The sequence below is a fragment of the Uloborus diversus genome, chromosome 4 (genome assembly GCF_026930045.1).
Source record: "Uloborus diversus isolate 005 chromosome 4, Udiv.v.3.1, whole genome shotgun sequence".
Classification (NCBI taxonomy): Eukaryota; Metazoa; Arthropoda; class Arachnida; order Araneae; family Uloboridae; genus Uloborus; species Uloborus diversus.
Window position 1 is genome coordinate 128,151,807 of NC_072734.1, and position 144,179 is coordinate 128,295,985.

The following is a 144,179-nucleotide window of genomic DNA, read 5'->3' on the forward strand; positions in this document are numbered from 1 at the left end:
TCTTATGTCCTAAGCGATTTTATTGCTACAATAAAAATGTTTACGATCGGCAAAAAACTAATGGTGGGGTGCTGTAAAAGCTTTTACCCCTTACATTATCCAACATCGTCTAAAATTGCATTTCTGAAACTTCAATTTCGAAATGTTACCGAAGGTGGGTTCCTGAACTTCACCCCTTCAATAGTGCATTCAAAAAGCGTACAAACGTTATGAAATTTAAATTACAATTTGTTTTTAAATCTTCAATTTCAGGAAAAGCCCATAGCGTCCCCCCCCCCCTTCTCCAATATTTTTTGAAGGTTGCCCAATATTGTGATTTTGGGACTATCAGTTTGAAATAATTGATGTAAGAGTCCCTGAACCCCTCCTTTCCCTGAACTTTACCAAAATGGCCTACCATAGCGTTTTTTGGACTTCAATTTGAAAAAATTTATGGGGGAGACCCCCTTCCCCCCCCCCCCCCCTTTTATTGCCGGATTTTAGATTTTTTGGAATTGTGATGTCAAATAACTTAAATATTACAATTTTAAGGCTTAAAATTTAAATCAAACAGATTGCAAAACTGGCATTGTTAAAATCTACAACATTTTTACATACAAATTTTTCCTTAAGCCCGCATGTGGGTGGGGGGGGGGGAGCTGAAAATATTTTCCGTCTTGAACACATCACCAAACTTGCACCCATGGAACACGCTCATCAGATATTTGATTTCCCCCTGATTTGGATAGACTGGTTTTGACAAGACCTTGCTAGAAAATTTCGCTTTAAATTAAATGGAGGGAAAAGAAAAAAAAAGTTAAATTTTCCACAACATTAAAAAAATAAAAAATTCTTTGCTTTTGTTTTGTTTGACACAAGTAATTCGGAAATTGGGGCACCCCCATTCCAAAGTATGTAAGATTCACCTCTCTCTTATTTTTTTAATACTAAAAAAATTTAAACTATATATATATATATATACATATATATATATATATACATTTACATACACACACACACATATATATATATATATATAGAAAAGAAGAAAACCCCCGAAAGTCGGGTCTAGCTATGCCTCTGATCTCTCTTATTCTCATGGGAAGTGTTTTGCACTGAAAGTCTTTTGTTCAATTATCTATTCAAAATCAAACTCGGTAGATAACTTTCCAGTCGAAAAACGAAATACGGCCGAAAAATTCATCAATGTGAATGGCATAGATAAGTAGGAGAAGGATTGTTTGGCATTACCTATGCATAGGGATGTCAACTATTGGCACATTTAATTTTTTTATAACTGCCCTGTTTTGCCAGCACACATAACTTATATAAGCACACATTAGAGTCTTATTATATCATTCTTTACCCCCCTTTTTTAGAATAGGATCTTCCATATTGTCTTGAAAAGTGTTTTGTCTCATTTCTTCAAAAATCGAATTTTTCGATTATTTGTTTGTTTTGCAATTGTAAAACAACTATTGAAGCTTAACTTCGTTTTTGTCTTAAATGAAAGCCAATTAAATGTACTGTAACAGTGTACCGAGTTTTTTTCAATTAAAGTGGGAATTCATGTTCATATTTGGCGTGGAATGTGATCTAAGCATAATTTTTTCATTTTTCGCCAAAATTGGCCAACTTTTGAAATACGATATCTCTAACTATTGTTCGTACATGACGCTACTTGAGCTTAAAATGTTCAAAATATAATGCGCTTTAAAATGGGTATGCATATTTAGGATCAAAAGTTGGAGAGTTTAGGAGTTATAAAGGAAAAACTAAAAAAAGTCCGAAAATTTCGCGGCGAGCACAGGTTTTTGAAATCTGCAAATTTAGATTTACACTAGACTAACTGACCCAAACAACATATTAAAAAATCAGAACTACATCGCACTTTGCGATTTTAATGTCTAATATGACTGGACTATGGGTTGATACTATCTATAGTCGTTTTGCACTTGGGAATCTGAAACATAGTGTGTCCAAGAATGGTTGACATTTTACAAATCAAATGGAAAAACTCTAGATTACAATAAAGTTACTTAATCATAGCTACAAAAGGTACTAGATATAAATATGATTCTTTAGTTGCTCATTAGTGACACTTGTTTTCGTTCCAAGCATTTGAGTAGCTATACAATAGCAAATAAAATTCTCTGCTTTAGTTAATCTACATCAGGATAAATATCCTTATTTTTGATGTAGGTAAATGTAAAAAATTCCAGGGAGGTTAAATATATTGATTCTAGTGCATCACAGGGTTACCACTCAAGTTGGGGAAAAAATGCCTGTGTTTTCCCTGTATGCAACATTACAAACAAGCATATACTGATATTTAAAACAGAACATTAATATCCCGATAGCTTCAAATTAGAATTTTTTACTGAAATAATAACATGGTGATATTAATATCTTTAACTTTTTATACAAGAGGAAAAAAAAAAGACTTTCTTGTAACCATTCATTACTTTAGTCTCAAAAGAACAAAAGTTAAACAGAACAATGAATATTGATGACTAATTTTATGCCCTTTGAATTAAATTAGCACAAAAGTCAAGGTGTCAAATAAAATGGTAAATAATTTTTGCTTTTATGATCGACATCTTAATATTTAATTTAAAAAGTGCAAAAAAAAAAAAAAAGTAAAATTACCATTCTCTATTTCATTTATGAAAATTCCCTGGATTTTCCCTGTTTTTTTTTATTGATTTTTGAATTTCCTGTGGCATAGCAACCCGTCATCAGGTTACAATTGGACCATTATTATCAGCCCACTCATAACATGTTATGTAAAGCAATTAGACTTACTGCTGAAAATGTTGTAAGTGTCATGATGTTCATTCTAGGGAGTAAAATAAATGTTTGAAAAAGCCACAAATGCCTCTCCATTTGTGGCTTTTTCAAACAGAACAGAAGCAAATTCTGTTTTAAATTTAATGCAGCAATCATTTACTTATGGCATAGTATTATGCAAAAAGTAAATTTTTATAGTTTTAGAAATAGCAGATATAATTCCCCAGCTTATTATTTATAGTTCATTATTAAATTAAAGTCGTATTTTATATGTTTGTCAGTTTTATGTAACAAGTAACACAAAACCAATTTTGCATTGAGGAAAATAAAACCCTATGCAAAAAAACAAAGAAGTGATTTTATTTACATAAAAATATTAAACAATTTTGTTTATAAATAAACAATCTGAATTTTTTAAATTCACCACAGCTACAAATGCTTAAGCATTCATAAATTTAAAATCATATAATCATTTAAAATAATTTTGACTAGATTTGAAAAACAATGTTTTACATATTTCATATATATATTTAAAACAAATGTAAAATCATGGCAACAACATTGTCTTTTGGTACTGGCAGCAGTCTAAAAATAAACACTCATAAAACAAATCACATTAACTCTCAATTGTGAAGATAAAGTTCCTTAATTGACACTCAGCTAAAAATTTAATTTGTCTTAAAGGCATAGCTTTAGAATGAAAACAATCATTTTTTATTGCAAAAAAAAAAATTCATTCACTGAGCGCGACTTGCCAAACAATCAGATGACTCCTATCTCCTTTGGCTGTGATGACGGGATGTCTTTCGTCACTGTCTGGTGAAAGGGAGGCTAGCATCTCATCCTCTTCGCCATCCCCTGAACAATAAATAATTTGTCTTAATATATTATATGTAAAAACAAAACAAAGATTTATCTGTTAAATAAATACCTTTGAGCATTAAAAATAAAATAAGAAATAACTACATCAAATAGCACAAATTGCAGATTACTGCAGACACGTGTTTCGGCTTTACGAGGAACGCCTTTTTCAATGCGTGTCTTATCATCTATAGCTCATTTCTTTCACATTGAAAAAGGTATTCCTTGTAATGCTGAAACACGTCTATACTAATTTACAATTTGTTCCATTTGGGTGTTGTTGTGTCTTATTTTACTATTATCTATTCTATTGCAGAGGAGAAGGTTAATGCACTTAAATCTGTCTTCTTAAAGGGTAGACTCTGCATAATGATATGTTTAGGAGGAATGAAATTTGTTTGTTTTTCAATTCCATATATCCTCACCTCATAGCAAAAGTAAGATATCTGATCCCAGAAATAACACTGAGATGTCTTACTGTTGCTCTGAGGTGAGGATATGGGGAATGAAAAATAATCCTGTAGTCTAATTTAGTTGATTCTCGGACCACAAACTATCGTCCTTAAGTAGAATGCGTTCTGAAAAAGAGTGGTTATAAAACTACAATAAAGCATCTGGGACCGTGAAAAGTAATTTTTAAACAAAGAAAGTCGATAAAAATAGAGCGTCATTAAACAGGGAACCATCTGTATTTTTTAAATAGCTGCTGTGAAGATAGTTGCATATGATACCAAAGTATGCTAAATACCTCTACCCAACAACTGTTTTAACATTTGTTTGAATTGAGAAGAGTAGGATCTAAGTATGCTGTTTTCTCCTCTCTTTCTTATTCAGTCTGGTCTCATAGAGAAAGTGACAAGGGTTGTCATTTGTGGTCAACTTGACAAGGATTGTTAACTTGTTAAATAGATTAAGTGCTACGAATAATAGAAATCATGGAAAAATTGCAAAAAGGCTAAAATGAGGGATGAATAAGGTAACAATTGTTTTTCTTCAAAAACTTAGTTATATTGATGCATAATACTTTCTTCAAACAGTCAAAATATATACAGTACAGTAAAAATGTTTGTATTTTTGCACAACAGAACACAACATCAATAAAAAAACAAGTGTATGTACCATAAAGGAGGCACTAAAAATAAATTTAAAAAAAAAACGGAGTTTAAATTTACAAATTTTCAACAAAAAAACAGCCATTGCTATTTGCTTTTTACTGCGAAAATACATATTCCTAATTGTTGATTCACTTGCAGATAATCCACTTGTAGATAATCGGGAGTTTACTGTATTTCACTCGCATTCAGGCTCTGTTAGAAAAGAAGGAGTCATACCCTCAACTGATAACTCACAACTTAATTTCTTCTCTTTACTGTACCAGCAAAATAATAAAAATGACAACAATACAAACTACAAATTCATTAACAATTGCAGGGTTTTTAAAAGGTATGATTATAGATAGAAAATAAAACTCACTGTAAATAAAAGTATCAACTCTACTTGTCTGAAATTTATAAGCAATTAATTTCATTAATTTTTATTTCCCTTGGCTCATAAAAATCAAAATAAAAAGCAATATTTTAAAATTAAAGACTAATGTAGTCCAACCAATAATTTAAAAAAATTCAGAAGTAATTTCAAAATTTGTTGTGACTGAAATCAGGAAACATGTGATGAGATGTTCAGTAAGTTACCGCCCAATAGCCAGGGCCTAAGGCAGAAATACATGAAATACACCACTAGCTCAGTCAGTTCCAGCTGAGGACTGCAGTTTCGTGCTTATTAGCACTCATCAACCCGACATGGGAGTGACTGAGATGGAGGTGGAAAACCTCTTAAGGAAGCCAAGAGTGCCAAACAAACTGGTAGCTAATATAGAATTAGCACTGACCAGACAAGTGACCGAATTGCTTCGGTCACTCGTCTTATTTAGCAATCAAATGAATAAAATAAATAAACAGTTAAAATAAAAAATTAAAGAAGCAGATTTAAGGTAATTTTAATTGTGAAATTTCAGTTGAGTGAAGTCTTAAACTCATCAATTCTTTCTTAGCACTAAATCAGACACTGGTTTTTCCAAAAAAAAAAAAAAAAAAAAAAAAATCCCCAAAACAATTGGATTTTTCTGAAAAATTTTCGGATTTTAAAAATAAACCCTCAATGAAACTTTTTCAAAAAATCCCAAAGTTCAAGGATTAAAGAAACATTTTGGATGTTTTTCAAGGATTTCAGCATTTGAAAATGAACCTTTTATCTGAAGCAGTTTCCAAGGTTTATTAAAAGCGTACGAACCATGAACTATGTAGCATAAAAGTGGATAGACGTTTTTTTCATGAATAAAGTCATAACTTTAAACTGAAAAGAGAATGGTAAAAATAGAATTCGTCAAAAATTTTGATCTGTCTTCAAAACTAAATAATGATGACAATGACAATTTTTGTAGTCTTTCTTCCATGATAACCTTCAGAAATTTAATACGTAATTAAATAATTTTGATAAATAAGCACTTTTCTTCTTTCTTTATTGCTTTTTTTTTCATGATCCGGGATAATAGTGTTACAATGACGTAAAATGAAATTTGCCAGAGTAAAATGTTCTTGAACCTATACATTTGAGTTTTCTTTCTTTCTTTCTTTTTTGTTATTATTATTTATTTATTTATTATTATTATTATTTTTGATTCATCATCTTTCCAAAATGATAACTAATATGTTATGTGCAGCAATAAGAAATTAATGTACAGACTATTTTGATCAAACAAAATAAATAAAAGAAAAAAATATATACCTATTCTAAAATCAATGTATCCTTCCCCTCCTGAAAGAATGAGCATTGAATCTGGTTTATCAATTTGAGGTTTATCTTTTGACACAGCTTGCTTTATCTCAGTCAGCAATGCCTTTGAATCTGTTTCTGAAGAAATTTGATTTGATGTAGAAAATCCTGTAACAGATTTTATATTAAGCTTTCAAACAAACAAGAAACACATTTTAGGTTAAAAAAACTTGATTTAATTAGGTTAGAAAAACCCGATTGTAGATTTTTCAGCAACCTAAAATCATGTTTTCATAAGATTACAATGTGCCCAACAAAAATTTAATGCAGAATTTCTTTACATCTCATCAGTAGCGTACATAGCATCCCAGCAACCCCTGAGGGAAGCGCATGAGGTATGAGGGTGCACACTCTGAAAAAATAACACAATGTTAAAGTATTAAAAAAAAATTCTTTTGGAGAGGAGGGACCCACTGCAGTCTATGTACGCTACTGCATCTTATGCATAGTTAATATTTATATGGATAAAACACCAAACTTGTATGTCCAGTTAAAATTCAGAAACTACTGGATCAGTTTCATTGAAATTTTCAGATTGTCTAGGTTACTACTGGGAAGGTTTATAGAATGTTTTGAAAAACATTCGAAGAATAGTTCTTTCTTTATCTGAAATTGAATTTTTTCAACCAAAAATAGATTTTTCTATTGGAAGGACTTATCTCAAATTTGGGTTCATTTTAGTACTTAATGAAGAGCAACTGATGTAAATATTTTTAAGTTGGAGTTTTCTACATGCATTCATAATTTATAAATGTAGCAATTTGCTTCGAATGAATGGGTGCCGAAAAAATAGTAGCGGAAAGTCAAAGCTTTTAATTTAATCATAAGAAAAATAGCAAAATGACAAATCTTATCTCACCTGGAACTGCAACAAAAAATTTGACAGCATCTCTATGGCCATGGAAAGAGAGCTGAGCTTGAGCCATGGAACAGTAAGGAACAAAACCAGAACCCTGTAAACCTTCCACAGGTTCCGAGAAAACGCGAACCACGCCTCCAGGGGCACGACCAGAAAGGTCCGAAGGATTCTGCTTCTTACCTAATAGAATAATGGATTATGACAACTTAAATCATCATGAAATTTTCATTCTCTTGTTCACACATTAATTGAAAATTCAAGTAAAATGCAAAAGATACACTGCAGCAGGGTTCCTGGATTGAGTGAGACCAAGAGAATGAACACTTTTATAAGAAATCTCACAAAAAAACATTTTTGATGCTGGATTTGCTCATGGTTTTTTAACTGTTAAATTGAATAACTAATAGCAAGCAAAAAGGAAAACAGAAAACCACCCACACAATGCAAAAAAAAAAAGTTGAAAGGGTCATTTTCAAGATCTCAGTTTTGCTGAAAATGAACCCTCTCTTTGTTACTGTATAATTCCTCACTGATTCTCTTCCATACTTTGATTGATTACAGCTGTGTTCATTGATCAATTAACAATGATCTAAAGCAACTGATTAGTACAGTAAAAGCTAAATTATCTGAAAAATAAGTGAAACGCCAAATTTTGAAAAGGTGAGTGATTGAAAATTACCAACTTAACAAAAATCCTAAGTGCCAAAACGGACCTTTCTCATACAGGAGTAGGACAAAAACTGTACGGTTCCGTTTTTCAGGGCTCCCAACACATTTTAGCCATAGAAAAGGGTAAAAGAGGACCACTTTGAATCAAAAAGGGGACCAAAGAGGACCAGTTAGGATTAAAAAGAGGACCTTGGGAGGACCATTCATAGTTAAACCCAGGGTAGCACCAAACGGCAAATTAGCTGTCTGGCAATAAATACGTGAAGATAATTCGTTAATTAACCAAAATGATTTTTAATGATAAATCCTTATCACCTTCTGTACATCTGAACTTCTTATCCATTGAATTATATTATTCACACAAACATTTGGATGGGGGGGGGAGTGACAAGCAAGCATGTGACTGACCATCTTACAGAGTAACTTTAATTGTAAAATAAATTTTCTACTACTTAACAGGTAAAAACTGGCTAGTTAAAAATAATCACCCAAGTGATCGATCAATCAGTGCATACCTAATAAAGACCTTTTAGATACAGTTATTAAAGTAAACACCTTAGTACATAGTAGTTTACAAAATTTTTCACATAACCAGTTTAAAGAGAATTCATTTTGATATAAGGTACCACAAGACAAGAAGATATAGTTTGGAGGCCAGGAGGTCCCCCACCCCTCCACAGCCCTTGGTTTTTACACATATTTCCAGCCAAAATATGGTAAGTTTATATACATATGAGAGTTTATGACCAAACACCAAAGCAGGAGGTAATTTCTGGCTACGCTACTAACTGACTAAGTTCAAAAATATTAGAGGTTTGCAAATCATTTATTAGTATGCTAAGTATCCAAATCATTTCTTCATATGTATGTATTATTTGTTCGGGCACCAAAAAAATATTGTAACTGTCTTCAAGGACATATAAAAATTAGTGAGAAAGAAAATTTTTTTATTAAAGTCACCATACCCAAAAATATACAAATGCTGCTTAAGCAATAAATACACTGAATGTAAATTTGAGCCTGCTTTTACTGGATAACTTAATGTAATAAATAAATGTGTAAGTTTAGATTCATAGAGCTATATTTTCAAATTGAAAATACTCATTATGAGTACTTAAAAAAATAAGGATACAAAGTTTTTTAGTTTTTAAAAATAAAATAAAATTAAAAAAATTGAGGTAGCACATGTCAAAACAGCTTCCAATTTTAAAAAATATTAAAATAATAACAAGATGCAAAAGGATTGAAATCTTGCACAAGAGAATCAAATTTTCGCGAAGTATGTTCACTGTTGGCATAATTTCCAAAAAAAAAAAAAAAAGAATATTCTCTAAAACTAAACATGACTAAAATTGAACAAAAATATGCTAGTCTAGGATAGCATATGTGATAATAACATTCGATTGCGCAAAATATCAAAATATGTACAAGATGCAAAAAGATTGAAATCTCAAAGACAAGAAGCAATTCCTCTCGAAGTTCGAGTAAGTGCAATGCTGCAATGGTTCCAAAAATAAGAAAGTTCATTATCTATTAAAATTAAACAAAAAATAAGCTATTCTATGATGGCGTATGTCAAAATAACTTCCGATTGCCAAAAATATCATAACATTAACAAGATGCAAAAAGATCGCGAAGTGCGAGTAAATTCAATTGTTGCCATGGTTTCGAAAAAAAAAAGTAGTTTATTACCTATCAAAATTAAACAAAAAATAAGCTAATCTATGGTGGCGTATGCCAAAATAACTCCCGATTGCCAAAAATATCAAAACATTAACAAGATGCAAAAAGATTGAAATCTCAAACACGACAAGCAATTTTCCGCGAAGTGCGAGTAAGTTACATGTTGCCATGGTTTTGAAAAAAAAAGTAGTCTCTTATCTATTAAAATTAAACAAAAAATAAGCTAATCCATGGTGGAGTGTGTCAAAATAACTTCTGATTGACAAAAATATCAAACTATTTAAAAGATGCAAAAAGATTGAAATCTCAAACACGACAAGCACTTTTCGCGAAGTGCGAGAAAGTTCAATGTTGCTATGGTACCAAAAATATGAAAATTAATTGTCTATTACAATTAACCAAAAAATAAGCTAATCTAAGGAGGTGTTATGTCAAAATAACTTCCGATTGTCAAAAATACCATAACATTAACAAGATGCAAAAAGATCGCGAAGTGCGAGTAAGTTCAATGTTGCCATGGTTTCGAAAAAAAAGTAGTCTCTTATCTGTTTAAATTAAGCAAAAAATAAGCTAATCTATGGTGGAGTGTGTCAAAATAACTTCTGATTGCCAAAAATATCAAAATATCTACAAGATGCAAAGAGATTGAAATCTCAAAACCCAGCAAGCAATTTTCGGCGAAGTCCAAGAAAGTTTGATGTTATCATGGTTCCGAAAAAAAGTTTATTATCTATTGTAATTAAACATAAAATAAGCTAATCTAAGTTAATGAATGTTAAAGTAACTTCTGATTGTCAAAAACATCAAAATATTAACAAGATGCAAAAAGATTGAACTTGCAAACACAGGAAGTAATTTTTCGCGATGCTACATATCGAACACAAGTTCAGAAAATTGCACTGATGAAACATTCTTGATTTTTTTCAAGTGCTTACGAACCCGTGAAAAATATCAGTAGCAAAATGCTTTGATTTCACATCATAACTCTTCCCCCAAACTTCTCCATTTGCTAGATTTCCATGTTACAGCGGTGGGAGGAGGAGTAATGACGTCAATCTGAAGCGAAAAGCGAAATAATATCAGAAAGTCAAGTTCAATAGAAAACCGGCGCCGCGGCAGCGTGTTCGAGCTTAACATAAGTCAGCACACAGTATCTTTTAATGTAGTGAAAATTTTTAAAATCTGATTTTTTAGTAAAAACAATACAAAAGCGGACTAAACGGACCAAAATGTTAAAAAGCGGTCTAAAGCGGACTTTACCCTAAAAAACGGACTTTGGCGGGAAAAGCGGACCATTTGGGAGCCCTGGTTTTTTTTACTTATGTATTACACTTTACCATCATTCTTTCAAAAATATTTCTCTTCAACTTTGTGCTGTAAAAAATAATAATGTCTTTTGCAAGTGGTATGACTGAAGAATCTTTTGATTTTTACAAGTGCAAACAAAAATGGCCAATCAAAAAGGAATTCATTGCAAAAAAAAAAAAAAAAAAACATTAAAATTTGCATTGGACTATATTCAAAGGATATAAGTTCAATTATTTTTATCTAATGAAAGTGTCAATGCTATGGAGTACCAGACCTGTAATAAATTTCACCAATACAAAATAGGGGGAAGAAATACTTAAGTCTTTAAACATTGTTATCTTTTATGGAAAAAGTAGTTAAAAAGACCCTCTCCAATTTTTTTAAACAGGGTTCATACTCAAAATTACAAATAAAAAATAAGGAGTTTTTAAGGAGTTTTGAAGGAGTTTTATTTCAATTTTTAAGGAGGTTGGTTTTTGTCTAAATGTCGTTATTTTTAAAATTCATACTTCGGAAAGAATGTGCAAACCTTTGTTCATCTTTTGCATTTAAGCAACACATTGCATGTATAAATATACTAAGGTAAGGTTGTTAAAGAAATTACAGTAAAACCCCTTCTAACAGACACCTCTCTTATGCTGACGATTTTTCATTTCTCTATTGCAAGGCAAACAACGTTATTAAACCCCTGTCCTGTGCACACCCCTCCATTACGGACAAAAAAAAAAAAAAAATATCCAGAGTAAGTATCTGCATTAGAGGGGTTTTACTGTTGATTTTAAAAAATCTTAAAGAAGGCCAATGTATCATTAGAACGTTACAAAGAGCAAAAATTAAAACAAATATCTCCAGTTTTTGCTTATTAAAATTCCTCCAACAGAACCTTCACAGCAACCTTTTATCAAAGAACTTTTATAAAAACATTACTAATATTAAACCTATCAAGTGTTAGGTACATAATTTTACACTATGCTATTTGATAATTAACAATCCCAAGTAAGTCAAAAGAAAAAATATAGATTATATTCTTTTTAAACTGACAAGAAACTATTAGACATCTAGCAAAAGCCAATAAAATGAGAGCAAGTGAAAAATTATTACATCATGCATATAATACGTTATGTATACAAAAGCTGCCAAACCAACATAACATATGAGAATCTAACACAATAAAACTCCAATAATAATAACTGAAATAACCTGTGAAGTTCCTAGGCTGCATTACTGGAACATTTTTGCACATCATTTTCCTTCTCTTCTATTTGTACATTTATTTCAGCAATATCAATTTTCTTCTCTTTAATGCTTCTTCTTAAATTATTGGATTTGATGAATAAATTTATATTTTTTTCTGTCTCAGCCTTTGCCGAAAGATCATCAGCTTCAATTTCATACTCGTTCACATCTTTTTCCAAACAAGCTCTTTTCTTCTGTAAGTATTCTATTTCCTCTTTTAATGAGATTCTCTTTCTTTTCAAATTGTCTGTTTCTTTCTCTATTTTTTGTTGCTCTAAGTATAGCATATATTTTGCACGTGCTGATGACACAGATACTCTCATTTCATTAGTGATTTTAACGTCAAAAATACTCCCAGCAATTCTGATCTTTTCACAAATTATTCGTTGAGAAATAAAAGAATTTTCTTTTAAATTTTCCACTTCTATAGCTTTATTTACAGAGAAGCCTCTTTCAACTGATGCCTGTCCATGTGAAAATATCATAAGCATTTTGAAAATGTCCCATAGTTTGGAAAATTCTCCACACTTGAAGTACTGGTAAAAAAATGTGTCTACTGAATCAACTTTATAGTTGAAGTTTTCAAAATCAAACTTATTTTTTTTAACAATATCTTCCAAAAAGGAACTATACTCCTTTAAAATATCATCACCATCTTTCTCTAAAACTTGGTTTAATTTAGTAAGCCTTAACAAAACTTGCTTCATACATTTTTTTGATTTGGGAACATCACTTATCATAGTCTTTGGGTCAAAATTTTAAGACCAAGGATTTGTAGAATCAAAAATAAGGAGTTCATAAGGAGATTTTTGCAAAAGTCAGGAGTTTTAAGGGCCCTTATCTATTTTTCCTAAAAAGCAGGAGTTTATAAGGAGTTTGTAAGGAGCGTACGAACCCTGTTAAAATCTCACCGAAATTTCAACTGAGGCTGAGATTTGGTCACTCACTTTTTTCCCGCCCCCTGCAATGCTGAATTATTTGTTACAGATTTATGCATAATGAGATTGTTTGAGCACCCTGCAATTATTATAACGTGGTATAGTAATATCAAAGTTTGGAAAATTTTCAAGATGCAAGTTTTTTTTTGAATAAATACAGGGGTAGAAGTGACCGACTTGTCACATATAGGACATCTTCCACAAAAAATATAGGACAAATATAGGACACATTATATGAATAATTTTGCTATGAAAAAAGAAAGAATACATATCATATATTATTCAGTTATTTTTATCAATGATTTTGTTTAAAAAAAAACCCTCAAAAAATACCTTACACGTATAATGACTTTCCTGTAGTTGAAAGAATAATTTTTGAAAAAGTGTACTTTATAGACTAAATAACTAAACAAAATTTGAACAAAGATAATTTTTATTTTTTCTCCCTCACTCATGACCCAAGTACTAATTCCACTGCTCTTAGATTTTATATCTAAACTGAACCCTCTACCACTTGTATTAAGAACAAACAGAGCTTGAGAAGGATCCTTCTAAAGTTTTTCAGAGTTTTCTTTATGCTTGAATATTTTAGCATGCTGCCTCAATTGCGAAAATCCAATACTGCTTATGGGCACTGAATAGTTGCAAACATGGCAAAAAGGGGTAAAATCATCTTTTTCTTTAGTGCACCATCCACCAAAATTTGTAGAATTAATGTCCTTCTGGTTCAACAACTCCACACGAAATGTTGTTAAGCGATGCGATTTCACCATTATAATTCCACCTATTACAACAAACTACGTTTTAACATCATGAGGAACTAATCATTCCACGATCCCAAAATTCCACAAAAAGAAAAGATTGCAAAAAGAAAATTAGAACATTCCGATCAGAAAAGGCACTGATGCAAAAATATACCAACGAAAACGAAAACCATGATGGAAAACAAAACAAACGGCTGTTGCCCCCTGCCCCCAATGCAAAATTCCAAAACCAACTTCAGCATTAATTCTCGAAACTCCACCCACTATAGAGTGACATCACATTACTGTAGCCAATGAGAGAAGATGCCTGTTGCAGAATTTAGTTGAGTTTTTTTAATTTGAAATTCGTTTGGGCACATACTTTCAGCGAAAAATCCGATGTCAGAAAGTTTATTTACTGTTCTTTTTAAAAGATATATCTCTACATAGTATAAAATGAAGTCTCCAAAAAGCGTCTGTTTGTTTGAACTCGCAAAACTCGAGAACTACACGGCCGATTTTTCTGAAATTTTCAGTTTGTTCCTTTAAGTCCTGAGAAGGTTTGCAGACCTGTTCGAAAAAAATTCGACGAGTAGTTCTTATTTTATTCCAATTTAGGCTCAATTTTCACATAAATTCCCGAATATGGGGGTGAAAAATCACTTGCAAATAATAATATTATATATCGTTGGAAAGGGAAGAATTTTCCGCTTTCTACGCAATTTGTTCCAATGCTCTAACTTAATTGCGGCGGGAGTTTTTTACGTTTTTAGCTCGAATTTTTTTAGGCTTAGCTAAAATTTATTCACTACTTTCTTCACTAAATCCATCAATAAAAAGTGAAGGAATTGTCCCACAGTTTTCTTTTTGACAGCATTGGATAGAGCTGCTTTTTTTACTCCAGATCTAACTCGACCTAAGGTCGAAAGTTTAACCCTGTATCTCCATTAGAAAAAAAGTTACAAGCGAATTAAATGAAGTTCAAAAATCTTTTCTCTATTCAAGTTTTTAACCATTTTATTTTGCGTTTCCACGGTAACACTTTTTCAATCCATTGTTTATTTTCATTTTTCTCATTTTCAATTCTTGAACTTATTTTATTTTGTGTTTCCATGGTTACGCCTTTAAAATCCATCTTTCTCATTTTATTTTAATTCCTTAAAAGTATTTTAGTATCTGTCGTCATTGTTTGGCGAGAAAATTTCGCATGATGGCATTTTTTCTTTCATTTAATCCTGGTTATTGAAGATACTTCACTTGACGCAATGGTTTTTTTCAAGGTCGACCGGGCAAAGCAGCTAATATTAGCTGCTTTGCCCGGTCGACCTTGAAAAAAACCATTGCGTCAAGTGAAGTATCTTCAATAACCAGGATTAAATGAAAGAAAAAATGCCATCATGCGAAATTTTCTCGCCAAACAATGACGACAGATACTAAAATACTTTTAAGGAATTAAAATAAAATGAGAAAGATGGATTTTAAAGGCGTAACCATGGAAACACAAAATAAAATAAGTTCAAGAATTGAAAATTATAACAAGCGAATTAAATGAAGTTCAAAAATCTTTTCTCTATTCAAGTTTTTAACCATTTTATTTTGCGTTTCCACGGTAACACTTTTTCAATCCATTGTTTATTTTCATTTTTCTCATTTTCAATTCTTGAACTTATTTTATTTTGTGTTTCCATGGTTACGCCTTTAAAATCCATCTTTCTCATTTTATTTTAATTCCTTAAAAGTATTTTAGTATCTGTCGTCATTGTTTGGCGAGAAAATTTCGCATGATGGCATTTTTTCTTTCATTTAATCCTGGTTATTGAAGATACTTCACTTGACGCAATGGTTTTTTTCAAGGTCGACCGGGCAAAGCAGCTAATATGGTATAAAATGAAAATATAGGAAATATAGGACATTTTTAAAAAATATAGGAAATATAGGACGATTTTGATGCTTTTTCAAAATATAGGAAATATAGGATATATAGGACTACTTCGACCCCTGTAAATATGATTTGAATTCAAACTATGTTTTTTGAAATTATGAATTACCTTAGGACCCTAATCATGTTTCTTGTTTCTACAAATGGAACGGGAATGGAGAAGAAATTTACCCATGTCATATTATTCTTAGTGATTTTTTATACTAGGTAACATGGGGTATATCCATAAAAAAGAAATGGTAATTAGGATGTGGTAATAAAGATATGGTTATTATGGGGCTAATTTGCACTCGTGGACTAATCATAAAGATTCAATTTACAGCATATACCTTTATGGTACTTTAAACAATGGAAAAAAAAAACCCTTTTTAAACATAAAATCTGCTCGAGTTAAGCCTTGGAAAAAAAAGGAGGAATGCAATGCAAATTGCAGAAGATTTGTAACCATGATGACAAAAATTAGTTTCTCTAAATAAATAGTAAAAACAACAAGCTAGGCTTATTCTCGTTGTCAAGTTTATCAGAAAATCAAAGTAACATTAACTATGGTCAAATGAGGATAATGAGCAATTCATGCTTGACTCAAAAGAAAAAAAAAAAAACTTTTACCTTCACTTAGAGGAACAGAGATGATGACACCATTGCCGGTGCCCATCCACAGCCTTTTGCATGAAACCAGCAAAGCAGTGATGCGAACAAATGAAAAGCCCAGTTTGCCTGTGCCTAAAACAAATTTAAAAAAAAAACAGGCATCATTAGTATATTTGCATACAATTTTAAAATGTTTCTACTCAAAAAAAAAAAAAAAAACTACTTTCATATTTAAAATGTTGCGTGATTTTGAAACATTTTTAATTTAAGATGCATTTTATATAAGTCAATGTCTTGTCTATCAATCAACTTTAAAGCAAAGAAAAAGTCCTACAAAAAGCTTTCGCAGTATAACAATGAAAACTCTTATCTTAATTAGAGTAGCCACTTCTTAACTTAGTACAGAATTTTTCATTCTTTTTTTTTTATATTACTTATCAAGAATTGTTTTACCACCAATTTTTCAAGTACATCATTTATGCTGAATTTTATATGCCACATCCATCAATAACATCAGATATCATTTATTTTCAAAATTAAAAATGTTACTAGCACAAAATATACCAACCTAACATTTTGCTGACATATGGCTCAATGTCGACATCCTGAAGATGTTGGCGAGTATAAGCGTGATAAAGGCGTAAAGTGCTGTCCAGGCGAATGGTTACCCATACCCCATCTCCAATCCATGCCATCTGGCGCACTTGACTTTCTTTACGAGGATGGGCATCAAATGTTTGCTACAAAGCAATAAATCGAATGAATTGAATAGTAATAATAGTAGTCAAGAATCCATAGTATGTCCAACTTTGAATTGACTATGACTATTATCAATCAAAACTAGAATTTGATACATTAAATAATTAACAGAAATGAGTTAGCGATCTCCACCAATAACCAAAATAAACGTACGACAGATTTAAAAAAAAAATCCTAGTGGATGAAAAATGTTATGAATCTTAAGCAGAGGTGTAATAAGGAAAATAAATGCCAGAAGAAAAAACTTATCTAGATAAGGGAAATGGGGGATCCATGAGAGCACTTTTTTTCATTCTTTTATTTTCAAAAATATTATTGATTTCTCACTGCAAAAATGTTAACATGATTGATTTTTTTTTTAATGTCATGGAATTTGAGATATTTATAAAAAATGATTTTTTTATGCCTCTTAAAAATATCTTAATTTGTTCATATGTACCCCACAATAAAAGCACATGTGAACAAGGCTGGGGGACATATGAACAAGATTTTAAAAAAAAGCAAGAAGGAAAAACAAGACAATTATCATATTTCAAAAAAAAAAAAAAAAAACACTTTAAGATGGAACATAGATATATACCAATAGCATTGCAGGGTTTGTGACCTATACCATGTAAGATTAAATTGTAAAACAAAAACTGAGTTGCAAATGTAGAACTAAGAGGGAAAATTGAAAATAATTTGAAAGCCTTATGCTATTAAAAATCAATTGCAAGTATTTTATTTATTTGTCAAAAAATAGAAACTGGCAACAGAGAAAAATTTTAAATCATTGCTTTTAATTTCCTTGTGGGCCAACAATGAATTCGGTTACCAATCCCTTGACTAAAGGTTTAGCCATATTTAAAATCTGCTTAAAAAACCATTACAGTTTGAATTGTATATAATATGGAAGTTCCAAACATATTCTATCAGATGTAGAAAAAAATGCTCTTTATTCTGGTACAAAATTTTAAAATTTTTAAATATGTTTTGACTGAAAAAATTGCGAAAAACCTTTTAGAGGTTTTTAATTAATATCTTCGTTAATTAATGTCATCCGAAGACGCAACCTAGCTAAGAACACTTTCGATCAACTCTCCTTTCGAACAATTTTTTTTTCAAAATCAGTCCATACGTTAGGCGCTAGAGTGCCACAGACAGACACACAGATACCTGAAACTTATGACCCCCTTCCTTTGTGTGTTGGGGGTTGATAAGATGCCAGAAAGAAAATATTTTTTCCCAAACATATAACTCAACTTACAGTCAAATTTCAAAGTGTCCAAAGATGTTCTGACCACGGGATAAACAAGAAAATTAAAAAGAATACACAGTACAAAGAATATTTTTTTGTATAAAGACATTTTTTTTATACAGAGCCATTTAAGCTTCATAATGTATTTAAAAAATATTTCTAACTTAAGTTTTTAGTTAAATTAAAATATTTTGCGTCTTCTTGATCTTTTGTTCTTTACTTTAACACAAAATTGTTGATTTACTATTTAGTATCAAAAAAATTTGTTTTTTAATCAAGAATAAATTTATAAATATGTTTATACAGAACAATCATTATAAATGTTTATGTATCTTTGAAAACTTATTACATATAAAACACTAACATTAACACTGCGGAGAGGTATTTGAAAACTGATCACATCAGCCCTAAATGTTTTCACAAGTGCCCAATTACCTACCTCATGGTTAACTTGTAAAAATAAAGAATTCATACTTCAATAAAAAGTTTTAAACATTGTCTTAAACTTACTTAAATGTAAATACAATAATGCACACTAATCAAGTTTAGCTAAATACTTAGTTCAAAATGCATTTTTACATAAAGAAGACAGTGATGAAATCATATACACCTGCTAAAGCAAATGAGTTATCATTACAGAAACACAAAATGGCTCATTACTATAAAAAGTTTTGAAAAGAGATAAGACTGGTAATGCCATCACTTTAGAATTTTTACTTCAAGTAATATTAACCCCTTAACGATCAGATACTTTTCAAGAAAACGGTCATAAAAGTGTCTATTTTTTTATTTAAGAAAATGATATAAAAATAAGTGTATGAACAACATGTGCATTCATTTTTTCATTTTCAATATTTTTTAGATTGAAATTTTAAAAAAAATTAAAATTTTATGAAAAGTCAACAAGCAAGCCCAAGCAAGCAGCAAAAATTTAAGAAATACGTCTTTTATACATTAAAAAATAATTTTATTAATATTTTGTGTAATATAAGTAAAGATAAGTAAATTTTTCTTGTGTGGTAAATTTCAAAGCTTGAGATACAGAAGTCAACATCACAGTACAGTGGCGTATATATGTTTTTATTTTGGAGGGAGCCCATATAACCAAGATTAGCCTCCCCCTGCCACTTTTTGTTTTGGAGGGGGGAGCAACAGTGCCTTGACCTTTTCATTTTTCTTTTTCGAGGTGGGGCTAGGACTTCATACTGTCACCCAGTGGCCCAACTAAAAAATAGTTTTAGGAAGGCACTCAAAATGTTCTCGCTTCTGGTCGGTGGAAGAGGAGGGGGAGGGTACTGGGGTTCTCCCCAGAAATTTTTTGGATTTGTAGTACAAAGAACGCAGTTTTAGGCGGTCTCTGGCGATGCTATGGGGGAAAATTCGGAAGGCAGGCCTTCTGCGGAATTTTTAGAAATTAAAATCTTAAAAACGCTATTATAAGCTATATTTGTTGACGTTAGTGTAATGAAAGGAATGGGCCTTTTTGTAGTTGCCCCCGATGGCTTTTTTTAAAAAAATAGAGCGAAATCCGTCACCCCTCTGCCCAATTTTTCGAAATTGAAGTTCTAAAAACGCAGATCTAGACTAACTTCGATAATGTTAACTAACTTCGATTACGGGCAGGGATGTTCTGGGACTCTCCCAAAAAACTATTTTGAAATTAAAGTCCTAAAAACCGCAGTTTTAAAGAGATATTCAGTAATATTAGGTGGAGAGATGTAAACGCTCTCCACCTTAAAATTGTTTCGAAATTGTAGTTTTTCCTTTTTTGATTTCATACGGGAGCAGTTGGACCCTCATACGAAATTTTTTCGTAATTGAAATCTTAAAAACGTGACTGTGGATCATATTTGGTAACGTTAGGAGTTCAGCCATTTTTAAAAATTGAATCATCATAAAAGCAATTTTAAACGATTTTCGATGCTTTCAGAAGGCAAGGCGTTAGATAATTGACCGTTGGAAATTTTTCGACATTGAAGCCCTGAAAATGAGGTTTGAGAAGCTCTTTAATGGTCTTAGTGGTTGGATGGGGCTTGTTAAGTATAGCATTTTGAATACTTTCTTATTTTTAGACCGATAGGGAAAAAGGAAAAAAAAATGGGGTGGAGACCGGTAAAAGAAATAGGGGTACTTGGACGTAATTACCAGATCAATAGTCAGTACCTTTCGATTATTTTTTATTTCAATATTATTTTAAAAATCTATTCAGATTTTTTCCCAACATCAAGCAATTTTCGGGAAAGAGGAGTTTGAGATTCCTCCCCTGAAAGGTAAAACGCAATTTCGGGTCATCTTTGGAGTCATTTAAACGTAAGGAATGGTTTTAGGAATCTTCCTCCAAAACTTTTCAAAATTTAAATCTTAAAGGCACAATACCAGACTATTTTTGGGTAGTAACCTTAGTTAGAGGGTGTTGGTTCGGATACCCTCTTCCAGAATTGTTTAGAAATTGATGTCCGAAAACGGAGTAAATAAATGCGTTTTTAGGACATAAATTTCCATTGTTACTCAACCCAACTAAAACTTATTTTAAATTTCTTGCAGGGGACGAGAGTTAACGAGAGAAACATTTTGGAGACCCTTCTTTTCAAACTGACTTGTCGTTAAAATAACTTTGCTTCCCCAAGACATGTTCGTTTCGTGAGTAAGGGGTGCGGATCCCCTGACCCTTTCTGAACACCATTGTCTGGTGCCATCAAATGCAGGGTTCCCAAACTTTAACGATTGGCGGCACCCTTTGAAGAACTAAAATTTTCTCACAGCATCCTCGTCTAGTTTTATGTACATTGTTACCAAGGGCACTTCGCGGCACCCCTCACCTCTTCCTGTGGTACCCTGTTCAGAAATCTCTGATCTAACGTATTATAATTATTATTACCACAATCATAGTTATTAATTCATTATTAGTATTTTTTCTTTTTTGTAGCTAAAAGTTTAGAAATTATTTGTGAGCAACTAAAACCAAAATTAACTACCTTCATTAACTTTTTTCCAGATTTTAGAGGGGGCCCGGGCCCCCTCAGCCCCTCCCTTATATACGCCCTTGATCTGGTAAGTTAGAACCAAATTTCCTTTCTTCATCTCTGCAATTACATTTAAAAACTACAATTACATTTAAAATGTACTGGTGCTGCCATCTAGTGTATAAAGAGAGAAATAAAATGTATTCCGGGCAAAATAAATGAATTGGTTTGAATAGTTTCGTCGCGTTAATATTGCACACCCCAGCATGGCGCTATCACGGGAGCGAGAAATGAAGGTCGAAACCCCAACATGGCATAGACACGAGAGGGAGCGGGAAAGGGTTAATAAAACATAATATGTTCACATGTGCCCTCTTTCCCTTGCTAACATCTAAAATTAATGCAAATATTAATGATAATATAAGTAATTTTTCAAAAAACATGAATTTTGTCAAATTTCCACCAAATTTCAGAATTTTCTCCAAGTTTTAAAAGTTTTCTGGCAACTTCCTCAGGGTGGCGACGGAAAATGTGAAAAAAAGTTCCCTGACTTTTCCCTGATTTCCCTGATTAAGTTCACCAAATTTCCCTGATTTACGTTACCAATAATAATGGTTTTCTTTCTTTTCTCTACTTGAAATCCATTGTATGTTTGTATAAAATGCAGTATTTTAAACGTTTTAAGTTGTGTAAAATTGTTGAACTCGAGATATATTTTAAAAAGATGCTACTTTTTTATTAAAATGGTTAAAAAATATATATCAAGTCAATTTTTTTGGGAAAAAAACCTCCTACAAAACAGTATATTAAATTTTTCTACAATGGAAAGATTCGAGAAAATTTAAAAAAAAAAAAACTTTACTTCTTGAAACCACTTAGCATAAAAATTTTAAGAAACTTTTAAAATTACTCTTAAAAACATACGTGTATTTATGATAGAACTAAAAAGTAATTGAAATTATTTTGAACTAAGGTTTCAAACAGCATAATAGTTGTTGCAACAAGTAATAGTGAAAGAATAAAAGTAACGTAGTTATTCTTATAATAACTAATTGATGTATTTATCAGGGTTGCCATGGAATTTCAAGAATGAAATTCCCTGACATTTCCAGGTTTTCCAGGTGGTTTTGAGAAAAATTCCAGGTTATCGATCTCCACCTTCATTTTGTAATATTAATATATACATCTCAAATTTTGATAAAACTTACCTCATTTTCAAACTTTACAAACAATGGTTACCAAATTTAATTTACTCTAGCTGAAACAATCAAAAATATGTACTAAGGGTGGTTCAATTTTTTGTTCTCTCAGCTCGAGTCCAAGACATCCTTTATGTTTTTTAGACTTACTAATAGTATTGTGCTGTAAAAGTTTTAGCTTCTTATTCAAATTTTAAGAGGGTGCTCAATGACCCCTTAATTTAACATTAGCTCTAGCATAGAAAAAGTCACAAATTTAGAAACATTTAATTTCCCCAGCTGTTTTTTTTTTCATGTAAGTAATTATTCTATAGCAATGAATATGCATATAACTCGTGTAGATTATAGTATGTAACATTGTTTTTTCAGTTCAATGTATTTTTTAACCCCCTCCTCATACTTATGAAGTTTGAGTGAGGGGGTCGAGCACCCTCTTTCAGTTGGAATAGGAAGTTAAAATTCTTCCAGTATTTTACTATCCACAAGTCTAAAAACATTGAGTGGTGTCTTGTTTTCTAGGAGAAACCTTTTTTTAAAAGTGTATTTTTGAACTACCCTAATGTACTAACACAAGTGAAGCAAATAACTGTAATAAACAATTAATGTAAATGTAGCATATCTAATTTTCAATAGCGAGGAGCCACTGCCTTACATCAAGTGAAAGAACTGCAAAATTAACAATTGTGACATCTGTATCACAAAAATAAAGTTAATTGCTAAAATAATCTGGACTAAAAACTTATGAAACCTAAACTTTTTCAATTATTGCCTTCTACCCCTCCAATCCATTGAACTCAAAGCGCTTTTAGACTTTGGCCTGTGAAAAAATCATGCATATTTTAGCTTCACATATTTCCCCTGTTTGTTGCTCATAAAACAGGGGTGCTCCCCCCCAAGTTCAATGGCACCCCCATCCCCCCAATATTTCTGAACGCCTTAGCGCTTTTTTTATTTTTAACCCTCTTTTTTTACTTATTTTTTTTACCTATTTATTTATTTTTAATTATTATTGTTTTGAAAGAAAAGTGTGCTCGCTCCCCAATAAAATACACACACAGAGATGAAAATAATAAAGTAAAATAACATGAATAAATAATTTGAATAAAAATAAAGTAAAATAAATAATTAAAAAATCCCCCCCCCCCCAAAAAAAAAATTTTGATGGTGCAACTTGCGCCATAATCACTCCTGTGGGCACCCTATCATTAAGTTAAATTTTGAGCATTGATCAGAAACTTCTCTGATGTGCAAATTTTTTTTTAATCGGATTACTTTTATTTTGAAAGAAAGAAGCGCATTGGAAGTCTTGAAAGATCACTACCAAAATACTAAAAGATTAGCGATACTTCTGTAAAAAAGAAACTTTCTAAGTTTAAAATTGTCTAATGAACTAAATTTACAGAACAAAATTGTTTAGAATAATACGATTTCATTAATTAATTTAAAGAAATAATATAAAATATGAAAAGATTATTGCAGCTCATTAAAAACTTCAGTCGCACTCACAGACAAAACAATGTGCTGTGCATCATAACAACTTCAGAACTGCCGACGTAAACAAGCAGCGTTTAAACAGAGCCCGCTCGCTCAAACGAGGAGGAAAAGAAGTACCTTCTGCGCATGTCCGCCGCCGACTGCTATGGCGCACGCGCCAATGGCAGAGAGTTGATAAAAAGAACTGCAGGGGGGAAGAAGAAAGAGGGGAATGACAAAACGACGAATGGGAAGGGAATGGCAAAGAAAAAAACAAGGCTGAAGGTTTTTTTTTTTTTTGACGTCGCTGGACGCGCTAAGAACGATCGGAAATATGCAATTTTTCATTTTCCCTGACATTTCCCTGATTTTCGGCCATTTTCATTTTCCCTGACAATTCTAGGTTTTCCCAGTTTTCCCGGTGCGTGGCAACCCTGATTTATGCAAAACTGATGAAACCATTTGACATCCATTCATAGGGGAGCTTTTCTCTAATCAAGAACCTAGGTTTTTAATGAATGAATACAGCATTTTAACAATAAAAAATAAAGATATTTACTTAAGTACACAAGTTAATTCTATTTCAAATGATTTCAGTATGTAACGAAAAAAATCTTAGATTGCTTTTGTAACAAACAACTTTGAAATGCAAGAAAAAAAAATCAAAAACAATTAGTTAATTTTGAAATATATAAAAGAAGAATACAACTTGGTTATAAAATTAAAGAATCACTTAAGTCTGAAGAAAAGAAAACCTTTATAATCTGCGGTGACAACAAATAGTATAAGGGCAAAAAACAAATTTTTTTTTTATTGAAGTTCAATTTTGGTAATTAAATTAAAAACGCGAAGAAGTAATAACTTTTACGCTTTTATAGTATTAATTCAAAAACCAAAGATTTCTTCTTGAAATCGTGATTACAGTACGCTAATTACTTCTAGACAACGGAATAAAGGCAAAGGAGCTAAGGCTTTAATGAAGGCTTCCTCTTTGCCTGTATGGTTGTTTATTTTACATAGCATTGAAAGCATAAAAAGAAATTTTAAGTTAGGTAAAATAAACAACCTAACAAACACAGAAGCAATCTTAGGAAGTTCATCCTGTGGTTAATAAGTAAGATTCAATACTTTGACATTGAGGAAAAAAGATGCACAAATATGCGGCAGTGTATAATCGCACCTCATTAATTTTGCTTTTTTTTTGAACAGATAATTGGCGGAAAATACTTAAGGAATTAAGAGTACTTAATTTTGTAAAGCAAAAAAAAAAAAAAATTCTGCATAAAATCAATTTTCCCTGATTTTTTGTAATTTTTTCAAAGTTTCCTGATATTTCCCTGACTTTTCCCTGATTAATAAAGATCCCTGACTTTTCCCTGATCTCCCTGATTTCCCTGATCTGTCGCCACCCAGTTCCTATTCCAGCCATTATAGTATAGATAGCAAGAACACAGAGATAAAAAGTAAGAAGACAAAAAATCAGTGAGCAAAGATTAAGTTTCATGGGCTCCTAGAAGAGAAAAACAAGTTTCAGAAGCTTTTTAACCATTTCAGACATAGTATGAACTCAGACACACTTGCTTTCTTTTTTAATCAATCAAATAATTAGAAATTCATACTAAAAATATCAATTAGAATTAGGCATTGATTCCTTAGGAGAACACTCCAAAAGCTGAAATTATGTCCATTTTTTTTTCCAACAGAAACACTAACCTTTATTACTCAGAAACTTTATTGTCTGCAAGAAAACTTTATTTTTAACGTATTTAAAAGTCCCTGAAAAAAAAAATTAAATGGATTTTTTCATCAGAAATATAAATGTAGTTACTTTGTGAAAATTGAGGATAAAGATGTACTGGGTGGTTATAAAATAAGTATCTATTTGGAGCAGTCTGTAGCTCAAAGGAATCATCTGATTGCAACCAAAATTGGAACACTTGCTAATCTTGAAGGGGGAAGAAGGATGGTACAATAAAAAAATTTAGTTTCAAAAATTGCCAACAGGTGGCGCTGCAGCCTTTAAAAATGGTGCTGACACTGCAAACAGTATAATAATAATGAGTTAATTAAAGAAGCAGTCATTCTTAATTCTGCCAGTAAGGTGGTATGAGATGCCTCTTAGTTTGCCTGATCGCGATTTGATTTTAAAACTCTTCTACATTATCAGCTCAATTACTGCGTCTGCTTAACATGAATTTAGGGATGTGAAAGGAATGCATAAAGGGAGAGCAAAGCAAAATGAGCCTCACCCCTGACGCCATCTGATTTTTGGCTATGGGGGTCCTTAATGTATCATTATACCATGGAGGTGTCACAAACCTCAGAGAACTAAAATGATACCATAACTCAACATGTGGGGAACTTCACTCCAGATGCCTTGCATTCTGCAGTTGAAAATGCCGCACACCGCCTTGTGTCCTCCAGATCAATGGTCAAGTAATGGAACCTGAACTGTCATGTGCAATATGCCTCTGACACTTTTAAATAAACCACAAAGCTTTACATGCTAATTCTTCCTTTTTGTGTTACACATTATCGATTCAAAAACGCCACCTGTTAGCAATTTTTGCAACAAAAATTTTTCATTGCATAAACCTTCTTCCCTCTTTAAGATTAGTAAGTCTTCCAATTTTGGTTGCAATCGGATGCTTCCTTTGAGCTACAGACTGCTCCAAATAGAAATACTTATTTTTTAACCTCCCGGTATTCCCTTATAAAAAGTGTGTACAATGCACTTTTTGCAATGATTTCATTTATTTTTTCAATGCTATAACTCAACATTTAGCACGTTCAAAACATAATTACCACAACTGCAACAGCTTCTGTATCTACAACATGAATACAATTTCTATAACCACACCAGACAAATTTATCCACAACCGTCATACATCGAACCGAATAATGCGGTCGGCCTAAATCCAGAAGATGGAAGCCTGAGAGATCCCACTCTCCATCTGAAAATACATTCATTATTTTAGTCCTGTATATTGAATACATATATATGTACCATATATACAGCTGAACTCTATTACCAACATTAGTACAAAATGTAATTTTGCATGCTGTTGAAATTTGCGAAAAGTCCAATAATGAAACAAGCATATGCATATTGCATGCCTATGCATATAAATAAATGGTAATGTTGAAAAATGCATTAGAAATAAAACATGTTACTTCTGTAGAACACAAATGAGGAAAAACAGAGTTATAAATATTTATGTCCAAAACTACAGTCTAAATTCAAAGCTCACAGACAAATTTATATCATGCTAATTTCTTCAAGAAAAAAATTAAATGTTATTTTTATCTTTTAAAAATCTAAGGAGCTCCACCTCGTGTTTGCAGGCACTGATTAACCCCCCAAAATTCCTTACAAAGATTTAAGTTGTTTGCTAGGAAGAACAAGATTAAAATACACATTATAGTTAGAGCGGCCTAATTCTCGATCGTAACTTAACTTGGAGACCTCATATGGAAAATATTAGGTCAAAATACCTTATCTCCAAAGCCTCCCTATCTCCCCTTATTCACCGGCGTAGCGTATTATCTACGGATAATAAGCTACTCCTCTACAAAATGTGCCTCAGGCCCATTATTACATACAGAGCTCCTATCTGGGCTACCTCCGCAATTATTAATTTCTCACGAGTTGAAAATCTTCAGCGCACTATGGTTCGTGATGCTGTTAATCCTGAATGGTATACTCGTACGGATAAACTTATTCAGGAAATTGGCATTCCTACCCTCCATGATTTTTCCAAATCACTGGCCAGGAGATTCTTTGCAAGAATTCCCCTTGTCCATAATACCCTGCTAGACAGCCTTCCAGTCTATGACCCGGCTGATCCAGCAAACCGAAGTAGGCCCCGGGCCTTGCTCTGCAACTAGCTGCACGGAACTCCTTACGGTTTACCGTTAAGGTTTTCCAGTTGGCATTAGGGACTTTTTCCTGGCTAAGACCCCCCTTTTTTCTATTTATACCGTATTTAATCCAGTATTTTATCTATAACGCCCTCTGGGCTACTTATTTCTTTTTTCTAATTCTTTTTATTTTATTTTATTACTATAAAATACGCTTGGCTTGCCTTGCGTGGAAAAAAAAAAAAACTTGTGTTTTTCGTAACTTATCTCTTATTTTACTTTATAGTATATGTAACCTTTTAAAGTTGTTTTTAAATTTTTAAATTTAAATACGCACCCATATCACACAACGAATACCAGCTCGTCATTGGTTAAAACAGCCCATGGTAATCCCACCCAATCACCGACATGGGAGGTACGAGGCCCCGCCTCAGATACTCCCGAGGAAAGTTTTCTAGATTGTGTCTCATTATAGTTAGAAAAAATTAAAATCCTGTTTCTCAAATCAAAGGAACTATTCAATTAGAATATTGCATGGGGGAAAACAAGTCAGTGTGTAGATTGAAGGTAGGTTGTATTACCAGGGATCTGTTCAGATAAGTTAATCAGAATCATTTTCTAATTGATGTTTGGTTTATTTATTTATTCAGTAAATATGGTTAATTTTGTTACATGCATTTTCTTAGTCCTTTTTACTTTTATTTTTTAGAGAACAGAAATTAGTTTTATGTAAATGATAGAATATAGATGAGGTGCTTTGTTTTAGTACTAATAATTTTGCAACAGCCCTTGTTTAGCAATAAAATTTTGTAAGAGATTGTTTTGAGATTTCTCCTTACAAAAAATGCTCTAAACTACACTTTATAAATTTTGTACATGCAAATAAATAAATAAATAAATAAAATGATAAAGAATATGACCCAAAATTACCTGGTCCTCGATGGAATACAGCAACACTCCCATCTGCAAGACCAGCAAACACACGGCCTCTCATATGCCTGTGAAAATTTATTTTTTACCCTTTTAAAAATTACCAACATATTTTCAAGGAGTTTTAGAACGAAATAAGAGATTCAACTAAAAAAGCTTAAACTGTAGTATCAAGTTGATGTTTTATAAATCTATACACAAAGGAATTTATATTTAAAAATACAGTAAATTAAGAAAACAAAACAAACTTTCTCTAATGTAACACAATTTGAAGCATTTGATTGAAAGTTTTCAAAATTAAAATTAATAAATGAACAATAACGACTTAACACTATATTGCTATTTTAGATAAGAAGGAAACTTGCGTTGTTTGCCAAGATGAGATAAAAATGAATGTTTTGATCACTTGCTCTCACGAAAAAAGATATTGCTATAATGAAGCAGGACCACAGCCTGGGGTGGCATTAGGGGACAAAGTCCTACTTGAAAGCTGATGCCATAATTTTAATTTATACATAAAAAAAGGAAAATTCCAGGGGAAGTCCCGAACACCCTGTTTCTATAAGATCAACCAAGTTCCTCCAAAATTGCGTTTTAGGAACTTCTATTCCTAAAAATTTCTGCAGAAGACTACCGAACTCCGTCCCTCCCCTTTACGTCAGCAAAGGTGGCCTATAATCACATTTTAGGACTAAGGACCAGTTTTGAAAAATTTCCCCGAGAGGGTTCAAAACTGCACCCTTTTCCCTAACGTCCATATCTTTACTAATAATAAAGTTGAAAGTCTGTCTGGATCTCTCTTAGGATCTCTGCGACGCGCGTAGCGCCTAGACTGTTCGGACGATTTTCATGAAATTTGGGACAGAATTAGTTTATAGCAAACGGGTGTGCACCTCGAAGCGATTTTTTGAAAATTCAATTTTCTTCTTTTTCTATTCCAATTTTAAGAACTTTTCACCGAGCAAATTATCACAACGCGGGCAAGTAAATTACCAAATTATCATAATGTGGAACTGTAACATGGACAAGCATATCAAATTTGCGAGAAATTCATCATCCCATCAAATATACAAGCGAACCAAATGACCTTTTAATTTTCTACTACGGGCAAAGCCGTGCAGGTACTACTAGTATAACCTGGATTTTAGTTTTGAAAATTTTCCTGCAGAAAGCTTTTGAACCTCGCCTTTTTCTAACATTACTAAAGGTGGAGCCGGCCTGAAATTGAGTTTTCAGAGCTTCAATAATTTTGGGGAAATGTTCCAATCCTATTCTTTTTCCTAATGTCATCAAGGTCAGCTTATTTTAGTTTTTAGGACTGCGATTTCAAAAACTTTCTGGGGAAGAGCCTCAGAAACTTTCTTCCTTCGAACCATAAATGAATATCCTCAAAAATAGCGTTTTTGGAAATTCCGTTTCAGAAAATTACCAGGGAAAAGTCCCTGAAAGTTATATTTTCCCCTAACATTCCAAATAAGGCTTGCACATGTGTTTCTAGCACTTACGTTTCGAAACATTTCTGTTAGAAGCCCCCTCCCCCAAACCTCCCTTTTCCGTAAAATTTTCAAAGATAATCTAAAACTGCATTGTTAGAACTCCCATTCTGCAAACCCCGAAGGGGAGTTTCTTCCCCTAACCTCATCCCATATGGAATATAATTGGGTTTTTTAGAACTTTAATCCTGAAAATGTAAGAGGGTTAGAGATCCAAACCACCTTTTCCTAATATCATAACTACATGATATTAAATTGCATCCATGAAACTTCAATTTCAAAACATTTCTGGCATAGATTTCTTAAATCCCAGCATTTCCTCTAATGTCACCAAAGATGGTCAACAACCACATTTTCAAGATTTCAATTCAAAAAATTTACCAGACAGGGCCTCTGAACCTCCTCTTCCCCTAAAATCCAAAATTATAATCTGAAATATAGTTTTTTGGAATTGCAGTTTTGATAATTTTTGGAGTGTATGCCTGTTTTTGCATGAATATTACTTTACGCTGAAATTCATATTGCTAAAATTCTCTTTCTCTGCACATAAAATTCTAGTAATGACCCCATCCTACATCAGAGGCTAGATCTGATAATGCCTCTCTTCTTATACATATAGGTTTGAAAAAAGAGAAGACTCTTCAAACCTGTGACATCCTGTGACAGTCTACCCTAAAAAATATTTTGGAGTGCCCTACCTGTTCAAATTTATTAGAATGGAGGATATTGACATGTTAAATTTTTTTGCCCAGAAGGCAGAGCCAGAGGTCAGAATTAAACTAATTAAAACTCAGGCTGATTTAGAAATTACTGGTTCAACAGGGTTGTAAATATCAAGTAGTTTACAAGATGCAGTTTTCATCTTTATTACGGTGGCTAGTTTCAGAGCACTTGAACTTCATTGGATGGAGATTGATAAATTGACTGAGATTATCCTAGTTGGGCTCAGAGCCTATAGCTGATAGTATTTTTTGCATTTAAAAATTACAGGAACAGAGACTGCTTACAAACATTGTTTTAGAATATTTACAGTAAAAATTGTTGATGTGTTTTAAAGAGCATATTTGTAAATATCAAATTTTCTAATTTTTTATAACTTGAAAATCACTGGAGATAACTTCTTACACAATACTTAATACGGAGTCCCTCAACTTTACTGAGGCAATGCATCTCCACCACTGGGCCACAGAAGAATGAACATAGATGCTGCAATTAAAAGAAAAAAAAAAAGCAATTAAACATAGTGAAGCTTAGTAAAATATTGCCCTAGTATGATAAAATTAAGCTTTGCCTTACTTACAAGAGGGGGGGGGGGGATCTTTTTTTTTCTTTTAAAGAAGACAAAAGAAAAGAAAGAAAAGCAAGTGTTTGAAACTAAAATATATTACTAAGACAGGGTAAAAAATATAAATAAATCTACCCTTTTTAAAGCAATGTACTAATTTTAGATAATATATGTTTTTAACCAAAATAATAATAAAAAACTCATATAATTGAAAGACCCTCCATATACTAATAAACGGCCTGATTTACCATTAGGCCGAGAAGCATAGCTTACAGATTCCCTAGGTACACATTACAGACCATATAAAAAAGTATATGAAAATATGAGGTTAATTTTATTTATTTATTATACCATTATCTATCTCAGTTATTATATGTTATGGTGTTTAAAATCAAGAACAATGTACAAAACTTGTATAGCAAAGTGGCTTTTTAACATCAAAACAGCATTTTTTTTGCTATATATAGCTTTAAGTAATTTACACACTCAGTGAAATCTAATCTGTTACAGAAAAGGTGTGTGGTTGCACCTTGACTACAATTTCGTCAATTGTACTATTCAAGGGATGTGTCGGGCATATAGTCCTAAAATTTCTAAATCGTGCTCAGCTAATGAATTTAAAAACCTATAACCAGTGTTTAGAAAAACTACTTTTTTTTGTAGTAAACTACAACTACTTTATTACAAATGTAGTTAACTTCAACTACAACTACTTTTTTCAAAATGTAGCAACTACAAACTACTTTTCAAACGTAGTCATTACTTTTTGAAAATAAATTAATTAAAAGCATACACATACACACTGTTTGATGATTTAACAAAAAAGATAAAAAAGTGATTTAGGATAATAAATTGGCTTATTTGAATACAAAATATTACTAAGAATTATTTATTCTTTCTTTCCTTTACTGAGCCAATCTGTCATTCCAAACATATTTAAGGATTTTTAGGAATATCGGCTGCAAGAAAGAATTAAAAGAGAAAGGATGAAAGAATTCATTTAATTCAAGCAGTGCGGCTACTTGAAAATGTAAATAGATGCAGTCATTATTTGATTTAAATTTTACATGGATATTTATATACATAAAACGGAATTAGATGATGAAAAACATCTTTTGAGCAAAAAAAAAAAAATTTTAACTTTCATTGTAAAAGTTAATTTTATAGGAACCTATATTTTGTAGGAACTAATTGGTTGATTTTGTGCTTTAAGCTAGGGGTCTGGATCTGGATATGATTTCCTTTCGACACAGATAAAATGAAATAAAAACGTTTTTCAGTTTTACCGAATACAAAACTTACATTTAATGGTTGACTTTTATTACGTTAATATATCAACACTCAATCAGTAAAAAAGAAAAAAATAAAGAAATAGGGAAAATATGTACGGAACTTGTATTTATAATCAAATGTTAACAAATATCCAAAACATGAAACATAACTAAGAATGCTACTTTACTTCAATGTGCAATTTCAAACTACAGTGGACTCGTGTTACAACACGACGCGATTTGATTTGGGCAAAATGGTATACAGCAAGTTTTCCTGGAATAACAAATTTGAGCTAACGGGAATTCCTCACCCGCAACATGAACATTTTTGGAAAGGAGCTGCGGGGCTTAAGTATCACCTTCTTTATTAGGTACTGGGTACTAAATATCAGTTTGGTGAATGGACTTTCCTTTTAACATCACTGAAAGAGGAAGTTCCCCACACCGTACTAGTTGAAACATCGCTTTGTTAATGTACAAATTGGCACTCCACATTCGTTCTAAATATGAAGCTGATGAAACATAATTTCACATAAGCGGGTTGTTTAGCTAAAGTTTGAAATGTAAGGAAAAATAGAAAGTTTCTTATAATTAAAGAAAAGAAGCTTCTTATAACTAAAGCATATTGAAAAGATTTTCAATATGCTTGAACAACTAAAAACTGGATCAAATATAATTACTGTATCTACTGTACAGTGTTGCCAGATTGGGGGAAATTTCCCCATTTTGGGGAAATCTGGTGCTCTCTGGGGAAATTTTGGGGAAATGAGTTTTGAGGGGAATTCTTTGGGTAAAGATTTTTTCTTGGGGAAAACCTGGGGAAAAAAGAATTTTTATCGTATTTAGATTCGCCTCAAGAAGTAGTAGTTACATTGTTTGTATCAAACAGCATTGGTTTAGCTTTGCTCAACTTTATGGAATTTGCATTTCTCATTATGTGGAATATTATGCTACGGAATTCGCATTAATGTTCTGCGTGAGTAACTAGTTGATACGTGAAGCAGGTAAAAATAAGTGTGATGCAGAATGTTCTTGGATAAATATATACAAAAATCATAGTTTAAATGTACATACAGAAGCAGAGTAGTAAATGCAAGTAGAAAAAAAAACATTTGCCTATTTCTTATCTCTCGGTCAGGCGCTTGTATTTATGACTAGTGGCACATGTACGGCTTTGCCCATAGTAGAAAAATTAAAAGGTCTTTTGGTTCCCCTGTATATTTACAAATAATGCATGATGAATTTCTCGTCAATTGGCTTGCCCACGTTACGGTTCCACGTTATGATAGCATGGTAATTTACTCGTCCATTTTAAGATAATTTTGCTCGGGAAAATGTTCTTAAAATTGGAATAGAAAAAGAACAAAATCGAATTTTCGAAAAATCGCTTAAAGGTGCACACCCCCATGCTACAAACTAATTCTTTGCCAAATTTCATGAAAATCAGCTGAACGGTCTAGGTGCTATGCGGGTCACAGAGATCGTGACAGACAGACAGACAGAGAGACTTACAGCTTTATTATTAGTAAAGTTAAAGAAAGTTAAAGACAAAAAAAAAAAAAACGAAAATGGGAAGAAAAAAAAAGTTGGGGAATTTTATAAGAAAATTTGGCTATTTGGGGAAAGAAAATTTGTTTCAAGAGACAAAAATATTAGAGGAAGTCTATTCATTTTATGAAAATATTAGTGGAAAAATAATTTTTGAATTTGGGGAATTTTGATAGAAAGCATCGCTTTTTGGGGAAAAGTTGGAAGGGAATTGGGGAAATCTGGATTTGACCATCTGGCAACACTGCTACTGTACATTACTATTGTTAGTGTAGCATTTTATAATTGCTTCATACTATACGTGCCGTACTATTTCATTCTATGACATTCTATCCCATTCCCATTGATCTTGGGCTTCCTAACAGTATTTTTATTCAATAACAACTTTTATAAAATACAATAAAATTTCAGTTCTCTTTGTTTAAATTCGGTAATAAGAAGCTAAGAAATGGGATAAAACAGTTTTGAGGGGTGTTCCCAAATGTTTAAAATAATTGGTATCTTCATAAAGAATAGTATAAATACCTTTTTCCACAACGCGAAATTTCAATTTACGAGAGGAGTTTTGGAATGCATCCCTCACGTAAGTTGAGGTTCGATTGTATGTGCGGATGACATTTGATACCGAAAGCTTTTTGCTTAGTGAGCAGATTTTGCAGGAAGCAGAAAAATTTCCGTTACATTTCTATGACACAGTAATATTTATTGTTAGCCGGCCAGGGCAGTTCAATATCATCCTCTTCTACAACATTTACAGTAGGTTCCATATAAGGTGATTTTTGGGACAATAATTTCATTGACATCTAAAATGTTCATTGATGGGACATTCTCTGGCGCTAGAAAACACAAATGCAGTACTAAATTGGCAGCTGTGGTTTTTTCTTTTCTTCAAGGGGAATATTGGGGAGATGTAAAAATTTTAATGCCAAACAAACTAATTGCGTCAAACATGTATGCTTGTATTTTTCAGTCTTATGCATCTGATTGTGCAAGTTTTACTCGCGGAAGACCAGTCAGATTCGTTTAAAACCTCGTTTTTTGCATTTTATTTATGTCTTCTTATTTTTATTTATTTCTTTTTTCTGAAAATTTATTTAAAAGTAGTTTCTAGAAATCGTTACAAACCACTGCTTTTTGTATTGAACTACTCTACTTTTTTTTAAAAAATTTTGTGATATACTACAAACTAAAAAATGTAGCTACTACAGTAGCACTGCTACTTGTAGTGCACTACTTCCAATCACTGCCTAAACCTGCTCTATGCACAAAAAACAAACATAGACAATAGTTATAACTATTTCTATTTTTTAATATAAACTTTTGTAAAAAGTGAAAGTTTTCTTTTCAAGTAATCTCTTAAGTAATTTATGTATTATTAAGGTATAGAACTTGTAAGCTAAATGGGACATAAAGGATCTTTCAATTAATGAACTGTTGAGGTTTCACCAAAACATTATTGCAACAGCTTTAATATCAGTTAAAAGGAATTGTAAAAGTTTGTTCTAAAGTATTTTAAAGATATAATTTTCAATGTAGATATAACAGCATCAAATCATTAATTTTTGCCTCTGAATTAAAATATGAATTGGTCATAGATTGGAGAAACTGCCCAATTCAGCAAACTACATTGCTTTTTGTAAAAGTGATAAGAATCAAAGAGATAATAATGCAATAATTTGAATACCACTAAAGAATTTTAAAATTTTTACAACATACTTTTTTTCAACAGGCCTTTCCATGCTAAACTGACAACTGACATATTTACTGCAAACTATGTACTTCACAATCAAGCAATACCAATCACAAAATTCGAAAATGAAAGGGCATTCATGTTACTATACTTACTGTCCTCCTTGAGATCCAAGCCACATAGTGGGCAAGACTGTGGACATTTTTTCTTTGGTTTCTTGTTTAGGTTGATTGTCAGATAGAGATTGTGACGATTCATCTTGGGAGCCATCTGATTTAAGTTCAGGTCCATGAGAGTCTTCTTTTCATTGAGAAAGAAAAATGTGAAGAAGCATTTAGGGCTTTTTGTGTTATAATGATGATAATAAAAAAAAATGAAAGAAAATGCAATAAAGATACAGCAACTTTCTTAAATATAATTCAAAATTTTCAGTTTAACTATATATTATGCACTTGTTCAACTGAATCAAAACTCATTCTTTAAAATAAACTGTATAACAAAATTATCTGAACTTTAATTTTGTTTGATAATGCTCACAATTATACTTACTTTCAGCGACCTATTTAGAATTCAATGGAGAAACAGTGGAAAAATTTAAAAGCAAAACATTAACCTTAAGGATAATAGCACAAGAGCCTCTTGCGATAAATATATGCTAATATAATCTCTGAAGAATATTAATAGAGTGTTGAAACAAATATTGTAGCACTTCTTTTGCATTAGAAAGTGCGTAAAGTAATTCATTTCACAGATGAGAGAGGATAACCAACAAGTTAAAATAAGCTATCAACATTCCAAGACAAAAAAGTGCATGAAATATGGTGCTTTAAAACCAATTATGAGAATATTTGTTGTAGACGATAAATTACATTTCCTTCTCTTGAAAATTGAGAGAAAAAATATAGGGAATATAGTAAACACCTACTTTTTCTCCCAAATTTTTTTGGCTGCTTTAGAATTAACATAAACACTTTAGGATTAACTTCAATTTCTGAGTGTTGCAATCGAAAAATCCTATACAGTGAAGCATTGTTCATGCGTTTCTTTTTTATAACTTTTTATCATTTTTTCAAATTGGTCCCTGCAGAGTCCAAAACATATTAACGTAGAGGCTCCCAAACTTCAGACCTCCATAGAGGGACCGAAGTCGGAAAAATGAGGAACTTCGCTTTTTTCCTTTAAACTTATTTATTCATTGTTCTGTATATTTTATTTTTCAGAGCTCTTGTCTGGTTTTCATTTCTTACATTATTATTTTGAGCTAATGGATGTAAAATTCTATTTAAAATTCAATTAGGAATAAATATGTTATCACCAAATTTCTACAACAAATTTACTTTTAAAGTTAGTGAACAACCTTGTTCACTGCTCTTGTTCATCAGTTCATCACATACTAACTACATCAACAGAGTCCAGCAGGTGCGGGTTCAATATTGTAAGAAGTATGCTAACAATATCAACATATTCTGTGCACTAAATGTTTAAGGTCTTGATGACTAGGCCAGAATGAAAGGAATATTGCCAAAATTCGGTGACTGTATGAAAATCTCAAGCGTCAAACATTTACTTTCACTTCAAATGATTTTGCTGAATAAATGCACGCATATTATGCAACAAATTTATAAAATAGTGGTACTCCATAATTATTAAAATCAACTGAAAACTATAGCATTTCATCTATTTCAGCCTTTGCTTGAAATTTTGAATGTTGACTATTAGATTTAGTCTTGAAAATTTTGGAGTAAAAGTTTTATTTGAAATATAATATCCCAGCTGTAAAAATGTGCCTCAATGTTTGCATTTTACTTAATATAGTTTTGTAACAATATGAGCTTTGTCGTGTACACAAAATTAACTAATGTGTAGTGTGTTTACTTCCGAGAGTGAAGAGGGGGGGGGGGGGGAGCTGCTGCGACCGGCATGTACTTAAGCAAGAACTTTTTTATTCCTCATAAATGTGCTTTCTTTTTGAATTAAAATATCCTTACTCGTCCTTCAATCTGAATTATATTTAACGTTTTAGCTGAATAGCACCGCGGACCCTCGGGTCCGCGGACCACAGTTTGGGAAACTCTGTATTAGCTTATACTGATAATACATTATTTCCTTCATACGCTTTTTTTCATACAGTGCCTTCAAAAACGTATAAAGGGTGCTTCACTCTAGTTATTTTATCACTTTTTAGTGCAAACCAAGCTTATAGAAAGTCTTTAGAATAAAATATATATATATATATATATATATATATATATATATATATATATATATATAATTTATTTTACTGTAAAGTTTTTTAAGTTTTGAAATTTATTTGAGGTAAGACTGTTTGAAATTTAAAACATATTTACTTGTTACCTATTGTACATGAAGAGAGAACAGCTTACATTTACTATTAATCTTTTTTTGCAGTTGCTGATTAGTATGTTTGAATTAAAAAGCTCTTTTGAACAAGTATAGTGATTAAAAAAAAGTTTTTAAAAATGCCCACAATATATGCTAGCTTAAGTTAAACCTTGAAACTAATTTGTTAAATTTGATAATAATTCAAATTCATTGTTTTCTTTTTCTTGACAACAATTGAAAAATGGTGTGGAAAACTTTATAATTATTATTTTTTTCATTGTTTTTGCAACAATTAACCCCAGAAGCAAAACACAGGGATTATGAAAGAGAAAGTAAACTGAGCAATAGTCTTTTAAAATGATATAATTGCTATATTGTATAACATATTACATACATACTGTGCACACACACATATATGAATATATAAACTCTTTTATATGCTATGTTTTTGAGAAAAAATTTTCAACAAGCAAGGTAGCCAATGCCTATTACCTGCATAACAAAAAGATTTAAAAAATGTTTTATTTCTCTATTTATTGCTCTATTATTTACATCATTTTTGAGTAAATCATCTGAAAATTTAAATTACATAAGAAATTAAATGTATAACTTTTTACAACATAAAAAAACAACAAAAACATAAGCAGCACAAAATAATAATTACAATCATAAAGTCTTACTTTGTGCAAAAGAGGATGATATTTGGTGTGAAGCTTCATCTGAGTCATTAATTTCTTCAAAAGAAAAATTTTGAGCAGTGTCTCTTAAACTATCTGTAAACAAAACATTCAAACAAATCATTTGATGAATGATGGTATGCTATCATTTATCAGAAGATATGCTTGAAACAATACTTTACCATTATTTACAGGTGTTGATGCTGATGAGTCAGAAATATTTTCGTTGTTTACATTTACATAGAGGAGATCACCAACTTTCTTGCTCTCTATATCACCTTCTGATACAGATTCTCTGCTACCGAGACTTAAAAATTCCTCATCTGCAGCATAATCTGTAGACTTTGTGCCTAAAAAAGAATTAATAATATTTTTTAATAATATTAATTATCTCTGAAAATAAATGTCCAAAAATGAAGAGGGATCCCTACTAAAGGATCTGTATTATATAATAGAAGATTTCAGAACAAATGAAAGATGACCAACTCAAAATTTTTAAACTTTTTTTAACATGTAACAATAATACATTTGACAAAAAAATTGCAATACAGTTGCTTTTTCAAATGACAAAATCATAAATTTCCTTATTTTTCACAGCCATTCTTTTACAAAATCTTCATTTAAAAACTATTTAAACAACTGTTGAGTTTGTGTAATTTTGGAGCAAATTGTTTCAAGGATGCTGATTATATATTTGGATGGTAGTTTCTAGAAACATCAATTCAAAAATATTACACAATCCATTCTTCTTTCTGCATCTTTTTTCTTTCTTTATTTTTCATCCCTTTCCTTTCTTTTTAGAAGAAGATGATAAAACTTTTATCACTTAACAGTTTCAACTATTTTGCTCAGAATCCATCTGCTTTAGTTCAAAAAAAAAAAAAAAAAAAAAAAAAAGAGCAAAAACAAATTCAGAACTAGCACTGGAAAATAGTTACATTTTAGTAGTGAAGATTTTACACAGTTAAACTATCTGATGGCAGAACAGTTATTTTATTTCCACCTGTTATATCCTGCGTTTGATATTCCAAATGCAAGAATGAAAAAAAAAGAAAAGAAATATTTGTTTTTTCAATAATGAAGAAATTTATACAAAAATTTCAACTTTTTCGCCTGGAATATAAATCAAGTCCCTTTATGAAAAAAAAAATATTTCAGAATATAAACTATGTGTCTGAAAAATTAGCAGACAATAACTTTATGCGAGAAGACATTGTTATTAAAATAATCTCTTTACCATGCCTCTATATTATTTATGTCTAAGTTGTGAGCAATGTAATAAAATTGTTTATTCCTTCAAGAAGGTATTTTTCAAGAGAAATTTCTTCCAAAAATTTCTGTACCATATTATCAACATTCAATTAATTAGGTACTGAAGAAAACATTTCCTCTATATTTATGTTTTGTATTTATTCTTTTCACTGTCCAAAGGCTTAGTGATAACTTTGCACTTCACCCTGCAGACCTAGGTTGAGCACGGTCAACTCAGCCTTTCATCTATTCAGTGGGTTGATAAAAAGGGTACCAAGCGTGCTTGGCAATCAAACACTGGGAGTTTTGGGTTTGACTGACCATCTAACTGGAACACCTGCATTGCACCCCAGAGCCCTTGATCAAGAAACTGAGATGAGCATAGTATGCCTTGGTCCAAATGATCTACTGAGTTCAATTTAGTTTAGTATAATTTATTCTTATCACTCAAAAATCAAAATAAATAAAAAATAAACATAAATAAACATAATGAAAATTCTTTGCTTTCAAAAATTAATGAATACTTCATAAATGTTTTTAAGCAAGCCTCTAGAACTACTGAATCTTGGTAACAAATATGATACGAGAAATTTATTTATCAAGTTGGCAAAAAATAATTTTTGACAAATAGATTTGCACCATTTTAAAAGACTTTTGGGAAAGCAGTTGAAGTTTTTCAAAAAGCAGGCATTTTTACCTGGAATACTAGCTATGCATAACAAGTGAGAACTGCACACTTGAAAAGAATCCAAAATAACAGCTGGATTATTTGCATCAATAACAGTTACTTTACTGGTAGTATGAGTACTTGTACAAATCCATACAAATGATGAAAGATTTCTCTCCATTCCACTTTGCTCTTTACGATGTTTGATGTAATCCTAAAAAAAGTAGTGTTTTGCATTACTCATTGATTTTTATCAAGATCACTAAATAGATTTTCCAGCATTGTAACCAAACTACAGTAAATTTCTGATTGTTAGTGAAATAGGATAACACTCAATTATGGATAAATTAATTCCATGGATAATTTACAGAATAGATCAAGAGTCAAAATAAAAATGAATTCAAAATTTTTATGAATTATTACACTCACAAATTAAGCAAAGACTTTATTAACAGTGTTCTTAAAGTTTTATATTCAAAAAAAATTACAACTGTTTCTGCTCTTTTGTTTTGAAACTCTTCTCTATTTACAGTTGAAGTTTTTTTTTTTTTTAACTGCATCTTCATTAAATTGTAAAGTAATATCTATACAAACTTAGTACTTTGGATTGTTATCCTAGAAATAAATTCTACGCTTACTGATCTTGACTCATACACTCTTTCAACAAGCGCGTTTTTACGTTTCTACCTTTCATAAATTATTTTTATTTGAAAAAGGTTGTGGAAGACAGCTCAAAACCTGCAAAGTTGATAATCCATCAGCTGTAATCAGGATTTTACATTATTTCTAACTTAACGATATTGTTTTATACAAATTATAAATAGATTTGTTTTTAACTTACAAACAGAACTGCATGTTTAAAAAAAAGAAAAAAAAACCATATTTTTATGACATTTTTTAAAGGATTTTTATATTATAAACAATAAAAGGAAATAAGTTCAATATAGTTGGGGCAAACCTAAACTGGCAGCATCATAATGCTGTGATTAGGACCTGCGATTTCTTCACAATTCTGCCAAGTCAGATTTGCCCTGACTGCATAATTAATAATAATTTCTAACTCAAAATGTCAAATACCTGACAGCAGCATAAACTTAAAGTAAAAACTGACATCAAAGATAAATGCTTACTTTTAGCTCATTATTTAGTTTGGCTACTTCATCACCTGGCTCAGGAGAGCTGACGTAAAACTTACTGGACCCAATTGCAGAAACATCCACATTTTCAGGTTCAGATGAACCACCAGATAAATCAACACCAGCTGCACACCACACCTTGTAAACAAAATATTTTTTTAAACAAAAAATGAACAGGGCATTACAAAGAACTCAATTTCTTATAATTATGACTACAACACATTTAGGCATTTATTAACTTAATTTTGTCGCTGCTTGCACAAGCAGTAAAAGTTAATCATTCAATAAACAGTAGTTTTAAAAACCATATACCACAGGGGTTCTCAAACTGTATGTTGCAAGAGTTGGCGAAGTATCTGGGTTTTGTGATAATTCCTTCCAAGGCTTGGATAGCTTATCAAAGAAACAAAAAACCAATACAGCAACAATGTTGATTTTACTGGAAGAAGAAACTGTACAAGTTTTGTTTCTCACATTTTTGACATGTAAACCTTTCCTAAGGCGGCAGATATCAAGTCTGAAGACTAATTCTTCTGTCACTCGCTTGTCACTCTCTATAACATATCACGATCAATGGTCATTCATTTTCCAACAAAACAGGGCATCTCTCATTATCAGACAGATATTCCTCAATAATAAGCTTCCTAGTCATTGGATTTGCAGAGATCCTTATGATGACAATCAACTTCTGTGGACACCTTGCTTTTCGGACCCAAATTCAAGCGCTTTTTTAAATGGTGTTACATCAAAGATAGCGAATTCGTGCCCATGGGCTATGTGATTTGCAAAATTTACATTAAAAGATTATATATGTGTTCTCCAACATTGATTGTGACATGTTACAGTGAGTGAAACAAGAATTAGACATTAGACTTGATACCTGCCGAAATAGAAAAGGTCCATATATCGAAGATTTCGGAAACAAAACCTGTACCGTATCATTCTAAAGTAAAGTCAGCGTTGTTGCTGTATTGGTAATATATTTGTCTCAATAATGCTTCCAAACCTAATAAGGTACATTTGATGGCTCAATAAGGTTATTTTGATATGATAGAGATAGACTAGTGTGGCGTAAAAAAAATTCTGATTCTTTAAAGGGCACTGTGAGTCGGAAAAGTTTGAGAACCTCTAATCTACCACATTAAATATATGCCTCCCACTTTCTTTGGTTCATTTATTTTTTATTTTTTTTTAATTTTCCCATTTAAAAGCCAAAACTAGAAATTATAAAAAAAGCAGAAATGTCGAAAATTTCAGACCATTTGTTTTACTTTGCATATTTGTTTATGAAACATTATTTAGCACAAGCAATAACTTTTAGTTTTTGTATTCGTTGTTTAGATATTAGTAAATCAATTATTTTACTTAAACAAGCCATACTTGCTTAATGAAATTATTACGAAGTGTTTGTGACATTTCAAAATACATAGGGGTAAATAATGTAAGTCTAACTCATGTCTAAGTGTTCCTTGAGGGAAAGTTATTATGTACATAATTCATCAAAATCTTAAGAGAAACGTAAGTTAAGCTGTTAGTTTTGCATCACTCATATGATCTCAAAACCAGTCTTAGCAAAGTTTTGTACTTTTTAAAATTCCTTCATATTTTTTCTGCTGCTAAAAATCGTACGGTTTTTAATTGTCGTTTTTTTTTGCACCCCCCCCCAAGGGCGCCCATATGCAAGTTTTAAGGGGGGCTCACATATTTTCCCCATGGTTTAGCAGGATATTTTCACCATGGAAACCAATTTCAGTACAGATTAGAGTTATTAAAGTTTGACATTTTTAATAACTAAGAAATACGTGAAATACACCGCCAGCTCAGTCATTTCCAGCCGAGGACTGCAGTTTCGTGCTTATTAGCAATCATCAGCCCGGCATAGGAAAGTGACTGAGCTGGAGATGGAAAACCTCTTAAGGAAGCCAAGAGTGCGAAACAAACTGGTAGCTAATATAGAATTAGCAGACCAGACGAGTGACCGAAGCAATGGTTCGGTTCAACTCGAAGATCTTCGAGTTGAACCGAACTATGCTATAGCCCTGGCTAATGAGCGGTAATTTACTGAACTAAGAAATGTTTTTATATTTTTGCAAAAAAAAAAGGACTAAAAGCAAGGAAGTTCTAATTCCTAAGGGTGCTTGAGCTCCTCTTGCCCACCTATACGGGCACCCTTGCCCCCCCCCCCCCCCTCCCCCACATTTTAGTCCCAATCATCGCCTCTGAATGTATGCAATTTACAACCATGAAATAAACTTCGTTTACAATCCAGATAATGCAGTGTAACAAAAACACACTATTCACCTAAATTAATTTCATTACAACAACTCAAAACATACAAAAACACAATACCTTCATCCCACTTTCTTTTTCAAGTAAAGGTCGACAAAAAACAGGGACCGGCACAGGCACAGATGATACATTTGGCTTGATCCTCATACCACTATCTGCTTCAGCAGCTTTGGCAGGTGCACTTATTTTTGAGGGAAGACTCCATCCATAAGCTTGTAACCGGCCATCTTCCTTCCTCACATGCGCTCGCACCTGTTTATACTGTTCTCTACGTTCTCTAGCTCTTTGCTGCTGCAACTTTTCAGATACTCTGAAAATAATATAACATGCTGTTATCTCACATTAATTTAGTCAAATCTGATTAAAACGAACAATAATAGTTGGATAATTTTTGTTCTTTTTCTACCAGAGGCTTAAATTATGAACACAGATACAGTTTGACCACAAATTACATGTAATTTGGCAATTGGCCAAGTTCAAATGATTCCATCTGAATGAATCTAGCAGGGGATAAAGGAAAACACCGATGGGGTTTTGATGCACACATTTTATAATGTCACTAGAGCCTAATTTTTTATTGCATTCTCTAAAATACGAGGGGAAACAAAAATTTCCATGGAGTGTCTGCAGTAATTTGCAATTTGTGCTGTTACACATAGTTATTTTAACCTAATTTAAGTTTTTCAACACATGTAAAAACATATAAAAGTTATTTTTATTTAAATTACTTACACATCACTATCTAATATATCAAGGCCTCTATGTCTGTCACCCAGACGTTTCTTTCGCATGGTATCCAAAGCTGGCCCTGAACTGGTTGTTGGTGCGTTATAGTGGACATTCACATATGGGTTTGCTTTCCTGGCTGGTTTCTCATTTGCATTGAATAAATTGCTGAAGCTGCAGTACAAAAGAAAAAATAATTAAAATATTTAAATATAATGAAGAAAAAAAGAAGTTCTGTCCAGAAATTGATGAATCTACTTTCCTGTTTTCGAACATCAGCTCGAGCATTCTGAACAATATTCTCTTAGTTAGCTAAGATTGAAAAATATGTCAGGTATTCCTTTTCAACATTTAAAGCTTTTCTCTAAAAACAAATGATCACATTTAAAAAAAAAAAAAAAGATTTGTAATAAATTGATATACAAGCAAGCAAAGAAGCAGCTCCTTCAAACAATGCAAAAGTAATTAACTAATGCCTTTCCACACAAAAATTTCTTTTTTTTTTTATTGAAAAGAAGTATTTGAAACAAAAAAAAAAATCATAATAAATATATTTTATTGAAAAGAAAATGGTTTGCAAGTCTTTCTTTTGGATAAAAGTATCAAGGATTTCACTTTTCCTCCAAAGCAAAAAATTAAAACTTATTAAATTTCCTCCTTGAGTTTCAAAATTGAACAAAAAATTGCTTAAATCAAAAAGTGAAGCGTGGCAATAAAGTTTCATTGACAAGATCTTTCACAAGAAAATATTTGTTCAATCTGGCTATTCACTTAAAAGTTTTTTTTTTTTTTTTTGAACTAGTAAAAATGGAACAAAAAATTATCCAGATCAAAGAGTAATGTGGGATGAGGTGCCCTAGGCAAGATCATTCAAAAAAAAAAAAAAAAAAAGTTCAAATCAGACTATTCACCCAAAAGTTATTGGGGGGGGGGGGGGAATGGACAGACAGACACATTTTCCCCATCTCAAAACTCTACTATCCTATTTCTAATTTCAGGATATCATTTCACAGCGAAGCACAGTTTATACATTTAATGGGAATTAGACTTTGCAAGGACCAATTTGAAAAAAGTATAAAAAAGAAACGTATAAACGGTGCTTCATTGCATTTCATTCATTTTTTTTTTTTTTTTTTTTGTTTTCAGCAATATTTTTAAAATGCAATAAGCCTTCTTTCATACATTTTTCTTCTTTCTTTTACTTCTACATGAAAGTAGGCTGCAAAAAGAGGAACTAATAATCAGAGCTCTGTTTCTACTCACAATTTCCATATAGATGATTTGTTCCTTTTTGTGTCCAAAGACGAGTCGCTACGTGAAGCACGAATCATTTCTGTCCATCGCACAGCTTCTTGTAGTTCCATGAGACGTTCTTTGTATTGATTTCTTTCCATCAAAACTCTGGCCATTTCAACTCGAGTGAAACGTTTCCTTTGAGCCATTGGAAGCTCCTCCTATTTAAATGATACATAACTTTGATAAAATATCGGTAATATTAACCAGTAAATCTTCAAAATTATCTCACTATAAGTAGGGAATTAAGTGGACAAACACAAATAAAAGCAGAGCCGGATCTACGGGAGGGGGGGTGCGCCCTCTCCACGGGCGGCATTTCAGCATTTCGCTTGGGGGGGTCGAGTTTCTTGAACATGAATTTCCTCAAAACGGTACAAAATACATAGTTTTTCACAAGGACTGATAATTAAATGGTTTTAATGTTAAGAATAATTAGGTTTGTAAAGAACAATTAAAATTTTTTCGACCGAAGCTTTAAATTAATTTTGTTATAAGTTATCTCACAAAATATCTCGGTACTAGTTTTTATTTTTTAGTAAAGTTTTAATCTGCTATTTTTGGAGTCAGGAAGAACAGAAAATTTTGTAACTATAGTTAATCAATATCCAATGACTTAATTTATTGCCAGTATAGCTAAAGAGGAAGGTCTTGCTTTGCCTCATTGCGCTTCGAAGGCAATTCTCTAACCTCCTGAGACACGCAAGTCAAAATTGGTTGACGTTCAGTTCTCCTACAACTTTCTGGTTGTGTGGGTAGTTTTTTACACCGATGAAGAGGCTCCATTTTTGTAGCCTTGAAATAGCTATATGCTGTATTTTCGTGTAAATTTGTGCTTTATTTACATCGGTTTTTCAATTTAATCACGGAAGTCATCTTTCAAATGACTGACCTGATTGAAACAGTCAAAAAACAATGGAAGCAAGAAAGTTATGTCAAAACAAGCACATTTCCATCAGATTCCTCTCTTTAAAATAACCAAGAAAGCTTTTTAAATAGGCTAGTATTTATTTTGTGTCATTAAAAAGTATAATCACAATTCACAAAACAATTCCTCTTCCCTCATGCTATTACTTATAAGTGTAATATTTTCTTTTTCGCTTTCTATAACCGACCTACATAATATTGAAGTTAAGACCAATAATAAATATATCTCATTAAATCCTGTCTCAATTTCTTGAGAAACTGAATTGATCAGTTTATTCAAAATATTGATTTAATATTTTGACTAAAACTTCATCTGGGGTTTTGTCACCTCTTCCACATTGGCATACATTAAAAACTGTTACGAAAAGTTCTGTCACAAAGTTCCACACCTGGTTCAAGTATGCATTAATGCGAAAATTACTAAGAGTTTCAATTGTCAATCCAAGAATTAAGATTAGCGAATTAAAATTTTTATGATAGAGTGTAGCATTTATCAAAAAAATGCTCCGCAGTATAAATAAAGTAAACAAAAAATTCAGACAAAGGCATACATATTAAAATGACATCAAATTTTTTATCAATGAAAAGGTCGCTTTCCAGTAATTCTTCCAGAGGGCTTTTATAACTCTTGAAGACCATCTTGTAACACTCGGAGATTGTCAAGTAAAGAGCCTCAAGATACATTTGTTGATGTGAAAGTATTTTTTGATGTGAGATCTTTTTCAAAAATAGCATATCTTTACAAAAAGTTCCCATGAAAGCATATGATACACCGAGTTGCTAAAATGTGTTTCTAGTACATGGCGTCAATGAACACTTACTAGCTGAACATTAAGTTATAATATGAGCATAAAAATTTATGTAAAATGACATGGAATTTACGCGTAAAAATTGCACAGACTCTACACTGTACGGGTATCTCATACAAGATGCTCCATCATAACATAGATTACTCAATTTTGAAATATTTAACCCATATGAAGCGATTACTTCTTTAGTTAAGGCAAACACTTATCCTCCATCAGTTTTTTCTGTTCTGAAAATGCAGGCAAATGATTTTCTAAGTTATCTAAATTGAATTTTACCATTTTATATTATTCTTAGTGAAAAATTTGGGGGTGCAACCACCCCCTCTCGCACCCCCTATTTGCCGCCCCTGGCCCTCTCCCTTTTGTGCGCCCTTGCGGCTTCGTTTTTTTTTCCCGCCATCGAACCTGCTTGCCCTTTTTTCCGCCCCCGAACATGTGTGACTTCCGCTTTTCCTTTCTTGTGCCCTCTCTTGCAACCCTCCCCAGAAGACCGAGCATATTAATTTTTCAAAATCATTCCCATATTGTTAAAGATAACGCACCTTGGGAAAAGGAAATAATTTCAATAGGAAAAAATATAGAATGTTAGGAGAAAATCTAAAGTCTTCAAAATGCAACGCTTCGGAAGCCCCCTCCAATAGCCAAAACAATTCAAGAGCGTCTCAAATCTCGTTTCCAGGGCTTCAATTTTGCAAAATTCCAGGGGACCTCACTTTCTAACAATATCGAAAATCGTTTAAGACTGCTTTTTTAGGAAGTACAATTTTGAAAAGCTGCCAAGTCCCAAACGTTAGCAAATATGGCTACAGTCAAGTTTTTAGTACTTCAGTTTCGAAAAAATTCCCAACAAGGCCCTCGAACTTTCTTTCTCGAATACGATACAATTTGTCAAAAATTAAATTTTTTAAAACGAGAATTGATTGAGGCGCTTAGCACGCATTCCCCTTAAAATCGAGGGAGCTGATGCTCTGTTGTAAAATTTGAAAATAAAAAAAACTACAATTTCATAACAAATAAAAGGGAAAGCTTTAATCCCCTCCTCCTAGTATCACTAAACATTGCTTCAAAACTTTGTTGTTTAGGACTTCTATTTCAAAATGTTTTTGGGGGAGAGCATAGGCGGATTTAGGACTGAGTTCCTGGGGGGGCAGGATTTTTTTTTTTTAGCAACATTTTTATTGCCCCCCACTCCCATGTTTTTGTCTGTTTCCTGTGATGCATAATTTCATGCTTTACTTTTTTGTGTGTCGTTTTCATTAATGTGTGTTTTCATGCTGTCCTTTTTGAATTGACCTTAAGAGAGGGAGCTAGTATCAAGAGAGTGACGCAGGGCTCACTTTTAAGTAGGAAATAGAATATCAACAATTTTAGGGGGCCTGGGGTTTCTCCCCCGGAGAAAATTTTGTAAAATGGATATAAAATTCTGCATTTTAAAGCCGTATAAAGGTTAATTGGATAGACATAGAAATTGATAACTAGATTATACAGTTGTACAGTTTTGTTCAAACTTTGTAAGAAACAGCCATTTTATGTTTGAAAAAAAAAAAAAAACTATAGATTTCTCATTACAACAACCTTTTTTTTAATTATAAGTAGTGCAGAAAACGAAAAGGAATAGAGGTAGTGTATCATTTTTTTCCTGGCTAAACAGATTAACAATATGCAGTAGAAGTAATTGGAGCCCACTTTGCTTAGGATTTTCAAAGACTTATCTAATTATTTACAAGGACTCTAGAATAAATTAAATTATTTAACGCACTTCATTTGTACTTCCCAGTCTCTGATATTTTAGTACTTGATTGTAAATTTTTACAGTCCAGTTCTAACTTAGTGAGAAATAGCTATTTTAAATTTAAAAGAAAAAAGAAAGCATATATTTCTCATGACAACAACTTTTCTTCAGTTGCAAGTGGGGCATAAAATGAATAGAAATAGAAGTAGTGTGTATTTTTTTCCATGCTAAACAGATAGACAATATGCAGAAGAAGTAAGATAAAAGCAATCAATACAAAAGAATTTCCAAAATACTGCATTCGGGATTGAATAAATAGCAAGATACGAAATATGTGAGTCACAAAAATTTATTTCAAATAATATGTTAATAACGAGAGAACCATGATTTTTACATTTTTAATAGAGGATGTGGCAAGGAGCTGAATTTGACATATTCTGGCATTCCTCTCCCTCTACCATTTGTTAAAAATTTTAAAATTAAAGGTTTGTAGCCACACGTTTCCAAATATTCAAGGTTTTCAAGCACTTAAAAATGAAATTCGTTTTTTCGAACAATTTTCATTTTTTAAGGAACGAATCACGAATTTTTTTGGGAGTTAGGAAAAAGCTGAGGCCCTAAGCAATAGCTTGTTTATCTTATAGGCAAATTGGGCACTCTCGCAGATTTTTGCTCGATTTTTTTTGTAATTTTTACGAAAATTCGTCAGTTTTTATAGTTAAAGGATTTTTACTATTTTACCAATCTTTGTTAGGTTTTTATAGACTTTTATAAAATTTCAGCAATATTTTCCAAAACTTTTGATGACTCAATTATTTAGATTTCAATAATGACAAGGACTGACTCATTTAAGCTTAGATGATTATGACTTACCTTACTTTTTAAACAGTATTTATAAAGTTTTTTTTTTTTTTAATTACGTCCACCATCGTTCTTTCAAACATAAGGCGTCTTGCTGTCCAGTATAACAATGAAGTGGCTTCAAAGGGTGTTAGGGCCTGGAAATCATCACAGTTATGAATATCATGAAGAGAGGAGCATCTATAAAGATGCTCCCCTGTTATTGGAGAAGTCCCCTCACAGAGCACACAGAGAGGTGAATCTTCCAGGTTGATTTTATGCAAATGGGCCTGTAGATAGTCATGTCCAGTAATGTTTCGGAAAGAGGCAACTCCCAGGGCTCTGGGAAGGAGAGAAAGGCGCGTACGCTGTTCATCATCCAGAAGGCAAGCCCAGGGCTTTCCGTCAGCTTTGTTCCTCAGGGCAGAGACTGTAGCATGTTGGATTTTGCTTGCGAGAAGTCGCTTAGCGTTTCTAAGTGGAACCGGGCGAGAAGGTGGATGCAGGGACTTAACCTCTTTAGCCAAGATGTCCGCTCGTTCATTTCCATAGATGCCACAATGGCCTGGGATCCACTGGAAGACGACCTCTCTTCCGGAACGCAAAAGAGAGCCAATGGATTTTTTAGACTCAAGCTCAAGTTCTGAAGGATATAGATTGTAATCACTAATGGTCTGAATCGCAGCCTGAGAATCAACAAAGAGAACAATATTTTGTTTAGCTGGTTCTCCAATAGATCTGATGGCCATAAAAATTGCATTCATTTCTCCATCGAAATTATCCGCCCAAGTGTCGAGAGGCTCCTGAAGACTAAAATGTTTGGAGTAGGCACCGGGACTTGCTCTACCAGCTGAAGGAGTGGCTGATCCGTCAGTATAAACCCTAAACCAATCCTGATCAGGGTACCTCTCGTGTATTGTGGCCAAAGCAATCGAGTACATCTCAGTCTGATAAGAATCTGATTTCTTGACAGGCTGTACCAGATCAAACCTAGCTTCAGCATATCTCAGAAGGCCAGTATAAGAAGATGGTCGATTGATGGCAAGTCTGGAATTTGACACCTCAAAGGCCTCTGCAAGTCTTTGACACTCAAAAAGAAAATAATGTTGAGATTTTAGTCTAGTATGCGGAAGAACGTAATCAGGCCAGAAATGCTCTTTTCTCAATAGTCTTTCAGCGAGAGAAAGGGAAGCCTTGATTCGTCTGTCAGTTAAATGAAAAATTTTTGTCTGTAGCTGCATAGCAGGAATAGGTGTGGACACCGCAGCACCAGTGATGAGTCTTAGTGCTTTATTTTGAACGAGGTCGAGTTTTGAAAGTGTGCTGTCAGAGGCAGTAATAAGGACCTCTGAGCCATAATCCACTACAGGCTTAATGTAAGATTTGAAGGTGGATGTAAGAACACCTTGAGAAAAACCCCACTTTATTCCAGCGAGACATTTCAATAGGCAACGGCGGTCCACCACTCTGTCAGTCACTTGTTCAATGTACTTATTCCAAGTTAGTCTGGTATCAAGAGTTATGCCCAGGTAGGTAGCACAATCAGTCCGAGTTAATGCACTGTTTTTGTACACCAGGTCAACAGTAAACGTTTTGGTACTAAGTGTAAAGAGTTCGAAATTTGTCTTTTCCGGGTTTACTTTGAACTCATTGTCCAGGGTCCATGTTGTCAGAGCATCTAAAGCCAAATTTAGTGTTTTCTCCAACATAGAGATGTCAGAGCCAGTGGACCAGATAACAAGATCATCAGCATACAACAGCAACTCAGTCTCTGGAACACTATTTTTAACAAAACTCAAAAGATCATTTACCATGATGTTAAAAAGGACAGGACTCAAAACTGAGCCCTGAGGGAGCCTGGTTTGACCAAAACCTGAATGAGAGTTACCGTATTTTATGTTTAAGAGTCTCTGTGAAAGAAAGTCCTTAATCCATTTAAAAAGATTTCCATGCACTTTTATATGAAGCAGCTTCTTAAGTAGCCTTTTCCTCCAAATACGGTCGAACGCCGATTTAAAATCGACGAAGACGGCAAGAGTACTTTGTTTTCTCTGAAAACCATCCTTTATATGTTGCGTAAGTCGAACAATTTGTTCAGTCTTATTATATCCTCGTCTGAAACCAGCCTGTCTCTCAGAGATATGGCCATTGTGGTCCAAAAAGTACTGAAGTCGATCAACGATCATTCTTTCGGTTAATTTACTAAGGATGCAGGTCAAGGAAATGGGCCTAAAATTCTGTATGTCAGTCGGGTCTTTTCTAGGTTTTAAGATAAGTATAACATCAGCCTTTCTCCAGAGGCTTGGGAAAGTGCCACCCCATGTTTTATTTATAAAATTTAAAACTGTTTGTTTAGCTTAAGGTCAAGCTCCAAGACAAACTCAGGGAGGATGCCGTCAGGACCAGCACTTTTTCCTCTTGACATGCAATTTAGTCCTCTTTTAAATTCCAAAAAAAAAGGGTAAAAGGCGAAGAGAAAAGGCTATTCTATGCTTGATCATCACCAGAGGGGATAATTTCTTCCCTCGTAATCCTAGTCGGTGGGTTAAAATTACTAATCTTACGGTAAAATTTCAAGAAAGCCTTAGCAATATCTTGCTCTGAGGTCAAAGTTCTTGTGCCAATCTTCAAAGGTTGTTTGCAAGGCTGTGTGTCTTTACCGTTTAACGCAGATAAAAATCTAAAGGCCTTTGGTCCGTCTTCTCGGTAGTCCATGCCCTCTAGAAACTTGCCAAAAGATGAGCATTTTGCTCTTAGAATCTCTTTCTTCAAAAATAGCTTGGCTTTTTCTTAAAGAAATACAATCCTCCATAAGGCCAGTAGATTCCGCTATAGCTCTTGCTCTGTCTTTATCTTCTTTAAGATCTTGAAGCTTATCATTCCAAAAAGATTTAGCATTTTTAATATGGCCCCTAAGGACACAAACATTGGCACACTCCAAAATTGTGAAAACAATCTGGTCGAGGGCCTTATCAATATTTTCATTCAAAGGACACTTTCCCAAAAGAGAATCTGTTAACTCTGCATATTGCTCCCAGTTTGCCTTTTTAAAGTTCCAACGAGTAATTCTGGGGTCACCAGTCAGTTTTGGCTCAGTGATAATCACAGAAAGGATTTTATGACCAGCACCGCCAGGGGCCTTAATAAGGTCGTGTTTTATCATAGATGTTAGGTGTGGATGAGCCAGCAATAAAGTATTTATAAAGTAAAATTGTACTCTCCCTCAAAGTAAAAAGATTCATTTAATCAAAACACTCAGATAACTGAAATTTATTCAGTTTGCGACATTATTTATTTTCTCTCTCTCTCTCTCTCTCTCTTAAAAAAAGAGAGAGAGAAGGGGAAAAAAAAACTATGTTTTTTAGAATTTCTCAAAAGGCCAATTAATCTACTACGAACATAAATATTATGCACAAATATACTCTAAATGTGGACACAAAACATAACGAGTAGATCGTTCTGTTAGCGCGAATGAGGGGGGAGGGAGTTTTTTTCCCCTTTGCTTTTGGTTCTAATTTGTTAAAATAATCACCAATTATTATAAGTGTTGCAGCTTAATGTATAGCTCGTTTAGCCTATATTTTCATTCATATACTTACCCAAATGGTTTTCAGTCCAAAATAGTGGATTTAGACACATTTTCAGCACCCCAGTGACAGCTGTACTATTTGTATTTAATGTTCGTTTTTTTTTCCCTTTTCTTTTCTCCCATCAGAAAAGGACATTTGCTTTTCTCTTCATTTTTATTGAACTATTCAAAAAAGAAAAAGTCATGATTTTTTTGTTTTAAGATTTTGGAAGATGTGTTGTTACTATACAAAGTCCTCCCAAAACTGGGGGCATTGCCCCTATGCCCCCCCCCCTATAAATCCACCCATGCCCTTCTGAACTATTCAAAAAAGAAAAAAAATATTTTTTTTAATTTTTGGAAGATGTGTTGTTTACTATATGAAGTCCTTCCAAAACTGGGGGGGCATTGCCCCCCTCCGCCCCCCCATAAATCCGCCCATGGGGGAGAGCTCCAAAGCACCTTCTTTCCTAAAATCATCGAAGTTTGTCGGCAACTGCATTTTGGAACTTCAATTTTGAAAAATTGGGAGAAGAATGATTGATTTCACTCTAGTTTTCCAAAAAAAAAAAAAAAAGATTGGAAAAAGCCCCTAGGTCCCCTTTCTTACCCTTACGTCAATAAATATTGCCTATAGAAGCATTTTCAAGACTTTAGTTTTTAAAAAATTTCCTCAGAAGTCCTCACGAAAAATTCTTCCCAGTAACATCACCAAAGACACTCTAAACCTGCGTTCTTAGGACTACAATTTCAAAAATTTCTTGAGGAGAAAGCTCCCGGACCCAGTGGCGTAGCTAGGGAGGGGCGGAGGGGGCGGTCTACCCAGGGCGACACTTTTTAGGGGGGCGGTAATTTCACACTTTTGGTGCGAAAAAAATTTAACGCACTTTCCCAATAAGGAAATTATGCTTTTGATCTATTACTGGAGGCAAAAAAAAAAAAAAAAAAGAGAGGTCTTCGTATTGTAAGATTTTGGCACAACTATGATAATTAAATTACTCTAATACAAAACACCTGTTTTTCTTGTAGACATCTCATCACTATTGTTTGTTTTTTCTCTTCCTTCGTCTGTAGCTACAAATGATGAAGCTATTATTTGATTTTAAGAAAATTCTTTGGAAACCACCTTCTTAAAAAAAAAACACTTTTTTTAAAAAAAGGAAAGTGATATTTGGAAACTTTTGCCGTCAAAGATAGCCTACAATTGCATTTTTGAAACTTCGGTATCGGAAAATTTCCAGAGAGCTCCCGAACATTCACTATTCTCTGTAACCTCTTTAACATCATCAAATATAGACTAAATTTGATTTCAAGTTTGAAAATATTTCGGAAGGAAAATGAAGTCTCTGTTGGAGTTAGGGGAGGTGTTACACTACTAGATACAGTCTACATTTACGTGGTTTTCAGTTTTCTTGAAAAGATTTCCAGACAGCGCCCCCGAACCTTCCCCAATATCTTCACGTATCCAAAGAAAGCCTAAAATTTCTTTTTTAACGTTTCAATTTCGGAAAATTTTCTTGAGAAGTCCCGACCCTCTAACGTCACCAAAGAAAGCATAAAACTGAATTTAATTTTGAAAAAAAAAATCTGGAGGAAGTTCCAAAAAGTTACTAAAAATTGCTTAAAATTCCGAATTTTGACATAACTTTAATTTTGAATTCCTTTTTTTTTCTTCTGCAAGAAAAATAAGAAGGAAAAAACATATATTTCTTTTCTTTATTAAAATCTTATTAAAGTACTTTTGACTCTTTAATGTGTCAACTATTTCCCATCAAAAGGGCGGCGAATTGAGGAACCGCCCTGGGCGACAAAATGTGTTGCTACGCCACTGCCGGGACCCCCCTATTACATAGGGAAAATTTCAAGTGTGCTTTCTTAAAACACCTATTGCTCTTTCTGCAAATGTAGTAGCAAAGGTTTACAAAAAAATTTGCAACAAAACTTTTAAAATATACTTTTTAGATTACATTAGATATTAGATTTTTACTTACTGTACTTTTTAACTTGCATGTTTCAAGGCATGTTTCACTTTTACATGTTTCAATGCATTTACTATCTGCATTCTTTTACTATTTGTAAAGGAATAAGTGTTGTGTAAAAGTCCAAAATACTTTCTAGGACACCAATTAAACATTTTTGAAAAAAAAAATCTTCCGACTCAAATTTTTCAACACGTGTGCTATCAGATTTTGGACTAAGTGGAGAAAATTAGAAGATTAAAAGTAAAGCACACGTATCTGAATAGCAAACTCGTTTTCGGCAAAAAATGGGAGAGGGTTTTTAATTGCAATTTGTGTTGCGGTACTGACATGCTTAGTATAAAGTGAATTTTTAATCAAACCCTTTCGTACTTTACAGTATATTAAAAATACTGAAACACAACTTGATAGAAATATTTAAAGCAAGATGGATGTGTGTGTGGGGGGGGGGGGGGGACGGCATTTTGAAGTCTTGCCCCACCTCAGAAACTTTCTAGATCTAGCACTGAATACAAGGCTATATCTTCGAAATAAGTGGAGGAATTAGTAAACTTTTTATTTTAGATTTTAACAGTAAGGAATTAAGTTTTGAAGTAAAAATTTCATGCTGGTAATATTTTACTCAACACCACCAAAAAAAAAAAAAAAAAGCATAAAATTGCAACTTAGGAACAATTTTAGAATTTTACAAAGAGAGTCAGTTCTAAACGCCATCCCTTCCCCTAACAACATGAAAAGTGACATTTTCATAAATTCAATTTCAATAGTTTTCCAGTGGAGAGTCTTTGCACGCTCCTTCCATCATCCAAAATTGCATTTTTTCACACTTCAGTTTCTAAAAATTAATATTGTAGAATTCAATCTCTTATTCTAATGCTACTAAGGATGGTCTACAAAAGCATTTTAAGACATTTTTTAAATTAATGTGTCCAGTGAAAGGCTCCCAGAACTTTCCTCTCGATAGTCAAAAATTGAGTTTTCAGAGCTCCAGTTACAAAATAATTTCTGGTGAGAAGCCCCTTTCCTTAATGCCACTGAAGGTTGGGTAAAGTTGTGCTTTTGGAATTTTATTGAAAAAGCTGTCAGGGCTAAAGGGAGGGTCATCCTTTCCATTACCCTTACCTTGTATTTACAGTTGACACATGCATATACAGTAATCAAATGCCAAAATTTCTTAATGTGAACACTTCCATTCACCACACACAATCACCTAATTCAAAGCATAAATATTAAGCACATAACAAAAAAAAATTTTTTTTACTCACTTGATTTATAAAAAGTACCGCTAAAATTTGAAAAATAAACTCGGCATGACTTATAAATTTTGACTTTTCCATCAATATTACATTTATGAATATGAAATAGTTGTAAAATGACAAAACTAAAAAAGTAGAAAATTAGAATTAGTGAATGATAAGAAAAATCCCAGGACTTAGGGATTTAATAAAAAAAGAAATTAAAAGAAATAAATTTCTGTTTGGAAATCAGGGAACTTCAAGAGGTCTGGTATGTATAGATTCAGCTATGGAGGGGTATTGTTAAATTTTTATCTGAGCTTTAATTTAACAAGCAGTTATTTGATCTTTGTTTGTACTAACCTCATCATCAGATTTCCCAGATTTTGCTTTTTCTGCTGCCTCTTTTGACTTTTTGAGCTCTTCTTCAAGTTCAGCAACTCTCTTCTTAAGCTTTTCTTTTACAGCAGAAAATTGCTTCAATTCTTCTCTTAAAATTTCTTGTTCACTATCAAAATGGTCCATTATTAAAGTCAAATGTTAAGAAAAAATAAAAGAATTGTCTAAAAATTAGCCACTGTTCCAGCACAATGAATATAGTTTGTTCATTTTATTCATTATTCAAGGAAGAAAAATTAATTTTATTTTGCTACATTTTCCTACATGCAATTTATTAGTTTGTAAAAAACTCATTAACTAAGAGAATGAATAAAAATTATTTAAAAAAAATACATTACATGCAAGTTTTATAGTGTAATAAATGGGCTATAAAACTTTTTAGATAATGAAAATTTCTTCAGAAATGATTATTGAAATTAAGTGTTATTTTACTTGTGAAGAAAAAAAAATTGTCATATATCAGTACATTTTGATAAAGAAATAGATAAAAGAGAAGGTCACAAATTTAAAATATTTACATCAGATCAAGAAAAGCGTCTATGTTGATTTTTTTTTAAATAATTGAAATTTTAAACTGAATTAAAAAAAATAGATTTGAGAAAAAAGATTATTGATCTGATGCCATATAAAGAGCAGGCGCAAGACTTCTTCATTGAAGCAAGTACAATTTTTGCTTTTTAAAACTCTTTTCTGCATGATGCCCAAGAATAAAATACATCCAAAGAATTAATGAGTCAGCAAATGGGTCTTGAGAAACTTTTCTACTCACAGTGAGTATTTTTTTTTTTTTTTTTTGTAACACTCCTAAAATAATTTAACATAAAACAAAACATCTTTACATTATTTTTCATAATTTTTAATAAGATACTACGCATCACTTGCTACCTAGCAATCAAATTTTAAATAAAAATGCTTATTTTTTTTTAAAAAAATCTGCTACTCACCTGGTTAACTCATCCACTTTAGCAATTAGATCATCTTTAACTACATTAAGAGCATTCCTAGCAAAGAAAAAATATGTATATATTAGTATTCTTTTGTGCTGTGTCATTATGCTAAAGAAAACATGTACTTTCAGTCTAAGAAAAACAGCTGTAAGTGCTATTTTATCACTAGTGGTTGTCACAAATATTCAGGAAAATGCAGTGCAAATATTGAAATCCTCTGATCAGAAAGCAACAGTTTTTTTTTCTTCATGACAACCACTATCAACAGGATAAGGGCTCCTTCATTAAAGTAACAGTACAGTTCTTAAACAAAGAATTAATAAATTCAATAATTCCACTAACTTTGTCGCCAATAGTTCATTGTTTTCTGAAATAAGATTTTCTACTTCTTTTCCCATACCTATAAAAGATAGGAAAAAAAGGATATATTTTATACACTTTATAACACATTTTTGATGTGTATGTTCTAAATAATAAGTAAAAATTAAGTTTACTTAATATTAAGTTTTTAATGAAATTATAAGACAAATATTTCATGCATGTATTTAATCAGGATTAAATTTACTACAAATGAACATCAGTCTGGACAATTCTAGAACTTGGCATCAGTACCCCCCCCCCCCCCCCCCACTGTTAATTACTATATTTATATTTACACACAAATACAGGGTGGTCTAAAAGCAACTTTTCCTATATACAGAGCCCTAGCAGTCTACCTGTTGAACCAATCTGGCCAAAATTTTAGATATGGTTATTTGCAGATATGATGTGCTATGGATTGTGAAGATTTTAAACAATGCAGTGAAAATGGTTACAGTTATATTGAAAAAATCTCAAAATTTTGAAACGACAACACCCTTTTTTTCCATGCGCAAAATGATATATTGACGACCCACAAATAGTGTCGAAAGAATTGGCATGCAATGAAAATTGCTTGTTGACTAATTTGAGCACCGGTCTGAAGAAACTCTACCTGCACTGCATTTTAAAGGTTATTTTTTTTTTTTTGAAAATAATGCTTTGTAGATGATGTTTTGTGATTGGTGCTCCTAATTCGTCTAACCCTGTGAGTTGTGCACAGTGCATTCAGAATTCACCTTGTTTATGTTGTCATCAGGCCTACATTTTCGCATCTTTGCGAATTCTTTAAACCAGTAATTTTTGTCACATGCCACTCTTTCCAATGCCACTTGTAGTTTTTCAGTAGGCTGATCAATTTGCACTATGGAAAAAATGGGTGCTGCCATTCGAAAATTTTGAAATTCTTGCAGAGCACTGCGTTGTTTAAATTTCTCAATCTCAAGGGCACAGTTTCAAATAGCCATACCTAAAACTTTGGTTTGATTAGTTAAGTGGATTTAAATTGCTATCTACTAATGACCAAATTCCATTTCATATCATCCGCAGAAAATAAGATAATTGAAGAACAGTAATGAACATTGAAGTAAAGCTTTCAGAATCTCATAATGGTTCTAATGGTAATAAATTTCTTGATGCAGCCAACTCTTACATTGGAACTTGTGACAGAGTAAAAATAATAAAATTAATGGGAATATACATTCTTGGAAATGACAGCACTCTTTTTTTTTCATGCGCTAAATGATCAGCATATTGACAACCCACAAATAGTGCTTGAAGAATTGGTATGTGATGAAAATTGCTTGTTGGATAATTTGATTATACATTAATATACATTCTTGGAAAAGTAAATCATACGAGTAAAACTGTATTGTACTTAACAAAAATTACATTTAAATAAGCATTTAAAACAAAAGAATTAGAACTTATCTTGAAACCTAATTTACTTTATGAATATTTTTTTTCTTTAACTTTCTTCCTTAACAAGTGTTATGTTCAGACATTCAAGGAAAAAAAAAACTCCATAACTACATATATAAATTGGCATGATAAAAAGCCAATCGAAGCTCACTCAAAAAAAAAAAAAAAAAATTAATTAATAAATAAAATAAATAAATACTAATTATTATTTACTTCAATCTATCCCAAGAGCAACGGAAATTAGAAAAACTACTTTTTAACTTACTTTAGAAGTGCCTGAGCACTATTGGGCAAAGCAGATAAAGAATAAATGATCATTATGCAAAAGCACAAATGTGAGGAAATGTTAAAGAACTTTTATATTTTCAACTCTTATGATCAGAGAGTTGATTATCTTACTATAGTTAACAGTTACCTTTCTATAGTTGACATTTCAGAGGAAGAAAAATAAAATTTTATCCTATAGCAAACTTCAAAACATACACTTTTGTCAGTTAAGTGTCAATATTCATTTATAGGTTATTAAAATAAGACAATAACAATAATTGGAAATACAACTTTGACCTAACTTTAATGATCCTGAAAATTTTAAATCACATTTTGTATGAGGGATGATTAACTTAAATTACAATAAGAAAGTTACTCACAATTATTTAAGGAGTATAAAATATTTCAACATGCTCAATACAAATACCATGCATTAAAAAATTATGAACAAATTTTGAAATTCAAACACAATACAGTTTTTAAATCAGAAGTAACATGAACAAGAAGACAATGGAATAAATGCAAGTGATTACAATGCATCAAAAAAGTTCATTAAAGACATTCCATATCAAGTACTATATTGAAAATTTAAATAAAATGTGAAAGAAAGATTTTGTGTAATGCTTACCAAAGAAATTGTCGTTAACTAAAGGAACAGCAATGAAGCATTCAATAAAAAATAAATAAAAAAAAATTAATGCAGAAGAAATAACATGCATTTAAAAGTTATGGGAATTTCAAAAGAAATGTTAATAGGTGCTAGAGAGAAAATGTTTGGTAATACATCATTCAACATAAGCATTTTAAAGCAAAAATATTTAATACTCATAACTCACTGTGAAAGTTTAATTAATATTTTCAAAATCAAATAAAGCATTATTTATTTATTTTTCTTTTAATTTAGAAAGTAAATTATGATCAAAGTATACAACCACAACAGATAAACATTTCAGGGGCTAACATAACGATGGTTTTTAATAAAGTTTTATACAGTTTCAAAAATTAACACAAATATGAGTCATTAATTTTTCAAAACAATGTAAAACTATTGCAAACTCTGAAAATTAACTTACAGAAAATGTGATGTTTTAAATTCTTTGTTTTAAAAACAACGAAAAATAACTGCATCTTGCTAAAATATTTTGCTAAATGTAAATCATATAGATATAGATAGCCAGGGGGAAAAAGAAGGATGTAGACAAACTCAAAGGGAAAAAAAGGAAATTTTTAAAAAAATATGATAAACAGTTTAATGGTAATAATAAAATGAAATAAATAAATAAATGTTACATTTTTTATTTTTGGCTGAAATGAAAGAAAAAAAAATGTTTTGAAATCATTTAATAGTACATTTAAAATTTTAAGATGTCTATGGTTTTAAAAAACAAAAATTTTACTAAAAAAACATCACTGCTTGAAAATGTTGGTGTTTTCAGAAAGTTTTAAAGCGTTATAATTATTTGCAAGCCCAATCCAGCTTGTTAGAAAAGCACTAAGATATGCACAATGTTATATTAGGAATAATTTTTGGTATGCATTTTTCGTTTATGTCTAATTTCACGTTAAATATTAATATTGCTGCTATACTGTGTTATATGTTTACACAAATTAACATTTGTTCATTCATTTTAGAAACATAAAACTTTTTTAAAAGTTAAATATAAAAAATGTTATATGCTAAGATACAGGATCAATGTATTTCACTAGATTCTGCATGGAAGATATTACTGCTTTAGCATCAAAGTTAAAAATGTCCTCCTTGAAGTTGTTTAAAAATATACATTCCCCATAGAGGAAGAAGGGAGATTTTAAATTTTCAAAATAAGCAAGTTATATATGATTGTTTCTAGTAAATGATTTTTCACTTTAGTTATTGGATATTCAAAACGTGATCCATTTTTCTTATGTAAGTTAACCCATTTGCTATCGTTTGTGTGTAGAAATTTCCTGGCTTTTAAAAAAGCAAACATATGTACCTGTGTATGTAGTTTGTGGCTGGAAAATGACAATGGGGTTGTTTGCTTCAGTCAAAATACTTTTAGTCACTGAAACTAGTATAATAAGCAAAAAAAAAAAAAAAACCATGGAGCATGAAAAAAACCTTTTTTCCAACAATTATTTATTACAGTAGACATCATTTTACGTGGGTTAATTTTACGCGAATTCGACCATACGCTGTTTGAGATTTGACACCTTTATTTTTTTTTATGCGGATGAGTTTTGATTTTACACGGATGCTGCAATGCAAACAGATAAAATTTTCTCCTCTTTCAAAATCCAAACTCCTAAAGATTGCAGATTACGCGTAATCAACTGCATTTTGGCGTGCTAATAATCGAGCTTGGGCCACTGGAGACATTTTATGCGATTGGTTTTAGAGCTCTTTCCAGGAGTAAAGTTATTAATCTCCCACAGTTCAGAACTCACTGGAAGAAGAGCTTTTAGGAGTGACAACAGAGGCTAAAACCAGCAAGGATACCGAAGTCGGTGAAGCACAGCCAATTTTCAATTCACATTGTAAATTTTCAGCCTTTCCTAGACAATAGAAATGATTTTTCCGATTTGTTAGCAAAGGAGTGAAGGAAGATTCTATCACATGGAAATGACGTAAGTGATCATGGATGCGTTAATGCTCTGCAAAGAATTACAGAGAAAAATTCTTAATGACTGCAAAAAGATTATCGTAGCCAGCTCCTCTTTACAAACAGGCCACGAAATTAATTTATGTTTTCTTTATGCATGTTGTGCATAAAAGTCGATATAAGTACACATTAAACTTATTACAGGGTAGACCAGGGCACGTTTACAAGGATTTTTTTTTCAATGAATTTTTTAATTTTTATGTTTTAACTAAGGAAATTTTGAACATTGGGGTTTTATGAAGCAGTTAATGGAGTCAAAATTAGTATTTTCAGTTGTTGCTCAGTTTGTGTTTTTAACCATTAAAAAATTATTTTTAAGCCCACGTCGATCGCGTAAACTTACTCCAGACACTGGGCATATTTACGCATATTTATTTTGACACCTAAAGTGGTTCTGTTAGTGTTTTGAACATAATGTCATACCATCGTTAAAATAAAGAAAATTTATTACAGACTTAATAGTGCATAAAGTTACAGCTGAAGGGGCATGAAAACAACACTATATGATTGTAAGCTATAAGATACTAATAATTTAATTTGTGACTTAATTAAAAATGAAATGGTGATTTTCAAAACTAAATAGCCTGAAAATACTAAAAAGGTTTGAGATAGTTCGGAGTGAAAAAGGCGTCAGGGCATGTTTGGAAGTAAGACGATGTAAGAACGTGTGTAAAGGTGCTCCGACGTCAAGGCGTAAACTTGCCCTATCGCCAAGTTTGGGTTTATTTTTAACATGAAAAAAAAATTAACAACACTTCATTGCCACTGTATATGTATATAAATTACAATACTGGGCCTAACATTACATTTTAAAACCAAAAGCTTTGGGACAGTTGACCTCTCTCCCTAATGCTGCACCACTGGAACAAGATCAAAAAATATATTTAAGAGCATCAGCACACCAGCAACTAAAGAAATAACACCAGATCCATCTTTACCATTAAGATTTTATGGAAGAATTTTCTAATCCCTATTAAAACAGCTTTATCACAAAGTTCATAAACACTAGGAAGTTTACTTAGCACAATTTAAAAAAAAGGAATTAATCATCGATAACTGCCACCTTGGTTAGTTATGTAAACCATTTCTTCACTGGAATTCTCAATGTATAATTTTATTGAATTTTTTCTATTCATATATGCCATTTTGACTTTCGTTTTATTTTATCATTTTGAAATACAGTGAAGCATAGTTTATAGGTTTATCTTTTATATGTTTTTTACATTAGCCCCTGCAGTCTAATACACATTAACACATTTCTATTTCCTTTTTTTTTTTTCATTAAAACGCTTTTTCCATAGTCCTTTGAAGAACGTGTAAATGGTGCTTCACTGTACTTCTGCATTAAAAATAATATGGTGAGATAGGTCAATTTTCCACTTATTGGAGTAATGCAAATAGGTAAACCTTAGTAATTCTTAGTTTATTTAACTCATTAAAGTATTGAGAGTCAAACAGAAAAGACAATTTGCATTCATAAAAATACTGGGAATTTCTTTTGGTACAAAATCTTCAATGAGAACAAATGTTAAACTTCTGTAGCAAAGGCAAAGAAAAAAAAAGCATTTAATAAGCAATGTATAAACAAAAACATGTACAAAAAGAGCTACAGTTTAAGAGGATATATATACAGTCTAAATAAAAAACAACACAATATATTAATCGCTTACTTTTTCAATATTAACTTTAAGAAGAGAACAACTTAATGCTTTTGAATATGTAATATTTTACTGGAAAAACTATACCTGAATACAAATGATTCATTTATTTCCATAGTGTCTTGATTATACTGAATAGTTAAAAAGAACAAAAACTTAAAAGTTATTACTCTTCATTTTAAACAGAAATGCAACAGTATGCAACATGGGGATGACAAGCACTGAACTTAAACTTGTTTCTAAGCAGGAGTAGTTCATCAAATGCGGATAAAATTATTAACAAACCGATATCATCAACTATTTTACTCAAAAAATAGTTAGTACACCCCTTGAATGAGAATAAACTAAAGCATCTAATTATATTGAATGGATTTACTTAGGATTTTAAAGTAATTTAGCTTAGCTGGGCTCAGAGCTTATTGCTAATCATCATTTGTGTTTGCATATTGCTTACATCAATTAATGTCCTATAGATGAATCAAGATAATTATTTCTGCTAATTTTCTTCAGTTAAACCTTTCATGTTTATTCACATGCAAAAAATTCTTCAAAATTTCATTCTGATCACATCACAACAATGGCCACATGAGTCATAAGCACAATAAATATATTTCATTCTAATGTTGTACCCATTTTAATGAAAGTAATAAAATGTGCTGACTTCAAATTTTGCAGAATGTAATGTTTCAAAATAGCGCTTCCAACCTAATAATAAAACAAATATGTTGTACATGTACACTTTTATTTCCATTTTCTAAAGATTAAAGCTGCCAGCATTCTGTTTTTACTTAAAAAGACAATAAAAAGTAGGTTAAGGTTTAAATGCATTACTTATACATCACCCATCACAAGTTGCATACAACTGCAAAAGCTTTGGTTAAAAAAAGTTCAATTGAAATTTACCTTACAAGTTCAAAATTTAATAACTAGTAAAATGCATTTATCCCAAAAAATACAAGAATTTCAATTCTCACCCTTATGGTCCCGTTCACTCTCCCCTTCACTTTCTAAAAAGCACATGCAGCAGTTGGTGTGCAGCAAAAAAGAAACAGGAAAACAAAACAACTCAAATATAATGATATAAATTTCAGTTACTTTATAAGCACTAGCAAATATCAAGAGTGCAAACTAAGAAACGGCCCTAAAGAGTAAGTGAATATGGGCCTAAAAAACAAAGAGCTAAGAAAGTTTTGCCTGCGGCTAGTGAAAGAGCTACATAATGCAAATAAGAATTATGTTCCTAATCAGCAGATTTAAGCAAAATAGCATATTCTTAAAAATTGTATAAGAACAACTCCATCTTTTTTTTTTTTTTTTTTTTTTATAGAAAACGTATAAAAAAATTAAATTACTGTGCACAAATCCTATATAGATTTAGTGTGGATATAATTTAAGATTTAATAACTTAATAACTTTATTTACTGCTAATTTTTATTGATTTTTTTTGTGGGTGCATTAATTAGTGAAAAAAATTTCATATGCTAAAAAAATTACACACACAAAGAATAGATTCATATGTCATCAAAAATTAAATAAATAACTCAATGAGAAAAATCTTAGATGATCTTCATTTACTGAAGATGAAGAAATTTGCTTCAAGAACAAGAACTATGAAAAAGAAATTGCAGAATTAGAAGCCAAAAAAAAAAAAAAAGGTTTCCTAGACTAGCAAAAATGAACAAAATATTTGGAATTGCATATATGCTCCAGTAAAGAACATCGCATTTTTAATCAATTTTTGAAAGCCTGTGCTTTACAAATAAAGTGACAGCATTTACTTTTAAATGATATGTAATGATTGTGTAATATGCCCTTCCTTTTTCTTTTTGTATGTTTTGTTTTAAAGGAAAAAAATCATAATACAGAACAGTCACAAAAGTATTCCAAAAGAGATGAAAAAACAGTACAGAATAATTGGATTGGAACAAAAAGCATTTTTTCAAAAAATTTTGTAACCAGAAGATGTAACTCTACAACAACACTATTAAAACAATATATATATATATATATATATAAACATAATTATATACAGATTCGTCACAGTCAGATAATGAAAAATTTGAACGTTAAAAAAATGTTAAACACGTTGGCTATTTGTATGCAATCTTAATGATAACATTTAATGTCATAATTTCCTCTGTTTTTTTTAAACCTTAGAGGATGCAATAGGGCATGTTTAATATAAAGAGAATTCCTATTTTATTTTATTTTCACATAAAAATTATCGAAATCAAAACTGTTGATAGAGATCTAACCATCTTGCAGTTCAAAATTTTAGAACATAGATTTTAAACAGTTGACAAAAATTCAATTTTACAAATTAGCCTTTTAACTTGAAAATATGAACTTTTTAAATGTTATAAAGTGGTCATACAGCAATCACTCTTTTAAGTCACCTTTTTTTTTCAATCTCTTTATAGGATGAAAAAATACATAAAGCATGAACTACTAACAAATGTAATATAATTGTGTATCAAATCATCAAATACTGTCATAATCTTTTGTTTAGATATTTTCTTCATGTTTTATATAAAAAAAAATAATTCTATAAAATAGCCAACACATCGGGCATACCACAAAAAGCTATACAACTTTTTTTGAAATTGAGATGTGTTCGTTCATTACTTATTAGGGTTAATAAGTTTGGCTGGTTACTTGAGTGCACGATGAAATCGCAGACTTCGAATTACTTCATAATTTCACACCCAAACTGTTAAGAATCAAATCTTTAAACTTAAATAAGATTTGCATTAGAGTACGCAAATATTTAAATAAATAAGCAGCATACTAACCAGATGATGCATATCCCCCAGAGTGAGTAAATCCTCCAGAAACTGAAAAAATAATCAAGTGTATCAAAAATTGTACAATTATATCTTGCATCAAAATAAAGTCGCAAGCATTCATTAAAAAAAAAAAAAAACATTGTTGCGCCAAAAGGGAGTAGTTGTCCAGTTGTAATGAAATTTCATGTGCAAATACATTTTGATCCAACATGCTAATTTAAAAAAATTTTGAAAGAAAAGATAGAACAATGCATCACAGCTGCACATTCAAAATGACGAAACAAGAAGCAATTCTCAATCAGATGGTCATAATTTCAGTTTTAAAACGAGAACCGAGTAATTGAATAACTGGTTAATTGAAACAGATCCTCAAAAGAAGAACAAAATCCAGCAGCATTAAAAAAACTGCTTCATAATTGAATCAAACATGCTGCTTAAATAAGTCAAAAGTATGTGACTAACCATGGCCACACTTGATTCCCTAATGCTTATAGGCCGTGACAATCATTGAAATTCATGGGAACAAAGAGGACGCTGCAGGTAATCCCTGTTTTCCATTCTTAGAATCAAAATGTCCAAGGTCAATGGTCCAATCCCTGTCCAATCAAAAATAAACAAATTTTGAAATGTTACCATTGATTGGTGAATACACAGGATTGGATTCAGTGCTGCTTGCGGCCAAAATGGGCAACATATGAAGTTTCATTTTTCGAGAATTTTAAGAGCAGATCTTAAATTACCAGTTGCATTGGTTTAACACAGAAAAGTCATAAATTGTCTAGGCTGGTAAAGTGTAAGCGAATCAAGTACAGCCATGGACTAACAGTTTCCCATAATCACGATGCATCAACATTTTTTTCTTTTTAATGTATGTTCTTCACATCCATCAACAATTATTGCATATACTTTTAATACAATAAAATTGGACAGCGTTATTTTGGTGGGTCTTTTTCTGAAAGCATAAAATTCTTCTGTTATTTATCTCTATCTACCTAACTATTATATCTGTATGTCAGTTCAGTCAATAAAAATTTTAGCCTATTATATAACAAATGCAATACATATAACGGATTGACAAATTAATTTCACAATGGAAGATTTAAAACTTATAATTACCAGAGATATCAGCACCTTCATCAATTTCCCCAAGAGCATCATTGTCTTGGAAACTTAACTCTTGATACAGGGTATTTGGCCGACGCCTTTCTCTGTTAGCCAAAAAATATATATATACATAAATTCTTAATATTAAGTAAATTTTAGGTATGTGCACTTAACTAAACAACAAATAGAATATGATAATTAAAAGTAATAGTGTGAGCAAACTTTAATGTTCATTTCACTACCACAGGAATTTTCACTACTTCTTTTATTTTAATTTATTTTCCAAAACAATTGTTATGTTCAAAAAGTAAATTTAAAAAAAATACATATATTACCTATCAACTCAAACTTACAAAAACAGAAAACTCCCGGTTATACTGAGAGAAATAACTTGGATGTAGGTTATTTGGGAACTCTATATTCGAGGACATTTAAACTAAATATATCAAAGGAAAAAAATGTTTTTAAATTCATACATTAAACTGATATAAATCGTTACTTATATTTTGTAAGAATCTGACAGTGTTGAATGCAATAATGAATATGGAAAAAAATTGCCGCAGAAAATACTACTGAAAAGTGGTAACGAGAGCTTCTTGGTTTAAGACTCATTGTGAAGCAGTGCCAATGCCATGTCTTGAAAATTGTACCATGCGTAGATAAATTTTAAAACTCTAAGAGCGTCAACACCAGTTATTTCAACTATTTTGCAAAGGTACTGGTTACTGGATGCAAAGAGGTTTTATCCCTTTCAAAATGATTAAAAAGACTTTGAAGGGAAGGAGATGGTTTGCGTGTATGACAAAAAAATTCATCTTAGTGAACTAATTTTGCCATATTCCTTCAAAGAAAGTTAAAAGGGGCACATTGCAAGTAATATAAATAGATGGTATACTATAAAGCAGGACGTCAAAAAGCACAAATTGCAGATTACTGCTTTTTAACGTCGTTATTTCTTACTTTACTTTTCAGCACAATCTATTTAACTTATGGAGAGGGGGTTCTCAAATTTTTTTAATTTTTGGCACTCTTTGATGAACTGAAATTTTCTCAAGGTCCCTTATCTATCTGTGTCATATACACATGTATTTATATTATGGACACTTTGCAGCACAACTTGCATCTTCCTATAGCAAGACAGGGTGCCGTGGCATCCAGTTTGGGAACCCCTGTTAAAGAGGACTGCAAATCAGCTAAAAGAGGCAAAATAATTACAAGTCTTTAAATTAATAGCATCTGTTCAAAGAGTGGTATACAAATTAAATGTGTGACAATGAACTCTAGATTTTAAAATGAAAAATAGGTAAAAATTATTACAAAATATATTGTGCAAAAGGGAAATGTTTTCAAAGAAAAGGAGTATGAGAACACAATTTCCGTTCAGTTATTCTGTTTTGGTACTTGACAAGAGGTAATGATATTAACGGTTCATAGCGACGTTTCTTGTTGCACTGTTGTAAGCGAGAAAGAAAAATATTGAGTGTTAAAGTTCCAGGGAAGGAAAGAAGTTGCCAGTTATGTACCAAGTTAAGTCACATGCATGGACATTTCAAGAAAATTACTATTCCTTAGTTTAGGAATTGATACACTGGTGGGCTCCAAGGCTCAATTTTGATAAGTTCCGCTGCTTACCGCCTAGTTTGTAAAAAAAAAGTTGGTAAAAAAGAAGTCCAGGAACTGAGCTCCTGTGAGCTGCTTATGCAAATTAAGCTTAGCTTGTAAATACTGCTATTATATCATATGTATTACATTAGCATATTCAGGAGAAAAAAAAGTTTTAAAATTATACTGCAATACTTGCTTTATGTTTCTTTAAAGTCTACAATAAAAGTTAACACACTTTTAGGAAGCAACTCAAAACAGATTTTAATCTTTAATTCTGGAGGGAAAAGAAATCTGAGTTTCACAGGTGATTTATACCACTTAGATGAAACAAAACCAAATCCACCCCAAACCATAACCACCAAAGGTCGAAAGCTTTTAAGAGAGCTAAAAAGTGGAATTTCATAGTAAGAAAATTTAAAAGGCTATTAAACCAGTTCCTTGAACACTATCATGACTTTAGGTAAAAACAGAAATAAATACTTTTGAAGAGCACTGTTTTCTAGGTCGAAGCTGAATCCATCCAACTCTTCTACTTCATCCATTTCAGGTGTTTCCACAGTCGCATCATGCAAGTTGGCATCCAAATCATCCACCCAACCATCTCCTGTACATGGAAAATTAAAGCAGTCTTGTACATGCATAAATGAGCAATATTTTCTTTCATTATTATAATTTGTATTCATACAATATTGTCAAACTAAATCGATAAAAATTTCCACACCACAAACACAAGTTAAAAATTTTACTTGTTCCAGTGCTTCGGTCACTTAAAGCTACTTGATCTGTAAGTTGTCCTTTTTCACTCATCATCTTGTCTTTATTTTTTGAGCTACCTTTTCTCCTGGGACTTGTAGCAGTAGATGCATATGCCTCCTGGGAGAAAAACATCAAAGATAGACAATAAGAGAAATTATAAAAACAAATACATATACTTAGCCAATATTGAAGAGAAAGGTCACAAACATCTTTTACATTAGTGGTTGGCAACCCGTCCATCTCAAGCCCATTTTCAGTAGATCCCGGCAATATTTTGGGTTTCGCTTTCATTCAGAGTACCACTTAAAAACATTATTTTATGGAATAAAATTAGGTTTAGGCAGGACATTGGAGTCAGAGTTGAAGGATCTAAAATGCTCTGAGTCGGTCATTTTTTCCTCCAAGTCGGCAGCTATGAGTTGAAAAATGAATTTGAATTCGATGATTATTTGAAAAAATTCCAAATTTTTTATACTTTCTAGAATTTTTAGTCATTATTTTATCAATTTAAAGCAAGCAATATAGTTACCTGAGAATACTTTTATGTGTGTTAATAGTGCTCACATAACTTATTTTAGCAATTTAAAGCAACTGTTTAATAAGCATCAAAGACTGTTTTGATAAGAGTTTACCTACAATTTTTAGTCAGCACAGTCAACTTAACTGTGCATTGTATACATCACCTCCCCCTCCAAATCGGTCGATCTTTGTATTCACCAAACTTAGAAAATCAATCTTCAGTCAATTTAGGTTGCTGACCGCTGATTTAAATTAATACCACTTTTAAATCTTGCTATCCTTATGGAAGTAATAACCATATGAAAGTACAATGTTTCTTAATTGATTCAATTTCACATGGTTAAAACAAGATTCTAAAAATAAATATCAGCTGCAAATGTTTCAAAGCAAGTAAAGCAAAACCTTTGCATAATATTTACCTGAATTTCACTCTTAAGACTTGCATTAGAATCTGAACTCTGATTTGGAGATATTAAGGATGGGACATCAGTTGGACTACTTGTCATTTTTGTCACCATTTCTTGTGGAGAAGTATAGGATGGTATGTCCGACTTTATTTGAGAGATATGAAGTGGTCTATAAAATATAAAGATAGATCATGAATCGATAAATAGAAAAAAAATTACAGAAGTTCTAAGAAAATTATTTTTTTGTAAAGATGATGGCAGGATTATTTTTGTTTTGTGAAAACAAAACTGAACTTCAGGGAAAGCAGAAAAAAAAAAGAATAAAAAGGAACCTTGGCAGAAGTTATTAGCTTTTAAGCAGTCACATAAAATAAATTATATTCAGGAGTCTGCATAAAACAAAAGTACGCTTTAGCATTTTTCAGTAAAATGTTCTCACAATGAAGAACCCAACATTAAGATTTAAATGCAGCTGAATATATTTTTTGCTAACAATGGTGCTGAAATGCGACCATAGTATGGCTTTTTGTTCCTCCAATTATTTCCACTGCCACATTTAACACATTTTATTCTCACATTATATCTAGGTACACTTAAAACATGAACAAAAAAAAATTATTTTTGAGTTTAAAACTCCTATTAAGAGATTTTAAACTAATGTATGCTTCAGATAAACATTACACAAAATATCAATTTATTAAAATGTAATTACAATAGAAGACATTAAAAATCTTTATTAGCACCATTAACAGACTATAAATAAAAACAGGTCTTGCTTAATAACACTTTCTGTGTAAAGAGACCTCAAAAGTTAAAAGTCATACATTCAGAAGAAAAACATTTCAACTACTTCAATCTGTGTCATGAATGAACTATTTGATTTGCTGACAACCTCTTGATTTTTAGCAACCAAGTAAAAACAAAATGCACTTTTTTTTTGACAAAAAACTTATGCATCTCAAAATTTTAATACACACACACATTTAGTAAAATGTAATTTATTGAAACTAACAACCTGTAAAAATCCAAGAGATATGCCAAATAGCACGTTAGGATCAAAATTTTACAAGAACCCATTTTAATTTCTCAACATGTGTTAATTGAATGTTATTTACATTGATATTTCTTAAGAATGCTTTTGCACACTTCAATCTCATGTTAAAAGATTCAACTTACCTTCAAAATGTGTGGCACATTAATTCATACAGTATATAGAAGAGTGGATTTTAATAGATTAAAATTTTGCAGGGAGAAGGTGAGGCAAATCTTATAGACATGAGCATAGGTTAATAGTATCCAAAGAGGGTGGGGAGGGGACACTTTGGTAAAACTTGAAAAAGTATGAGGCGCGATAGTGTACAAAAAATTATGGAAACGCAAATGCAAAAACAAATGTATGGGGGCATTATCCCCCCTGCGTACCCCTCCACTACATTATTGAATAGTAGCTTTCTTAATAAAAGTTAGGTTTTCATGCGACAGTATTTATTTATGCCGGAAATGTTTTATAAATTTATTTTCAAAATGAAAAAAAACCCTCATTTTTACTAAAAAAAAAAAATCAACACGCACTGTGAGGAACAAAAAATATTTATAAAATACAACTCACCTTGCTTTATTATTCAGTGATTCTAACTTCTCAGATCCAAAAAGTATCTTAGTTCTTTCCATGTAATCCATATGGGTTTTGAACAACTGAAATAAAAAAGCTTTATCGTTTTCATCTTTTCCTTCATTTTAGAAAAAAAAACTAGATTTTATGTAAATAGTGGACAAAAATCTAGATTAGTAACAATTTTTCTGCATGGGCTACTTACTTAAAGAATTGATAAGTCTGATAATTTTGATTACTAAGAGGCATACCGTTACACTGAATAAGCTGGAAAATGCTGGTAAAATTGTTTTTTGGTCATTGTGTTAAGTTTATCAAGCCTCTGCTTTTATACGTAAGCAATAATTCAAAATATGAAAAGGTTTCCAGGAAGGTTGAAATAGATTTCTGAAAGGGCTAAGTTTTGCAAATTAAAATTAATAGCATAGCACTCTTAAAAATCAATATTGCATGGTTAGTTTTTGATCTGTTAAAAATCTTACAAATCTGTGTCAAAAGCTCATTTTTGACTACCCAAATTCAAATGTTTAATGTGAAGAAAAAAAGGATTAAAATTTAATTTGTTTGGTTTTTTTAAATTCATATTAAAAAGATCCTCCTCCATGATTTTTGTTTTTATCTTGATATGGATATGTTTTAAGGATGTTTATGCATTGTTCTATTTAGGGTTTGTCTAAGGAGTACATAAAAAATAGCAGTTTAACAATGACATGGCACTTAAGATGACTTCATTGGGTAGTTCAGAATGAAGCTCTGTTAGTTTGTTGCACATAAAAATATACATTTCAAAGTGTCAATTTCCCAAGCAATGCTATACTAGGATGAAACGATTTCAACATTAATATTAGAAAATAAGTTTAAAAATTGGTAAAATACATACTACTGAAATCGAAGCCAGGGGTCTGTCCAGGATTTTTCACAGGGTCCGTTTTTTGTGAAAAATCAAATAATTTTGTGAAAAATCAAATAATTTTGTGAAAAATCAAATACTTTTGTGAAAAATCAAATAATTTTGCAAAAAAAAAATTTTTTTTTTTGTAAAAACGAAAGTTTAGACTCTTGAGATGGTGGAAACTGCATCATTGACACTTAAAGTTGAGTGTTTTCCCTCTTTTCTTGTTGAGAATATCATTCTTTAGTGCTTTTCTAGTATTTGTGGGGGGGGGGGGAGAGGCATCGCTCACTGGGAGATGGGCACCCCTCAAGTATCAATATTTATCTACCATTCTACATCATGTTAAATTATAATAGAAATGTTATTTGTATAGTATTTAAAACAACTGTAAGAAAACTTTAAAAAAAAAAAAATCAGTCAGGGGTTCAGCATTTAAATTTTTAACCTAAGACACTGTTTAAGAGCACAGAGTTTCGTTTAAAACTTATAAATTCCGCGATTTTTACAAAAATAAAAAAATATTTTATTTGTTTACTTAACTAAGCGTACTAAACATCGAAAATGCGAAAAATCAGATTCCCATAGCGGATGCAAAGAGATTGCAATCCTCAAAGTGAAGGCATCAAAAGTATAAAAACGGCTTGTAAAATAAATATTTTGGATAAAATCATTTTAGAATTGCATTTTAGAGCCCTATGATAAACATATCATTAATATCTGGACACAGTTGAAGCAAAAAAAATAATAATTATAAATAAATAAAATAAAAAATAAACGATTGATTCAGCATTTTAATTATTGACTCATAAAAGAAAATGGAATTCTGCTTTAAAAACCTGAAATAAGCTTTGTTACAAAAATAAAGAACCCTTTTCATTTATTTACATCCTAATAAAACGAAGTTAGCTTGAAAAAAGAATGAAATATGATTCCCATATCGGGTGTAAAAAGATTTTGTTTTTCAAAATGTAGGCATCTATAGAAAAAAAAAAAAACGGTAAATAAAAGAGTTCATTTTAAGTTAATTATCCTTTTTAGCATCGAAAAATCAAACCCATATAACTTTCTCCCAAAATAACAGTTTAACATCGCATTGCACCGCTAGACGCTGACACTAAGTGGTGATTAGTTTGAATTTGGTAACCCTATCTGAAGCGATCACATCCCCCCCCCCTACTACCCTTTGCAGTTCTAAGTTCATTTCGCTGTATATTATTGATTATTAAATCATGTGTGGGGAGAAAAGTGCTTACTACGCCTATTCAGAGAATGTTGACGCTTTTTCAAAGAAGTTTACAACAACATCGCTGCATAAAACAAACAAGCAAAATTATAAACCAAACTGACTTTCAGCTGTTAATTTCTTTCAAAGAAACCAACAACAGGCATTATATTTATTTGGCCGTAGTAATTATTTATGGCTTGCAGGAACATCACAAGAGTGCCGATTTTTTTTTCTTTTGCGAAATTAGCTGATTTTGTATAAGTTGATTCCTCTAATTTAACTTTAAAAAAGGTTCCAACCATTATCGTTTTTAAAAAGGAAATATGCTGTATTATTTTAATCTGAGATTTGCTCTTTCAATAAACAATTTGTGAAAGATCCGTTTTAGTTTATCAGAATTTTGTTTTAGTTTATCAGAATTTTGTGAAGGGTCAGTTTTGGTTGATCGAGATTTTGTGAAAGGTCCGTTTTGGTTGATTGGATTTTTGTGAAAGGTCCGTTTTGATTGATCGGATTTTTGTGAAGGGTCCGTTAACGGACCCAAATTTGCTCTGGCCAGACCCCTGAAAGCACATGATAATTTCTTTTAAAGATTTTTTTCTTAAATAACAAGCAGTGAGTTAAGTAAGATATTAAAAACTTCAAGATGTTTTACCTATTTTCTTAGAAAAAAAAAATGTTCTTGATAATATTGGTTAATTAAAGTATTCAACAATACTTTTCTTGCATTTACAATTAAGTTATAACTTACTATTAGGTGTTGCACACAAAATTATTTTCATTTATTAGAATAAAATTGAATGTACAATAAAGGGCCAGAGTAAAACTTTTAGATAGTTTTTATTACATCAAGCATGATTATTCACCAGTTTTAACATGTATTTTAACTTATCAATGCTCTATAAGCATCAAAATTTATGTTTTCTTTATTATATTTGGTTATTATTGATTATTTTATTTTTTGTGCCAGCCAATCATTGGATTTAATGATCAAGAAATCCACTTATTTTGGTAAGTAGCTGAGATTAATCAATTTATGCACATAATTAAAGACTTATTCAAGAAGTTTTCTTATTCATTTCTTTAAAACTTCTTAAGAAACCAATTTTAAACACTAAATCAATCGTAATGGAGGGGAATTATTCTTTTAATCAGGATGGAAACTAACACAAAGTAGATTGAGAATAATTTTTATTCCACAAGGTTTCGTTCTTATAAACAACAGCGAAGTACCTAATTAAGTGGTGCCGTTAGTACGGTTTTTACAAAGGCTAATACATAAAGATTTCAAGGCAAAATGTTTTTCATTAACGGGCAGAAACAGTATTGCATTTAAAGGTTTTTTTTTTTTTTTTTTCAGTTTTGATTTTCTTTTAGCAAATAAAGGAAATATTATCAAAACATAAAGGATATAATAAAAACTTATTTTACTTCTGTGTATCTTTCATGGAGAGTAGCATATTCCTTTTTCATTTCTGCATCCTTCTCTTCTAGTCGAGTAGCTGAAAATATAAATGCATACTTAATACTTATAAAATCTGTTTTATATTGACCAAATATCATATGATGGTCAAGGGAGAGGATCCCTATGTGACAGAGGCTAGATTTTTGAAACATTATGCAGTTCTTTAGTAAATAATTCCTTAGAAAACATTTTTTGCCTTTTTAATAACTATTTTGGTGTGTAAATGTATTATAGATAAACTGAAACATAGTAAAAAACCTCCATTAGATAAAAATAATAATTGCTTTCACAGAAAATTTGAAGATATTTTAAGCAAATATTTCCATGTCTTTTGAGTGTAGAGGGAGTCAGTAACATGCTATATATCTTCCTATATTTTTAGAAATTCAAAACAAATCTAAACTTTTTTTTCAATGCTACGACATAAATATAACAGCCAAATACTGTGAAATGCCCCACTTACCATGATCAGATGTATTTTTGGTCTTAAGCTCGAGCATGCGAACAATCGACTCCAAACTTTCAACTTTTGCCAGCAAATCTCGACGGTCATCATCAGTGGAATATTCAATTTCAAGTAACCTCTAAAATAGTAAAATATTAGCTTTTCTATGGTTCAAGTTATTGTACAAACAAATTATGTTCCTGTGAATTAAAACAAAATGAGAGGTATGATTTTGTATTAAATAATGTAATTTACATAACTTCATTACCGCAACAAAATTTTGGGGCAAATAATATATAAACAAGACCAGTAGCTGAAAGACCTCTGGAAAAGTTATATAGTATAGGTAGTATTGTACTGCATTTGCAGAAAAGATATACAATGCCCTGCTTGTGGGCCAAAAGTAAACAAACAAGTTACCAGAAGGTTTATCACTTTTGGTGGTTTTTTCTGCAATAAAAAAAAAATTACTATTCGCATTTGCTGTCTGCTTGGTATTAATTTGTTCATGTCGTGATTGAAGCTGACAAATAACACTTCTTCCTTTACATCTATAGTATCGATCCTATGAATGCAGTACAGATGTATGTAAATAAAGGGATAAGCCATTTGGCACCATCAACCATATGTTTGGCTAGGAAAAGAACAAATTAGTGCCAAGCAGATGCTTAATATCAGTTGACGTTTTTATTGCAGAGAAAATCCCCAAACATAGCAAACCTTCTGGCTGGCAACCCATTTGTTTAATTTCAGTCCATCTTTTTCATGGACAACATATATTAATTAGCAGAGAAACACATTTAAAATATTCAAATATCTGAACACAAACTCAAAACAAAAAAGTTACACAATGACTTTAGAGCTGAATTTTATGCTGCAATTTGTATACATATGTTATTATAATGAATTAAGAATTCAAAAAAATCTAGATAATGTTGAACAAATCTGAACTATAAAATTAATACATATTTTCATTATTAATGCATTTTCATACTCATTGAAATTTATTTTTTGTACATTTATTGGTGAAGCAATAATGATAAAAATCTTATTCAAGGAGAAAATAAAACACTCATAAGAATTGAAATAACAAGAAAAAAAAAGATTGCTTCAATTATACAGACAACAGATTGTAATTTGAAAATGTCAGAACAGAATTTTAAGTCCTATTCCTCTTGCTACGGGAAAAAGTAAAAACATTTTCGTATGTAACTAAGTATTTACGTTATTTACAGATACGTTAAATGATAATATAATGATTTTTTGGGTTTGTTGGCTTTGGCCCATCTATGATTTTTTTCAATAAAATGCATATCCTGGCTGAACCACAGATAACGAGCCGAGAACATACAGTAGCTACATTATTGACATCAGTCATGAAAGGTATTTAACTTTTAGGTCTTGAAATGATTTCCTCCTAAGTTTGAAATTTTATGGCTTTTGAAGAGTAAGAACTGTAAATTTAGCTTGAATTAAAAAAACTGCTACGATTGCTTCTGGGGAAAGTTAGAAAATATTCATGCAGATGCATGTCAGATAGTTTTGAGAGATCAAGAATAAAATGATTTAAGACTGACAGAAGAAAATTGTTCCAAACCTGCTCGGAGCTCTTTCGTAACTGCTTTTCTCTCTCATATTGCGTGACAAGTTGTTCATTATCCTCCCTGAGCAATTCCAATTCTACCTCATGCTCCTGGTTATCCATGACGGCTGAATCGAGGCTCTCGAGGACATTGACGACCAGGGGCATGAGTTCCTTGACCACATCTTCGTCATATTTCTCTATCATGCGTTCCAATTCTTGATATATATTCGATGCCAAGCTCTGCACCTTCTCGGACATCACATGACTATCGTCCGAATTAGTCCCATAAACAGTTTCTTGCATAGGAGAATCCATCGTCTTTTATCAATTAAAAATTACTGAGCATTTCATTTTGTGAACCATCGAACTTAAAAACATTAATACGTTCCAGCTTCGAGCTTTTACATTTCATTGCGTCCAATATATGAATGCAGAACACAGACTTTTGTCGCATTTTCACAATAAATATCGAAATAACCAGCAAACGCGCTCTGATGCATCATATTTAATTCTAAGCATTTTAAAGTTAAGTAAATAAACAATACGTAACTAAATTTTGATGATTTACCACCAATGAACAAACAGAAAGCGACTTTTCACATCACAGATTTCGTTTCGTAACTTAAACATATGGTGAAAAATAAATAGACATGTGACTAATGGCTTCACATATAGCACATTCAAAAGAACGCACTTACACAGAGAAGAAGAACACCTTGGTGACAGCTGACAGGTAGTAAGTAGAAGCTAGTGAAGGAAAATATTACATTGTGAAATTGCAGGAATTTGCAGTTCTCTGCAAAGTTGTGCAATTTAACGTTGTAAAGTTCAATCCAATCTCATGTTCAACTCGTTTCTTAGCGCTAGTATTATCTTAATTGAGGCTAATGCTAGTGTATAGCGCAGAAAGAAAAATAACCGAGTGGGATATTACTCTTAATGCTTCTTAGTTAGCTCAAAAAGAGAAGTTTCCTAAGTTTTGGGGAACGACAGACCCTCAAATCTGCCTTGTTTTCTTTTTTAGGGCTTTCGCTCATTGGATAAGCAAAGCGCGTTCGTCTTTTTGCTACACCTTACCGATGCGATTTTCTATCTATGCAGCCATCAAATCGAAATACCAAAGTTGTCTAAATGCTTTTTCAAATATCCGGCTACAGCAATAAAAAAATATAGCCCAATACATCAAAAATTGTTTGTAAAGCAACCTCACGCTTCCCATTAATTCAATGTGCAATTTTTAATTTTAATTCCATCCCATTGATTTATGTCTGTTCAAGTTGCATTTTGTACTCTTTGTAAATAAAGGTAAGAATTGTAGACTAAAGCTTTAACGGAGAACTGACGCGTTAACTCAAAGCGAAGCCGAGCCACTTCATTTTGCAATAGGTAGGATCAGCGAGAACACGCAAGCAGCAAAGTCTTTCGTTCTCGCTGATCCTACTCGTTACGAAATGAAGTGGTCCGTTTTCACTTCCTCTTCACATGCAAACTTTTGATGGTCAACAACCTACTTTTCAAGTAATGATGTTTCCCTCACATTAGTACTGATGGTTAATTTTATTAAGTTCAAAAACCACAATTTTAACTTTTTAAAACTTTTAAGAGGTAAGATTTTTTTTTTAAATTCACTATAACCAGGGGCGGATACAGAAAAATCTTTTGGAGGGGACCCGAGAAATTGAATAGCGCCCTCCCCCCCCCCACCTATACAATGTTTTCATGATTTTTATTTTTAAATGTGGGGGGTTTTTTTTAAATCTTTTCAGGCTAAAAAATCTACTTTTAAGCACATTAATAGTATTCACAAATATACTTTGAAAGTGGGCATAAAATATCCTTAACGTTTAAAGCCAATTAAATACTAAAACCAAAATATGATACAGAGTTCCCACTCTTTCGGCAGTTTAAAAAATAGGACCTTTATGTGGTTTTTTCCGGGATTCGAGGAGCGAGGTCATTGTTAGGAAGTTTTCCAAAATGGTAGTCTTAGGATGCAACTGAACACCACATTTAGAAACATTTCGGGTGCTACAATTTCAAAATTGCAGCTCCAAAAAAGCGGTTTTAAACGATTTTCGATGTTGTTAGAAAGCGAGGTGATTGGTTGTTCTTCCCCTGGAAATGTTGCAAAATTGAACCCTTTTGGAAACGAGATTTGAGACGCTCTTGAATGGTTTTGGCTGATGAGGGAGGGGGCTTCCGAAACGTATCATTTTGAGGCTTTTCTTATTTTCGGACAGAGGGTGGGGGGGGGGGTGAAAAATAGGGGGTGTGGGACGTGACTAACTAAGCAATAATCTGTAATTATCGAAAAATTTAATTTAAAGTTTCTTTTAGAAAAACTAAATTTGTTTCACAACATTTTTTCCCACTTCGTTTTCCCAAGGAGCGTTTGTTTCTTCTCTTTAATAATATGGAATATTTCTTCAAAAATATATATTCAGTCCTGGGCTGATGGGGCACCGTGCGTGATCCAAGTCCGAACTGCAGAAGATTAAAAATTGAACCACCAAAAATGTATATATTATTTAAAACGTGATTAATAATTTTTACTTACTATTGCAATATCCTACGGCGCCCCTGCAGACGAGTTATGGCTCTCCGGACGGGGCAAGCATTTTGGGGAAGATTGCCTGTCGGGTCTCACTAAATCAATTTTAATTCAATTTAACATGCAATCGGACCATCATCAGTCCGGACCTTTTGCCCAGCATGCTCAGAAAACTTGACTTTATGTCCTAGCTGCCCAAAATCGAGACCTTCTAGTTCAATGATTGGACCTTCTATCAGTGGAATGGAACTTGTATCCTCTGGACTTTCTGTCTGTCGAAACTTTTGGACGTATGTGGATTTTCTATCCGCGGGCCTTTTACTTTTGAACCTTCTGTGCGGCCGGACCCCTACTGAATCACGCCCCAAATGAATGATATATCCCAAAACGCTCACAGATATATAAGCTGAGGATTTTCCAGGAAGTTCTTTAACATTCTTTTAAATACAGTTAATAGAGCCGATTCCTTGATGCGAGATTATGCCATCTTAGTGCGCAGCAAGATATTGAAAAGATTCATTATTAATAAGTCTAATTATTTGCGATTGCGACATTATTGCAAAATTTCGTGGGCTTCATTGCTCTCCGAAGAGGTGCACATTCTGGGAATCATTATCTGGAATTTTACTAAAATACTCCCCTAATACCTTAATATGTTCCCAAAAGCGCTCACACTTTCATTCAGTTGTCAAGAATTAGGTGGTGTTTTTCGGGAGGGGGGGGGGGAGGATTGCTTTGGGGTATGAAAAATGAATTTAGTGCGTCAATTTGTTTTGTGCAAAACGAATGTATATGTAACCAGATAATAATATCTTGTGATAAATGATATTGTAAAATTTTATCTTATGCACCAGGTTTGCATGAATGAATACAATTGCCATAGTTGTTACATGGATTCGTATGGATTGATATAAAAAATATATATATATATGTATTGCATTTTGATATGTAATTGTTGTAAATATTTTGCTGATTGAAAAAATGGCTAGTTTTTAGTGCTAAGGTAAAAAAGCTAAAGAATCCTAGAGATTATGATGGTTTCACCATACAATTATTGGTATATTTTAGAGTAGAAGACACTATGGGGCCGTGGTAGTGTCGGATTCGGGGCCGGAGGGTCCTGAGTTCGAACCTCGATAGATCCACCGTCGTCATTAAAGGGGACTGGCCGACGTTAAATATGCTCGTGATCTCAATGTCCTCCAAGTGAAACGATACCTCTGGGAACATTCTTTTAAATACAGTGGTTAGAGCCGATTCTCTGGAGCAAGATTTTGCCATCTATGGGAATGGGCGCCGCGAAACATTCAAAGGTTTCATTATTTAAGTACCCAATTATTTGTGACATTATTGCAAAATTTTGGCTGCGCCCTTGTAGAGGTTTTATGGCTCCCCGAGGAAGGCGTTTTTAATTTTTTTTTTTAAGTTACTAAAAAAAAAACTTTCTTTTCCCCCTTTTCTGATAGGGACGCTTTATTGAAGTGCGCACCGGGACACGTTCCGGTGTCCCAGCGAGCCAGGCCACCACTGGTATAATGAGCAGTTTTAATTAGGAATATTGTCATATACATATGTTATAACACGAGGGCAAGGTTATTAAATAAGTCTACACCCCATTTGAGTTTTTATGAATTAATTTATATTTTAATTCCTGACGTCATCAACAATGAAACTCGCGCCACGGCATGATAATTTGATAATGTGTTTTGGTAATGTTTAACATGCACGGAAAGGCTTTATTTTGACAAGGCTGAACTGGATCCGGTAACTTAACTGCTTTTCCTGTAAGACTGGCGAATGAAGAAACGAAAAAGCGGTCAACAATGAACGCTATCTACTGGAGTTTAGGGTTCATCCACTAGAGTCAGGGTTAAAATTTCAGTTATCAAAATATCACCAAACAGGCAGTTGCTTCGTTCAAATATAGAAGCAATTTTCACCCGTCATATCTTAACAGGCGATTTTCTAGTTCAAAACATCTCTGAGTCAGAACAATGTAAAAATTACGAAAAGTTAAACATATGGTCGGCACTATGCTAAACAAATGAATGTGAAAAATCGTGTTTCAAATTCAATGGTTTGCCGTAGTTCTCAAAAAGGGGATGCCTTCTGGTTATATCTACTTTAAACGATAGTTAGACACTTCAAGCTATCTGTGAAAATTAAAACATTGAAAATAACTAAACGCGTCAGGAGAAAAAAATATATATATTTATTTTCCCTCCGTTTTCCTCTGCAGCACCACCGTCGACCGACCCATCCCGATGCTGCTCCTCTAGTTGCATCCATACAATACACACACACACGCATGACTACACACACACATACACACTCATGCCTGCATACAGACTCAAACACACACGCTTACACACACATACCCACGCACTCATGCCTGCACACAGACTCAAAAACACTTGTGATTGCGAGAAACATAATTTGAATTCAAGATGTCAAAATTCAATTTTTTTTACTTCCTTTTACAAAAAAGGAAGTATTGTATTCGCGAAAAAATTTTCATTCAAAAATCGGCCTCAATTTCCATTTTTCTCACCCCCAAATGAATGTTGAGTTTTTTTCGATCCGATCACACGTGGATATATGCCGAGGAACCTACAGACACCCGAAATATCCATTTTGACGACCCCCGAGTTAATTACAACAAATTTTTTCGTGACGTCCGTATGTACGTATGTATGTATGTATCTCGCATAACTCAAAAACGGCATGTCCTAGAATGTTGAAATTTGGTACGTAGAGTCCTAGTGGGGCCTAGTTGTGCACCTTCCCTTTTGATTGCATTCGGATGTTCCTAAGGCGGTCTTTTGCCCCTTTTTTGGGGGGAAATCACTGTTAATTTCGATGTAAAGTCAAGTGGTGTTATAATTGCGATACATCGCCAGTCTTTTTGTCGCCAAGTTTTGTTGGCAACAAATTTGGCGATGTTTTTTTAAATTATTTTTTAAATTTGGTTTCAATTTGGCCACTTTTGGTGATATTTATAGAGGAAACTAATGACTCATATTAAAATTGCTAATAATGGGGAAATGACATTAAATTGGAGTAAAAGGAAGTCATGTGATGCACACATCAGCTCGTTTTTTTTAAAAATTTTAACCCTAGTGTTATTTTTTTCGAGTATGCGCCCCTCATACCTTTAGCGGCCCCGCGTGCTATGTACGCCACTGTCCAGAAGTCTTATACACTGTAGAAGATTTCGACTATGGCATTCAAACGTTTTGAAATGTTTACATGGTTTTATATAAACCGTAAACCGGGGTGACATTGCGCATCAGTTTTCAAGTTTCGAGTCGATTTTTTTGTACTTGTTGCAAGAATAATGGAGTAAACGAAAATTTTGTGGTTTGGGGAAGGCAAAAGCGATCGAGATCGCTAGTGCATTTCATTTTTTATTCACTGGATATATTTAAAAAGAATAATAATAATAAAAAAAAAATGAAAAACTAGGTTTGCAAAGTCAACCTGCAAAAAGGGGTACATTGCTCGCTTATACTTTTCATAGAAAAACGCCTTCCGATATTTTGTTGGGCAAAGACAACTTTATCAGGGGTAAATAAAACCACTTTTTATTAGTTAAAAATATGTATTGAAATGCAGGAAATGAATATAAACATGAACAGGAAAATCGGGGAAAAAAATGAAAACATTCTGTCTTATACTCTACAAAGCAAGGTAGTAGTTCAACAGTTGTAACTTTTTTTAGACTACCATAATTAATTGAGGAGTTTACTTTCAAAACGGATTATATAGACTTTTGGAAAAAAACGTCTCTCTCTAGTATAAGCCCTATCCACCCATAAATTTCTTTCTTCTCGAAGTGGTTTATATTTACTGTTAAAAAATGCGTAAACATTAGTTTTACCACCTAAACGGTGTATATCCATCACCTTATTTCTCCCCAGGTCATTTACAGCAAAGTAGACCTATCCCTTATTTTCCGGTATCCACTTTCATATTAAAAGGGCACATATCCAAATTTGAATTTGCCACTTCTAATTCAAAAGTACTTCACAAATAAAATAGTGGAGCGAGCCACTGGCTGAGCATTTCCAATCAAGCGTGATACCCGTCTATATTAAGAGATCGCAGCGCCTTGTGTCTTTTATCAGTTAGGCAAGCGCTGCCCCCAAGTTGTGATTACTAAATTAGTATTAAATAATTGATATTGCTATTAAATTCTGATTAATTAGCGGTTTAAAATGGGATTAATTGAAAATTTGTGGTTAATTGTGATAAAAATTGTGATCTATTAATACCTAACGTTGTTACTTGAATCGACTTTTGTGGTTTCATTGTTCATACTTAATTGAATCGAATGTCCTTTTTATTTGAAATTTTCATTGAAAAGAATAAAGTAAGTAGGAATTAATAAAGTAGAGTACAAAAATATATTAACAAATGTTGAACATTTGTTTCAATTTTAAAGTTTATTTCTGAAGAAAATGCGTGTTTTTTTGCAAAAGGGATGATATTCACTGTTTTAACACCAATCCAAAACAAAATTGGCAACTTAATAACTGGTAAAATTGAGGAAAAATTCCTACACTTATGCCAATAGTCACTTGTTATTTTACCGAAACATTGTGAAAAATTCGAAATTCTAACAGTTAGTGCTTGTGCGTAAAACGTTTTTTTCCGTTTTGCCAAAAAAATATAAAACTTTATATAATCCGTATTGAAAGTAAACTCCTCAATTGTACAATCTGTGCAGGAGCTGAACACTTAATCAAACTATAAAGCAATTGTGCAGCGTACTATGTTACGTTCATGCTTAATTTACAATAGTCTATGTGAACATAAAATTTTTAAAAATGGCTACAAATTTATCCAGATAAACCGGAGATCCGGATAAACGAGGGCCGGATGATCAAGGTTCTAGTGTATTTATAAAAGTAATACAAAAAATGACTGGAGATTTTCCTGCTAATCTGCTATATGTTTTGTAGTGAATAAAAAATTTAAACTTCGGGTTGCATTCAGCGCCCCTCCCCCCCCCCACGTAAAACTTACGTCTCAAAATAAAATAAAATATAGTAAAATAAAACCCGAGAAAACGGGTAACTAAAAAACGGGTTAAAGAATTTCATGAGAGCAAAAGAATGTATTCTCGGACGCTACAGAGAACAAGCAAAATCAGACAAAATTTAATTTTTTTGTATATTATTGTGTGGACACTTAAAATATTTCAGATGAAGACGATCTGTACATCTTCTCTTAACGAAAAGAAAATAAATTCATAAATGAAACTACATAACCTCGGGTTTATGAAAGCAGATCTTGAACCAGAGTTCACTCCTTTGCTTACACCCCCCCCCCCCTTTATTGTAAATCGCAATTTTATAGTTATTTCAAAGTCAACAGTCATGTGACTAAAAAAACATTATGACGTACTTTGATGTTAAAGTGAGTCATCTGCGAAAAACTTCATGATTTGATTAGCATTGCATCTGACAAGGCGGAGAAAATGAAATGACGAACCTTTATATTTTAGAATTCACCAATATAAAATGAAAAATGAAGAAATAAGTTGATGAAGAAAGAAAAATATGGAAAAGTGAGTGATAAAGTAATTGAAATAAGCAAATAGGATAAAAATGGAGAAAATTTAAATAGCATTGCTTTGACAAAACGGAGAAAATGAAATGACAAAACTTTATATTTTAAAACTCACCAATATAAAAAAATGAACTAAATTAATAAAGAAAGAAAAATATGTAAGAGCAAGTGATAAAATGATTAAAATAAATATGATAAAATGAAGAAATGTTAAATACCTGTAGAAGTAAAAATAAGTAAAATTAAGAATGAAAAAAGAATAAATACATAAAGAAAAATATGTAAAAGTGAGTGTAAAGTAAATAAAACTAGGCACGCATAATAAAATGAAATTTTTTTAAAGACCTGTCGATGTAGCGTATCATTTCAGCACTATAAAGAAGTTGACCATCATCTCTGAAGTGATCACATGCATTCACTATCACACTTAAACAATTACAACAATAATTATCACATATTTCACATGCACTATGTTACAGACTAGCAAAGTCATCCAACTAATAAAAATCTTCGATCAGGCTCAGATCTACAAATTTTGGTTCCCCCTCCTCGTGCAAAAAATCGCCAGGGTCCCTTACCGCTCACTTGATTGCTCACACTGGATTGGGCCGTGGACCCCTGTGCCTCCCCCCCCCCTAACTGCAGGGTCTGCGGGTACGTAGATCCGGGCCTGTTTGAAATGTTTTCAAGCAATAAAAAGCAAAAGAGTGATGACTTAAATAACTCAAAAATGAATATCTCTTCATAATTATCTATCTCTGCATATTAATAGTCTCCTTTTATGCAACTTGTTTTTGAACTTTAATCTATTAAAGCTGAAGGTATAAAATTTTAAACAAGTAGCATTCGGTAGCACTAATGCACTATATTTGACGTTTTCCATTATTTTCACGTACATTTTCGACAGTCTCGCAATGTAGCTGTATCATTTATTACTATACCGGTGCAAAATATTCTTCGTAAGATTGCGAGCAGATCAAAAACCTGAAAATAGTCTGCAAGATAATCCGACATAGTAAAATCCAGGTCCATCAGTCGAATATTTCCACGGGGAGGGTGAATATGTTCGGTGTAAATTCTATCGGAAAACAATAAAAAAATCTTCCACTTAGATGAAAAACATCAATTTTTCAAAACCGAAGGGGGAGGGGATGTAATGGACCCTCTTTTGACCGCCCATAAATGACGGGCCTGGTTTGATCGAAAAATCTAATTCGGTTCCGATAAATACTTAAAAATAAGATGCTAAGCTTAAAAACTACAAGCACATGCTTCGTGTGGATTTTTCACCGAAAATAAGGAACAAATCTTCGTTCACAGAAGTTCAAGTTTTATTTCATAAAAAATTTAGGTTTTTATTAAGACCAACTAAGAAATAGTCTGCAACATTTCTCAAGTTTCTGCTACCGGGATTACTACTAGGAAAAAATCTTACCTGAAAGTAGGTGTGTCAATGATAGAATAGGAAATTCTCTTGCTAACAATAGCAGAGCAAGAGTTTCGATGCTTTTCCAGCAACCTCAACTACTTCAAACAAAACGGAATCTTGATTATGCCAATGAGTGAGAATTTTTTTCAAAGAAGCACAAGTGGTACCACATCTTTCTGTTATTGCCTGAAATTGAGAATTTTATAACCGTATAACGCACTGTTCTACACATTTAGGAAGCTAAGCCTGACTTCAATTCTTTAAAGCTTACTACAAGAGTGACAACTAGTGACATCATTTTGGCGGTGAATTATATTGAACCAGTACATGTGTTCGTTTTTCTGATGCGTGTACTGAAATGCTTGTTGAAAAATGTAGTTCGAAAACTTAAAGTCCATCAAGAGCCGACGTGTAAGAGCAACAAGGGTAAGTACTGCTACAAAATTTGAATTGTTTATAATTTTTATTTGTGCAACATTTGATTTCTTCGAGCATTTTTTTCGTATATTAATACATTAGCAGGAAGTAGAACATACTCAGAATTTTTTCAATAAGTCCTGAAATTAAAAAAAAAAATGTATAATATAAAATACATAAATCTCCCGACAAAAATGTTTTTTCCATTTGTTGGCAGTCAACGGCGTCAGTTTATTGATTCTTATAAACGATGCTTTATTCTGATCTTTCATGTACATTGAAATGTTGAAGATTTGTATTTATAGTACAGAAATAAACAATTACGTGTCGTTGTTTTTCAAGTCAATGGTTATTTTAGCATTGAATGGAAAACAATTGGAGTACTTTTACAATTATTGCATTACCACCGTAATGGCATAGATATAGATGGTTAAAATCATTTATTGATCAATTGAAATTGAGGCTGCTTTTCAGTTCGAATTTGAATATTACAGACTTATCTTGAATAGCTGTTTTATAATAATTTCTCGAGAAGACCGTATGGCAATTAATAACTTTCATTGGAGGAAATGAATGTGTTTTTCTTAAATATTGAGATATAATGAGATTTATCTTGGGATAAATGTCATTTTTCAACACTAAAGCGTCAAATCTATATAACGTTTATAGGCTTTACTTTTGTACTTGCTAATTTGTGAAACAAAAGTAGTTAAAGTTATCATTGAAACCTGTATTCAAGTTGAAAGTTGAAACTAAGGCGGCGTCGATAAATTTTCGGTTAGAATCGCATTTGAAATTTAAGAGTCCTAATACACAAACGAATATTTTTGTTTAAAGACACAAGTTTTTATAAATAAGGGAAAAATGAACGTACTTATGATTAGATTCTTGGTTCTAAAAGGGTATGTCGGTGCAAAGATCATTCCCTTACCTGTGCTATAAGCTGAGAAATATTATTCAGCAACCGAATAAGTAGCTTCGATAAGTCTCTTATTCATAGAAGTAATGAATTGAAAGTGGCTACTGAACTTATTTGATGATAATCCTGTTTAGTTGGAAAGCCTGAAAGTTTTTTCAAATATTGGCTCGTTTTGTAGTAAAGCGCTTTTTTGACGTGTAATGAAAAGAGGCGGGGGGGGGGGGGGGTTAGATATGAACTTTGAAAAGAAAAGAAAAAAAAAACGTCCCCATGATTAGTTTCTTGAATGTTGGTTCAGAGATCTTCCTTTTACGTTAATTGCTGAGAAATATAATCGGTTAAATGAGTAACTCATTCAACTTTTTCGAAGCTGATTAGTCTCTTTTTCACTGAACCAATTTTAGTTGAAAGTAGCTACTGAACTTGATTGTAATATTGTTCAGTTTAACATTCTCGAAGTTCAATGTCAGGGGCGCCCCCGAAGTTACGTTTTTGGGCGGTAGGAATTCTCAATTTGCCGAATAGAACTCTAAACTTTGCCAAATAATGAAATACGGGTTTTGCGCACAAAAATGCATTTGATGTGAAAGGACAGTTAAAAAAGGGAATTAAAAAATTGTGATATTGCAATTATGTCAACAAATTTTGCGAATTGTCAGACGAACTTTGTCGAATAAGGAACATTTTTGGAAGGGCACACTGGCCTTCCGTGACCTCCCATCGGGTCGGCCCTGTTCAAAGTTAGTTCTTTGGCTGACTTTTGTAATACAAGCAGCTTTTTGAAGCGTAATTAAGGAAGGGGGGGGGGGGTATACGCTTTTAAAATAAGAGAATGATAATCGTTTGTGTAATTAGTTTCTTGATACCAGAAGGGATGTGAACAAGAGATTATTCCCTCACCATCGGTGTTTAGACGAAAATGGAGCAATATATTACAATCCTAAAGTAAATAAGAAACCAAATAAGTAACTTATTTAACTTTTTGAAGCTGATTATAGTCTCTTCTTCATTGAAAAATATTCGTAGAAAGTTGTTACTGAACTTGATTACGTTCTTGTTTCGTTTTGACATTTCTTAACTCAAAGTTTGTTCGTTGCCTTGTTTCGTAATCCAAGCACTATTATTGCAACATACGTGCATCGGGGAGGTAGGGGTGGGGGAGAAAGGAGGCACTTTGAGAGTTGAAAAACAAAAGGTTTTTCCATTAAATGACACAATTTCAAAAACTAAGTCACTCAGATTTTAAAATGTTTTAGTCGAATTATGTATCAGTAGACAGGGAATAAAACTGCCTTGCCCCAAGCACCGATGACTTTCTTCCACCACCTGCCACTTCATTTTATATGAAGATGGAGACTCAGGCTCGCTATTTAGGAGGTCGGGGGAGGGCGATTACTCTCTTGGGCTCCAGAAATTTATGTATTTGCAGCAAGTGGACGTAGGTTTTTGCATTTCTCGATATGATATGCATTACGTCCCTCAAAGTTTTGAATGACGAGAATGTGGCAACTGTTCAACAAAAATGGTTTCCGTGTTCCATGCTTCGCGAAGTGCAGCTCTCGATTTAGAAATTTTCTCTACTTATTTCCCCTTGAATTGTTACAATCGAAGAAAGTGCCGCGTCAGAAGCTCAATCGCACATCTTTTTGTCATCGCATAGGTGCTTATCTCTCTAGAGAAATGGTGTTCCTCCCAAAAACGTCATTGTTGGTATTCGCACCATGCCCCTCCACCCCTTTTGGCACCACACTGCATTTGCGTGGCTATAGGCAGCAGTACACTAGGGGCGCTGTAAACAAATGATATTCAACCTTTATATCACTCAGGCCGCATACGCATGTGACGACTATTTTACATTAGGAACAACCAAACATTATTGATAATTTGTGATACAATTGTTTTTGTGATAATGTCGCTTAATTCATTCCACGAACAGATTTTTCCTTTCCGAAACCAGTCTGCAACTACTTGTAAAAAGAGAAAAGTACTTTTTCGGGTGCACCATGCATCTGCTCAAAACTAGGTTTATCTCGTTGCGTCAATATTTTTGGAGGACTTGACAAGATCCTTCAGGGAAGTTCATTCAGCTGCATGGTATTCTGTGAGCCAGTTTGAGAGTTGTTGATGCAAACTACTAGCTTTAATAAAAATGTTACGGAAACTTTTAAATATAAAATGATAAAAAATTGGAAACGTATATAATGTATGTATGTGTATGTATATATATATATATATATATATATATATGTATGTATGATATGTATGTATATTATATATATTGGTCAATAATGTTTGGGGGCCCCTAAATTGATTTTCATGGGCCCATAGGTAAATCAGGCTCTGATGAAGCGTGAGTCGACCCCAACTGTTCAGTATGATTTTTGTCGAGCATACCCTTATCCTGTACATACTGCCGCGCAGGTATAAAGGAAAGACGACCTCGCATATCCGTCGAAAATAACGATCGTGTAAAGCAGTGGTTTTCAACCTTTTCACGATTGAAGAACACTTGATACCCTTCCAAATCCTGGGCCTACCACATGCCATAGAAATAATATTTTCACAACAATTGAAACTTTTACCTCAGATCAGAATCCAGTCAGACGGCAGTTACAAAATTGAGTTATTAATGATCCTTACTTCCTTTAAAGCAGGGGTTCTCCAATTGTGGATCGCGACCCCCCCAGGGGGAAGCTGGATATGTCCAGGGGGAGTCGCGAGATGTGGAAGAAAAGTTTAAAGAAAATTAATTGATTGCTATGTTTTTTTTGAAAAATACAGTACACATAAAGTTTTTAATACACATACAAGTTATTTTTTGTATTCTGATAGTGAGATACATGAGCTTTCTTGGAATTAACCAATTTTTTTAATGTCCTGGAATGAGCTTTGTAACACACGAAATAATGCCATTTTCCAGTGTTAAACCATTTCTTGATTTTATTTTTAAATTCAACATTAGGGGGGAATCCTTGTTCACAGTTGTAAGATGTAGAAAATGGCACCAAAGTTTTTAATGCTGTTGTGGACAGTTCTGGGTACTCCTTTTTAACACCTATCCAAAATATCATTTTTGTTTCTTTTTCGTACTGCGTGCAATGCAAGCTTGGAGGAGCGCAAGGTCAATAACTGTCATAAAACTAATGCAAGATTACAAAATCAGTAAGGTCTACTACTGTCTCTTATTATAAAATAATTCAAGAGACAAAAATTCATATTTATTTCGCTAGTTACTTGTGTTTCTAAGTAGTTTTTAGTTATTGTTTTAGGGCTTAGACAGAGTGAAAACTTTGAGGGGTTGCCAAATACTTAGTCAAACGAGCTAATGTGTGCCTCACATGATTTCCTTTTGCTCCAATTTAATGTCATTTTCCCATTATTTGTAATTTTAATGTGATTCAATAGTTTACTCTCTAAATATCACCAACAGTGGCCACATTGCAACCAAATTTAAAAGAAAAAATTCGCCAAATTTGTCGCCAAGTTGGCGAAAAAAACTTGGAGATCAAAAGACCGGCGATATATCGCCAAGTGTCCGCCAAATTGTAACACCGCTTGAGTTTACATCGAAATTAACAATGATTTCTCCCCCAAAAATGGCAAAAGACCCCCTTAGAAACACCCGAATGCAACCAAAAAGGGAGGTGCACAACTAGACCCCCACTAGGAGTCTACGTACCAAATTTCAACTTCCTAGGACGTACCGTTCTTGAGTAATGAGACATACATACGCATATCCGCACTTACATACATACAGATGCCATTAGAAAACTCGTAACTAACTCGGGAATTGTCAAAATGGATATTTCGCGTGTCTATACGTTCTTAGGCACTTATCCACGTGTGCTCGAGTCGAAAAAAAAAACTCAACATTCATTCGGGGGGTGAGCAAAATGGAAATAAAGGTCGATTTTTGAGTGAAAATTTTTTCGCGAATACAATACTTCCTTTTTTGTAAAAGAAAGTTAAAAAAGGGGTCGAAATGTCTAAAAGTTTGAGAACCCCTGCTTTAGACTAAACGCACATTTTGGTTTCAAAAATATAAAAAAATGGTGTTTCTTTAGTAAGAATGTAATATGTTAAATTTCAGTAACTATTTTCAGTAACATATTTTTTTATCGTTACTAGAAACTATCGATAATTTAATAAGCATGCCAGCCAAGTCGGAAACTAGGGCCTGGAATGGGGGGAGGGGGAGGGAGTGGTTCGGGATTAGAGCTGTGTAAATTTTGTACAGGGGAGGATCCAGCTTCAGATTTTGGAGAGTGTCATTCGCGTAAAGGGATGGGTCAAAGTACAAATTGGCGCTCAAATACGGGGTCTGGGGAGCATTTTTTTTTACTTCCTTTTACAAAAAAGGAAGTATTGTATTCGCGAAAAAAATTTCATTCAAATTCGGCCTTAATTTCCATTTTGCTAGCCCCCGAATTAATGTTGAGTTTTTTTTTTCAACCCGACCACACGCGGAAAAGTGCCTAAGAACGTATAAGCATCCGAAATATCCAATTTGACATTCCTCGAGTTAATTACAATGACTTTTCTCGTGAAGTCCGTATGTCCGTATGTATGTCGCAATACTTAAGAACGGCATGTCCGAGAAAGTTGAAATTTGGTACGTAGACTCCTAGTGGGGTCTAGTTGTGCATCTCTCCTTTTAGTTGCATTCGGGTGTTTCTAAAGGGGTCTTTTGCCCAGGGCTGCGGTGTCGGAAAAGCAATGTCTGACTCCGACCCCGACTCCTGGATTTTGAAACGTCCGACTCCGACTTTTTTTAAAATTTATTTATTTATTTATTTTTTAAAATCTTCCCCTCATGAGAAGTTGGGGAAACTCCCTAGAGATGGAAATATTAATTCCTTTTTATGAAATTTTCGCGTTGTATTTTATTGCAAACCTAAGATGCATAAAACGTTTGAAATTCAATTTGAAAATCAATTTAACCATTAGTTTCGATTTCTAAAATAAGATTACTTAAAAATCCCATTTAAAAAAAATGAAAAGGATTAATTTGCTCCCCTTCAATGTTTAACAAATACATATTGATCAAATCCTGTGCTTTCAGTTTCTGAAAGCGGTAAAATGAGAGAAAGAAAAAACTTTTTTGCTTCGTCAAAAACTTTTCTTGAGAGGAGGCGGTCCCCCCTCTTGGGTGACACCCATCTGGTAGACGACATCCCAACTTAATTTCAGAGTTTATAAAAATTGAAATACTTTAATTCTGAAAAATTTTCTCAATAACAAATCTTAAATTTCATCTTAAAAATTTCAACCAAAATATTGCACTACATTGCGGGGAGAGGTCGAGTACATATACGTCTGGAGCAAATTTTACACAAAATGCGGCGGCATACAGCTTTGTACGAATATCTTTTACTGTACCTACATTTCTTGGCTCAATTTTTAATTTTAATTTTATTGGCAGCTTTAGAATTAATCTTAATATGAAGATTTTAGAATTAAGTACAATTATTGAGTGTTGTAACCAGTAAATCATGCACTGATTTTATTTTGTACTTTTTAGTGATAAACAAGCTTTCTAAAATAAAGTCTTTAGATTAAAAAAAAAAAACATTTAAATTTTATCGGATCATTTGGATTTGCGTTTTCGTACCAACACTTATTTGAATTTAACAAGCACCCTCAGAAGTTTCCCGACTTGTTCAAGCGATATATACGTTCCTTTTACTATTTTATAACTGAGATTGAGGTAAAGCATATGTTACTATTTTTATTTGAAAGTGATTACTTAGAAAATGTTAGGCAACAGAACTGTTTGCTGATAGTTGTTGTCAGTTAAATAAAGTTGAAAAATAGCAAACTGGGAGATGGCGTAGGTAGCTGTTACAGAAAGTTCGATAAACAATCAAGCCAGCTGGATGACACAAGGACAGTTATTTTCTCATTAGTGGCTTTTATACATGTAATCAAATACATTGGCAGTCAGTTTTTTAAAAAATGCAAAGACTCAGTGAAAATTAAAGAAAAAAAAAAGGAAAGTCGGAGTCGGCATGTTTTTGAACGACTCCGACTCCTTTACCCCAAAATTAGTCCGACTCCACAGCCCTGCTTTTGCCCGTTTTTTTTGAAGGGGGGGGGGGGGGGGAATCAATGTTAACTTCGATGTATACTCAAGTGAGTGTTATAATTTAGCGGACATTTGGCGATATATCGCCAGTCTTTTTGTCGGCAAGTTTTGTCGCCAAGTTTTCGACAAGTTTGGCTTTTTTTTTTTAAATCTTGTTTCAATTTAGCCACTGGTGGTGATATTTAGAGAGTAAACTATTGAATCACATTAAAATTGCCAATAATGGGAAAATGACATTAAAATAGGAGTAAAAGGAAGTCATGTGATGCATACATCAGCTCGTTAAAATATAGGACCCAAAATACTGCTTTAGACAATATTGGTCGCTTTTGGTGTGTGTGTGCGGGGGGGGGGGGGGGCATGACCCCCATGAACCCCTTTTAGATCCACGCCTGATTTTATAGGTTTTGTGATCTTGTGGAGGGGAAGGGACGCGGCAACCGAACTGACTGCAGGCCCACTTTGGCTCTGGGTGGAATTGTTAATTGAAGTATCAAGGAAATCGCGGTGATCACACCAGATTCTTAAAGTTTTAATTAAGTTGAGAAATTTAAAAAGGTTCACTTTTTTTTTCTTTTTTTTAAATCTTTTACATACGGAATGATCTGGCTTTTCCCAGCAAGAGTTAATGTTCCTTGAATTGAGAAAGAATGAAAACTCGTACATATTACTTGTAAAACAGTAGAACGTTAAAAATCCGGGCTTACATTTCAAAGCTCTGACCCGAAAATCGGTGGTTTTTCAAAATGAGCTAAAGTCAGTGTTTCCTTACAGAAATTAATTCAACTTTGTTTGTGTGAAGTTGGTGTATTTTCTAAAAGTTTATTCAATTACTCTAGAATAGTTTCTCACGGAGCCCATACATATATTTTTCCTTTATTTTCAGTAAACAGTGGGTTAATGTTTGTTAAAAAGTACACCTACTGCATATATTGTAGTGTTATTGAATGTTATGTTCACACATATTGCAAGATGCCACTTTATTTGACTAAATGAGGTACTATTTTTCCTTAACGGTATTTTTTCGGTTATTTTCGTAAATTCGAACAATTTGACAGGGGCGTCCCGAACTTAATGGGAAGGTGGAAATTCACAATTTGCCAAATGGAACTCCAAATTTTGAGAACGATGATAATTTTGCCCAAGGGGATTTCAAATTTTGCCGAATGGACCTCTAATGTAGCCGAATAGTGATAATTTTGACGAATATAGAGCTCCAAATTCTGCCATATCGCCAGAAAAAAATTGCCAAAAAGGAACATTTTTGGAAGGTCACAGTGACCTCCCGTGACCTCCCAATGAGGTGCTCCTGAATCCGAAAATCCAAACCCTCTACGGTCCAAATTAGTTCCGATTATTGACGTTCTAGTGTACTTGAATTTCACTTATGTGCTCTTTACTTTAGAGGGACGGTGCTCTCCGACAGATGGCACTACACGCGCGGTAGAAGGAAGGTGTTTGTTTTTCCGCACTTACCCAAGAGCATCATATGTGTTGCGGAAAAGCAACATTTCGTTTTTCAATTTTTTACTTGTAGCATGTGATAGAGACACGAGTGGAGAGTTCATGGGGATGAGGGTATTTGACAATTTGGTTATAAAATTGTTTTGAAAATAATGAAATAGTTATGATCAAATACATATTTAGGAAAAAAGTATTTTGGAGTAACAAAAAGGTCCCTTTTTAATGCGATATCAATTTCAGTGACTAGAAGTAGCACTTTTGAATGAAGGAAACTCCCCATTGTTCAATTAAGATTTTGGAAAGAATGAAGTTGGAGGATTATTAACTAAATTTTATTTAAATTTAATTTATACATTACAAATATGTATCATTATATTTTCCGTGTTTTTCAAACATAAGATTTGAAAAAATCTTTTAAGCAAGCTTTACATTTAAAAATTTAAATACGTAATGTGTTTTTGTGTTTAGGGTACTTAATATTATTGTCTCAGTTTTGTATCAATTTTTAACAATTTCTTTAATTCCTGTTGAAGAAGAAACTGATCCAAAGTCGACTGCTTTCGTACTGGTTTAAGAAATTGAAATTTTCATGCATGCGGAGAAATAATCAGACTTGACACTTTATTTGTATAATCTACTTTTCTGGTAAAAAAATTTGGCTTTTCCATGATAATTAAAAAAGTTTTATCTGAGTTAAATGATTCAATAACTGATATACAACGCAAAAAGAGGGTGAGGGGATTTAGGTTTAACGTATCTGTGTGACTGTCTGTTGCATCGTAGATCCCAAACGGATAAACTGGTTTTGCGCTTAAAAAAAAAAAAATGTGGCATTTGAAAGAAAAATTGATCGAAAGCGTTCTACACTAGATTTACGCAAACTACGGTCCACGGGACATATAGGATCCGTGAAGCTGATCCATGTGGCCAATTGTTAGTTTGAATGGTGATTTGACAGAAAATGTACCTATTTATAGATGCAATTCATTGAACTAGGCTTTTAAAGAAATTTATAGCTCTTGCCGAAGAGAAGATTTCCGTAACTGTAACTCTCATAGTCATTTTATTTATCTCTATTGATACAGCCGGATATTTCACGGAAATCCGCTTAATAGAAAGGAAGTTAAATGAAATTAAGGAAAAGATGCACGCTAAGGATAAGACTGCTTAAGGATAAGGATAGGCATGTTAAGGATAAGGATGCTTAAGCTCACTTTTATTAGTGAATAAGTGGGAATAGCACTTTTAAATTTGTACCTTAAAAAAAAATAATATTCAGAACAATTTCAGAAATGTCTAAAGAGTTAACCTAACTTAATCTTAACTTAAGTTGCTAGGGTTTTACTTTTAACATTAAAGAGAACCATTACAGTCACGAATTTTGATATACTGCGGTACCTTCGAGTTCCGGAGAACCCCAGATTAGAAAAGTTTCTGTAAGTGCTAATAACGATTAAAAATTTATTAACCATTTTGGGAACATAAGGTTTACGGGAGAGTATGAGCACTTTCTTTTTGCCTAAAACTATCAATTGGCGACATAAGTACTATGCACGTCAAGTTTTGTGAAACTTTTCTGTAGATTTGAGTAAAAATGGATAAGACATATGAGCCTATATCGTCCAATAACAGTAGCAAAGCTACAACTATTTTCCAAAATGTGATTAATTTATTATTTACATCAGAAATATTTAGATGATTAATGACATCACTTGCATTTTATCTTCAATTAAAAAGAAATCTTGATAAAAAAAATACATACACACACACACACACACACACACACATATATATATATATATATATATATATATATATATATATATATATATATATATATATATATATATATATATATATATAATAAAGAAGCATATAAATAAGATGCTTTCTATCGATGTTTTTCATTTACGTTGTGATTTTCAAAATAAAATTGCAATGTCTTCTTTAAACCTGAGCTCCCCAAACTGTAGTCCGCGGACCCCCAGACGATCCGCCAACTCTTAGTAAGGGTTAAAGGATCCACGGAAATGTTCTAAAACTGTGTTTTAAAAATGTTAAAATGCAAATAAATAATGATTTTGTATTAAAAAGAAGAATTTTCCCTCTAGATCAGGTGTTCTCAACCTGTGGGTCACGACCCCCCAAGGTTGTCGCGCAGCATTTTTTAGGGAATCGCAACATTATCCATACATCTAAAAATATATCATTGCACAGTTGAAAAATTGAAATACATAGGGGAAAAATAGCATCTATTAAAGTAGCATGAATACTTAAGAGCAATGGCGAATTCATGAGAAAGACTATGGTGCTACAACACCTCCCCTCTCCCTCTGATGCCAGAGTACCTGATCTCCGAAGGTCCTCTAAGATTATCTTAAGCTTTGATTAAAGGACTTGCGAAAGAGTCCCGAATTCACTCCCTCTAACATCATCCAAATTCGTCTAACATTTCGTGTATGGAACTTAAATTTCGAATAATTTCTGTGAGAGATTCTCTACACCCCAACCCTTATCCTGAAAGGTGTCCTGTAATTGCATTTTTAAAACTTAATTATGGAAATATTTCGACGAAGAGCCCCGAACCTTTCCCTGTCCCCTAACTTAGTCAAAAATAGCCAAGAAATGGGTTTTTTGAATTTTAATTTCGGGAAAAAAAAATCAAGGCGAGTGCCTGCTGTTACCCTTCACATAGTTAAAGATCATATAAATCTCGTTTTTAGGATTTATATTTAAAAAAAAAATCCGGGTGAGGGTCTCCGAACAAAGATAACCTACTATTCCATTTTTTGGACTTAAATTTCAAAATACTTCCTTGGTGTACACGAAATCCTCTTTCCCCGCACATCATTTAAAAGCGTCTAAAATTTCGTTTTAAGAACTTCAATTCCGGAAAAATTCCGAGAGAGCGGCTTCGAATCCAAACCTTTTCCCTAACGTTCTCAAGAATGGCCTATAACTGTGTTTTTAGAAGCTGAAATTAAAAAATTTTTCGGGGAAAGGTCGCTCGAACCCCTTCTCTTTCCTTGACTTCAACAAAGATGGTCTACAATTAAGCTTATTTAGGACATATAATTTTCATGAAAAATCAGAGAGCATCCCTTTCTCCTCCCCAATGTTTAAAAATAGTCTAAAACTTCATTTTTAGAACTTCGAATTCAAGTTATTTTAAAGGCAGAGTCTATGAGCTTAAACCGTTCATAAAAGTCTCTGAACCTCTTCTGCTCCGACCTTTACCAGAGATCGTGTAAACTAATTTTAGAACTACAATTTCGCACAATTTCCGGGGGAGGACCATCACGAATGTTACACTTACGACTGCAGATTCATACTGTTAATTCTCTTTCTCCGCTTAAACAATGCAATTCTCCTAACTTGATTGTTCATAAGCTAGAATGTAAAAATCTCCCTCTCCAAGCCTAAATCTGGACTCTTTCTCTCTCTCTCAATCCTGCTGCATATAAGTTTGGAAAAAAATTGAGTCTTCCAAACGCCTTCTCTCAATTTTTTTTTTTTTTAACCTCGCGACGGCCTTGTTACAAGAAAATACTTTCATTCACTTCATTGAAAGTTAGAGAAAACCAAATCCTGCATTCGCGACTGCTAGAAAGCAAGAATTTTGAATGAGCCGAAATGAATGTTTTACATAATCGAGAATATTTTTTTTCTATTTCTGCAATTATTGTAGAAATTAAAAAAAAAAGTACCCAATAAGCTTGAATAAAATATCTCAATCACCTTGAGTTATTACGTAAAATATGCGCAATGTCTGCTTAAACACACAGATATATATACAGGGTGTACCCGAATGCGGTGTCCAAAGTTGAGGAGAAGATAGAGAACACGAAAAACATAAGAATTATTCTGGAACATATGACCGCAAAGGCAATGCTGACGCTCTAAGTGCACACAAAACCAGAAACTGACTGATGTGAAACAGTGTTTAAGGCTTTCACGGTCAGCGTCAATATGGGGAGATAACATTTCCGGGCTTATTGGCCGTGGTCTAATTGGAGTAGAAATTCCAGACGTTTCGGCTTGCTTTGTTGCAGTCATCATCAGTGGTTTGAGTTTGGTGAGACTGATTCCTGGCTTCGGTGGCTCCGTTATTTAAGCAAACTGCTGCTGAGAAACCAGCGGCTTGAGAACGGCTCAAAATCAGGACCAGCAGCCCAGCAGCAGTTTGCTTAAATACCGGAGCCACCGAAGCTAGGAATCAGTCACACCAAACTCAAACCACTGATGATGGCTGCAGCAAAGCAAGCCGAAACGTCTGGAATTTCTACTTCAATTAGACCACAGCCAATAAGCCCGGAAATGTTATCTCTCCATATGATGTGAAACAGGTTACAAATTTATTTCACTAAGACGATTTCACACAACATTTTAAGTTAAACATAGTTTTAAAGAAAATTTTAAAGCTGTTGCTAAAATTTGCGGTCTGTGGTTATAATACAAACGTTAGAACAACAACGCTGCAATCGATAAAAGCTTGCGAAAATGGCTCGTCATTGTGACGACTCGTGCGTTGTCATTGCGACGCGCGTAATACATAGCTGCGGGCCTTAAATTTTAGTAACGATTTTAAGCCTTTCTTAAAGACTGAAATGTTTCGTAAACTCGTCTTTGTGTAACAACGTAATTTGAATCTGTTTTTTATCAGTTTGTTTTTAGCTTCGCGTGCATGTAGTACGTCAGCCTTGCGTTTGCGGCCATATGTCCCGTTATAATTCTTGCTTGTCATCGTGTTCTCTACTTCCGCTTCAAGTTTGTACACGGCATTCGGGGACACCTCTCTCTCTCTCTCTCTATATATATATATATATATATATATATGGGGACTTAGGGGGGTCATGAGGTTTTTCGTTCGTGAAAAGGGGGTCGCGACGTGAAAAAATTTGGGAACCTCTGACTCCAGATGTTGAGCCTGTCATTCGACTCTAGCTAGAAAATTAAACCAAGTAGGTTAAAATGGCGAGAGCAAAAATAATCTCACTCTTCCCATTAATAAGATTTTTTATCTATTGATTTCTGTCTTCAATTTTATTTCTGTCATTCAGGTTTTTAAATGAATTTGAGAATTGCATTGTAAACTACTTACTTGGTGATGTTCTCCTCTAAGTAAGAATTGAAAATTTAAGTAACTTAAATCAACTACCATATACAAGTATCTATACATGCTAATGACAGGGGTCCGCACTGAATCTTGTTCATTGAAAGGGATCCTCTAACTACAAAGTTTGGAAAGCCCTGCTTCAAAAAAAAATTTTTTTTTGCTAATATTAAGATTATTTGTAATTGGAATCGAGCCACACTGTACATCGTTTACCAGTTTAAGAAATAGTGACTGTAAAACCAATAAATAAAACACAAGCTTTCGTTTCATAAAGTGACTTTATTGATATAACATTTAATGAATATAGATATACTTTCATTATATATATATAGATATATGTATGCATTCTTTATTTATAGATAATTTCTTCATGTATATATTTATATATAATACAATATTTTTAATATCACGAAAATATCATACCACATATACACAGCTCTCCATATTTACAGGCATTACAAGAAAGCATGCACACGAGGCGATTCAGTCCACACTTGGAGGGGGGCATTGGTAAAGTGATATGGACTCTTCACGCTGATAGGATTTGGGGTACGGACCGCGTAGAGCTTAGAATATCAGTATGACGTCACGCCCATTCCGTTTCTGTTGACCTTCACACAATTGGAGGTTAAAATAACTCTTCGGTATTAAAATATGAAAAAAAAAAAAAAATGAAAAAAAAAAAAAAAAAAACCAGTACAGAACATTTCATCTTATATTTCAACAGTACGATGATTTTCCGAGTGAAGACGCTTTTGATACAGACATTGATATGGTCCTTTTTGAGACTGAGAAAACGTAAATCCTTTACGCAATTGTCAGCACTTTTATGTCTAAAATTAATGCTCTGTAAGGCTTCCTATACACGAGGTGATTAGTAGAAGCAACTTTTCAAAAATGTTGCCTGTCAACTAATTGACTGGCGTTTTTCGTAGTGTTCACACGGAGGCAACTTAGTTCAATCAACTCTCCTTTAATAAGCAAAATTTATTTGAGTAGCTGCTCCACAACGCTGCTAAATTTGAACCGAGTTGACTCAATTATTTTACTAGTGTGTAGACCTTAGTGTATATCGTGATGATAGCTTTAAAAGGAGGTTTTTTGGAGGCGCTCACGAATCTTCCATCCCTTTCTAAAATATGTATAAGTATAGTTAAAAATCGAATTTTTAGAGTCTCAAAGGCAAAATATTTCCAGGAAGGAAGGATTCTAACCAGGAAACATCACGATCAAGGAAATTCAAAAAAATTCCAAATTGGTGGCATTCGAAAGAGCATTGGAAAACATGTTTATGGCACTGAAACTACGTGCCCTCGTGACCACGTTATCGAAATATGATGTCTTAAAAATTGCCGAAATTTTTAGTAAAGTCGCCAAATTTAGCGAGTTTTGTTCAGAAATGGAAGGTACGGCGTGAATTCAACATCTGCATCTGACAAGACATTTCACTTCCATATTTGGTCACCACCAAAGCGGGTGAGAAATTAGTTAAGTAAAACACACTTGAAATGCACTTAAATTCTGAAATGCATTTGGATAAAGCTCTCTAGTTTCCATTTCACCGGCTTCATAGTTACTTTTTAATTTTACCCACACAAGTAAAGGGTTAATTCGAAACATCGTTTACGCGCTTTGCAGATGACCAGAAATGGAAATGAGAGTCTTGCTAGACGCAGGTGATGAAATCACGTGGTATTTTCCATTTCTTGCCAAGTCTTTAAATTTGGCGAATTTTCGTAAGATTTCGACAGACTTTGACCCCCCATATCTCAAAAACAAAAGGACGAGGGCACACAATATTTGGGTCAAATTTTTTTCTTAAGATACTCTTTCGAATGCGACCATTTTTAACTTTTTTCATGATTACTGAACTCGTGATGTTTCCTGGTAAGTATCTTTACACTTCCTTTAATGTAAGCAAACATTACCTAAAGGTGCATTTTTAGGCTGGACAGCTGAAGAGCTAGAAGAGCACCCCTCTTCTTCTAACTCTTCAATGTATAATGACAGAATATTTTGGTTTCTAAGCTTTATTTTCAAAAAGTATTTTGGGTCCAGCGGCCGAAACCTGGCCTTTCTCCGTACATCATCAAAAATAGACAAAATGCGTTCTTAGTTTCCTAATTTTCAAAAATTACTCGAAAATTTAAATTTTGAAACATTTTCGAGGGAGATTCCTAAATCCACCCCCTCACCTAATAATGTCTCGATACCCCGAAAATTGAGTTTTTAAAACTTCATTTTAATAAAATTTCTGGGGAGTTATCAGGGCCCAATTTCCCAATAGGCAGCGTAGGCAGCTATCTAGGATGGCAAAATTTTCAGGGGCGGCAAATTTGCTATTATAATGCACATTTTTTGAATTAAATTGTTATTCCTGAACGTAAAATATTAACATTCTTTCATCTTCCACAGAGACCATTTTTTCTGGTAATTTAATAATGATTACTTTCACACATCTTATGAAATTCAAATGTTTTTCAATCATGGTATTTGTCAAATGGTCTGCAAAATTTGCCGAAGAAAAAATTTTGTGGGAGATCACTGTGATCAGGGCGCCTCAGAATGTGAAACGCCATCATTTCTTCATAAGTTCGACGGTTTGAATCTGGGGAACACTTTTTTACGTTTTTTTGAGTCATGGATATTTTGCTTCTTTTAGAAGGGGGGGGGGGGGGCAGATTTCAAATTTGCCTAGGGGCGGCATGGAACTAAATTCGGTCTTGGGGGAGTTTGTTAAAAAATTTCGGATGGCCCCTCCCAAAACAATCGGCTGGATCCGCCACTGACCTACCTACATATAAAAGTAGAATTTCTACTATGTTCCAAATTTCATTTGAATTTGTCTTTCAACTGCCACACAGAAAGCACTAAATTTCATAATAATTGAGGAATTTTTCGCAATCAAAATTCCTATTTTTGCAAGAAGAACTAAACATTCATAAAAAGCTTTCCGAGCTACAAGTTGATGGACAGGACCCTCCGTGTATACAAGAGTACGCTTTGTTAACCGACATTTTGATTGGCCGCTGACCCTACGTTTTGTTAACTGACATTTTGATTGGCCGCTGACCCTGTCATAATAAGGATTTTTTTATTACCGATTTTCTTTGTCTAAAGAAGCTTTTCAGAAACTGTTGTTCTTATTCTGATATGGATTTAAGAAACTTATCCTTTTTCCAATGAAGGTTTTTCTGAAACACTGTCTTTTCTCTAAGAATTACTATTGATGTTTGTAAGAAACTTACTGTTCAACTATTTTAATTTATAATTTTCGGGACTGTTGTGCTAGTTCAAGTAGGAATTTTCAGCGGTTGCTTTTTGGAGGTTTTTAGGAACTGTCGTCATTATTCTAATGCGAAGCTTTAAGTAATCCTTATTCTAATGAAGGTTTCAAGAGCTATATGCCCTTTTTAATGTGGATTTTAGGAATTCGGCATTTTTCCAATGGAGATCTTTACGGACCTGTTGCTCTTCTAAAAATTAATTACACAACCAAAAGTTTCAACTCTACTAATAGCAAATTTCAATTTGTGTATGTGTGTGTGTGTTACTACGTTCGAGTTATATAATTCTAATGTAAAAAGTTTATAACTTATACCAAAGAAGGTTTAAACTGTTTTAACATAGATGACATCTTTCATTTTAACTTTGGCACTAGCTGCATTAAGTATAACTTCCACAAAGTGTCAGTTACTCTTATTATTAACAATTCAAAGGCTTATTTAAAACTACAAACCTACTTGTTTTTTGTACGCATTTATAAATTTGTAAAAACCTGGTTAGCTGCCTTTAACTTTGTGCGTTCCTTGTTGAAAGCGTTTTAGCGGAACCACTTTCATACAGCACAGAATTCAAGTGTATGGTACAGTGCTATACGGCACACAATTCTGCGCAATGCTTACCATTCAATACTGTGGAACATTTTTTACACAACGATCCAGAATCAACTAAAATTACAGTCAACAAATGTTCCGTTTTTACTCATGACGCAAATCATGCTGCATGTATTAAGTATGACTTTCCTTAACGGTGCTCGATTTATAAAGGTAGAGATTAATGAAAAGTCGAAACTTTTTGTCAGCGTCCACAAGCTTCATCAAACTTAATGTAAGTACTGTTGTAGTTAGTTGGAATTTTCAATTGGTTAATTCATGATGCAAATCAAATGGTCAATCTAAAAATTGCATCTGTCAAACTTCTTGAGCTAAAGTTTTGGATTTGGTGACTGAACCAGAGTTTTGGATTTGGTGACTGAACCAGAGTTTTGGATTTGGTGACTGAACTGGATTCTTGGATTTAGTGACTGAACTAGAGTTTTTGACTCAGTGACTGAATTAAAGTTTTGGACTTGGTGACTGAAACTAAAGTTTTGGACTTGGTGACTGAACTAACGTTTTGGACTTGGTGACTGAACTAACGTTTTGGACTTGGTGACTGAACTAAAGTTTTGGACTTGGTGACTGAACTGAAGTTTTGAACTGGAGACTTTTCCTTGAACGCCGACGATTTGTCTCTTAAATTTTAATACGTTAGGATGTTGTTGATATCGGAATAAAATTAAAATGTTAAATCTTATATACTCTTGAAGTACAGAAACCTAAATACGGGTAACGCATGCAGATGAAATTCCAAAGCGATGCGTCATGTTAGGGCAATGATATACATTTTACACTTCAAAATGTATTGCAGGTAACTAAGCCTGAGCTAAAGCGATTTCAAGTTTAATGAACTGCATCATGACTTTTGAGTACATCAATTTTGAATGCCCCACAATTGCAAGTGGCCCAAACTAAGACGTACCAATTTGCTTCCTTTGTTTCACTTGTTCACGTTCGTTCACGATCGCACCATACAAAGGAACAGGCGTGAAGTCATGCTTTCTTCGAGTTGATATATATATATATATATCCTCAGATATGTGAATGGACACCATTTTTCGCATCATCGACTTCTGTACAGAAACAGAAAAGCAGTTATGGAATTCTACCGCACTTTTACGGTTATCAATTATTCTTCTGGCTCCGTGATAAAATATTCACAAACATTCATATCAATTCTTTTCATTAAATTACGCATTAATAATCACGAACAGTTCACTCTCAACATATGTTAGGAAAATTCTACGCAGAATAGTTTCGAAACAGAGGCTCTTGTGTCTGATTTCAGATTAAAAACTCTGCACAAATTATTTTGTAGAGTTTGGTCATGGATTTCGTATAAAAATAACAGTGGCAATTTAACCTCTACAGTTATGCAATTAAACGTAAAGATTTTATTTATGGCAGCAGTATTCTTCGTTTTACTCGGTTCTCAATTCACAAAAAGTTGCTTCATAAGATGCTTAAAAAGTTTTTTGCGAAAAAAATGTGAAAAAAAAATGCCTTATTCACTGAAAATTAGATTTCAGTTTTAATTCGTTATTGCTTAATTTACAGACTTTTACGCTACCAGCAGCAAGAAACCGAAGATTAATTGGTAAAGCAAAAGGACAAAACATCGAACCTATTTAAGAACTCACAAAGTGTATTTCTGCATTAGAATACTGCTTTACACAGCTTAATATGCATTTCAAACCAGGAATCTGAATAATTATTTAAATAATATCTTCATGTTACTCTACCACTACAAAAAGATTTCTGAAGGAAAGTTTTATGCTTTTTTTTGTGTTTTCCCCCTTCTACAACCAATGGATTTCAATAAAGGTAAAATAAACATTCAGATACTGTAGTAATCATAAACATTTTATCTTAGTTAAGCTCATTGACAGCACTGACTGCTCTGCAGAACATTTAGAAAAAAAAATCATTTCGTTCATCGACGACAATAGTAATAAACCCCAAAAGTTAAGAAAAAAAAGATAATCTATACTATTAAAATCTGAGTGTGTCTGTAACCCTATCTCCTCCCAACTATTGAAGTCGACCAGGTCACTGGTACCACTAGATGCAGAGCATCCAGGGGAAACCATTCCGCTCTGTTTCACCCCTCTAAACCTTAAAGGGCCGGACATGCAGTCTTGAGGATGTCCAGAGGACATCCTGTGCTGAAAGCATTAAAATTATCAATTGTCATCTGCAGCAGTCGGCATTGAGCTACCACTGTTTGCAAACGGGAGTTGATGAGCGAAATGAGCAGGGAGTTGAACCCATAGTTATTCAATTTAAAATTCAACTTTAATGCTCTTCCTTGCAACATTACTGGAGTTTATATAACTGGTGCGTGGTGCCGTTTTAACGATATAGTCAATAGTGTCGCATGATTAAAATGTCACAATTTAGAAGAAAATATTTTAGTCTGTGACCATGCACCGAAAATTTAGTTTAAAAAACCAAAGAATAAACATAACATCATAAATATTTTGCGTAAATTTAGTATTTGAGAGAAGCAGTTAAATGTTGCCTTACGTAAAACTTTGATTTCTACAATCAAGATTTGGAGATGGGTCACTATTGTCGCCGGTGAACGATGCACTTGTAATCTGCATGATATCCATTTTTATAGCAGTACAATTTTCTAAAAACGAGTTTTAAACTTGATATAGTTAAAGACTTATGCAAGAGGTTAGATTTTCCCTTGAAGTAGCTACTCCGATAACGTTTTATCAAATTTAAAAACGCCATGATCTTGCTATGTTTCTGCTGTTTTGTTGATAACCTGCAGTGTAATTATTATAAATATATATTTTGTGTAAAAAATGTGTTAGTTACCTCTTGTGCTTATTACATTTTTACGATTTTGTTTGGGTCAGCCAATACGAATGTGCCTCAGTTGGTATGCAATTCACATCGCTGATCAGCATGGGCGGATCCAGAAAATTTTCAAGGGAGAGGTGCTTTTTTTTGTTACTTATCCTATTCTAGGTATCCTGGAACATTAGAAACATTCGTGATCAGCATTTGCAAACAAATGTTGATCACGAATGTTTCGAACTTCAATTCCGAGACGTTTCCGGGGGAAAGCCACAAACATCTCTTCCACCGAGATCATCAAAGATCGTCTAAATTTGCGTTTTTTGAGCTTCAATCTCGAAAAGTTACCAGCGGAGAGTTCATGTAGACAAATCGCCAATCTTTTGTATCTGCGTCTGGTGACATGGGACGGTAAAACTATTTGATCTTTATGTAGACTTATTTCCTTGTCTCCCAAGTCAGTTTAATTCCGATTAAAATGTGTAATTCGTCTTGATGCAACTTTTTGCACTTGCTTTACTTAACATATTGAGGAATTTTAGCTTTGAAGCAGAGTAAGAAAATTTGCAATGATTTCGAGAGAGAAAAAAAAAACTTAGCGTCCATGTTTTAAAAAAATATCTTATTATTATTATAATTATTTGCTATACTAAGATTCTGATGGATTAATAACATGGAAATAATATAATTTATAAACTCTTTGAAGTCGATAGCTTATAAAATAAGTTACGAACTGAAGAGACACATGAACCATAAATTGTGTTAATACTCGAATTATTTCGGTTCGATTAGTTGAGCTACTATTAGCAAACAAAATAAAAAAAACCTGAGTTTAGCTTTCCGATTTTTCATTTTTCGCTGTATCTAGATTGTTTTTGAGGATCCGTATGGTCTGCATATCACTGAGCCTGCTCAAACACATTTTTCAAGTAATGAAATTTATGCGAAAATTTAAGCAAAAAGCTAAAAATTACGAAATTATTCAAAGTTGCAATAAGTGTAGATTACATTTTTTTCAATGCAAAAAATATTCTTCCTTGGTGGTGCTAAACTTGGGGAAAAAAGATATCTGAAGAACTTGCCCTACGCTGAGAGGAACAACACGATTAAAAAAGTCTATCAGCTAGCACCCAAAATTTCGACAAATAGCTTCATTTCTGCGACAGAGCTGGGTGAGATGTCATTTTTTTTTCAGTTTTTTTGCTTAGATTACGCATATGCTAACGCGGAAATCGAAATCGGTAGCTTTTGTACAGTAATTGCCAAAAAAAAGCATCAAAAACATCAATTTTTGAAGTTTTGGCTTTTTGTCAATTAGAGTGACTTTTACCAGAAAAAAATCCAAATGAAAGTTAGGCAGTCTTAAACTGGGGGCTCCGCCTTCTGCTCGATTTGCTCGCTAACCCCCGTTTGACGCCACTGGATGTAGCTCAATGCCGCCTACAGCGGGTGGCAATTTCTTGCGAAAAAAACTGAGTTGTTGGATTTAATAAATGCAACAAGTTAGTCAGCAATTCATTACATATTGGGGGCTCCGCCCTCTGCTCTGTTTGTTCACTAACCCCTGTTCGCCACTCACGGTGGCTCAATGACGCATGCAGTGGGTGGTTAATTTCTAGAGAAAAAAAACTGACTTGTTGCATTTAATAAACAAAAAAGAGGAAAACATTTTTAAATTTTTTTCCAAAAAGTATGCTATATGAGTGTTTAACTATACTTGCGGCAAACATTACCGGGTAGCATTGTAAAGGCTACGCTAATCCCAATCTCAACATTATGACACTGCCAGATTCGGTCTGTCTGATGGTATGTCCATGCTTGTGTTAGTTTTAAAAAGATGTAATGTTAAAGAAGAAGAATATTTAAGATTATCTTACTTTAGTTGGCTTAAAAATCGTTGTCGTCGTCATTCCCAATCTCTTCACAATATCCATTATTTATAAAGTCGTGACTATCTGCATCAAGTTCTTGTTTGTCACTTGAGCAGTTGCAGATGTCAGTACATGGCAGGTTGACATCCGAGCATGGACACACCCCTTGTTACCACTAGAAGACGGTTAAGAGTGAAAAGAATGTACTCATTGAACTCGCTTAATCACAAAAATACAGCGCTTTTTTGGTTTTGATTGAATGTCCTTGCTTGGAAAAGTTAAAATCCTAACGGTATGACATTCAACGAAATTGGCAAAATCATCTTCTAAAAGATAATTCATAGTCCTGGAAAGAGAGTTGATATAATTTTTGATAAGTACAATAAAACTAATTCTATAAAAGATTTTGAGCTAGCTCGTCGTCAAGATCATACGATTATAGTATTGTATGCAAATATCAAAAGAGGCTTCAAAGTTAGATCTTGGCTACAGTCTCTTCCAGTGAGCTCCAGTAAAACTAGCTTTATTCAGTTCCTGTTGGCTTTGTGGAAAACACCTGCATACCAGTGTCAATTACAGGGAAGACAATTATTCTTTGCTTGTGACGAGAAATGCTGGAAAATAACATCAAATGGAACTACTGAATGCATGGAACTAGTTTGCGGCCTCGAAGAGACTGACAAAAGGATAGCAATACATGCCTCACATGTTGGTTAGAGCAACATCCTTGCAGTATAGTTATTCATCTGGATGACACGGATGTCCATCTCATTCTAATGGCATTCATTCATAAACTGAACTGCAAAGTTTATGTTCGAATGGGAAAGCAAGCTAAAGACCGGATGATCTTCCTTCAGAATGTCGTCAGAAACAGCTAAGTTACCAGATGGATGTATCAGTGTTGATATGATGGAAGTTATACTTGGATTTTACAGCTTCAAAGGTTGTGACAGCATTTCGGCGTTTTATGGAAAAGATAAAAAGGGACCATTCAAAATAATGGTCACCGCATCATTTTATATTGAATTACATTGAATATATTTAAAAACCTTGGTGAAGAATGGAGCGCAAGTGAATGCTTGAATGCAATCCTTGAATGCTTTGTATGTGAAATGTACGGCGGCTTAAAAACTAGAGACATGAACAAGCTGAGGTATGATTGGTACTGCTCTAAAAGAGGCCATGTTTTTCCTGAGCTCTTGTCTCCTTGTAAATCCACATTGAGTCTCCATGTCAAGAGAGCCAACTACCAGACTGCAATATGGAGAAAATCTCTTGTTCAATATCAATTTGTTCCAACGCCACACGAACATGGTTGAAATGCTGAAAACGATAAAATTGTTATAACTTGGCTTGGGAGTCGACCCTCACCCGAGGAAGTCATTGAAATGATATCATGCAACAAATGCAAAGTATGACAGCAAGGAGTATGTCCATGCTCGGATGTCAACCTGCCATGAACTGACTTCTGCAACTGTTCGTGTGAAAAACTAGAACTTGATGCAGATAGTCAAGAATTTATAACTACTGGATATTTTGAGGAGATTGGGAATGAAGGTGTTTAAGCCAAGCCGGTTTTTAAGTCAATTTAAAGTAAGAGAATCTTAAGAACTCATCTTCTTTAACATTCCATCTTTTTAAAACTCAACATAAGTGTATTCAAGTTACCGCCCTATGCCGGTATAGGTTTGGCACTCGGCTTCCTTAAGAGGTTTTCCATCGCCAGCTCAGTCACTTCCTATGCCCGACTGATGAGTGCTAATAAGCACGAAACTGTAATCCTCGGCTGGAATTGACTGAGCTGGCGGTGTATTTCATGCAACATAAGTGTAGTTTGGGCAAACCTAACCTGGCAGTGTCATAATGTTGAGATTAGGATCAGCGTAGGCTTCACTACCAGGTTAGATTTGCCCCAAATATAGTTAATAACTCATATAGCATACTTTTTTGAATGACTTTTAAAAAATGTTTTCCTCTTATTTATTAAATGCAACAAGTCAGTTTTTTTCTCTAGAAATTAACCACCCGCTGCAGGCGGTGTTGAGCCACCGTAGGTGGCGAACGGTTGATAGCGAGCGAATCGAGCAGAGGGCAGATCCCTAGCATGTAATTAATTGCTGACTAACTTGTTGTATTTTTTAAGTGCGAGCGAATTGAGCAGAAGGCGAAGCCCCCAGTATATAATTAGAGACTGACTAACTTTCATTGGGATTTTTTCTGGTAAAAGTCCCTCTAGTTGACAAAAAGCCGAAACTTCAAAAATTGATGATTTTGATGCCTTTTTTGGCTATTACTGTACAAAAGCTACCGATTTCGATTTCTGCCTTAGCATATTCGAAATCTACGCAAAAAACCGTAGAAAATGACACCTCACCCGAGCTTTATCGCAGAAATGACGCTATTTTTCGGTGTAGCTGATAGACTAAAAGGCAAAATAGATTCCGCCGCTAGCTAAAAGCTAAATAATAAAAACTAATTAAAGCTAACCCCTAAATAAAAGCTAACCTCCTAATAAAAATAGCTAAAAGCTTTAGATAAAGCTAATAAATAACATAAATTAGATAAAAGCTAAATGTTACGCAATCATTAAAAAATGCAAAAAATGTAGGCCACATATTTTTTTCAACACATAAATTATTCTTTCTTAGTGACGTTAAACTTGATAAAAAATCTAAAGAGCTTGCATTGTGCTGAGGGGAAAAACGCGATTGAAAAAGGCAAAATAGAATCTGTCGAGATTGCGTAAAATTTATTTCTTAACTTTAATATCGGGTTTTGTATTTACAGAGACAAAATATGTATACAACAAACCGATTGTGGGAGAAACATAAATATACTGATTAGTCAGCGAAGTAATTTGTCAGCGGAAGGAACCAAATAAACTTCTTTTTTGCAATAACGTTTGCCATTTCTGCAAACAGTTTTATTCTTTTTCGTTTCTTGAAAGAGCTTTTGGAAAAAAGCTTTTCCTTTGTTTTGTGCGTCTTGAAATGTCGGAAAAATATTCAGGCTGTCTGAGTTCACTTCATGTTTTAGAAATTGTTTTTTAAGACGCAATTTTTTGAAATATTGTTCAAGGATGTGAACTAGTTAGTATTACCCATGCTCATTTTTCCATTCCTCAAAAAATGAAATTATTGGCTGACCCATTCAAATGCCAAAACTTAGAAGAAAATTCTTCTTTTTCAAAAAAAAAAAAAAAAAAAACTTACGGAAACACCAGAGCATTGGAAGGAAATGTCCGTAAATGTAGAAGTTGTGGAACTACGTCACATGACAAGTCTTTTAAAATTCAAAGCGACACGTCATTTTTTTCGATGAAAACATTTCACCACATTTTATACAAACATGAACCCAGCTTTATGGATGCTTCCATATACGTTTTAAAAACAATTTCCATGATCCATGACAATAACATTGCAAAGAGAAACGCAAAGTTCGATTTTACTATTTCTAGTCATATATACAAGTAGAGATTTAAAAAATAGTTATTTGAAAGTTAACCACAAACAATAGGCTTTCATAAGAATATAATATAAGCCCATGAACTCATTGTAACATTCCAATTTCTATCATTCAAAATATATCAACTGTTATCTTCACGAAATGGAACGATATTGGATTTTGCAAACTTATGTTGCTGCTTGGTCTTTTTTATATATGCTTTACCACCATTCGAGACATTCAAAAAGGTCGTTTGAAGATGATAATGAGCAATATACATGATGTAAATGAAAATATCGTGTGCCTTTTGATGAGATGAACCTTGACCACCACCTCTGCACGAATTGTAAGATTGTATTCAAACTGATTTAAGTAATGTTGCATCGATTTTTTTTTGGAATTCGTCGATGCATAAAAATTCACACGCGGAAGGTCAAGCAGAAAAAAAATGTGAGCTGTAAGTTATTAAATTTCAAGATTTTGGAAGAAACCCAACTTGCAGTATGACCAGCAATGAGATGGAAAGACAAACATCCGGTTTACAGGCGGAAATGGACGCATCCATTCGTTCTAAGGGACGCCAGCTTTTGCAGATGTGTTTTAGCCGCTAAATTAAGGTTTTTTTCTTTTTTTTTAAGAGTTCTACATGACGACGAATTCATGAACTGAACTTCAGTCCTTCTCCATGTGTATAATCACTTTACCAAATAAATAAGTAGCGTACGTTTTGGATCTGCAAAAGTTCAGACAGTTTGCTCATCATTGCCAAAGGAGGTACTGTCTGGTGAATCTTTTGTAATTTACTACAAACCAAAATTTTATTAGAAAGACGAATCGTTTTAAATAAAATATATTATCATTTGCAAGAGTTATTTGAAAACAGAAATCTAAAATGCAGTGAAGATAAATACATAATCAGTATGGCATGCTATTTTTTTTTTTTAGCCAAAATGCAATGAAAAATTCTGAATTACAACTTGTAGTGAATTTTTTAAATCTTCCACATCGTACATAGTGACATTTCTGAAGTGAATTGGTCAAAGCTCGCCTCTTCACAGTAACTTTAAGAGGGCACGCAACTTGACGTATGTAAACATTGAGACTGCAAAAACACATCGGACACACTTTTCAGCTGCGCGTTTCGTAACGGTTCAGCAGTAAAGCACATTGAGTAACAAACATTTCGCGCGCAACTCCAACAACTTGGAGGATCAAGTTCTTGACTCAAAATATTTATATAAATAAACCCGGCTTTTAAATATAAACCCGCAAAACGCTGCTTCAAGCAAGAACGTCAATTTTTCTGTGAAATTCTAATGGCATGATATTAAGAAACTACTATTAAGTTAAAAATATGATTTGCACCTAAAGCTGAAGAGAAAGAGATTGGTTTAACTTAATTGAAAACTTAAGTGATTGCAAAATATAGATTTCACGATAAAGCTTAGATGCAGCTGTTACAAAAATAAAAACATCAAATCCGTTATTAAAACGTGTCCGCACAATGTTAGTTTTGATGTTTTGTTCAAGGCGTTGACTATAAATATTACTTAAAATTTAAAGTTTATAAGGCCATATTTAATTTTTAAGGCTAGATAATTTACGAGGGGAAATTGCCTTTGTCTTATAATTTTCCTATATTTGTTTTATGATGTATTATCTCGCTCCTTTTGGAAGGCACTAAAGAATTTTTTGATAATGAATTTAAATATTTCACACATTGAAAACAAGACAACGAATATACTTTTCAAACAGGTTTCACACTTTGCCATCGCGATATCAACACTAATTTTCTAAACAAGACGCAGAAACAAATATATCAATTGAAAATAGCACAAATATGTTAACAACGTTTTCAATATTTTCCATTTATGTCGAACAATACCCTAATAGCACAACATGTCATGGCAAAGGGACATCGCTACAAGTCACAATGGTTACAGTCACAAAGTGACAGAGCTGTGACACGTCGCAGAAGTTACGCCGTGACGCATTTATGACATGTAGTGGCGTTTCATGACCGTCAAAAGACTTTTAGTTGCAAGTTGCAGCAACCTGTTGATGACGTTTCGTGACCATCAAAATACTTTCAGATTACGGTCCCATTTTAGTCTATGTGCTATTAGGGTAGTTTAATGTCTGGTTTAAAGGTTGTTTATAAATCGGTAAAAGCATATAGTATAATAATATTTGAAAAGTAGTTTTCTCAAATGATTATTTATAATTTCTTGAATTTCAAATACAGTTAAAATGAGTTTACATTATGTGTTTTGAGAAACTTTATTTTTACATTAGCAACCTTTATAACTTAGTAGAACCTTTCCTACAATTATTCCTTGCTTTCAATAATTTGGATTGAAAACAACTTGAAATGAAATTTGTAACCGTAATCGAACGTTTAAAATTCACAAGTAAATAAATGTCTTAAAGCTTAGAGAAAGTTTTGAAACGTCTCTAAACAAAGTTAAAGGTTTTTATAAAAATTTTAAAAATAATAATTTTAATCGTTAATTTAGTGTATTCTTCTCTTCATACGATTCTTTAAAAAATAAAAAAATGGGCACCTTTTTAATGCATAAACAGTCTAGAAGTCAATTTTTTGAACGAAAACAAAACGAGAAAAGTTTTCTCGGTGTAGTAGTCTACGAAATTAGATGCTAACTAATGTCTCATGAGGAAAATTTCTGCAGTGCGTTATCTTGCCTTCTTAAGTTCGAAAAGTGTATCTTAATAAGTTAATTTTTGGCTATGAGCATCATTATAAATATATTTTTTCTTACCGCATGAGGAAGTGAGAAGCAAAGGGATTTATATATAAGTGAGCATTTTCAAATTTTGAGTAAAACAAATTTTAAGTTGCGGGGTTCGGTAAGATTTCATTGAAATTTTTATATATCATGCTGTATAGCAGCACCTACCAAGGCTATTATTTACTTTTCTTGCCCCAAGGCAGAGGAGAGGATAACCAACCATTTGTAATGGTTAGCTCCAAATTTTTAATTTTGGCACTTAGTACATCCTTTTGCTTCTCACTGCCTCATATCAACAATGTTACTGTTTTGAGACTAAAAACTATTACTTTTTTTATATCTTCGCATTTATCTGAAGATAATATATTTACAAGCTTATTGTAAGTCTAGCAAATGATCTTCAGGTGAAAAAGAAACGTTTCATGAAAAACACGTGTTTTACTAGGAGAGGAACTTAATTTTTTTTTTTTGCACAAAAAAATAGTGCACATGAGACAGTGAGAAGCAAAGGGATGTAAGTGGCTGTTTTGATGTTTTGAGTAAAATGAGTTTTAAGTTCAGAACCTCGGTAGGTCTTTATTAAAATGTTTCTTTTTTGCATCATATGGTACAACAGTACCTACAAGGTACTAGTGCTATCTCTTGCCCAAAAAAAGAAGGGAGATTCTTTCCTTTTCTTCTGGTTGTCTCTTAATGTTTAATTTGAATTAACTTTAGCCTCCTTTTGCTTCTTATTGTCTCACATGAAATTACTAGGATACATGGCGTTTTTTTGCGAGGGATATTAAAGCAAGAATTTTCGTCTGTTTTTACTCTAAATCCATGGACTACACGGATTTTTTCCACAAAACCTTCTTGCATTTAACTCAACGTAAATTTATGTTTGGCAACAATGTAGGGAAGAACCGAAAACCTTTCAGTAGTTAGTTTTTAAAAAGGTTTTAGGTGAAATTCCATGGATAAAAATTTTATGTTGACCTAAATTTTCACTCTTACTAACAAACAAAACCATATTTTTGTTGCCTTTTGTAATAAATATTACGTTCGCCATTATTATGTATCATTACAAATAAAAACATACTTCTTGTAACGATAACTGTTTTGACTTTTTGCATCTTGAGTCGATTTCTCAGCAATAGATTTCAACTACTACGGAACACGTACTGAAATCTCACAGTACTAACACAATGCTTTTGCCACTGATATGTTTTTGTGATACGGATATACAGGTATGTAGTAAATGTCAAACATTCTAAATGTAGAAATCAAATTACTACACATCTTTTCTTTCCCTGCCTTCTTCTAGTTCATTCTCAGAAGATTATTTTTTTTAAATGGAACTGGTTGTTATTTTTTTTTTACTGTTTTTGCATATTTTTCTCCTTTAAAACGAATTTCACCACAAACATTTATAATTTTGTACTGATAGGTTGCCATTTATTTCTAAGCATGTTCTTGCGGGCGTGGACTGATGTAGGTAATTGTTGTTTCTGAATTTGTAGTGGTAAATTAATCAGTTAAAATATATAGTCTAGTTTGAGTAATTGAAAAGTTTATTCTAATTTAAATGATTGAATATCCATTACTTGACGTTGATATGTTAACCACAACCTCTTAAAGAAAAATATTTGGGTTGTTTCTACGGATATGTATGAAGTTAGATCTAATGCATGTTTAGCTCTTTTAGGTCTTTCATAAAATATTATATAGGATAATAACATGTGAAATGCAGCAGTAACGTTATTCAAAAACAAATTCCATGTATGATCAAATATATTTTAGGTTGAATTTTGAAGCAGAGCTAATATTTAGCAAAAATTAATAATATTTTGAAGTAGTGAAAACGTCGCCATTTTTACTTGTTTCTTTGAACTCTTCAATTACACAGTAGTTACCAGTTTTAATGATCACAATTTAGTGATCACAGTAGATTTTAAGCAGCTATTAGTTTTTTTCCTTATTAATAAGAAATATCACCTATATGTTTTTCTTTTGAAATTCGGGATTTTGTTTGGTGAATTTTGCTAAGTATAATTATTTCTTTAGTGCGTTGGTACGTGCTTCTATACAAGGTATTTTTGACATTTGACGATAAGGTGTTTTGGTTACTAGTGTATTGTTATAAATGCGAAAGGTACAGTAACTGTCTTTTAAGTAAGCTTAGAATACTTTTTAAAACTCACAATGTTCTATAAAGCATAAGCTAATCGTTACTACTGACGTGTAAAAATATAAATTTAATTTACATTTTCGTAGCTTGATATGACATAGAAAGCCTTTCTTGCGAATCCTATTTATAATAATCTGTTTTGAAAATCGCAGCAAGATGCAACAAGTCAAAGAGGCATCTAAATTGAGCGATTTGGCCTAAGTTCACCGTTTGATTCGATTCACCTTAACTACTGAAATTGAAAATACAAATCAAAACATCATACAAAAACCATAACAGAAACATGAATAGTATGAAATTAACTGAAGTAGTTTATCTATCTCTGTTTCGTCCCACTGATAATAATACACAAATCAAGCTTCAGATACAGGGCCTGATTACCGAATAATACAAAACCATGACCGAGGGCCCCGCTGTTTAGGGTCCCCCAAATGGCTAAAATTGTAAGTTTTGACAACAAGATGGCCCTCAAAAGCATTTGGTCTTGGGTCCCCGTTATCTTAATCGGTCCCTGGTCAGATAGGTAGGAAATGGAAAGAAAATACAACTTTTGTAATGAAGTTAATATTATCTGAACAGTCGATTCAGTAAAATCACCGAAAACAGAAACCGATACCACTTACATAACTTAAAAACGAAAGCATGAGTTACATGGCTTTGCATGAAGTAATGTTCACCTATTCTTTGACGCATTTCATTGACGACGACGACGATGACACACACAGACACAAAGCGTCAGATAGGCAGAATAATGAATATCAGAATCTTTTACTGGTAACATCTTGCGGGCGTTACCACACGAAGTATGTTACGAAGCGAAAAAATAAGGTATTGGCAACCTGATCGAAGAGGACCGATCTGAGATTTCTCTCCTCTTCCTCCTCTTCACCAAAAATCAGTCGTATGACACTTTCTGGTTCTGTTCATTCATCCCAAAAGAACATTTTTGGAAAATGAGGTCAAATCAAAGGCATGCCTCTTGTGGCTGGCGTCGTTAGAGATTCGACGGGTGGTAATCTTCAGTCGTTACTTCCTCCTCCTCATCGGGGGTGATGTGGTGCTGGATGAGGACGTTGACGCGCGCTGATAGTTGCTGCTGCGTCAGGTCTGTTGCGTCTAGCGAGCTGCTGTCTTCTGCGCTGTTACTGGCTGCAGCAGCGGCGAGCAGCTTGTAGGGCACCTGCTCTCCGCGCATCTCGCAGATTACGTTGGTCAGGGCCATTATGTAGTTTTTGGCCAGGGTGAGGGTCTCGATTTTTGATAGCTTGCGTTCCATGGTCACATGAGGAATGACCTCCCTGAGGGCCTGTTGGAAAGTAATTATCATGAGCATATGAAATCAGGCAAAGCAGAGCATATACACTTGGATGAAAATGTTAAAAATTTCATACCCACAAAAGTTCACCATTGGAAAAGTTTCGGAACCCCTGATATATTTAAACGGCTAAATGATACGTTTAAATCGATTAGCTTTAAAAAGAAAACTGTCTTTGAATTCACTACAGCATGGCTAGTTCCTGAAACGTAGTTTTTAAATACATGGGTAAAATTTTGCATTTCGTGTATTCTACGTGTTGCTATTTTTAGTTTAGGTATCGAAAAATTTGCATATCAGTGTGCCAGTTACTGATATCACTACAAATTCCATCGTTATATGTACAGTATACATACTTATTTTTAGACTTTATTCCCATGTTTAGTTATCTGCAGACTATTTCATCTGTCACAACTCCTACATTTTTGTCAATTAGGGTAACTTTCTTAAAATCATAGACAGTGGAAAATGAAATGTTTCATACGTCATGCGTGTGAATACTTTCTTTTGCTGTTTAAAACTGAATTAGATAACAAATTCTTTCATCTTCTATTCATTAGCCTTTGTACTAATGCACTGACACATAATGTTTGTGTTTTTGAAATACACCTGGATTTAGGCATACAATTTGAACAAAATAAAAACTATGGATGTGTTCATGATTTCGAATAGGATCAAACTATCCATTCCAAGCTAAATACTTGACCAATCTTGTCAGAAAGATAGTTAAAAAAAAAAATCTAAGAGAGGTAGCTATGGCATTTTGTATATAAACCCGCAATTCATATTCCTAGGAATGATGTCAATGCAATATAAGCTGAGTTCACTAAAGCCTTGGAGAAGAATAGCTTTTGAAATTCGCTAAAACAAGCTATGGTTGTCATTGATATGATTCAATCAGTAGTTAAAAGCAGTTACACTGCCTTGGACAAGTAAACAGCAGTATCTGCAATCTGTTTTTTTGGATCTCTGTCCTCTATTTCGCTTAAGCTTTATGGCACATACTTTCTTATTTAGTTTCCGCTGAAAATAATGCACGAAAAGAATGTCAAATTCCAACATTTTAGGACCAGTAGGAAATCCGAAGTGCGGTTTTTTAAATATCTCAAAAGCTCATTTTTAGAGACTACGGTTTACCTGACCACAGCAGTAGAATAGGAAAACGGAAAATCGTTAATGTTCCTAGAGAGAGTTTCCTAGTGAGAGCTTTCGGGAAAGATTCTGGGGTGTTATAAATCCAAAACTAAACATTTTTATAAGAGAACATACTGTGAAACATTCCCATAGCAACAGCTTTGTTATGTAATGGAGCTGCGTATCCGTTTTTTACCTTTTGCAGAGCAGTGTTGGGCAGTCCCTGTGCTGCGGTGCATTTCCCAAGTCCAGAGCATTCCTCACAAAAGGGAGCATCCACTCTTTCTTGAAGCATCTTTATCGACAGTCAGTACCACGAGATTTTTGACGCCCAGTTACCCACCATATTGAGGCACCTAGGTTCTCTTCGATATGGAACTAAACTGGGAATTTGATTTTGCCACGAGTTTTAAGGGATCTCTAACATGCTGTATTTAATACTATATGCAAGCTGCCGATTTTTTGAAGTCTGAAAGTTTACAAACTGGAGCCAGGTTTGAACCTTTGGGCGTAAGAGGCCAACGCTTCGGCACTGCACCACTCTGCTGGCTGCATAGCAGCAGAAACCTTTTGAAATTCTTTTTTTATTTATCGATTAGAATTACTTATTTAATTATTACTCTCATCAGATTTGTATATTTGTAGGTCACTTTGATGTGTGCGCATGCGTCGAAACAATATTTGCTCTCTAGTTAGATTTTGCGGAGTATATCAAATGTTTTTAAAATTATTGCGTTGAGAAAACTGGAACCATTCAACCAGAATTGGACATTTTCAGCACGTCTTCTTTTACACCTTACCTGGAAGGCGTCGTTGAGGCTGTGCATGCGCATGCGCTCTCGCTCGTTACTTTCCAACCTTCGCAGGTTTCGTTCTCGAGCACTCAGCGTGTTTCGCCGTCGACGCACTCCGCCCGATGACGTCGACGTGACTGAGGACGCTGAGGAAGACCCCCTTTTCTGCTGCTTGACTGTTTTAGAGCTGGCACCTTCTTCGTCGTTGCTCGAATCTGATGAGTTGTCGCTCCCGTGAGAATTGTCATCGGTCATTTGACTTCGTCTGGAAAACAAAAAAAGCAACTTGTAAGCAGAGTAAAATATCATGCAGCAAGTTACCGCCCATAAGGTGGGCTGTAATGACGGGAGCCTCAACGTGGTGCGGACTGGATAATGCTATATCCCCTCCACCCCTTTACGGATGTTTGATTAGATCTGTATCCGTGCAGTTTCTTTGGGATGGTGAATTAAGCAGGGCGACCAAATCTTATATCTGAATTCACGGCATCTAGATTCCCAATGCGGTCAAGAACAGTTCCAATAGGGTTTGAGGGCTGATCACCAACCCCGAAATGGGGAAATCCGGTGTATCTGCAAAGGATAGCACGGTGTGGTCACCCCATTGTGTACCGTCCATAAGGCAGAGCAACGGCAGAACTACATGAAATGTACCAACAGCCTGGTTATGACGTTCAGAGATTGAAGTTTCTTCTTTGTTATGAATTCATTAGTCTAAAGTTGTCAATAACCGAGTTTTTGGTATATTGCTTGTTGAGTAAAATATTACTCGTTTCCAATAAAGCTCGAACTTTAACTACGTCAGTGATCAATGAAGATGTGTCTTAAGTCCAGAGGTTGACTGGCTCATGTGACGCGGGCCAGTGCGCCCCGTAACTTGTGCGCATTCGTTTTCTTTTCGTCCTCCAAACCTGTGAGTCTTCGTTTTTTTCTTTTGCGCCATCGAACCTGTGCGGGTTTGTGTGTGTGTGTTTTTTCGCTTTTAGACCTGTTCCCTTTTTTTTGAGCAATCACGATTGCTTATTGTTCTTACTTGACCATCCTTGACGTTACGCTGATTTTTCAGCTTGGATCAGGGTCCTCTGCAGCACCACTGTCCACCGTCTTCTGCAGGCGCGTCTCCTCTGGTCCTGAGCACTGTCCCCCGGATTCCGCTTCTTCTGGTCGGTGGCGTTCATGTCCTAACACACGCACGCTCATACACACACACACGCCTTCACACACATACACGCCAACGTGCATACACACATGTCTACGCACACACTCAAGCCTACCCCTCCCATACACAACTATACACACGTAACCGCCCAAGAGGAAGGGCAGACTTGGGAGGACAGGAGCCGTCTTTAGAAACAATAGCTCCAATCAGTAGGGTCCTGTCGCAACTCGTGATTGCGAAACACATAATTTGTATTCAAAATTTCAGAATTCAATAAATTTTTCTTTTTCTTTCTTTCTTTTTTTTTTGCACCCTCGAACCTGTGCGCCACTTGAGAGTCAAAATAGGAGCCCTCTTGAGGGGTCCAGTCCACTCTTGGTTAAGTCTCGTCTAAATTGGAGTATGGAGCACGATTAGCATTGTGTCTTCGAGAAGTCGATCACTGTAAATAAGTTCTTGCAAGTTTTACCGTAAAAAGTACAATAATAAAATCCTTTTATACTGTAAAATTTTACGGTAAATATGGCTAGTTGCGCTGAATCAAAGGAACGAGATTTAAGCAGCGGAGTTTGAGCCAACAATCTCTTTGTCAGGAGAAGCGAGTTTATAACCACTTCCTGCATAACACTCGAGAAGAGAAAGGATAGATAAAATGGAATTAAGATAAATAAAATTTTTTGCAGAGTACATCACCTGGTATACTAATTGGCACACAATCTTTTCCTTTTTCCGGTATAATATAATGTAAAGTTTTCCCTGAACTGTAAACACTACATTTTGCAGTAAAATTTTCCGTAAAATATACCTGAATTTTAACAATGAAGTATCTGTTCAGCCGTAACTCTAACCATTTGTATAACTACATATTGCACCATTTCATATCTCGATCCAACTACTCCATCTTGATGCGTTATTTTTTGTTGCTAGAACATGCACATTCAATTTTCAACAGTCAAAACTCCTAACAGATATAGTTTTAAAGCAATAATTAACTTAACAGATCAGGATTTAAAATCTTACATTCCAGTTTTCTAGATTCCATTTAACGAATATTTCAAATGATATTCCTTAAATCTGAAATCCTTAGATACATGTTCTATGAAGAGCAAACTATAAAAGCATATACCAATAGCCTGGTTATGACATCCGAGAGTGCAGGTTCGCCCTTGTTGTGGACTCATCAGTCTGGAATGGCCAATAACAGAGCTGGAGTCAGAAGTCAGTAACCAGAGCAGCAGCTCAGTTATGAACTATTCCAGACTAATAAGTCCTTAGCAAGGAAAATTTTTTTATCTCTGGATGTCATTACCGGTCTGTCGTCACAAGCTTTTAGCTCTGTCGTAGCTCTCAATGGAGGTAACTGACAGCTTATTAAATTGAACTCTGCTTACGTGACGTTAGTAGCTGGTCGCTTTCCACCCTGCTGTTGACCAAGGGAGCTGTTGCGTCTGCGCACGGGAGGAGCTGTGGCCAGGGCGGCCTGCTCTGGGGCCCCGGGCGAGCAGGGTAGGGAAGGCTCCACTGTCGGGGTTTCAACCTCAGGATCCAGAGCGGGCCAGTCGCTGGATAGAGGCGAGGAATCTTCTTGTCGGTTGTTAGATTTGACCATGCTCTGAAAATAGAAGATGAAGAAAACATTTCAATCCTTCGTTTTTCGAAAATGAAAAATCTGCTTTCATATAGTATAGTTAATTATTTTTGTTCATAATGATGAAAGACAGTTGTAGTGATTGTTAGTTACTGGTACATTGATAAAGCAAAACATTTGTGAATGTGTGTGTGTGGTGTCAACCTAGAAAGAATGTCTTAAGGTTATACACACGCAAGTAGATATGTATGTGTAAATGTTTATGTTCAAGAGGTTAAGAAGTTGGAGTAAAGTTCGTCGCATACCGGGGAATAAACTAATTACAGCTCAAAACTTTTCTTTTACGAAAAGTAATAACATGTTTTTTATAGATTCACTTCGTACATGCTTCACAGCAATCACATGTCAAGAAAAACAACGACCAATGACAGATAAACTTATGTAAAGAAGAAAATAAATGCTACAAGAGCAGAATGCATAATAAGCTAAAAGCTTCTAGCTAAGTCATGAGAGCAAAAAAGTGATTGAGTCAATGTTCTTCAGTTTGGTGATGTTATGAATTATGAAAGTTGCGAAGAAAAATTAATAATCAGAACGATAGAATTATTTCAGTGCTGAAACTAGCATCTTTTTGTCGTGAAAAGGCAGCTCATTATAACCTCGAAGCACGTGTATGCCCCATGTCATTAAATTTGAATGATTGCGCACAACAACGTTGCAATTGCTTTATTCAATACTTAGAAGATTAATGCTCGCGATCTAACCCATAATCTTGCAGGAAAACGGATCAATTTCAAAAGAAATAAAACTGATCCTTTATATAAATCTGTTGCAGAATAAAAGCCCAGTTTCTTGCTAAAAGTAAGGACTTCCGAAACTCAACCGCTTTTTCCTAGGCGGAGACTTTCTCATTATCTTCCGGAGCATATTCCAAGCTGCTTAATCCGATTAATGGCCCTTTCCCCTGCTGTTTGCTTTACTCTGTTGACTCTTCGGCCTCACGCTTGTTGACGGGCAGCGTTCTGTCCACTCTCTGAATTCAGCAGGAATTTGTACCGGGAAAAACTCATCCACTTGATGAGCTCTTGAAGCTCTGACCAATTCCGTTACTTCGTTGCTTGAAATAATCTGTAGCGAGTTTTCCTAATAAAATGTTTTATGAATTACAACTTCAACCTGAGTTAAATCAATTAATTATCATTAAATTTCTGGCTTTATAAACTAATTTTATCTGTCTCAAGAAGTGTATAGTCTTCGTCACTTACGAGTTGTTTTGCAATATCTTTTATGTTTCATACACTCTAGTCCGCTTAATGGAATAGCCTATTATACACGAAAATTTATTCTAATAAGCGATATAATCCATTAACTGGGATTAAAATAATATGCATCAACAGTTTGGTACGCCGAATATGCCTTACATTAAGCGGGATATTCTTTTAACCGACATTTTAATAAGCGAGCTTTTGTAAATAAATTATTTGGGCGGATTTATGTGTTCGGTATGTCACTACCTGGACAGCAAAAGCTATCCTTCCCTTTGTTCAGTATTAAATTTAAGAGGAGGCGAATAAAACTTATATATTTGTGAATAAAACTTTGTGTCCTAGATGTGCACAGAAAGAATTTTTTTTTTTTTACAAATTTGATTGTTTCTTTTTTTTATTTCAATTTTGAGCGAAACGTTCACGCAAGTTTCAAAATTCAGGAACAAAGTATATTGTTCCTGAATTTTATATATATATTTTTAGTTTTTATAGCATTAGAAAGATCTGATTTTTCAAAATGTTGAATGAATTTTAGTTGAATTTTCTTTTTCAATTGGAACGTCTGTAATAAAAGTTTAAAGAATAATAATAAAAAAAAGGGTTCGCGGTATTTTTTTGTTTGTAAGCTACTATGTTTGGTATTTTTTGCTTAAAAAAAAAAAAAAAAAAACTTTTTACGTTTTTAAAGGGGAATGAGTGTTTTTTTTTTCTCGTCTTTTGGTTTTTCTTTTGCACTTTTCACACATTTTTAAAATTTCTTCTTCTTCCTTCTCTCATATGATGTATTTTTACTACATTTTTAATTACAGGTACCAATTTTGTTAAATGTTTTGCAGATCTGACCATTTTGGCTACCATTTTCTCCCCACCATTACAGTAACGATTTGGCTTTCTTACCAGCTACAATATATGTTAAGAAATAATTACTTACATTTAGATACTTTTTGGAAACGGTTTCAATAGTTTATCTATCGAATGTTTTCAAGCAGCGATTAAAAACGTGTACTTAGTTAAAAACTAAAAAAAAACTACATTTCAGTCTGAACGTAAACGGAAAATATATTTTTGCTATGCCTCTCATAATAGTGCTATTCGATAAGGTCAAAAAACAAAGACATTGAGATAGTGATGAAAGCATTGAGAAGAGCTAAAATGGAGGGAGTGAAGACTTTTATTGATGAAAACAAGACCCCAAGTCACGTGACAGATTTTAAAGCAACACATTGGAAGAAATCAGGTTTCTTTCGCTCGTTTCAAGCAAAACATTCCAACTATTCGTCGTTGTTGAGTCACGTGACTTGGGGTCTTTTGGTCAGTTTTTGCTAAGCCAATGATTGGACTTGCTCCCTCCATTTTAATTTCTGTTCTAAGGATGATAGTTGGTTGAATGTAGAACGCAAGCGATACTTGTTAATACAAAGACCCTTTTACGCACAGGCAGCTAGAAATCCTTTATAATATCAAGTGTTGTAACGTTTATTGAATTCTTTATCACAGGAAAATTTTTTTTTGAAATAACTTTTACTAGATTAACATTTTTTTTATTGCTTTATAGTATTCATAGTTCAAAAGACCATCAAATCGTTTTCAAAAAGTCACTAAAATTTCGGTCAGAATCTACCAAAATCATCATATTGACGTAAATATCCCTAAACATCCATATCGTTCGTCAGTTTTGCAAAAAAGTTTCGGCCTCGAAATATGAAACAATTTTTATGGAATTTTAACGGGTGTAATATTATCACTTTTAAGTTTTTGGCGAAAATTTTTGACTGGAAAAAAATCTCGGTTTCGCGTGTGTAAACGACTTTTACAATGCGTTAGCCTTGATCTGAAGGATGGTCTCAAAAAAGTTAGTTGAGTGAAAAGTTGATTGAAATGGTTTTCGAAGGGATGAATGTTTAAGAGAAAAGTTGTGCACGAATTTAATTTGCCATTGAATTATTCCAACTGTAATTTTTGGGAAATCTGGTGGGAATAGCTTTTGTACCATACATATTCGTACCAGACAGCTATAATGCATAGGGTAGCTACATTAATAATTCCAGCAATGCAAAAATTTAGAGTTTTCTCAGACGCGTCCACTATCAGTGAGTGTATTAAATTTTTTTATTTGAAAGGAAATGGGAAAAGAAGAAAATAAAGGAAAAAATTAAAAGAAAGGAATAAAAGTAAAAAAAAAGAAAAAAAGAGGAGCTGAACTCAAAGGTTTTACTCGTGGAAATGAATTTTTCAATGTGAATGTGTAACCTTAATGTTACGGATGGTCCAAAAAGAATGTAAAGGATGGTCCGTTCCACAGATGAGCTATAAGTTCGTAAAAATCGTTTTCGAAGGGGTGGATGTTTAAACGAAAAGTTTGCTTGAATCTAATTTGTCTTTCATTTATTCATAAAGTAACGTTTGGGCAATCCAGTGGGTATGGATTTTAATCATACATGCTCCTACCTAACTGCACTGCTACGTTTCATAGTTGCATTAATGAATCCAATTATGGAAGGTTTTAAGGTTTCTTTAGAACCGCCCAGAAGGTTAAATCTTTTATTTTAAAAGAAATGGAAAAAGAAGAAAAGAGACGAAAAAGAAAAAGGAGGTAAAAGAAAGGGGAAAAAAGAAAGGGAGAAAAAAAAGGCGGAAAAAGGTAAAGGGAAAAATTAATGTAATAAATAGAGCTATACGTCAAAAAAAGTAAAAAGAAAGAAAGAAAATCTTGGAGGAAGACAAGAGAGAAAAGGAAAAGAAAGGGAATGCGATGAATAGGAAAAACAGAAATGTATAACGGTCACCTGGAAAAAGGCATGAAAAATGGGAGACAATAAGAAAGGGGGCATTTTAAAGACTCAATGTCTAAATATTTTAAGGGTGTTACATTAATGTAACAAGTAGCGTATGTTTACACACAAAAGCGCCATCTAGTTTCACTACATGGTAACGACTTAGACTTCAAATACTGAATTTTTAAGTGGTTGCCAAGTTTTATTTAAGTGTTTAGCCATTTTTATTCTCAGTCAAACCGAAAACAAATCCGTTGAAAACGGATGAATAAAATGAGTTAGTTTTTTTTTAAACTCGAGAATTTTTTCCTTTTCACGACTTATTTGAATGTTCTTCTAAACACTTCCTTTGTTTGAATATTTTTTTTCCTACATCATTAAAATTTCAGTCGAGGAAACTTCAACTACATTAAGCCGTAAGTAAAAGTAGTAAGCAAAAGAAGATAAAATATTCAATGCCCTTTTATGTTTATGAAAGTTTTTAGAAAGCGTAACGGAAAACGAGCTCTGCTGGAATGCAATATAAAATGGAATTGTTTCCGAAAAGCAACATCTGTCCAATAAAAGTTGTGAATGAGAGATTAGTCGATGAATAGTAAGGGAGCGTTCACAAACTAGTAAAACTTATTGGTAAATCGCCAGTGTTGCTTTGTTTCGATTAGAGATAAAAACAATATTTATGGATGACCCCTTACCATCCATCAGCTGTCTGAGATTCATTGAAATACAGCTCATTAGATCGAGGATACTTTTCTAATTTTTAACGATATTTAGCGACGACTGGATAGTTTTGAAAATAGCTTCCATATACTTGGATGTAAAATTAATAAAAGATATAAATTGATATTTTTGCGTAAATACCTGATTTTGAATGTGTATTCACAAAAGTTTTCAAAGAGACTGATGAATTGTCTATTATTAAAATGTAAGAAAAGTACACTCAAACCTGTTTTGGTGCGGTGGATATTGACCGCATAAAACAAAATCGAATTAAAAAAAATCGTTCAAAACTTCACAAGAAGCTGTAAAAATAGTTTTGGAAACAAAATTAGCTGCTAAATCGCACATAAAAACAGGTTTGAGTGTACAACTTCGTTTCTCCAGACTAATTGGAACCAAATCCAATCAAAGTAATGTGGATGAGCTAATCATATTCATTAATAAACAGTTTATTTCAATAAAATGCCATGCACCCCAACCAAATTACATAGAATTGTTCACAATGCATTGAAAATATAAATAGTTTTTCACACCATTTTGCATTGGTCTCCTGCTTTCTATTTCAAACTCGAGTGTCGTTTGAATTAAGTATGTCATTAATGTTTCATTAATAATATATTCAAATAAAAAGGCAAATTTTTGACTTATAGTTTTGCTCTTGCAATCATAGCTTAAAATTGCTATCTATGTGAACATGAAGTTAGAAAAAGAAGTCTACAAATTTAATCCGGATTATTCCGTATAAGCGAGGTTCTGCGGTATGTTTAACTTGTGTTGCAATAAATCAACTAACTGTAGCTTTGTGTTGCTGATATTTGTGAATTAATTAGTTCTTTGAATTGATATTTTTCTACAACTATGCTTTGCGTAAAAATTAAGAAATATTTACCGCGTTCATTTTAATCAGTTATTTTATATTCATTATATGATTAAGCAACATACTAGTAGCAGGAAATAATCAGAATTCTGTAGCCCAAATACGCATATTACAGCACACACGTGTTTCGTGGTTTTAAGGAACCCCCTTTTTGATGCCAGATTGGGAGCTTTTGGATGTTATTAGTTTTTACCGGATTTCTTTGCATACAAAAGCTTACTATTTTGCATTAAAAAACGGGTTCTTTGAAAACCTGAAACACGTGTCTGCAGTAATCTGTACGTTTGTGCAACAAAAGTTACTTTTTTTCTGTTCCGTCTCAGCACAAATGTATTTATTTATTTCTTAAGATATTAGTGTTTATGTTGCAATATATTTTAAAAAATTCCGAATTTAAATGATATTTGTATAGACACTGTAACTTTATCACAGCATTTATTTAGACCCCCCCCCAAATACTCCGCCCCCCCCCCCACCGGGCGGAAAAACGGTATGTCTAGTAACTTCCATATTAGTGTACAAAAATGGCGGCCGTTAGAAAGTCAGCATCTAGAAAGATTTCAGTATTTTTTTTCTTTCCTGTATAAATAGAAATGGGAAGGTTTCTTATGCATTTTATTCTTCGATTCGCCACCGGTTGCGTCGTGATGTCGTTCTAGAACGCAACAAGTCCTCCCTTCGAATAGAACTTATTGACCATGAGGAGGGAAGGCCGGAATGGAATGAATAAACAGGGATCTGCTCCGGTGGCCGTTGCTAAGCGACCGTTGTCATGGGAGCACGTGAGTGATAGAAATTGCGTGGAAGGTGGACAGAAAATGAGCCGCGACATTCTACGCTTCATTTTCTTGTTCTTTTTCTCCCGACTCGAAATCGGCCCCTTGATGTTACGCGGATTCTAAACCATCTTTTTTACAATGACGACATAAAACCTTTATTCTCTTTTCAACACGATTCAAAAAACATTTTTCCTCTCATATATCTTTTAAACCCTTGCGGCCACTAGAGAGGGTTCTCGTTCGACAAGATGTCATTTAAATCGTTACGCGGAGTCAGCTAGTCCAATATCTGAAAATTTGGCTTATTTACAGCGAAAAGTTTTTCATTAATCAAGTTAAGTAAAAAGAGGCATTACTGACCGGAATGGTCAACTCGGCATTTACAAAAAAAAAAAAAAAAAAAAGTGGCCATCTCATGCTCAAGTTTTATCACCATTAACCCTCAAGAGAACTAACTGGACAACCAAATAACAGTTATTTACATCACATTTAATAACACAGTTATTTAGGGAAACATATCTTTGTGAATAAAATTTGTCTCCTCATATTTGATAATATATTTACTTTTATTAGAAACTATTGAAAACCTACTGTTGCACTCCGCAGGCAAAGTTATAACATCAGTTTTTTCCTTTTTATTTCACAAAATAAAATGGCAACACTGTTTGGAGATCGTTGCACACAGGCGTCCCTCGTATAACCATGGATGATGGATGCAGTATAAATATAATTGGGGAAAACCTAACCTGGCAGCACTGTGAAGACTACGCAGATTCTAATTACAGAATTACGACGCTGCGAGGTTAGATTTGCCCCAACGCTGTTTGCAACCCACCAGGCTACGTCAAATGTCGTTGCTTGCATGCGCTTTTTGGACACATTTGCCCGTCTATACTAGAAGTGCTTGATGCCCATGGAGCCAGTTTCTAAATGCTACATCTATGTATAACACGGTACTTTACTACACAGTTATTGACTTCGATATAACACGGTACACATTGCCCTGATTTACATATTCCAAAGTTTCGTATAACACGGTTTTGATGTAATATGAAATACTGTTTCGATACAACGCGGTACATATTGTCCTGATTTGTGTTATACAAATAAATAAAAATAAATGGAATAATAATTTAAAGACAGCTTTTCTTAAACTGACTGCCGCGGCACCCTGGAGTGCCGTAGTTAGAGCTTTCGATTTTACACGGAAAAGAATTTGCGATTTTTGTAACATGTATTCGATATTATACGGTTTTAATATAATGCGATAAAAAAAAATCATTTTTGTTTTAATTCACTGTTTAAAACGTAGAAAATAACATTTAGCTTGAAAACGATAAATAAAAAAAATATATAGCAATAGAATAATTTTATTTATTTTAAGTTTTCATTGTTGTTGCTCATACAAAGTTTATAGCTGTAAAAATTATCCGATTTCCTTATTGATAGTATTCGTTTTGTAATTTGTAAATAAAGTTGATAAGCAAATTTTTTTTAAAAACTTTATTATTATTTTTTTTTCTTCATGAAAGTAAATGGCTTGTTACGCAGTTTTATTGAAACGGAGTTTCAGCTATCATCAAATTTTTCACCTTAAGAGTTGACTTCGATATAACACGGTACACATTGTCTTAATTTACATTATTCCAAAGTTTCGTGTAACACGGTTCCGATGTAATATGAAATACTGTTTCGATACAACACGATGCATATTGACCTGATTTATGTTATGTAAATAAATAAAAATAAATAGAATAATAATTTAAACTAGCTGTTTTCAAACTGGGTGCCGCGGCACCCTGGGGTGCCGTAGGTAGAGGCGAGGAGTGCCGCGAAGTTTTCATGATATCAATGTACAAGAAATCTGGGAGCGCCAAATAAGGCTATGGTAGCGCAGAAAGACATTCCGGAACCCCATTTTGTGATGCAGCATAACAAAAACTCGCTAGATTGGGACTTTAAAGTCTTAGCCTAATTGATGATAGAGCGTTATCAAAAAATAGTTTTTACGAGGATTATTTTTTTATTCAAGGTCCGATCGATCGCGAAATGAAGACCACAAAGACAATGGAAACTCTTCTATTTGGAGTATGAACATACACCTTCCAACTACTTCTTGATGTAGTCGCCGCTCCGATGATTAAGATATTCGTCGCAGCGTGGTACCAGTTTTTCGTTACCTTCGTCATAGGAGGCAGCCGCCTACGTTTTCAGCCAATTCTGTACGCTGATCTGCAGCTCGGCGTCGGAGTCAAACGTCTGTGCTCCTAGCCAGCGTTGCATGTGACCAAAAAAAAAAAAAAAAATGGTTATCGGAAGACGCACCAAGTCAGGGCTGTATGGAGGATGGTCAAACACTGCCCAGCGAAACTGCTGTAGGAGATTTTTGGTTGAAGCAGCAATGTGTGGGCACGCATTATCGTGCAGAAGGGCTGTGCCTGATGACAACATTCCTCTACGTTTGTTCTGAGTCAACCATTTTTTCAGTATTCAGAAATCGAAATACAGCACGCACTTCACACTTGGCGGGAGATGCAATTGTTCGAGGCATGTTTCCTCGTTCACTGAGTGCTCCGAAATAACCACAGCGGCCTGATGCACTGAACAATCTTACTTGAGAGACTGCGCAACAAATGTACTCACACCATAATTGGGTTGACTTTCTGGTTTTCACTCCGCGATCGATCGGACCTTGAAAAAAAAAAAAAAAAAAAAAAAAAAAACCCTCGTAATTATTAGACAACAGTGAAGCAAAAGTTATACAGAAGAGTGATGCGAAAATTATCTGATGTTATTTTACAGTAAATTTTTGTTCATAATTTACTGTAGTTTAATGGTATAAAAAAAAGTTGTTAATTGTTCTTGAAGCCAAAATTCATCAAGTTGACGAATTGAAAAAGAAAAATGTCGCTGTGAACCGTCATTTTTCCCCGTGACAGTGGCCTTATACTATGACATCGGAGTATCAGATGGATGATATGATCCAGTGCTGCACATATGTACATGTGTGTAGGAGTTAAAAAAAACAAAAAAAAAAACAGAAAATTAAATTATTAGTTGTCCCGAATATGATGACTGATCTTTCTCTTTTACATAAAGTACACAGAACTTTTGGTAATGTTTTTGAGGTTATCAAATGTGGTTAAATGTGTTTTTGTATTGATATGAAATAATTTTTCAATTCGTTTTAATTTGACAGTATTTTTAGTGTTTATTTTTTCTTCTAATTTGCGTGAAGAAATTCTTCCCCAGGGTTGGCCTTATTATGGACCCATTTTCCTAATAAGATCAAGTCTCATTTCTTTGTCAAAATTGCTGATAAAGTTAGTTAAAATTTGAATATTCCCTTAATTTTATTCTTTTAGTCATTTTTTTTTAAAAGTCATTTAATGAATATGGTAAAGCTCAAACTAATTCAGTCATAAATATCGTCATCTCAGAGCAACAGTAAGATATCTTCGTGTTATTTCTGGGATTAGATATCTTACTGATGTTCTGAGGCGATGATATGAGAGACATTAGAAAGGCTTTATTTGGCGCACTTAACTTACATAATAGAGATGGGCTTGGATACCGGAGAATATTCCAATTCGTCAAAGGGTGCCGCGAGTCGAAAATGTTTGAGAACCCCTGATTTAAACAAATAAATAAAACAGTCTCGTATTTATGACGCGATTTCAATATAGCACGGTAGGAAGTAACCGTGTAATACGAGAGACACCTGTAATCCAATAAATCCAAAGTTGCTATTGGTAATTTAATTTTGAATGCTGAGTTGAAGTTGTTCAGATATCTCGTCCTACATTGTATTATTCTACAGTTGAACTCGCTTATAACAAGCACTGATTTAACGAGCAAATCAGAAATATTTAATTTGTATAATGTTACGTTCATAGGAACATAACACAATTTTAACGAGAAAACTGCTTAAACAGAGCAAAACCTTAGGTATTCATAAAATCTCTATTGACTTTCAGCTCATGTTAACCTTTCTTGTAGAAATTCTAATAACATTCGGAAGTCATCCGAAAGTTAGTGATAAGTCATATTTCCTGAGACAGCACAGACTTTTTTCCTGTAGACAGTGTTGGTCTTTTTTTTCTTTTTCTTAGTTTCTGGAGTAGAGAAATACGAAATTCTATATTTGTTGAGGGCAGTAGTCTCTCTTTTGAGGACATTGTAGCTTAAATGCAAGCTAATGCAGATAAAACAAATAAAATCCGGAACAGTGATTCGAATCCCAACAGTGTTGGGCAATTGGGATTCGAATCCCTCTTTCAATTTTAACTTTTTTAAAATTATCTAAAAATGCCCCCAATTCATCAGATCTTGACTTTTGTAAATCTTTCTATATTTTGAGGAATAGTTCTAACTTAGTTAATGACCTTAAAGCTGTTCCGTAGTTTTCTAATGTCTGGCTTCCCTTCCTGGCTATTTATTTATAAATTTGTCCTTTCCCCATCCATTTTATTTCTATTTTACATATTTTTATTTTTCCATTCACTTTTATTAATCTTGCTTTGTTTACTTTTAACTTGTTTTTGCTTTTGTAATGCGGTTGACATTCCCTTTTTTTTCTTCTAATTATCTTGATTTTTCTGATTTTTTTTCTTTCATTCAGCTTTTTCTTTTCCTGCGGTTCACGGTTATTGACATTGTCTTTTTTGTTTTAGCTTTGTGACTTAATCTTCGTCCAATCGAATTCTATCTTTTCCTTACGGCATACCCGTGAGAAAGCTCTTGCTCATTGTTTGTATTCCATTGTTCTTTATTGGTTTATAATTTTCTCACTGGTGTTTAATTAATCCACTATATTTTCGTTTAAAGCTGCCTGTTCATCTGGCTCGAAAGTAACCTAAATACTTGGAAGCTCGCTCATTTTTCATTTCTTTTCCCTTCTACTCTGGTGCAACTTGAATCATAGTAAAGAAATTGCTCTCATAGGTCATATTAAAATGTCCACTCGCTTACTCTTGTCTGATGTCTTTTCATCCATAAGCTCAGCTCTTTTGCATTGAAAAAGGCATTCCTTGTAACACTAAACACGTGTCTGCAGCCATCTGTGCTATTTGACATTGCTGTTTCTTATTTTACTTTTTATGCACAAAGACATAAAATTTATGCCTTTGTGCATAAAATTAGTTATGCAAAATTTAACTCTAATCATTTATATTATTTGCAATAGGTTGTTTGTTGTTTTGTAATAGATAGGACCAACGAGAACGCGTCTCTTACTCCTCGGCGCTTTCTGACTGATTCTACCTATTACAAGTGACACAAATGATGCTTCCGTCTCAAGGTCATGCGCCATCTCTCTGTGTTCAAGCTTTAGCATAACTTTCTCAATTCAATTAGCATAGAGTTGTGTTGAAGCAGATTCGTTGTAAGATTTTTAGTCAGGATCAAAATTCCTAAGTTTAGGCAAATGTTGCATTTTATAAATCGAATCAGCGGTGCTGGCTTTAAATCTATATGCGATCTTATATAAATATAGTACATAGTCCAAATCATAATCACCGATAGTGAAATATTGTGAACAATTTATCGAGTTTTAAATAGATAGCTGTAATGGTATAGCGAGTTTTAAATAGATAACTGTAAATAAATGTCTTTTTCCTCGATTTAAGCTTTCTTTAATGAGAGCCCGCGTGTTTGTTCGGAATGTTTCTTCCAGAAATCGAACCCTGATTTTTTTTTCGTCTCTACAATTATTTTTGAAACGATTATTCAGGTTTCATTAAAATCCGGATTAACTGTATTGCAGCTCGAGTTACATAGAAACGCGCTTGTAAAGTTTGCGTAAATACTTTTTTTTTTTTTATTTGGTGAAAGGACGAATCCCTCCTCCCACAGCCAACTGATAACTCTTTTGCCACAATTCCGTTATAGCCATTCATCAATTCTATTCTTAAACTGGGCGCTGCTCGGTAATTGGCCATACGAGTCTCCATAACTTTTTCTGTAGATGGCCTCCTGCTCGAACCTCGACTCCTCGTAAACGTCAAGGCGTCGCGGTTTTATGATCGCCTTCATTAGCAGCCGCGGGAAATGAGGTGGGTTTTTATTTTCTTTCGCGCCAGAAAACGCAAATCCGAAGATCCCTTTTTTTTTCGCATCGGTCTTTCCCAAATTATCTTTATTGCGTTGGACAATAAGTCGGCTCGGAAAAACTGCGCTCATCGAGTGAGCCCCGTTTAGTTTCAGCAGAGGATATTTGAACGCCTCTCTTTGGGGACCAAAATGGCATCACCACAAACTATTTCTTGGAATAAATCCGTAGAGATAAATTGGCATAGGATGAGTTATTTCTCTTTTTCTTCTGCCTTCTAATACTTTATTTTAAGGGCAGTTGGTACCCTAAAACCTTAAAGCACTTTTTAAAAACAGTTTTTATGCATTCAAAATATTCAAATCAAGAGCTTTCAAGCAACGCCGAATTCACGTTTCTATAAAGATTAAAAATAAATTAGTTTACATATTTTTTTGGGCACAAATGTATTAAAATGTACGCAAAATTTTACTCTCAAAACTTCTCAAAACGTCAATTTTACAATCTCAAGTTCATTTTTCTTAAAAACTACTTCACACATCACTTTGAAATTTTCACCACATTTTATTTATAAGTTCATAATTATACTGAAGTGAAATTTTTGCTTTATGAATCACACTATTCCCAGCTATTGTTATGGTCAAAAACATTTTTTCTTTCATTCAAAAAGTGACTATTGGTTAAAACTTAATAAATTATAAAATAAATAGAACTGCTTAAAAATTTAATTTCATCGAACTCTTAGATATCTCTTGAAAACACTACAAAAACTTTAAGTTCTTATCATTAAAACTTTGCGAGAAAATTAACATAAAGTTAGTTTTACGCTTAAACTAGGTACCGACTCCTCTGAAGAGCACAAATTGAGTTTCAAAGTGAAAACTATGTTGCCGTGCTAAGCACAAAACTCGTCTTCGCGCGTGTTAGCAAAATTGAGTTATTGTCACCATTAGGTTCTTTATAACTTATTTTAGCTAAATTCAATGTTTCACGGTCATTAGAGGTAGTGAGAAACAAAGGGATGCAAGTGGCAAAATTAAAAAAAATTTGGAGATAACCAGTACAAATGGTGGGGGAACATCTCCTCTGTCTTGTGGCAAGAGATAATACTTGTAGCTCTCGTTTCACTGAAAACCTACCTTGGACCTTATACGCAGTACGCAGTTTACTCAAAACTTGAAAATGTCCACACACATCTCTTTGCTTCTCACGGTCTCATTTGTGAATGGAAAATATATTTCAAAACTAGAAAATCGCCCGAAAAGGTATGGCGGATGAAAACTGCTTTCTACATTTGAACGAAGCAATTACCTGTTCAGTTTGGTGATATTTTGATAGTTGAAATTTTAACCCTAACACCAGTGGGTTAACCCTAAACTGCAGTAGATAGCGTTCATTGTTGACCTATTTGTTTTGTTTCTTCATTCCCTTGAAATGACACAGTCTTACCAGTAAAACAGTTAAAAGACCAGATCTAGTTCAGCCTTGTCACAATAAGCCTTCCCTATATTTCACACATTACCGAAACATATAATCAAACTATCATGCCGTAGCGCGAATTTCATTGTTGATGATGTCAGGAGCGTTACTCGATCATTGGCTATTGCATATATATGAGAATTTCTGAAAAAGTGGCATTCAAATCAAATATATGGATGAGCAAAATTTTAAAGAGCCATTTCTCAGTTTCAGCTCAACTGTATATAGATACCAATTTTGTGCTTAGCCTTGCAGATTTCAGAAAATAGAGGAGGTAAACAAGATTGCTGAGTTAAAATAAATGTTATCGGAAAGGAAATAACACTGTTTAGATTTTTTATATGGCATTTTGTTTCCTTTTAAGGATACGATTTCCACCTCACTGTGGTGCGATAACAAGTTTAGAATTGGTATCGTTCCAACTAGCGGCAAAGTCTTTTATTGGTCAAACTCTGAAATAACCGAAATAGCAATGACATACAGCAATCTTGAAAAACGTAAAAATGTCTCAGTATCCTAAAATCGGTTTGGAATTACTTCGAGCATTTTGTTGCACGACATTCACCCCTTTTTATAAATTTTTTAACCACTCAACTGGGAGCTATAACTTATGTGATCAGATTATGTCGGATTATTGGGTGCATTTTTACAGATTATTCATATACTAGCTCCACGGTCGGGAAAATATTTATAGTAAACCTGTCACGGGAAATTGGCAAAAAGAAAATAGAAAGCACAATCCTCATGAAGTCAGTTTATACTATAAAAACCTTTTCGCTTATATATAAATTTTTTTAAAAATATATATAATAAAGACCATTTTAGATTCTATATTAGAATTTATTAGCAATGAAGCTGTTACGATCAGCTAGCAACATTTTTTTGGAAGGTTATTTTTTTAAAATTAGTCCAAAGATTAGTAAAATATTAATAATCAGCATTTGATCGCTCGCAAGCTTACAGGAACGAAATGTGTATAGAGTCACTTCAAATCATAGGAACTTTAGTGGATCATTAGCGAGTAGAAGGCGGAAAACATCGAAAATAAATACTACCAAGTAAAAATAAAAGTTTAAGTACGTCTTTTTTTTAATACACCCACACATACTAACAAGTGTAGTACGAAAATCACAAAGATATTTCCGATATGAAGCCTCGAGAAATAAACATCAAAAAGTGGACCTATTTCCAACAAAACTAAAAAACTATTCTCTACGGTTGGTTGGAAAAACTGTCAACATTGCCACTTGATCAAAATATTATCTTTTTTTCATATCCCGAGGGATTATCCAGCGCAAAACTTGAAGGCCGACAGAGCTGTGTCCTGCTTTTTGATCGTAGAAAATGTCATCGGAAAGATCACGCCAAAAGGGATTACATGGAGTCTTTTTATGACAGGACATTGAAAAACGGCCATTTTGGGTCTAACTATTTATACAATAGTAACAGTTAAGGGATACATTAAATCTGTAGTATGTTTTATGTTTCGAAATCAAGACAAGAACTCTAGTATATAGAGCACGATGCAGGGTGTTTCAGAAAGGACTCCCCATCTCTGAAACGACACAACAGCAAGAAAGTCTGAGACAGAAACGTGAAAGCCCAACTCAAGTTTCTTGGCGCTCGGATTTGCATGAGTTCACATCAATAACGGTTGAAAACCAGATAAGAATGGGTTGCGTTAATCCAGCGTTGGAGAAAAGTTTTTTTTTTCTGTTAGCGTCATTGTTTATTGGAGTATGTCTCAAAACATTATTTTTTGCTGTAGTGCATTTTTCAAATTACTTGCTTCGCAATTTTCAATAATATTATATTTTAGTAATATTATAGTTTTATCCTAGAAAAAGATATTTCTATATTAATTCCAGTTAGGTAAATTTAATACATTTACTAATATTTTAACTAAAGGTATCCTCTAAAGGAGAAAGAAAAAATGCTTAGGAGCAATTGAAATTCTCCTTTCTTGTTTCAAAAACTAGTATTGTGAACTGCGGTTATCAAAGAATTAACCTGCTGCAGTATTCATTTCTAAATATATTTTTTAAACTTAAAGATGGCAACAAAGCAGGCAATCAAACCTATGAAACATCATGACGCATAATAAAAGTATTGTGCAAAAATGATTGCGTTTAACTACGATCGCTGTTTCTGAAGGAAGTCTTACCTCTATTTCAGATTGAAATGAGCTTAAAACAATTATAATTCACGTTTTAATTACCCCCGAGCAAATTTCATCTTATGGAGAAAAATCAGGGCTTTATTCTGATATATGATTTTAATAACTATGATTATTTTTTCATACACATAATAGAGGATTAAAGTGAACAATTTGTTTAAATAAAAACTATCAGCTAAATAATTCTATTAAGTTATATACAATTGTTTCCAGGTATGAGGTCACACATCAACTTTAAAAGAGTTCGAGCACAGGCAGTAGGTGAAAATTGAATTGAAAGATTTAAATGAAAACATTGAAAGGTTATTAGTTATAGTTGTTAGTTAGGTTATTAGTTAGGGACGAATTCTATTTCATAATCGACGTTTAAAAATTTAAGCAAAATTTTTTAAATATTACTATGATAAACAATGGGGGCGGTACATCTCCTGAAATATGAACATACATTAACGCTATATTATAAGCATATTTAATTTCATTTAAAAACTTAATTACTATAGTTTGTTGATGTAACTGTACTAAATATAAATAATACGGGAAGTTTTTAAACTAAAGATCTGCGGTGGGACTATAGTATCCTATTGCGGTGTTCTTATGATTTTTGAAGAACTTTTTAATACGTGAAAATTTTTTCAGACTTGTAACTCATAGAAGCAAGTCCGATTCTCTGGTTTTACACCGAAAAATAAGTAAAACAACTGTAAAACAAACCTCTTAAAAAAGGTGGTTTTTGGTGACTTTAAAAATATTTGACCATGATTCTCCTGACATGCTACAAATGTTAATGCTTTTGAACTTTAAATCTCTCTAGCCCCTGAGAAGAATGATTAATAAAATTCTGCCTTTCCCTCCTTATAAAAATAGTGACTATGAAACGTTCAAAAACTAAGAAAAGGAGGAGGGGAGGAGGGGGGGACACTCTTTCCAAATACGTGTGTGGATGGGAGGTTGCAGTGATTATGTTTTGATTCAGAGGATCATTTTACGTAAATATCAGTAATAATGGCTCCTGAAATATTTCTCAAGGTTACTTTTTGCCGTGTATTGTTATTAGTCTCGCAGTTATTAGCGATTGAAATCTGATGTTATTTTTAATGTCAGCAAGTTTGACCGGATGTCATAACCAAGTAACTGGCGAACCAAGTCAGGTCAAACTACAAAACTTGAAAAATATTTTAACGGTTGATATTAATCGCATATGCTTTAAAAATACGACAGCACATTGCTGACTCTCATCAAAGTTATCCTACCGTTTTGGTTTGTTTTAGAACGAACTGGTATTAACAATAAATAAATCACTGAAGCTATGTCAATAAGTGATGTCGAACTATTTTTCAACAAACTTTACCTCCCTTTCCCACCGGTCTCTTGTCACAAAGTACCACATTCATCTTTTCCTCTCCCATTGTCACACGCCACGCTGTTTTTCATAAGCATACTATTATAAAAATGTGTGATGTCATACTTTTTACCCCCTTCCTCCTCCTTGTTACAAATTGTTATAGTTCCATGAACTCCCCTTTCCCTCAAAATGTGACAACACTTCTGAATGACCCCTAAGTCCATACATTGAGAAAAATATACATACACTATATTAAGAATAATATTGTAGACTTTGTCTCTTTTGACATCGCAACGAAGCGCTAAAGCACAAAACGCATTCTGCATTAACCTTGTAATATTGACACACGTGTCTGTAACAATTTTAGTAATTTTTGTGCTTTTATAACGTAGATTTTGTCGTTTATTCATTTTTCTACACAAAGTTAATTTATTTTCGGTGTTATCTAGACTTTTGATTTCCAGTGGAAACCATGAAACATAGGGTTTTAGAAAATCTTGGTCAAAAGCGTTGAACTGCTATAAAAACACACAAAATA

At 33.3% G+C, this 144,179-nt stretch overlaps 2 protein-coding genes across 4 annotated transcripts; both read right to left on the reverse strand.

Moving 5' to 3' along the window:
• Positions 1–3,116: 3,116 nt before the first annotated feature.
• LOC129221416 (C-Jun-amino-terminal kinase-interacting protein 4-like) lies at positions 3,117–80,274 on the reverse strand. Of its 3 annotated transcripts, none has more exons than XM_054855902.1 (30): positions 79,718–80,274; positions 78,139–78,259; positions 77,642–77,712; positions 74,088–74,173; positions 72,491–72,647; positions 71,543–71,669; positions 71,277–71,400; positions 69,204–69,295; positions 68,094–68,135; positions 66,276–66,308; positions 61,630–61,647; positions 59,298–59,355; positions 58,953–59,009; positions 57,973–58,117; positions 46,490–46,680; positions 45,233–45,400; positions 44,561–44,810; positions 42,206–42,349; positions 41,106–41,289; positions 39,340–39,507; positions 39,161–39,253; positions 36,293–36,437; positions 31,469–31,549; positions 28,851–28,918; positions 26,865–27,013; positions 16,997–17,168; positions 16,447–16,560; positions 7,322–7,501; positions 6,415–6,540; positions 3,123–3,627 (listed from the first exon to the last, which is right to left on the reverse strand). In XM_054855902.1, the coding sequence occupies exons 1-30, from the start codon at positions 80,018–80,020 to the stop codon at positions 3,503–3,505; spliced, it is 3,792 nt and encodes a 1,263-aa protein (XP_054711877.1). In that variant the 5' UTR covers positions 80,021–80,274; the 3' UTR covers positions 3,123–3,502. The 3 variants fall into 3 exon arrangements, with proteins under 3 accessions (XP_054711876.1, XP_054711877.1, XP_054711875.1); XM_054855900.1 differs by having other exon boundaries at positions 6,415–6,570; XM_054855901.1 differs by lacking the exon at positions 61,630–61,647 and having other exon boundaries at positions 3,117–3,627; positions 6,415–6,570.
• Positions 80,275–121,181: 40,907 nt separating this feature from the next.
• LOC129220833 (protein dimmed-like) lies at positions 121,182–143,705 on the reverse strand. The gene is made up of 4 exons (XM_054855263.1): positions 143,643–143,705; positions 125,981–126,201; positions 123,437–123,695; positions 121,182–121,493 (listed from the first exon to the last, which is right to left on the reverse strand). Exons 1-4 carry the CDS (start codon positions 143,703–143,705, stop codon positions 121,182–121,184), a joined length of 855 nt encoding a protein of 284 aa, XP_054711238.1.
• Positions 143,706–144,179: the final 474 nt, after the last annotated feature.

What these genes read in the sequence shown, in the direction of transcription:
- LOC129221416 (XM_054855900.1), bottom strand. Translation starts at nt 80,020, where the DNA reads ATGGATTCTCCTATGCAAGAAACTGTTTATGGGACTAATTCGGACGAT. An exon ending in AAAAAGAAAGTGGGATGAAG is followed by an intron (nt 42,350 to 44,560) that starts GTATTGTGTTTT and finishes TTTGTTTACAAG; the next exon opens with GTGTGGTGTGCAGCTGGTGT. An exon ending in CTTGGATCTCAAGGAGGACA is followed by an intron (nt 31,550 to 36,292) that starts GTAAGTATAGTA and finishes TTTTAATTGCAG; the next exon opens with CATCTATGTTCATTCTTCTG.
- LOC129220833 (XM_054855263.1), bottom strand. Translation starts at nt 143,705, where the DNA reads ATGGGAGAGGAAAAGATGAATGTGGTACTTTGTGACAAGAGACCGGTG. An exon ending in CGACCAGCTACTAACGTCAC is followed by an intron (nt 123,696 to 125,980) that starts GTAAGCAGAGTT and finishes TTTGTTTTCCAG; the next exon opens with ACGAAGTCAAATGACCGATG. An exon ending in GCCTCAACGACGCCTTCCAG is followed by an intron (nt 121,494 to 123,436) that starts GTAAGGTGTAAA and finishes ACTTTCCAACAG; the next exon opens with GCCCTCAGGGAGGTCATTCC.